This window comes from Lacerta agilis, chromosome 9 (genome assembly GCF_009819535.1).
Source record: "Lacerta agilis isolate rLacAgi1 chromosome 9, rLacAgi1.pri, whole genome shotgun sequence".
Taxonomy (NCBI): Eukaryota; Metazoa; Chordata; class Lepidosauria; order Squamata; family Lacertidae; genus Lacerta; species Lacerta agilis.
The window spans coordinates 2,001,634-2,104,787 of NC_046320.1; the positions used below are offsets into that span (position 1 = coordinate 2,001,634).

Sequence of the window (103,154 nt, forward strand, 5' to 3'; positions counted from 1 at the left end):
CAGGTGCACTCCATCGGCGGGCCGCTGCTGCTTCCGCAGCCCCCTTTTAAGCCGCAGAGCTCCCCGCCAATCGCGCACAGCAGCCCCACGAGCCGCCTTTTCACTCTGCGGCTTAAAAGGGGGCTGCGGAAGCGGCGGCAGCCCGCTGATGGAATGCGCCTGCGCGACATTTCGTTCAGGTACACTCCGTCGTCGGACCGTGCGCTGCTGTTCCTGGGGTGACGGAGCGAGCGGCGGCGCGTGGGGGTGACAAGCAGCAGCCCCTCCGGCCACTTTCCATGTGCCGCCGCTCGCTCCGTTGCCCCAGGAACAGCAGCACTGCACAAACTCCCTTGGGGAGTGGCGGGAGGGGCCGTCGCTTGTCACCCCCTCCCCTGGCACCCGGGCGTACCGCCCCCACTGCCCCCTAGCAACGCCCCTGGTTCTACTGCCCTAAGCCAACCAAAGATATTGCAATAGCTTAACAATGTGGATCACTGCAACAACTCTAGCCATATCACTGATGGTGTGTCAAGAGTGAAGTCCTCCTCTCTAAATACACTAGGACACTGGGTCACTATGAAATCAATTCCTCAACTCAAAAAGGAAGGATTTCTTCACATACAGAGCTAATTTGTGGAAGTCCTGGCCCTAAGATGTGATACACACATCTATAGGGAAGCCAATAAAAATAGCAAGACACCAGGCAGCTGCCTTTCTTCACTGCGTATCTCGTGGCAGGATCAACCAGAACTTGAAACACAGGTCCCAAAAGGCTGAAGTTATTCACTAACTAAGATATAGTCCTTGTGGCTTTTGAGCTCTCCAGCAAATGAGGAAAAGCAAATGGATTGCACCTATCTTGTTTGTTTCTTTTTAAACCTACCAAAACGCCTTTCATTTCCCAAGTCAGGCATTCACAACTTCAGGTCATTTGACCAGTTAGAACATGGCAACCCATGAATGACACACGACTTAGGCAACCCACTTTCACTTGGGCCTAGAAACAAGCTCATTAGCCATTGAAGTGTCAAGGAAAGGAAGTTATTCTCTTCCTTACAGGGACTCATCACAAAAGAGGTCATTTGTTATAGATGACAAACAGAAGAGAACCTATGTGCACTTTCAGTTGGACTTGCTTTTCTTACTCTCACACCGTTGAGTTCAGGCATTGCAAAATGAAAATAGCCATGTCAAGCAAACTGAGGACACCCAGAAGAGCTATCAGTGGCTATTAGCCATTGATAAAATGAGGGTCTTACTATTCAGGGGCAGCATACCTTTGCTGACCAGAACAGGGGGCAGCCACCTCCATGATGCCTTGCCTGTGAGCTTCACAGGGATGCAGAGCTATACAAGATGGAAGAAGGCAACTCACCTGTTCTTAGCTGTTGCTGTTTTTACGTTCATCTGGCAAATAACTGCAAACAAATCCTGCTATGTAGCATAAGACGTGTGCAAAGAGGGATTATGTTTAGGCAAGGTGGCGGATTAGTCAGCTAGCACCTGAAAGGCTTTTCTGTCACCACAGACCTAAAACGTTGCAGACACAGCAAGACCTTGTCCACATGCCTTGCTTTCCCCTGGGAAAACATTTATGCTTTACCGCTGAACTGGAAAAAAAGAAGATACAGTGGTACCTCAGTTTAAGAACAGCCCTGTTTACGAACTATTCAGTTTACAAACTCCAGAAGCAGCGTCCCAGTTTGTGAAATCTACCTCGGTCTAAGAATGGAAGCCGAACAGTGGAAGGGCAGCGGCGGCGGAAGGCCTCATTAGAGAAAGTGCGCCTCGGTTTAAGAACGGTTTTGGTTTAAGAACGGACTTCCGGAACAGATTAAGTTTGTAAACCAAGGTACCACTGTAGTTTGGTTTTCCACAAATTTCCATTTGTCCTGATTCAGCGGGAAACGGTGGGGTTTCCCAGGGGAAAGCAGCAGGGCAAATGCAAAACTGCTCGAATGCATGCTTTCTAGACACGGTACAAGTGGAAGCGTTTACAAGTTCCAAGTATAGTAATGGCTAGTATTAGAGGGAACAGATCTGCAGTTTGTAGGTAGGGTGTGGACTATCTGCAAAGAGCAGAGAACTGTTTTGATGGATACTGGCAAAAAGTAGCTATAGATGTCATCCCAACTGCAAATGACATTCTGATCCAAGCCACCTATGGGAATCACCAGTGGAACCAAGACTGGGTATGTGTCCCCCTGGCTTGCTTTGGAGCGCCTCTAACAAAATGTAATTTGGTTATATATCTACTGAATACAGTGCTGTAAAGAGAACAGAAGGAATAGACTCATGGCATGTAAATTTTACTTCATATATTATAAAATAAACTTCATTCACCAATAATAAAAATACTCAGGGTCCTTCAAAGCCATTTTTTTGAAATCCCTGATTTTGGCTTTGATGCTGTATTAGCCCCATTTTGTAGGAGTAGCACAGAATGGTGGGGGTGGGCTTTGCCACAGTGGAATAGTCACAAGCTATGAGGCATTGCATTCATCAGCACTGAAGAAGAAGCAGTGCAGTCTTTACAAATCCACAATAAAGAGCTTGGACTAAGAAACTGAACGAAATTAAGAATACAACAGTTATTCTTAATTTCTAACTGGCCTCATAATTTTCAATGATTAAAACCAGTAATTTTTTTTTTGGGGGGGGGGAACTTGTTTTAAAAATATTAAAGGAAGATGATTAGGCATGGGTTAGTGACACTGGAACCCTCTGAAGCAAATGAATAAAAATCATGCAATTACTGCAGTATAAACTGATAATCTAGAGAAGCCCAAAAGGCAAAAGGAAAACAACAGTAGCTTGTCAAATGGGACCTACTATTATAGTAATGTAAAATGCCTTGGGGCACAGGTGGTCTTTTCATCACTCCTTCCTGTTGAACATCATGGCCCAAGAACGGAGAAGAAAACAGCGGTTGGCAAGAATGTGTCTCACAAACCTCATCAGGGAGACCATACAGGCGCCCCCCAGTTACGCACAATCAACTCGTGCACAATTGTGCATGTATGGCACCAGGAAATAAGTAATTTGATTCAAACCCAGAAATGGTGGGAGAGCTGGAGAATCCTCATGACTCTCAAGGAGACGCTCCCCAGAGCCCGAAGAGGACATCAGTGAGGGAGGAGGAAGCCCCAAAGAGACAGGAGGCACAGCAGGGCTTTGTTTATGCTGCTCAGCCTCCCCACCTAACAGCTGATGTGTGGAGTAGTGCAGCAGCAGCAGCCTCTTTCTCTCCAGTCCTCCAGCCTCCTGCCAGCCCCACAGCTTCAATTCTAGTTGTGAATATGTTTGGATACAGTGTTTTTGATATGGATTGGAGATAGAGTGGCAGAGAGGGCATTTAAAGGGTGCTCCCCACTTATATGATTTTTGTTTATGTGTATGGGGGCCAGGAACATAACCCCTGCGTAAGTGGGGGGGGGGATGCCTATATTACAGATGACAGGAGTATACCTGGTACTGGGGATAATGGCATCATTGATGCATGGGAAACTTGAGGTGCTCCAGAAATCTGCTAAGGGGCAGGAAGCAGCTGGAGGGAACGGCTCATGGCTTCAGTTGACTCTATATTAATGAACAGAGTATGGGAAACAAGACAAATATGAGTTCTTATGACCTAATAGGCTTTACTGAAACCTGGTGGGATGAGATTCATGACTGGAATGTAGAAATTGAGGGATATAACCTGTTCAAAAGAAATAGGCCAAACAGGAAGGGAGGAGGAGTAGCATTATATGTAAAGGATGTGTGCACTTGTGAAGAAATCCATGACCTGGGGCAATGTGGGGCACGGAAGGCAGATTGAGAGTGTATGGGTAAAAATCAGGAGAGAGAAACTACAGTGATGTTACTGTGGATGTCTGTGTGTAGACCTCCAAGCCAGACTGAAGACTTGGATGCCTTTCTGGAACAGATTACCAAACATTCAAAATGAGAGATAGAGTTGTCAACTTCCCCAATATCTGTTGAATCTCAAACTCTGCCAAGAATGCAAGATCCCACAAATTCCTCCATTGCCTCACTGACAATTTCATTTCCCAGAAGGTGGAAAAAGCAACAAGGGGATCATCTATCTTGGACCTGGTCCTCACCAACAGGGAGGAACTGATTGATGAAATGGAAGTACTGGGAATCTTGGAAGGAAGTGATCATGTCCTCTTGGGTTTCATGATACAGAGGCAGGGAAAGCTGAGTGTAGTCACACATGTACTCTAGACTTTAAGAAGGTCCATTTCAAAAAGGTTAAGAAGATACTGGGTGAGATTCCCATGGTCAGAAATACTCAAAAGAGAAGGGTGTCCAAGATGGATGGGAGTTTCTTAAAGGTGAAATACTGAAGGCAAAAAGGCACACAATTCAAAGAAGAATGAAAAGTGGGATGCATCTAAAGAAACCAGTGTGGCTCAGCTTACAGATGAGATGAGAAGGGAAAGTATAAGAAATGGAAGAAAGGGGAAATTGTGAAGGAAGCTCTTGCAGGGAGAAGGTCAGGTGGACGAAAGCTTAGAACAGGCATCCCCAAATTCAGCCATCCAGATGTTTTGGGACTACAATTCCCATCATCCCTGACCACTGGTCCTGTTAGCTAGGGATGATGGGAGCTGTAGTCCCAAAACATCTGGAGGGCCAAGTTTGGGAATGACTGGCTTAGAATGAGCTCAGGCTTGCAAGAGAAGTTAAAAATAATTTTGAAAGGTTTCTTCGGCTACTTTCAAAGCAAGAGGAAAAATATGCAAGTGGTAGGCCCTCTGCGTGGAGAAGATGGATAAATGCTATTGGGTAATAGAGAGAAGGTGGAACTGCTCAACATCTACTTTGTCTCTGTCTTCACCCAGAAGGAAAGCAGTGCCCAACCTGTTGGTAACAGAATAAACAATATGAAAGCTGGGTGCAGCTTTGAACTTCCTGATTCAAAGAGGCTGAGCATGAAATGAAAAGGAATATGAAATGGTAAAATAGGTAAAAGATAAAGGACCCCTGGACAGTTAAATCCAGTCAAAGGCGACTATGGGGTGCGGCGCTCATCTCGCTTCAGACTGAGGGAGCTGGTGTCATGTGGCCAGCACGACTAAACTGCTTCTGGCACAACAGGACACCGTGACTGAAGCCAGAGCGCATGGAAACGCTGTTTATGGTACCTATTTATCTACTTGCACTGGTATGCTTTTGAACCGCTAAGTTGGCAGAAGCTGGGACAGAGCAATGGGAGCTCACCTGTTGTGTGGATTTGAACCGCTGACCTTCCAATCAGCAAGCCCTAGTGGCTCAGCAGTTTAGACCACAGCACCACCTGCGTGCCTCTGCAACATGAAATGACCTCCCTGCTAAGAACAAATAATGTCAACTGTTTACATAAAAATCAAACATATTACTATGAAAGAAGCAAAGGGTGACAAAGGATTGAGAGTGTAAAAAATCATATGCTGTGTAGGGTTCTTAATAAATTAAGAATGCTTAATTAACCCTTCATTGCATAGTAAAAATGCATTATACAACAGAGATTTTAAGTCAGATATAAACATGTTTCAGATGTTACTAAAGGCAAAGGACCCCTGACCATTAATTCCAGTCGCGGACGACTCTGGGGTTGTGGCGCTCATCTCGCTTTATTGGCCGAGGGAGCTGGCATACAGCTTCCGGGTCATGTGGGCAGCATGACTAAGCCGCTTCTGGCAAACCAGAACAGCACATGGAAATGCCGTTTACCTTCCCCCCAGAGCAGTACCTATTTATCTATTTGCACTTTGATGTGCTTTTGAACTGCTATGTTGACAGGAGCTGGGACCGAGCAATGGGAGCTCACTCTGTTGTGGGGATTTGAACCGCCGACCTTCTGATCGGCAAGCCCTAGGCTCAGTGGTTTAGACCACAGCGCCACCCATGTCCCACAGATGTTACTAATGAGTACCAAATGCAATATTTAGTTTATTATCATTAGTATAAGATTTCTCCCAAAGTGCATTAGCATAGCTGGCAAACTTGGAAATTCTTTTTAAAAACACTTTAAAAACTGGACTCATCCAGATACTTTAATAACCCTCCTCTGCTCAGAAAACAAAACCATCAATGACCACTATCTTATGCCAAACACAAATACAGTGGTGCCCCGCTAGACGAAAATAATTCGTTCTGTGAAAATTTTCGTCTAGCGGGTTTTTCGTCTAGCGAAGCGGCAATGACAGCCGCGCTTTCGCTAGACGAAAAGGAAAAAAAAAAGACGAAAAATTTTCGTCTTGCGAGGCAGCCCCATAGACAAATCCGTCTTGCGGGGCAGCCTTCCGCTAGACGAATGCCTTCGTCTAACGAGTTTTTCGTCTTGCGAGGCATTCGTCTAGCGGGGCACCACTGTATGAATTTTTAACACACTGCAGTCCATGGTTGATATGGTTTTCCTACTTTGTGCCTTATCTCTAAAGTGCTTTTAAACAGCATTACAGTCTCTTTTTTTAAATAACATGCAAATGTTCAGAGACTTTTTAATTTCAGTATTTGATATTTGTTAGTATGTTAAATTTAAGACCCGTTTACACAACATATTTTTCTCCATAAGAACAGTGGAGTGTGTCCATGCATGTAGGAAAATAACTTGTTAGCCACCATATCACAGATAAGTCTTTAGCTAAGATTCCTGCATTGCAGGGGGCTGGACTAGATGACCCATGGGGTCCCTTCCAACTCTACAACTTATGATTCTAAGTCACCTTCTGTAATAAAAAAACACCTCATGATTGCAGAAATAGCTGCTGATCCATTAGCTCGTATACTCATTTTCCACACCCAAGTCTACAGCCCCCCAAAAAAGTATTAAAAATTGAGACTGAGGGGAGAAATGCATTTTGTTAGGTAGCCGAACATTTCCCAGTCTTCTAAGGCAATCTACTGAGGAATTGTTAACTTGTTTACTTGAACATTTTCGTGTGTGTTGTAGAACTGAAAATAACAGAAGCCTCACACTAAATCAGATTGAGACCTTGTGGCTCTCACATGTTCCATTCTCTTCTCCACCCATCCCACCCCAAATGCTTACACAAAAGTAAATATATGCTAGCATCCCCCCCACCCAATTTCATATTCAGAATCTGTTGCAAAATAAATTCCTTTGGCTCTTCAGGGTATGAAGGTTTCCTAGGCCTACATCTTGGGACCCTGCTGTGCTGTGCTATGTGTTCAAACAAGCAGTGGACATTAGAATAGACTCTAGAGAATATAAACTGTGGTGGAGACCTGACAGATAAAGGATCACAGAAAGGTATGATGGAGCTAGGTGAAAGCACTAAACCACAATAAATACAGATTGTGGCTAAGAATATGAGCTATGAACAGGCCAGTTTCAGATCACAAACTTGCTAGATTACTTTAAGCCATCCACTCAGTCCCCATTTGAGGATTATAATAGTGTCCTGTCTTACCGGAGCCTTGTATGGGATTATTAAGGCTTAAAATGTTTTGCATTATTCATATATCCTGCCTCTCTCAATGTGGCTTACAAAACACAATACAGGAGCGGAAGATAACATGGCACCCATAAAGGGTGGGATCAGGTTTGTTCAGAGAGAATTTCCTCTCCTTGTCCTTGTTCTTCCCTGGTGATACACCTGGCAGCAGCTCCCTCCAAAATCTTCTTAGACAAGGGGGTAGGGTTGAGCAGTTGGATCTCATTCAGCTCTGATGAAGTAGCCTTCCGATGCTGGCAGATGGCAGGCAGCAGGTCTTAAAAGTGATTATTCTTAGTATTTACATTTGGGGGTGTCCTTTACTCTACATTGCCCCTCACTTATTCCACAGGTAGTTTTACGGCACATCAAGGCAATGGCATACCAGTGAGCTCTAATAGGAAAGCAATGAACTAACACTGAAGGGGGTGGGGGTGGGGTGGGGGTGGAAGTGGATATGTCCTAAGAGGTCCATGCTTAAATATAAGCATGAACTCCAACCCACACCTTCCAAAATTTCAGAACTGTAGATTAAAATGTGCCAGATAATTTCACTATCATTTACCTCTAAGATTAATATTTCTATAAAGACTGGTACAATTTTGTCCTCATCACATACTTATTTGTTGGTGCTTCCAATATGGACAGGTACTATTATGTTTGCCCATTTATGGATTACAGGAATAAATAGAGCCAGAGATCCGATGATTGAAACCAGAAGGAACGTCCATAAGAACACACGATCAAGCACCTGAGCTATAAATTTCCAGTCTTCAACAACCTAGAGAGAGAAGAAAGAAAATCAGTACCTTTTCTTAAAAACACTCCAGAATATTTGTACAGACACTACAACTAAAGAGTAATAATAATAGCACAAGCTCTACTGTCTCTCTTATCGGGCTAGATGCGAAACTAAATTGCCCCAAACATTAACTTATTGTGGCTCCCTTTATATCACAATGAAATGCTTGTTCCTAGGGAATAGCCACATATGATTTAAAATGGGGCAGGGAGCCTATTTGTTGCACCACAAAGGCATAACATTTTAAATAAGGATTTCTGCATTATCTCCGAAAGTGTCCATTTTCACCTTTGAAATTATTCTCATGCAAAAGTTGCCTTGTTACTTCTACTGGAGATCATGGTGTCTGAAAATATGAGGTATCTACAGTGCTGGACCTATTTGAAATGAGCAGGCAAGGATTTTAGTTATGATTAACTCCACAACTGCACATGCTCTTGTTCCAGACCGCCAGCCTCAACAGTTGACTGCAACGTTAACTAATACACACACCTCACGTACTTCATTCTCCTTGACAATGTGCCTTGTAATATATCGGATAGAATTTAGGGCGGCTTCCAAGGTAATCCGAGACGCCTCAGAACCTTCCTCATTGCTGGCATCCCCCTCCTGAGTGAAATACCTGTCGACATGGCTTCTCATACAAAGCAGTTTGGGAAGTTTGTGAAGGAATATCCTGCGGACCCAAGGTGCCATTGCATCGTGCGTAGATGAGGACCGATGATGAACATTAATAGCAAAGACAGTTATTACAATGGATAACGTAACAAATATCATCGTGAATACCAAGTACTCGCCGATAAGAGGTATAACTTTGGAAGATGATGGTATGATTTCTTCAATGACAAGCAGAAAGACAGTTAAGGAAACGAGAACGGATGTGCACAAAGAAATTTTCTCACCTTCATAAGATGGAAGGTAAAAGACAAGGACGGTTAAGAATGACAACCCTATGCAGGGAATAATAAGGAACAGTGTATAAAAGAGAGGCAGGCGTCTAATTATAAATGAGTAGGTAATAAATGGATACCAGCAACACCCATCAGTTCTTTTCCCTCTGATCCCTGTTGCCATTACTATTTCCCATTCTCCATTATCAAAGAAATCTCTCTTGTCTACTTCATCGTCCACTAGAATTATGTCAACTTGTGAGCCATCATACGTCCAGGATCCAAACTTCATGGAGCAGTTCTGGCGGTCAAATGGAAAGTAAGTGACATCTATGGTACAGGAGCTTTTGTAATTTGCTGGAGGAGTCCAAGCAATTGTGCCATCGTGTTTCACTACTGTTTTGGTAGATGTTCCTTCAAAACGACCATCTGCACTGAAAAAATATTCAACGAAAAGTTATTTAAAAATGTAACATGCTGAAATTATTTTCCTCAAACATTTTACTTGGTTATTTTCAGATGTTTATGTGATGCTCTTAACAGTGACACCCAGTACAGAATGAGGTAAAAAGAAATGGCTTTTTGTATTTTGTTTGAAAACAACAAGCAATGCACACTAGCAATCCAGCAAGACAATTGTTACCTTGAAGCCATTGCTAATATGCTGGGAAGAGAACGGATGGGAAAGAAATACCCTTTGATGCGGGCAAATGGGCAATGGAGACAGGGAGTCACCCAAAACTCTAGCTCAAGAACCCATACACATTCAAACTGCAAAGAAGGAATGGTTCTTATATCTGGTTTGAAATCAACAAGCAATGCATTTGCTGTATTAAAACTGGTGTGCTAAATAGGCATTCTGCAAGCTGGAGATTTGTTTGAAGAACGATTTCACCCATTCATTCTTTGTATGTTTGTAATATATTTAATTGATTTATACCAAGTTATGCTGAAGGCTATGAATGTCAAGATCCATAATAAAGGTCTTTTATTCTTTCCTGAAAATTCATGTAAGAGTTAGTTCTAGGAATCGAAGTGGCCTGATCAATCCTGAGACTACATTGGGGGGCCCCAATATGCCATGGCTTCTAAGGTCACACGCAAAGTTCTGCAGTTTATATGTGGCAGCATCTGCAGCACACAGAGGAAAGCTGAGCTCCAAAACTTTCTGAAGACACCTTCTCCTATTTCAAGGAGTCACTCATTCCTCTGCTTACACCTGTAGTAACTACCGTTCTGCTTGCATTTCACTATCTCTTCTAACACTCCACTTTTGCTCTTACAAAATGAATGGCTAAAGGGCCCCTTTTAATTTTTACTTCTTTTATCTAACGAAGACCATGTGGCTGCCATTTGGTGAGATACAAATCACTCAGGTAGTATTCTGTCAAATGTCTCTTTCACCACACAGCATACGTAACTGCAGAATATACATCTCTCCAGCAAACATTATATATTTCATGGTTTGAAACTATTACTCTCATTTGAAAACTCTGCATGAATGCCAGGCTATTGTGCCAAATATTTCATTTCAGAAAAAAAGATGCTCTCGACGCTAGAAATTTCAAAATACAACTTATTCAAATTATTTCTCTCTTTAATTTCTGGAGCGGTAATAATTGTGTTAAAAAACATTAAATGCTTACTTGTCATACAAAACAATATCTGGGATCCATATAGACTCTGAAGGGACACGGATAGATGTTATTCCAGCATAGTCTTTAGGGTCCCACTTCAGTTTTACATCAATCCATTCCTACAAAGAGAGTAAAGATAGTATTCATTGATAAACTAATTTATTTACTTTACAGTGCAATTATATACAAGTCTATTCAGAAATAAGCACCACTGAATTCAACGGGATTTATTCCCAGAATAGTGTGCATAGGATTTCATCACCGCTGTAGCAACTTGCTTGGCAGGGGGTTGGACTGGATGGCCCTTGTGGTCTCTTCCAACTCTATGATTCTATGAACTTGGTTATTTGAGTCTACACTGAATAATACATCTCAGTCGCATCCGAACAGTATACATCAACATCCTTCCCAACATTATGGTTACAGTCCAAACTTTTTCCTAATATACTACTCACCTGCTTCAACCAAACATTTGTTGTCATCAGTTGATTTTTCTCATCCTATTGAGAAAAAAAGCATTTTATATGAATGACAGTACAGTACACTTCTTTCACTTCCCGACAGTGGTCAATAACATATGGCATATATTCTACAGCTCTCATCAGGGCAGGCTCCAGGCTGACACGTGAATTTCTCAAAATGCCCCAGACTAACACTATGTTGTGGTTGCTCTGGGGCATTGGAGAAACTTTAATCTATTTATTATTGGCTGCAAAGTTTTGCTTTTCAATTTTTTTTAAATTTTTCTACACCAGAGTATGGAAAGTCATCAGAGAGATACTTACATAATAATGGTTCCAGTTACAGGTGGGTAGCCGTGTTGGTCTGCCATAGTCAAAACAAAATCAAAAATTCTTTCCAGTAGCACCTTAGAGACCAACTGAGTTTGTTCTTGGTATGAGCTTTCGTATGCATGCACACTTCTTCAGATACACTGAAACAGAAGTCACCAGATCCTTAAATATAGTGAGGGAGTGGGGAGGGGTATTGCTCAGAAGGGTGGTGGGAATGGGTGATCACACCTATCAGCTGATCACCTTGTTCTTTGTTCAGTCGTTCAGTTGTGTCCGACTCTTCATGACGCCATGGACCAGAGCACGCCAGGCACCCCTATCCTTCACTGCCTCTTGTAGTTTGGCCAAACTCATGCTAGTCGCTTCAAGAACACTGTCCAACCATCTCATCCTCTGTCGTCCCCTTCTCCTTGTGCCCCCCATCTTTCCCAACATCAGGGTCTTTTCAAGGGAGTCTTCTCTTCTCATGAGGTGGCCAAAGTACGGGAGCCTCAACTTCAGGATCTGTCCTTCCAGTGAGCACTCAGGGCTGATTTCTTTAAGGATGGATAAGTTTGATTTTTTTGCAGTCCATGGGACTCTCAAGAAACTTAGTTGGTCTCTAAGGTGCTACTGGAAGGATTTTTTTTTATTTTTTATTTTGTTTTGACTATGGCAGACCAACATGGCTACCTACCTGTAACTTTTGCTTGACATACCCAGACTTACCAAGCGGTAAGTCAGAAATAACCTGAGAATGAATGCTGGTTTATTTATACCTTAAAGCTCATTGTTTATTTGAAACAAATAAACCATTGACTGGATTTTGAAAACACAACAAGGCATAGTATGGCTTGTATGAGCTACAAGAGGACGCAATAGGGAAAAGGCATACTCATGATTAAACTATGCTTTAAAGCAAACCCTGGCTTTTTATAACATGCAAACCAGGCCAGTGTGAACAGATAGCATATGAATGCATGGTTCCTTCCTCTTATCCTCTCAACAGCAAGTGACCAATAACACACGTACAACTTTTCCAACCCCAGCACCCTGTGTGGAGTTATGGCATCCTCTGTATGGGGAGAAGAGGCTCTGTGGAAAAGCCAGGGATGCTGTTCAGACTATGTGCTTCTGACAAGCAACTACTTTACGCTACCATGCCTGACAGCAGAGGTTTCCAACATACCACATCCACTAACTGGGAAATTGCAAGGCCAAACTTCACTTTGATTGTGTCGTTCAGACGCTCTACTGGGCGAACCCATCTCTCATAATCTTCAAATAAGTATTTAAACAGACGGTCTTCACTTTTAGCAATAAAGGAAGGTTCAGACGTACCTGTACAGATGGAAAAGAGAGATAACACAAACATTACAATTCTCCTACTTTGTATACAGGTGGCAACCATTTTGCACGTGCTCAATTGGCACACAACCACGGACATGCACGCCATTTTTGGCCCTGGGAAGGGTGGAACAGGGTAGGCTTATACCCACTCCACTGACACACACGACGACATGGAACACAACCCGTGTAAACGGGGAACTGCCTGTATAGGAAGAAAAAAGAAGGAACAATTTATGCTCTTTTTCAAATTTGACTTATGACTTAATACAAGTAAGGTAAAATGGGCATGATAGTCATGTCAGTTTGCATTTCTTGGTGCAGAAAGTATTGATCTAATGTGTAGAGGTTTTTCCTATTCAAATTCATTCAGTAGGTTTCTGGAAGCTTCTCTGTGTGAAAGAAGCTTCATAATGTTTGGGTTATACCTTCAGAGAAGCTAAGTACAGCTGACTTAAACTGGTTCTCTTATCTCTTTCTGTTAAGGTGATGCTGACTATAAATATAGGCCAGAAGGAGCATGGGTCTTACTTTCTCTTTCTGTCTCTCTTCCTTCTGGTGTGGTGCTCTGTACATAGCACGCTTAGTGTTATGGTTTAGTCTTGTTATAAGTTTATAAGTTTTTGTAAGTGCTGCAACTGGATTGTTTATGGACTGTGCCAATCCTGAATGTATTGGATTTGTGACCATTATGCTCATCTGCCTTCAGTAGCAGTAAAGCTCTGCTGGATGAAATACAATTGCCACTGGTCTATTTTGGGGGACTCTGCATCGTGTTTACCGTAAGTTTTTCCTTCTCCAGAGAAGGCACAACAATTCAGTGGATGAGAAGGGCAAGTACAGGCAACCTCCCATTTACGTGGGGGTTACGTGCATTTGTGGTCACAGTTTATGACCCCACATACCCTGTTAACCATCCTGTGGCCATACAGTCGTACCTTGGATCCCAAACGCCTTGGTACTCGGATGTTTTAGCTCCTGAACGCTGCAAACCCAGAAGTTAGTGTTCCGATTTACAAACGTTCTTTGGAACCCGAACATCCGACGTGGCTTCCGATTGGTTGCAGGAACTTTGGTTTCTGAACGTTTTCAAAGTTGAGTGGACTTCTGGAACGGATTTCGTTCAACTTTCGAGGTACCACTGTTTATAAATCTGAGTTTCCATGAAATATTAACTTCCTCACCACCACCACCACCCTGGCTGAAAAATCACGTTATGCAATCTGGAGCAATTTGAGAAAGCATTTGAGAAAGTAGTAGATGCAGAAGATGTGAGTGCTGACACCACAATATTCTGCTAAATTTGGCTCATATCCTAATTTTACCATGATGGTAGTGTTGAAAAAGCTACAAAACTTCAATGCTGAAAACAGAATTTATAGGTAAACATCAGCAGACACTACATTAGATGCCAAGGAAATAAAGAATTACCGGTACACAACTTTTAGAAGACATCTGAATGCAGCCCTAGATTGGGAATTTTTTATGATGATGTTTTATTGTGTTTCTATATGCATTAGAGGCCTCCCAGAGTAGCTGGGGTGGCCCAGCCAGATGGGCGGGGTATAAATGATGAAACAACAACAACAACAACATATTGCAAGCTTAGCAATGAACCAGTGAGAAATATAAGGTTGTTACAAGGAACGCAATTCGGTTCTATATTTATGCCTTGTTTTTTTAAATTAAAAAATCTAATTTCTCTCTCTCTCTCTCTCTCTCTCTCACACACACACACACACACAAATCTTAACATGTTTTAACATAAAATGTAAATTGCTTTATCTGTTGACCTCCCATCCTTCGCTTCCATGGTTTCCATATTTACCCTTAGATGCTGCATATTTCACCCAGTCCTCCTATACTATTCAAAACGCTGGTGGCTGTTACAGCTTTCCTTCCCCCCTCTGTGCAGTGGCAATCTCAGATTAAGAGCTTAACAGAGCAAATAAATGTTCCCTTCTGAATTATTTGGAAAGCAGCTGGCATTTTGTAGACATTAATGTAAGGACAATTATTCAAATTGTGGCCTTGCAAGCTGTCTGGCAAAGCCACTGGCAATAGCAATAATGCTGTGGCCGGCTGTCATACAGGCAAGCTTTAGAAAGGTCCCCTTGTGAATTTCACCAGCCATCTGTTAAGAGGTGCTGAAATCATGCCTAAATTTTAGTAAACAGACTGATCTAGTGCATGCTGACTCAGATGTAAGTCCCACTGAATTCATAGGGAATTCAGTGCATGGGATTAAACCCCAAAATTACATACATACATACATACATACATACATACATACATACATACCAAGCTGTTGAGTTTTAATCACTGTGCCCAGAAAGCAATTGTTATGGGGGCAAAGAAGTGAAAGAAAAAGAAAGAAGGAAGGAATTGTGGGATGCAAAGTAAGATGGCTGTAAGGTATTCCTATTATAGCCACATAGTTTATTTTGTGAAGTTTATGAATGCAAATTGACATTTTATGTAAATGTATATGCAAATTAGGCACAGCCTTCAGGCTCCTAGAGAGTTGCAAAATCAAGTCTCCAATGCAGCAAGGCCTGTGTGCAGGTACATAATCTGTTCTAGCTGCACTGCACTGTAAACAACTATTTTCCAGTGCCAGCTACACAGAATTGTATTGCCACACAGCTCCACTGGCTTTCACAGTGATCATTGCCAACATATCCATATTAGCATTCTCATTTGGGGAGTTACATAAGCACTCCTCTTGCTCTAATTTCTCTGTAGCCTACCAAAAAATTTGCATTATTGGAAGGAGAGCATAAGACAATCAAAGGAAAACCACAGGAGTAAAGCATTCATATTTGAAACCAGCAGCTACAGCTCCATTCTCAAAAATGTTTAATACACTGTACTCTTGCTTGAGGACAAACATCTGTAGAGAACCATAATGACTTATGGTTTAATCAAAGAGTTTGTAAACCGCATTTCAGTGACAGTTATATATGAAGCGGTTCTGCAGTATTGCAACAAGGATTATGTGCACATTACTTGTTAACCTTAACTGGCACACACCCAAATCCGACGCCCGTTTAGTTTAAAGCAATTCCTTACAAATGGAATTTCCAGCAGAGTCCTCCGTGATGTTCTAGTACAGTGGTACCTTGGTTCTCAAACACCTTGGTACTCAAACAACTTGGAACCCAAACACTGCAAACCCAGAAGTTAGTGTTCTCTGAACATTTTTCGGAAGCCAAACGTGCTGTGTTTTGAGTGTTACGCTTCCAATTTGAGTGCCACACCGAGGTCTGTTTTTGCTATTTATTTTGCATTTTTGCGGCTTTTTTGTTTTGCTTTTGTGACTGTGTAGAACCCAGTTCAGCTACTGATTGATTGTGTGACTACAGTACATTGTTTACTCTTTCATTTTATGACTCAATGGTCTCATAAAAGACCATGTTACATTCATGCTAAATTGCTGTTTTAGGGGTTGTTTTTAGAAGTTTGCAACAGATTAATCCATTTTGCATTACTTTCTATAGGAAAGTGCGCCTTGGTTTTGGAACGGACTTCCAGAATAGATTAGGTTTGAGAACCAAGGTACAACTGTATGTTCTACTGAGTTCATCTGAGCTTACACTGAGATTGCAACCTCATTTTAACAGCCTTCCTGTCCCCAAATGTGATAAATAGAATTTTTATTTTCTAAAAAATAGAGTACTGAGTAACTTCTCCAAACCACTTAGTACGCTAGGGCATTAACATTCTACTTTGCATGTTTAGCACTTTTAGAGTGGAAAACACCATGCAAACTAATAATAATAATAATAATAATAATAATAATTTATTTGTACCCCACCCATCTGGCTGGGGTTCCCCAGCCACTCTGGGCTGCTTCCAACAAAGATTAAAAATACATTAAAACAAGTTCATTGTCCAATGCACTGTGGGACTGAGTTTGACAATACCTATGGCTGAGGTTGTACTCATGATTAACAGGGGTTGGTGCCTAAATCCAGTAATCAGGCCATAGGACCTCAACACCTCTCAGCTCAGCGAGAAGCAGAAAACTCCCACCTGTTACCTCATAGCTACAGAATTAGATTGAAATCCTATACACAGGTATTCAGGAGAAAGTCCCATCTGCTGGTCTTTATACCCAAGAGGGTCAAGTCTGTATGGAAAGGCGTGTTTTTTCAAATATTAAGTCATTTAGAGCCAGTGTGGTGTAGTGGTTAAGAGCAGTGGACTCGTAATCTGGTGAACCGGGTTCGCGTCTCCACTCCTCCACATGCAGCTGCTGGGTGACCTTGGGCTAGTCACACTTCTCTGAAGTCTCTCAGCCCCACTCACCTCACAGAGTGTTTGTTGTGGGGGAGGAAGGGAAAGGAGAATGTTAGCCGCTTTGAGACTCCTTCAGGTAGTGATAAAGCAGAATATCAAATCCAAACTCTTCCTCTTCTTCTTCTCCTCCTCCTCCTCCTCCTCCTCCTCCTCCTCCTCCTCCTCCTCTTTTGGTGGCTTCATTTTGGACCAATGGAAATTTCTAAGTCCTCTTCGAGAGCAACCCCATATACAGCACATTAGTAAATTTCAGATTGGATTACTGCAGAGTATGAAATATAGTGGCCAAGTCATCTCTATCAAAAAGGGGGGGGGGCATTACTGGCAAACCAGACAAAGCTTGAAATAGGCACACCTAGTCTCTGACAATGATGAATCCAGAAGCAACCCCAATCTACGGACCTGCTCCTTCCAGGGGAACACAACCATCCAAAACAGGCAGTCTCCCCACTTTCTAGACTCAACAACTTGGAAGGCATAGCACCCCGTCTTTTCAGGATTCAGCTTCAGTTACTGGTGCACATCCAGCCCATCTCCACCTCTGAGCACCAGTCTAGTTCAACTGTCTCTCCCGATTCATATGGAACAGAAAGACAAAGGCAAACAACCAGATTTATACTACTGTTGTAACTGATGTCATGAAACAGAAGTTTGACTAGAAGCATCACTGCATTTCTTCCATTGTGATATTCAGTCTCCTAGCTTTGCATTTTTAAAAATTAAAATGTTAAAATGCTCAACTTGATGTTCTCAATATTTACAAGTCTCATTTTTCTTCTTCACATCACACCAAGTATTAAAACTGAGCAAAAGTTTTGAGACAGTATTTTCATACCACCCCACACAGAAAGCAAGCTTAAATACTGCATTTCCGCAATTTAGCTATTATGACTCAAAATGCATACTTCATTTTTCTTTTATTTACTAAATGTCTTTCCCATCTACTTGGCAAGAATACCAGGCAGTTCAAATACATTCAATAAAACAAAAAATTTACCAAGCTGGAGTCTACAGGATTCTATATCCTGTTTTTCCACTGTAATCCTAATGCTTTCAGTTTTTGCGTACATTTTTGTTTTGCTTTATTGTGCATTTCTAAACTAACTTCTGTTCTACTTATTTCTGGAAGGTTAGTTATTTAGAGATCCATTCTGTGTACCTCCTGAAGAAGATTCCCATGCCCCATATAAATATATAGGAAGCAGCATCAGAACAGTAGCAGCAAAATGTGTATAAGGAAGCAAGAAAGTATGTCAAATCTACCATTATGATTCTGTAAGCTGAGCAAAAAGCAATATGCTTAATAAGAACAAATTTGCTTGTTTGTGTTTAACAAGGTAAAGGAAGGGACATAAATATGTCCCAGAGCAGAGAACATTCAATATATGAACATAATGAATAAAATAGGTAAAAGGGATTATGTATGAATAAAAACCAGAATGAAGTGTAGTCACAGTATCATCAGTTTTTTTCTGCAGAACAGAATTGCAAATCTGCTTCCACATTGTCTCCCTAGGGTTACAGTATCAATGTTCAAAGCCCTCAATTGTCCTTCAAATAAGCCTTAAATCATCAGAAATCCCGCCAAAGCAAGGAAACATTCAGCATATAACATGTCAGAAGCCTGTATCCATTTAAATGCCTGCAGGATTCTCATCCCCAACCAAAACAACCACCTTCAACTATTAGTTTTAAATTCCAGTATCCAACATCATCCCTTTGTAAGACAAAAAACAGACTTCTGCATCTTTTCTGGACAGCCCCCTAAAAGCTAGCCTAGAAAAGTCAGATTGATAAGTCTTTGCAGGGCAATCGCCCTGCCCAAAATGGGGGTGGGAGGGGGGTTAGGGGAAAGTCAAAGAGATCACATACTCCCCTGCTAAAATCCTACTTTATCATAATTCTGAGCAAAATGATCCATGAGAATTGCTTGAATGATATGAAACTATACAAAATGCTCTTCCTTTCCTCTCACAAGTTAGCAACCAATTTACAGCAGTTATGTGCATACTGACCCAGAAGTCTTTTAAAAATATAATTGGAACAACAAAGATCTCTGCATTTTTGTCATAATTCCAAAGGGATATGAATGCAGCCAACCCATTGCATACTATAGCCACTTACCTGGGAGCAAGTACCACTTGAACTCAACGTGGTTTACTTCTGAGTAGGCATATAGAGAAATGCCCTTACCTGGGATTCAATCCTTTGGAAAGCCAGGATGGCTTCCTTCCCGGTGGACAAATGTAGGATGAGGCTATTCAGTACCGATTACCGTGTGTACTTGTTTCAGTATCATCCCAGAAATACGCATTTACAGTACATAAAAGTTACTTTATCCGTTTTTAGTATTACCACGGGCTCTGAAATCACCACACACACAGTGAGGGTACATCAATATTTCCCAGAGGGGTAGGAGAACGGACTGCACCAAAAACAACCGAGTGTCTGGTAGCACCTTGGAGACTTAATGAATTTAACTCGACCTACGATTTCCCGGTCCAGCCCATCCGATGTATGGATCGCTTTGCTATGAATGTCGCCAACACGATTGGCGGCGTATTTAGAAGCGCTTCAGAGAAAAGCAAATGCACGCATAAATCCTATGCACCGTGACGCGTGCTTCGTTGTTTTTTTCTAATGCATTCCCACAAGCCTCCCTCTCTCTCATTCAAGGTTTAAAAGAGGCATTCCCGCCGCGGGCCCACCGTCCCCCCTCGGGGCGCAGCAGCTGCCTCCCCGGGGACCCCTCGCCGGCAGCCCGTCCCCGCTTACCCGGGGGGGGAGGCGCTCCTCCCGTCCCCGCCAGCAGGTGCAGGAGCAGCAGGAGGCCGGCGGGCACCGGGGCGCCTCGCCGCAGGGACCCCGCCGCCATGGCTCGGCTCAGCTAGGACGGAGCGGCGGCGGCGGCGGTGGCGGCGCCTCGGGAGCATCTGGCGGCTGGACTCGCGGCCGGCCGGTGACTGAGGAGGAGGCCCCGCCCCCGAGTGGGAGGGGCGAAAGGGGCGGGGGGAGGGGCTCGGGTGGGGTGGGGCGCCCTGGCCTGACGCGCCGCCCCTTCGCTCCGCGCCACCGGCCGCGTTGAGCCGAGAAGCAAAAGCGGCAAGGCGCGCTTCTCTGATTCCTTTACTAAATCCACGAGATGGAAGCACAAAGGCAAGCTGTACAAAGGTCTCCAGGCGAAAACACCTTTTGCAAGAATCCATAGTAGACCCACCCAAACAAGCACAGTTAGCACACGCACACCCCCAAAATAATTACTTGCGCATTTCTTTCTTTCTTTGCTGAATGAAATTGTCTTAAATAGCTGCTGTGAGCTATCTTGAGCGGTTGTGGAAAGATTTTGAGTATTTCAATTAAACAAATGGCAGTGAGTAAAGCCATCAGCAGGATCAGTCCTCAGACCAAAAGACTCTGCAATACTCCCAATTTTTTGTCAGGATAACAGTACTTGCTACGGCTGAGCCTTCAGATCTGCACACATGTTGCAGTGATAAACACATTGGCAATGGAATCTATTTTTAACAAATTCTATACAGGAAAACCCCCAATAATGAGCCCACCTACTCCCATCATTTGGAACTAAGGACCTGGGTTTTCAGATCAGAGGATAGGACAGGACTTCAGGTCTCGTTTTCACTTCTGCTCCTTTTCTCTTTTTCTTGTTGGAAACAGCATCTTCAGGTATTCCAGTTGCTGATTGTGGTCCTACCCTGTCAAATACTTATTTCACTCATTATAATGCACATCAATCTCTGACTTTTGTCTTCTGGGTTTCTGGGGGTTTTCCAGTTGTTATTCTGTCTCTCACAGCTACAATAAACCTAGCATTAAAATTATGGACTGGTCATTTCTTTGTCAGAGGGCAAAAGGGCAAATTTAGCAGGGGATCAAATACTTTCCCCCCTCACTGTACAGTGTACATGAATCCTGTGAACTAATGTTGAATTTAGTCCACATGGAACTAGTGTGTTGAGTTTATACGAGTCTTAACAGGGCAGGTGGTGGCACCAATGTATATCAACTGACAAGTGCAATCAATTAAATAAATCACATTTCTGTTAGTGAATTCATTCGATTTCAGAATCATGGAGCTGTTAGGGACATGATAAGAAGCACTTTCAATAGCTTGGTTGCAGGCTAAACTGCCTCCATGCTGAAAGTGTCCCAGTGGTAGATGATAAATTTTCTGTGGTCTTTTAAAAGACCACCTGCCCTGTTAAGACTCATATTTTAGAACACCAATCCCACATTAGAGGCAAAATCAGAGAGGCTCCACTGGTTGAACACTTCATTGAAAAAAAACCTACCTTCAACTCTCTCCACTGCTTTTAATGTGTCCAGATTACATTCCCAGATGGAGTCCTAATATATTTATAAACCCAATAAAAATACCTAAAAAGGAAACTAACTAACTAACTAATGCATAAGTAATTACTTTGAGGGTGTGCTATTGTTTAAGATAAAGCTGATTTGGGGGAAAAACTACTTTTCCCATTTCTTATGGACGTTTATTGTTTATAGACAGTTTCGTTGGTAATGGAGGGATGGCAGCTACAGAACCCCTGACAGGTGGCAGATGCCTGGACAACATTCTGCCCCTTCCGAGACAGGAAGAAGCACATAAAGATCGCCTGTATACAGTGCAAAGATAAATAGGGTGGGAGAGAGATTCAAATGCATTATTTGGGTTGTGTGAAAACGTGCATTTGTAGGTGGTCAAAGCGCTGAACTCACTGCAGATGATTGGGGTGTTGTTGTTGTTGTTCAGTCGTTCAGTCGTGTCTGACTCTTCATGACCCCATGGACCAGAGCACGCCAGGCACCCCTATCCTCCACTGCCTCCCACAGTTGGGTCAGATTCATGTTGGTAGCTTTGAGAACACTGTCCAACCATATTGTCCTCTGTTGTCCCCTTCTCCTTGTGCCCTCCATCTTTCCCAACATCAGGGTCTTTTCCAGGGAGTCTTCTCTTCTCATGAGGTGGCCAAAGTATTGGAGCCTCAGCTTCAGGATCTGTCCTTCCAGTGAGCACTCAGGGCTGATTTCTCTAAGGATGGATAAGTTTGATCTTCTTGCAGTCCATGAGACTCTCAAGAGTCTCCTCCAGCAACATAATTCAAAAGCATCAATTATTCGGTGATCAGCCTTCTTTATGGTCCAGCTCTCACTTCCATACATCACCACGGGGGAAAACCATAGCCTTAACTATACGGACCTTTGTCGGCAAGGTGATGTCACTGCTTTTTAAGATGCTGTCTAGGTTTATCATTGCTTTTCTCCCAAGAAGCAGGCGTCTTCTAATTTTGTGACTGCTGTCACCATCTACAGTGATCTTGGAACCCAATAAAGTAAAATCTCTCACTGCCTCCATTTCTTCCCCTTCTATTTGCCAGGAGGTGATGGGACCAGTGGCCATGATCTTAGTTTTTTTGATGTTGAGCTTCAGACCATATTTTGCGCTCTCCTCTTTCACCCTCATTAAAAGGTTCTTCAATTTCTCCTCACTTTCTGCCATCAAGGTTGTGTCATCAGCATATCTGAGGTTGTTGACATTTCTTCCGGCAATCTTAATTCCGGCTTGGGATTCATCCAGTCCAGCCTTTCGCATGATGAATTCTGCATATAAGTTAAATAAGCAGGGAGACAATATACAGCCTTGTCGTACTCCTTTCCCAATTTTGAACCAATCAGTTACTCCATATCCAGTTCTAAATGTAGCTTCTTGTCCCACATAGAGATTTCTCAGGAGACGGATGAGGTAACTTCTCCAGATCCTCTTGTGGGAAGGAGAGAAAGAAGCCATGACCCAACAGCAATTCCACTCAACATGTTGACCAATAGGTGCAGCAATAATAGTAAATACAGATACCGGTAGATATTATGCACCAAGGACCACTGTGTCAGGCTGTTCCAGAGTATTTCAGCCTCAACTTGGGTCATTGACAGCCTCCTTTTTCTGTTGGATGTAAACTCTGCATCCCATAAGATAGATGCAAGTCCAGAGCCTCTGACTACCAGAACAGGATGCAAATATCTGGCTTGTATCCGACGTGAATCATGAATCCTGCTCAGAGTCAGTCAAGTCACCAAAATATGGGCATGACTTAAGTAGATTTGAATAGTAGCAGAAGAATCAACAGCACTATTTGCTCAGAAGAAGTCACTCATTTAATGGGTCTTATTCTCAGGTAACTGCAGTAGGATTGTAGTGAAACCTTCTGCCTTTTAGAAGCATTTAGCAATATAATGGTTTCATATACATAAATATGGCTTTTATATGTAATTAGTGTTATTCATAATTAGACCAACAGTTTTCAAACACATCATTCCATACAATTAATAACCTTTGATCCTCTCTCTCTCTCTCTCTCTCTCTCTCTCTCTCTCTCTCTCTCTCTCTCTCCCTCTCTCCCTCTCTCTCCTTTTTTAAATGGCATTCAGGTTGTGTGAGTGGATATAATGCAAGCAGATAACCATTTAGAGGAATCTGCTTATATAGTACTTTCCTCTCCATATATCATGCACTAGCTTGAGATATTGATTAGAAAGCTCTGCAATAAACCCCTAGCACTTGATTTATTTGACTTATATTTATTTATTTGATGGTTTTCTTCATTGCAGGGTCCCTGCTTCATATACACCAAAATCCTATATTGTATCACATGCCTTTGTCTTTCATTTTACAATGTGTGTGCAACACAAAGAATTAGATGAAGCAATATATTTTCTTCCTACAGCAAAAAAAATGTGTTATAGTGCTGCCCATCAAATTGCATTCAGCAATCAAGCTTTATTTGTGGAGCCAACTATTTCCTGAATCGGCTGTATTGTTCCAGATTTATGGCACTATTTTTATCACCAAATGGATCTAATGTCTTGCTGCAATCTTAATCGTCTGCCTAGGATCACACCTTTAGTGCCTCCATCTCTTGCAGGCCACTTTGACAAGGGGGTGAGGCCACCCACCTGCCAGTCACCTGCCAATCATATAACATTGGGGTGGGGCTGGGGGGCACTATTTAGCCCATTATTCTTAATAAAATATTAATCCCCTGCCCAGTGGTGGACTTTGGTAATATGGTGTCCTGAATGAGGACAAAATCTGGAACCCCCCAAACTTTGAGTAGACACCTGCATAAATATACCCTTTAGGTATTATTGTTATTTATTATTATTATTATTATTATTATTATTATTATTAGTCCCCTTGGCTCGGAAGTCCTATGCGGGGGACTGACCTGCACCACCTTAAAGCCGGCCCTGCCCTGCCATCTACCTGGTGGATTTGTGCTTATGTGGCCTGCTCTGAAATAAGTGTCCTTACCCACTCTTCTCTGTATCGTTCCAATTTTAGTATATGTGCTGCCTTACCCACTCTTCATGGGCTGTGGCTTTCATGCCCAGGGAAACACACCTTTCCTTACTCCCTTAGTGAATTATTAACAGCTTTATGCCTTTAGTTGGAAGCATTTTGTCCTGTCTCCCATGTCCTCCTAATTCCACAAAAGAAGCAGCAACACTTAGCCAAATCCTTCTGAAAATCAATAATCACAGCCAGTGCATTTTTCTGGGGGGACGCATACCCCTAAACATTTTGTGAATCTTTGTACTTTTGTCCATTTACTATAAAATGGTGATTTTCTTCAGTCAAAGTGAGAGTACCACTCAACATTTTTTTTTTAAGAAAAAAGCACTGATCACAGCTAAACATCTTTTTGTCAGGTCACCTTTTGTACCCAAGAACATCAGACACTGCCTCCATTTTGCTGCAGCAGTTTCCTTTGGTACATACTTGCCGACAAAGGTCCGTATAGTTAAAGCTATGGTTTTCCCAGTAGTAATGTATGGAAATGAGAGCTGGACCATAAAGAAGGCTGATCGCTAAAGAATTCATGCTTTTGAATTATGTTGCTGGAGGAGACTCTTGAGAGTCCCATGGACTGCAAAAATATCAAACTTATCCATCCTTAGAGAAATCAGCCCCGAGTGCTCACTGGAAGGACAGATCCTGAAGTTGAGGCTCCAGTACTTTGGCCACCTCATGAGAAGAGAAGACTCCCTAGAAAAGACCCTGATGTTGGGAAAGATGGAGGGCACAAGGAGAAGGGGGCGACAGAGGATGAGATGGTTGGACAGTGTTCTCGAAGCTACTAATATGAGTTTGGCCAAACTGCGGGAGGCAGTGAAGGATAGGCGTGCCTGGCGTGCTCTGGTCCATGGGGTCACAAAGAGTCAGACACGACTGAACAACAACAACAGACCAGGGGTCAGCAACCTTTTTCAGCTGTGGGCCAATCCACTGTCCTTCATACCATGTGGGGGGCTGGACTATTTTTTTTGGGGGGGGGAATGAACAAATTCCTATGCCCCACAAATAACCCAGAGATGCATTTTAAATAAAAGCACACATTCTACTCATGTAAAAACACGCTGATTCCCAGACTGTCCGTGGGCCGGATTTAGAAGGTGATTGGGCCGCATCCGACCCCCGGGCCTTAGGTTGCCTACCCCTGTACTAGACAGTGAAATGGACTTAATTTGTGAGGTTTGTTTAGTTTTTTGGTCTGTCTTTTCTACATATAGATGAATTTTAATTACAGTAAAGGTGGTGCAAAACATTCAAACTACTTCACACTGTGAAGAATTCATTTTCTGTCACTCCAGAGGGTAGGACCCAAATCAGTAGGCTCAAATTACAATAAAAAGGATTTAAACTGAACATTAAGAAGAATTTCCAGATGGTCCACTTGGCTGACAGTTGAACAGACCCCCTCGAAGGTGGTGGACTTTCCTTCATTATAGGTTTTAAGCAGAGGCTGAGGGGCTACCTGTGAGGGATACCGTATTGTGGATTTCCTGCACTGACAGGGGCTGCACACTTGAGGCCCCTCCCTCCCAAACCTATGATTCTAAGTGTTGTAGCATGGGGATAGTGATTCAGCAAGTGACTGCAGCTCTCTGACATAGCAGGCAGGAGACAGCTTCTTCATGTAACACTCTTTATTCAGGCAAACAAGACTGGGGAACTGAGGAGAGGCAAGCTACATTTATAGGGACAGTAGACTGGCTAGAAAGGATACATTTTGGAGGGAACAATCTCAAGCAATCACAAAGCTGCCTTTTGGTGGGAACCAATAAGACTGAGGATCCAAATGCAGCAACTTGAATGAACCAATAGTAGCTGTTCCTTCTGGAACAGGAAGGCAGTTACTTTCCTGTGAATACAGACAATAGTAATACAGATATGATAACCCTTGAATCAATACACAACACTAAGTTTATAAATACTCAAGTCAAAAAATGTGATCTAGTGAAATCGTATTCATGTCTACTAAAAAATAAATCCCACTGAGTTCAATGGGGCTCATTCCCAGGGAACCGAGGATAGAATTATTATAGAGTTGAAAGAGGCCCCCAGGGCCATACAGTCCGACCCCCTGCAATGCAGGAATCACAGCTGAAGAATCCCTGACAGGTGGCCTTGCAACCTCTACTTAGAAACCTCCAAGGAAGGAGAGTCCACCACTTTCCATGGGAGACCATTCCACTGTTGAACAACTCTTACCATGTTTAGTCAGAAGCCCCTTTCTTGTCATTTGAATCCATTGAATCCTACTCTCTGAGCAACAGAAAGCAAGCTTGTGCCATCTTCGAGGTGACAGCCCTTCAAGTATTTGAAGATGACCATCATATCACTGCTCATCCTTCTCTTCTCCAAGCAAGGCATATCCAACACCCTCAAAATTCCTCAAACGGCCTTCTTGCAACTTTCAATATAACTAAAAAACAAAATGTAAAAATATCCCTATCAATGAAGCCCAGGGTCCATCTAGAACACAAAGTATGCACAGCTCTCTGGATGTTGGGCTCTCACAGCTCCAGCCAGCATGTTCAATAAGGATGATGGAAATTGTAGTCTAACAAGATTGGGAGGGCCACATTTCCCCCATCCTTGCATTGCAGTCTCCAATGTCCAACAGTAGGTAGCCAAACTGTTTTGGGAAGTGCAAAAACAGGGTGTGAAGGTAGCAGCTCAGGCTGTTGTCTTTACTTTTTAAACAAAGTTATGTTTTACTGATTAAAAAACCCCAGAATGATTCTTCTTTTGATATAGCAAAAGTCTCCCCCCCCCCCAACTCTTGTGAAGCTGGTTTAACCTTTTTAACAGATTAAATGCAAGGAACTTGAAATTACCAATTAGTCGTAAGGCTCAAGTTAATTCTTTCCCAGGAAGGACAAACTATTTAAGGGCACTAAAGCAATTAAAACTTGAAAGAATAACCACTGAAAAGTTTTAATGGATATTTATGGCTGAAATCCTGTACAGTAATCTGGGAGTCTCATAGAACTTACTTCTGAGGGGTCATACATAGCACTGTTTTGTGCCTGATCAAAAAAATTGATTCAACTCAGATGATTAGGGAATTGGCCTGAATAGCCAAAAAAGAATTTATGCTATTTAGATTCATGTGCTTTCAGGTTACAAGGGTACATTTCCAGGAGTGCTCCAGATGTCACCCCACAACTAAAAATAGGAACATGGCAAGATACTTGTCAATAACCTGGAAAGGCTTGCTATGCCAATCTTTCTTTAAACTTCTGCAAATTGAAAAATAAAATATTTAAAATATTGAACTAGAAAGTAGACTCTACATTAAAGGTAAAGGTACCCCTGACCGTTAGGTCCAGTTGCGAATGACTCTGGAGTTGCATGCTCATCTCGCTCTATAGGCCGAGGGAGCCGGCGTTTGTCCACAGACAGCTTCCGGGTCATGTGGCCAGCAGGACTAAACCGCTTCTGGTGAACCAGAACAGCGCACAGAAACACCGTTTACCTTCCCGCTGGAGCAGTACCTATTTATCTACTTGCACTTTGACGTGCTTTCGAACTGCTCGGTTGGCAGAAGCAGGGACCAAGCAACGGGACCACACCCCGTTGCGGGGATTCGAACCGCCAACCTTCTGATCGGCAAGCCCTAGGCTCTGTGGTTTAACCCACAGCGCCACCCACGTCCCCCAAAGAAAGTTAAGGTTCTTCAAACTAACCTTTTCTATATATACATGGAGATTCTTAAGCCAATGAAAAATTCTATAGACAGTTCTGTACTCGCAGCCACTATTCATACAACCCTTATAGGAATGGGAGAAGTGAAATTGTATCATTACATTTTGTTGTTGTTGTTGTTCAGTCATTCAGTCGTGTCCGACTCTTCATGACCCCATGGACCAGAGCACGCCAGGCATGCCTATCCTTCACTGCCTCTCGCAGTTTGGCCAAACTCATGTTAGTAGCTTCGAGAACCCTGTCCAACCACCTCGTCCTCTGTCACCCCCTTCTCCTTGTGCCCTCCATCTTTCCCAGCATCAGGGTCTTTTCCAGGGAGTCTTCTCTTCTCATGAGGTGGCCAAAGTACTGGAGCCTCAACTTCAGGATCTGTCCTTCTAGTGAGCACTCAGGGCTGATTTCTTTGAGAATGGATAGGTTTTGTAGCAGTAATCAAATATGCTGCATGCACTTTCAAGAAATTGTACCACTTATTTAGAAGTATATCTAATCTTAATCACCAGAATAGGCTTTGTTTACGTTCTCAGGATGTCGATTGCATGAACCATATCCTACTGCATTGTTGGCAGTATGCGCAAGCAAGGGATCAACTGATCAAACCCTTACTAGCAAATTTGCTCCGAAAATCTGAAGCCTCCCATATTAAATACCTTCTGGAGGATAGGTCAAATGGCATTACACTGACCGTGGCAAAGTTTCTTTCGGAGGTCGCAAGAGACAAAGCCCATCGTGCTCTAGACATAACAAAATGACTACCTCGGTCTCTTTCGCCTGTTGTTTGGCTGTTTTAACTGTATCTTGTTTTGAAACTGTTCTGTGGGTCTATGGATTACAATGAAGATACTTGATTTGAATCTTAAACACAGGATATCATGGGCTGGCTGGACGCAGAGGAGTGATGGGGGGGCACCAGCTGGGGAACCAGCTAGGGAAGCCCCCTGGGGAAGGCAGCTCAGAGCCAGGGATTGATGGTGGGAAGAGGACAAGTGGTCAGAGGGAGGAGCAGACTGGGAGGGGGTGTCAGAAGCAGAAGAGCTGACAGGGTTTAGTGAGCTGGAAGAGACCAGGGAGTCTCCCCCTCCTGCTGCAACCAGCTCTCTCTCCCCCCCCCCCCATGTCTCTTAGAACATGAAGAGAAATGAACCAGGCAGAGCAGAGGGAGATTGTGCGCAGACTGCATGGGAAAGACCCTGGAGAGAAGTCCTAGTGGAAACTGGGGAAGCAGGGATCTTCCGGCCTCGCAACTGCTTCATTCGAGCAAGATCTCCTGGAAAGAGATGCTGAGACTACCAGGCCGGAGTGTGGTTTGTTTCCTTGAATGAAGAGTTAATTTCACTGGCCTCGATTGATTCGTTTGCCTTTACAATCTATTGTTCATTGCCTAAAAAGCTTACACCACAATTCTTCAAAAGGGGAGACAAAAATATGTCATTTGCAAGAATCTTGGGCAAATCACCAGTTTGTTGGACATGAGCCTGTGGACGTGAGCCAACATATGTAGTAGTAAGCAATTACCATTTCAAATGCATTTTGCTTCAAGTTATGTGCTAAAGAGGTTGAGGTGGCAACCCTATATACACTTGCCTGGGAGTAACTCCATTGAACTCAATGGGACTTAATTCTGAGTAAATATGTAAAAGGATTGCACTCTTAAGACATTTTTGACCAAATGTCATTTTACCTGCTGACAAACTCAGAACCAAACCATGCATCCAGGAGACACATTTCTAAAATATTTAAACATGCATTATTTATTTATTGTTTTGTTTTTCCTAGTTAGCAGACTCATCCTAAAAATAACCTGGACCTATGCATTATACAAAACATCATTCATTGCTCATTTATTGCATTCTGGGATTTCTAAATAACTTCACAGAGTAATTTAAGAGAATACAAAAGATTTACCGTATTGCTTTGGGCAAGACATGTATTAAATGTGATTTTTGGGTAGTAAGCAGCTTATTTTTCTTCTGTGCTATAGCTATCTGTGCTTTAGCCATCTGTGAAGGATAAGAGATCTAACAAACGTATTTCTGAGACCTCATTTTCCTTCCTCCCCACCATGACAACAAATAAGAGGCAAAATATCTTATGGGTCCTGTTGACTACAATTCCAAGCTGCCATATTTTTCAAACCAAGATGTTTGCTTCAATGAGTGGTATATATATTATTAAGAGTAGTACGTAACAGATGCAATCAGAACTTTAACAGTATTGTTTTATTAAGTAATAAAAAACAAAGATGAGTACAACCAAGAAATTCTCTGAAGAAGTGGGCAACACGTTTTACTGGTACAAAAGGACCCGATTCAATAAACAGCATTACTAGCTTCTTCACTTCACCAATTAGATCTGTATTTGTTTATTGAAAAACACCCATTTTCCCCACTTCAAAGTGCTTAAATTATTTATCTTTTTCTTTCTGCTCTTTGTCTTTCTTTTCACGCTCTGCCTTGGCTTCTTCCTCTTCATGCTTCTTTATCAACACTTCCACTTCTTTTTGCTTTAAAACTCTTATTACTGTCTTTCCATTCTCTCTCGTCAGGGTTGCAATCTCAACTGAAACATGAAAAATATAAATGACACATTTGAATATCCAAGGATTCTTTTGAAGTGAGTCAGCCAAAGGAAGAAGGTACAAGTTGCCCCTACAAAAAATATTGTCAATTTGTATAACTGACGTATGAACGGGACTACCTTAAATTATTAAACTGCCATTTAGTCAACATGTGTCCTCTGTTTTAAAAACCCACCAAACTAGAGCAAATATCTTAACTGTGGCTTCTCTCCAGTGCCAGTAGAAAACACTGAAGTACAAGACAAAGATAGGTTTTATGACACTTCAGCAGATATGGAAGTTCCTCATGTTTATTTTTATTAAATTTGTATACAGTGGTGCCCCGCAAGACGAAATTAATTCGTTCTGCGAGTGCTGTCGTATAGCGAAAATTTCGTCTTGCAAAGCACCAACGGGGGAAGAGCAGTTTGACGAAAAAAAGGGGGGGGAAATCGGCAATTTTTCCGTCTTGCGAGGCAAGCCCATAGGAAAATTCGTCTTGCGAGGCAGCCTTCCGCTAGCGAATGCCTTTCGTCTAGCGAGGCATTCGTCTAGTGGGGCACCACTGTACTCCATTCATCCAAACATCACAGGGCTGTTCAGAACATAAAATTTTCACTAACAAAATACTGAGCATGTCAGAATCCTTGCAATCCTGAATTTTCTTTAAAGATCTGTTTCCCTCACAGGAAGACTGCTGAGTGTTTTGGGGAAGGCTCAGGCTCATGGCTCAGTGGCAGAGCATCTGCTTTGCATGCAGAAGGTCCCAGACTCAACCCCCAGCATCTCCAGGTTGGGCTGGGAGAAACTCCTGCCTGCAACCCAATCAATGCAGACGGGGCTGAGTTAGATGAACCAGCAGTTCGACTGTATAAGGAAGCTTTCTACGTCTCCTATGTAACTATTTAAGCAAGCTTTATTATATTTTGTACATCATCTTGGGACGTAAGTGGAAGGAAATACAACCACCACCACCTATTAGGCACTGTTATGCTACTCATATTAAGACAGGGGGAAATCATTATGGATGATGCTGACAGATTAAATTATTTAATATGTCAAACATACAGAGCATTAGCGAAACACTGCCAACTTTGGCATTTATTAAACGGATACACACTTCCCAGAGGGAAGGGCAAAACCTATTGTGATGGCACCTTAATTTCTCACCAGAAAACATGCATTACTGCTCACCTTTCTCTGCAGAGAGTTTACTGACATCCATGGTTTTGTTTAGGACTTTGACAGCCAAGGCAAGGGCGGATTTCAAGGTCATTTCTCCCTCTTTGTAGTCTTGCTTTAACATTGACACAGCTGCCTGTTAAGGAACATAAACGATGACACTGCAGTTCTGCTGTGCCTTTATGTAAGACTAGGGAAGAGTCAAAGCCGGCAAGCTGATACTCAGCACAGACGTTACTGCTGTATGCTCGATTTGCAAAAAAGTTACGTTCAAAAATACAAAAGAAGTAATTTAGCATGAAAGATGACAAACTTACAGCACTGTTGTTTCCAATGCAGGTGGCTTTCCATCCCCCGTAGTTCCCACTAGGATCGCTCTGATAGAGCTGGAATCCATAATGCTTATCCCAGCCAATGTACAGCAGTGAAACTCCAAAAGGACGCTTTCCTGTTAAAACACAAGGTTATGAGTGATTTAAATTAAGAAGCACGATTTGCCAAGAGTCCTGCTTCAAAAGGGGAAAAGCCAAGACGAATGCAAAATCCTTTTTCTATGAACTAGGATTTAGTAGCTTGTTCGGAACTTCTGCTGCTTAAGATAAGCTCCTATACTGCCTCACCCCCACAGTTTCTTTCCAAGATGTGTGGAAGAACAAGGATGCCAAAGACCTATTTTTGTCAGCCTGCCCTCATGTAGTTTCCCCCTTATGTTTCTTTGAAAGAGTCAACACACAAGCATAAATAACTGCAAAACATATACAGAGTGATTAAGGTCTGACCCCCCCCCCCCAAAAAAAAACCTTTTTTATTTTGAAGTAATTATTTATTTAAGACAAAAACCTGAAATGCACTTTGGAAAATCAGACACAATGAACAACTCCGTTCAAGCCTTGCAATAAGGTCAATAGGCAGATTTCTTAATTAAAAAGCAGTGGCAAATTAATAACGAAAGATCCATGTCATCTATACCCCAAAGAGAGAATTCAGAGGACCAAAATACAACTTGTTCTGCTGGTTAATTAACTACACCAGACTGATCTGCCCTCTCAAGTGAGCTCACTGGAGCAATTCACCACTTGAAGAAGCCTCCCACCAAACCAGCAGCCAACACAGGAATTATTTAAAGCAGCCCCGTGTGTACACAGTGACGGTGAGTGCACATTTCCAAGGAGCTCTGCCTCAAAGTCAATTTTACTGTCTGACTCTGGGCTCAATCTATGCCAGCAGAATTAGAGCCAGCTGCTTACAGCCCGGCAGCAATAATTAAATTATTGGTGTTGAAAGTGGTGATTTCCTGTACTTGACTAGGAATCTGCCTTTTAGGACAGACCTCTGTATTCCAAGTTACTTTTATTTGTCACTTTAAAGATAAAAATGTTACCTCCAAATTGTGTATAAGCTTGCTTGATATCACACAGGGCTGTTACCAACTGCTCACAAGGAATTGGTTCTTGATACTGCAACAGATACCTAGAACAATTGGCACAATATTTACAAACATTTTATTTATTAAATTCCTAAACCACACCACATCTGAGGATCACAGGGCAGTTTACAATAGCACTATGTTTACATTTTACTTTCAGACCCCAACAGATTGACATGCTTGAAAACAAAAATTCCAACACCCCCCTCCCCGCCAGATGACCGGAGAGACTGGTCTTCTCAGTCTTGTTTTGATCCCTTTCACCTTTCCTTCAAGCATCTATCATAGGGATAGCTTCACTACAGCCTGGAGGACCTACATCAACCTGCACAGGGATAGTTAAACAGTACAGATGGAGACTGCTGCACAAAAAACCCAGCTTAGGAAAGACGCAGTGCTAAATCTACAATGTCAAAGCTCCCACAAGACTCATTAGAATAGGGGTGAGGAGCCTCAGGCTCAGGGGCCAAAAGCAGTCCTCTGGGGCTCTCTATCTGGCCCCCAGAACTCTTCTGGGTTTTGTACTATGAATGGCTTTGCCTGGCTGGATTGCATCCTCGATCTGTTGTACATTCATTTCCCTGCCCACCACTGGCACGTGGCCCTCCAAAGGTTGCCCAGAAGATGAAAAAAGTACCCATTCCTGCTCTAAATCCACAGCAATGCCTTTATATCATTACTTTTAATGATATAAATTAAAAGGATCAAAGAAAATCCAAATATTTGTAGGCAGGCAAGATTGTTAAGCGACTTAAAAGAACTTAATTCAAAAGCCAAGTCAGCACTCTGTAGCTGATCCGCTGGGACCCTAAACTGGGTCACAGAGCAGTTGAAGTAGGATTGCAAATAAGAGTACAGCCACTCTTATCTTGTGTCTTTTTTATTTAATGGAAGCTGAAACAAAGAAAAATTGGGGAGCACAGAAAGGGAAAAGGGAAAAAGGTAATCAAATCATTTTCATCGTCCAATTTCAAAGTGGATACATATCCTGCTGTCTTAGCAAAAAAAAAAAAAGGCACTGAGAGGACAGATTGTTCTGCTCCATCTGAGGTGTGATTAGATACTCTTTGACTATTCTATTTTTAAAGATTTCTAACAAGGCATGCAATTGACCCTTGCTTTAAGGGCAGCTCAGTCCCTCCCAAAATCAAACAGCTTTTCCTGGGATTTTGGTCAATGGTCATGAACAAGTCAAAGCGAAAAACTCATCCCACTGGTTTTAACATGGTTAAGTGTCTGGAATACAACTGAATCTCACCTGCAGCATCCATCTGCAAGCAGAACAGACTTCTGGTGGCACAAGGGGACTTCCCCCTTCCTCTCCTCCCTCCTGCATGTCTCCCAAATCTGCTCTAGAGAGTGGTGGTACACCCTAGAGCAGATCTGCAAGGTGGTACACCCTAGAGTGGGACGCAGGTGGCGCTGTGGTGTAAACCACTGAGCCCCGCAACAGGGTGAGCTCCCGTTGCTCGGTCCCAGCTCCTGCCAACCTAGCAGTTTGAAAGCATGCCCAAAGTGCAAGTAGATAAATAGGTACCGCTCCAGCTGGAAGGTAAACGGCATTTCCATGCGCTGCTCTCGTTTCACCAGAAGCAGCTTAGTCATGCTGGCCACATGACCTGGAAAAACTGTCTGAGGACAAACGTTGGCTCCCTCGGCCTTTAAAGCGAGATGAGCGCTGCAGCCCCAGAGTCGCCTGCAACTGGACTTAATTGTCAGGGGTCCATTACCTTTACCTGTTTACACCCTAAAGCAGGTGAAAGGAGAGAAAGGGGGAACTCCCTGTGCGCAACACTGGGTATCACCTCATATGCTTTAAAGTAAGGAACCATCAACAGATTGCTTAATCTCTGCAGACTAGGGCTAAAGACGAAGGACTAACAGGAAGGAAATCTCACTAAATACATGAAGTTTTACTTATGATAGGTTTGATTAGGATCCAACTACAGAACATTGGGTTTTTTTTGTACAGTCTAAACTAGCCTTTCCCAATCTTGGTTTCCTAGAGGCTGTTGGACTACAACTCCCATCATTCCCATCCAGCATAGCCAGGGATGAAGGGAGTTGTAGCCCAACAGCCTCTAGGAACCCAAGATTGAGAAAGGCTGGTCTAAACGATCAGCTCCTTTGAAAATGGAAATACTTCCATTTAATTTTTGACAGCAAGTCTGAAATCTAAGTCACACATCCTTACAAATATTGTCTTTATTTCAGAATTTACATATTAGTAACATCTTTTGATACAAGAAGAAAACAAGTATGTCTGGTGATTTTGACATACTGCTGGATTTTAGGTTCCAAGTCTAACATCAGTTGTCATGGATAAAGATTCCAACCATTCTTGTGATTTTACTATTCTCTCCTGCCTGCATTGTCATTTAGGAATCAACTTAAAAGTATTTATTGAGTCAGGTTTTTGATAGTTAGCTGTACATTTTAACGGACAGGGTTGATTGTCACTGCACTGTGCTTTAAAGGTTACTATTGATTTAATGATAACTTGCATGCCTGTATTGTGCTTGAAGGTAATTGCTGGCAGCGCTGGGCAGGTGGAAGGGCAGGGCAGAAGAATGCAAACACACAAACAAACATACCTTTGTGCAATCAGCCTCAGTTCATTCGTTAGCACATTGGCATCTGAAGTTATGCCAGCCACACTGCAAGCCATATCCCTGGAATATACAAGATCACTGTGTTTGACTGTGAGCTTCATGTACCATTTTATAAAGCAGAGGCACTATTTCATAACACTTAGCTCCAACCATGCCTATATCTTCACTGCACATAGTCATTACTTGAAACAGTTTGCTGATTATATGGGTTTATCAAATGACTTGTATTAACAAAGTGCATGTGCTTCTATGTCATCAAAACTAATCCACAAATTATCCTAATGAAACACACAGCTGGACTTTTGAAAATGAGTAGATAAATTTTTTTCTCTCCACTGCTCACATCGGATATTTTTCAACAATACCGACACCGCTCACAAACATTTTAAGAAGATAACAAAAAATCGTACACTTGGGAAGTCCAGATATGGACCATCCCTAAGAAAGGGCACCTGCCCACCCAGAGATGCATGAAGCGATGGATGGGGAGGCATAGGAATTGCATGGGTGCTCTTACTGGACAACAACAAACATAGGTGGACCTATACAGAGATGACAGATTCAGCATCAGATAGGGTGCACAGGAGGGTACACTTGAGAAGATGCACTGTGAACAATTCAGAAGTACTAGACAGAAATGGTTCACCTGCCAAAATTTCAACATAGAAACAAAGGCAGAAAGTGTAAACTGGATGGTAGGAAAGGAGAGCACTGTCCTAGAAAATTAACTGGAAACAGCTGCTAGAGGTATTAAAAAAAGTTTTGCTGTATCTGCTTTCTTGACAAAAAGTACTCTGCGTCCCAATACTGTAGTTCTATCTTGTTTTTACTAAATGCTTTTCTTGCTGAATTTAAGAGGGTTACATGATAGCTACTGTTTCAGCAGAAGGAAATCAAAGTAAGTAATTTAAGGAGTGGATTCAGGAAAAGAAAGGGTAGCCTAAATTGGTATGGAACCTAAACTGAATAAAGTTATATGGTAAAATGTTCCTTAACAGCACAGGGGAGTTATGGCTCCTACTATTGATGGCTAGAAGAATAATGGCAAGAACTATAGGGAAATCAAATATAGAATACTTTGTTCCTGAAATGCTACTGACTGTTTCTGAATTAAATGCATAGAAATTGATGGCAAAGTTATACATCAACTCACTACAGAAAAGGTATGTGAGCACAAGATTATTTCTGCTAGGAGAAAAATGTTGCTATGGCAGTAGCCCTGAGACATCTGTAAATGGAAGTTGAAAAAGGCAGGGAAACAAAGACATCAATACCTCATAATCTGAACTTGCAAAAAATAGGGAGCTGCCTTATATGGAGTCACATCACTGGTCCATTTAGCTCAGTATTTTCTACATTAACTGACAGTAGCCTCCAAATTTCAGACGGGTCTCTTCCTAGCCCTACTTGAAGATGTGAGAGATTGAATTTGGGGCACTGAGCTGAGACTTTTCCTCAAAACATTTATAATCTTACCACCTTTAAACAAATTCCATGAAAATTATATATAAAACATAGGGGCATACAACTTACTCATTGAGTTTGTATATTTTCTCTGAAAAAAATACTTCATCCAGAAGTTTGTGGATGTTGCGCCTTTCTGCTGCCAGCAAGACTCCATCATTTGCTAAAATCCCCAGGCAGGTGCCTGCGTGTCCAATGGCTTCCATAGCATATTCAACCTGATACAGGCGACCTAAGGGGATAATACTGGCAGCTGAGTCACATGAGCATCAAATTTCTTTCATTTGTGTCCTAGTCAGGGATTCTTTTGGTCCAGAACAAATATAGCATGCAACCCAGATTTCCCACAAGGAGAGTTCTACTCCAATGCTCTGCCCATTCCTCCTTTACTCTGCAGTCCCCAGTACCACCTCTCACACCTCTCAGGAGGATGCCCTGACCCTGCGGAGATGCAGGGGAATGGGCAGAAACCACTGTCTCACCCTTTCTCCTGTGGGAGCCTGGGCTGGATTGGGGTCTCCTCTGCAAACAGAAGGAATCCTTCCATTTGCAGAAAGCTCTTTCGGGTTCCAATCCACTTTGACCAAGTCCACATAGAATAATAAATAAAAACTGCCACTTTTAGAAATGTTAGTGTAAAATAATGGCATATGGTTGTAACTAAGGGTGCCCTTCATGCTGATGGAAGACTCTTTAATTCCGTGCAAAATTTTGCCAATGGAATGAGGGTATTTTAGCTGTAGTTCTTTTACCAATTTCCCATCCCCTCTACAACTATAACATTCAAAACCTGCTCCAGAGAACTGGGAGGTGGCCTGGAAGAATGGGTAAATATAGCTTCATTCCACTGATGGAAGGCTTCACTGGGTGAAAGAGCTTTCTGTCAGTACGGGGGACACATTTGGTTAAAACCCATAAAACTGACAGTTAAGATAATTAATATTCAAATGCATTATGCTCACAGTGCTACCCTGTGCATGTTTATCGGGAAACAAGTTCCACTGTTTTCAATGAGACGTACTTCCAGGTAAGTGTGAAGAGGAGTTTATCCTCAGGTGAACTGCAGTCGCTGCTTATGGCAACCCAGGAGATCAAATCCTTATGCTTCAGTAGACAACCAACCTCCCAAGGCAGATTACAGCAATGTAAAAATTGAAATATTACAACCAGTTAACCCATGGGTAGGCAAACTAAGGTCCAGGGGCCAGATCCGGCCCAATCGCCTTCTAAATCTGGCCCACGGATGGTCAGGGAATCAGCATGTTTTTATATGAGTAGAATGTGTGCTTTTATTTAAAGAACATCTCTGGGTTATTTGTGGGGCATAGGAGTTCGCTCATTCCCCCGGCCCAAAAAATATAGTCTGGTCCCCCACAAGGTCTGAGGGACACTGGACCGGCCCCCTGCTGAAAAGGTTTGCTGACTCCCGAGTTAACCATTCACGAAGCTCCATAACTGCCACCTTGGAAATAACATCATTTCATTTTTATCAGAGCAGCTGATGAGGACAGAAATTGAAATGTTGCAATGCAATTACCTTCTGGGGAAAATATTGTCGTTCGCGAATCATATCTTCGAGACTGCAAAGATGATTATTTAATTTACAAACCATTCAAATGATATAGTGCAACATCCATAGTACTTGGAAAAAAACATCTGGGTAGGTAGCTGCTAAACCTATCCACTGCTAGTTTTATCCTTCTGAACTGTGTGACAAGACAGTCTATTTGAAACTCAATGGGGGTCCTAGGCCAGCTCTTAACTCTACTTTGGGTCCCATGTCAATGCATGTTAAGAGGCACAAATTTCTGTGTCTGATCTATACTGTCCTACAACCCAAGATCACAGGATGGCTTACAATAAAAAAAAACACAAAATATATAGCATAACAACAAAAACCCCAAGTTTTAAACCCCCAGTTTAAAGGATCATAGGTTGTTTAATAAGCCAAAGGCCAGGGAGAAGAGTGATGTTTTTGCCTGATACCAAAGATAAGTAACAAAGGAGCCAGGCAAGCCTTCCTGGGGAGAGCGTTCCAAAAGCAGGGAACCACTGCAAAGAAGGCCCGTTTTTGTGTTGCTACCCTCCAAAGCTCTCATGGAGGCGGCACATGAAGAAGGGCCTTAGATGATGATCGCAGGGTCCGTGTGCTCCTTGAAGTACTGGAGTCCTGAGCTGTTTTAAGGTTTTATAGATCAAAACCAGCACTTTGAATTAGGTCCGGAAACTAATTGGCAACCAGTGCAGTCAGGCCAGGATCAGTGCAATATGCTCAAACTGTCTTGCCCCAGTGAGTAACCTGAGCGCCAAATTCTACACCAGCTGAAGTTTCCGAACAGTCTTCAGAGGCAGCCCTATATATTGCAGTAATCTAGCCTAGAGCCTACCAGAGCATAGAGAGCAGTAGTTAAGCCTGTCCCTGTCCAGATAGGGGTGTAGCCAGGCCACCAACCAAAACTGATGGAAGACACACTGCACCACCAAGGCCACTTAAGCCTCAAGCAACAGAAGTACCCACAAGCTGTGTACTTGTTCCTTCAGAGGAAATGCAACCTCATCAAGAGCAGGCAACCACCCATCCAAGCAGTTGTCAAAAAGGAAGGGGCAGTGACTCTTGGCACATAGGTCTATTGTTTCCCATGTTCTAAGTGCATGGAAGTCCCATAAATGAGCCCACACTTCTGATTTTCATAAAAACCTCATTTTTTATATTCTGAACAGTGAACAAAATTTTATTCTGCATATATTTGTGGACCTGTCAACATAGCCCCCCCCCCCATTTCATTAACCTTGTTTTCATACAGCTTGAGCCTCAATCTACTACTGGCTATCTTCTGTGGACACAGTGCTTCTAAACACAAGTTGTTGAAAACTGCAGGAGTGGAAAGTGCTGTTGCACTCATGTCCTGCTGGTAGGCTTTGCATAGTCATCTGGCAGGCTACTGTCAAATCAGGATACTAGACTAGGTAGGCCACTGATGTGATTCTGCAGCCTGTTCTTACATTACGCAATCTGAAAAACTGCTCCCGCCCTCATTGCTAATATATACCCATCTTCCACAGAAACAGGACAGAAACTCACCATGGTGCTTCTAGGCTGTAGTATGCTGCAAAAGAAAACAAATGGGTGTTAGATGGATCACACACAGGATTGCCAATGTTTTCCTGAATGTTCTGCAAAGCCCTTAACAACAAGCCAGTCTCATGGAAATTCCTACCATTCCTCCACGCCAAGAAAAGCTTCATCTGCTACATTTCTGAGAGAAAGATTGCCAGGACCAGTAAGAAAACTGGGAGCTTTAGTTGCATATACCAGTGACACCCCACAATTATCAAACACTGTGTTTTAGAAACAGCTGAATCATAGAATCAAAGAATTGTAGTGTTGGAAGGGACCACAAGGATCATCCAGCCCAACCCCTGGCAATGCAAGAATCTACTTACTTCGCCAAACCTTTAAACATCATAAAACATCCATATATAAAATTTCACCTAACGTGGGGCTTGAACCCACAATCCTGAGATTAAGAGTCTTATGCTCTACCAACTGAGCTATCCTGACTACAGTAAACCAGATGAAAAGACCTTGCACAACCTGGTATTTAGATTTTGTAGCATCAAAGGTATTTTTGACATCTTAAATACTAACAGATTTATAACGGCACAAGCTTTTATATATGAGTAGAGAAGGGAATATTTTCCAGCTACATTCAGTAATTATATTCTAGGGGAAGGAATGCTCAGCCTACCATGACCTGGAAACTCTTCCCTTAATCCCTGATATATGGAAGTTGTTTTTACAGTGGTACCTTGGTACTCGAATGGCTTGGCTCCCAAACAAATCGGCTCCTGAAGGCCGCAAACCCAGAAGTGTTCCAGTTTGCAAACATTTTTCAGAAGCCAAACATCCAGTGCGGTTTCGGGAGTCGAATGGACTCCCGGAACGGACTAAGTTTAAGAACCAAGGTACCACTGTACTATGAATTATCAACCCCCACCTCCAAGCAGCTACAGAATTACGAGAGTTAATATCTTCTTCTTTCTTCTTTGGCAATCACTCGTAGCTGAGTAAGATTGTCTTTCATGAACACTGTTTGGCCAATTCTGGATCCACATGTCCTTCCACAGTGGGGACATAGGTTTCTGGGTGGGAGTTGATCACGGTGAGGGTTTGCCAAGTGTGCCTTCCTCTTAGTATGTTTCTCCCGTTTGTCCTGAGTTTGAGCATCTTCAAAGTCCACAAACCCTTTGGTAAAGGCTTTGGAGCGCTCGCAGGCCAGTGTTTCCCAGTTGTCAGTTTAATACTACATTTTTTTTTAGATTTGCCTTGAGGGAGTCTTTAAACCTCTTTTGATGACTACCAGCATTACGCTTCTCATTTTAAAGTTTGGAAAAGAGTAGTTGCTTTGGAAGACGATAATCAGGAACCCACACAACATGACCAGTCCAATGAAGTTGATGTTGAAGAATCATTGCTTCAACACTGGTGATATTTGCTTCTTCCAGCACACTGGAATTAGTTCGCCGGTCTTCCCAAGTGTGTAAAAATGCTCGGAGACACTGTTGATGGAATCTTTTGAGGAGTTGGAGATGGCGTTTATAAGTGGTTCATGTTTCACAAGCATACAGTAAGATTGGTAGTACAATAGCTTTGTAAACAAGCATTATGATTTACAGTGTTGAAGGACTTACTCAGGTCAATAAACGCTAAATACAGGAGTTGGTTTTGCTCCCTGCATTTTTCTTGAAGCTGTCGAGTGGTGAAAATCATGTCCACTATCCCCCTAGAAAAAGGCATCCCCAAACTCTGCCCTCCAGATGTTTTGGGACTTCAATTTCCATCATCCCTGACCACTGGTCCTGTTAGCTAGGGATGATGGGAGTTGTAGTCCCAAACATCTGGAGGGCCAAGTTTGGGGATGCCTGCCCTAGAACGTCTAAAACCATTTTGGGATTCAGGAAGGGTAGCCTCAGATATTGTTCAAAATGGTTTGCTAAGACCCTTGCAAAAAAATTTCCAGCCGCAGCTAATAAAAGATGCCTCGATAGTTTCCACAATCCATTGCCTTTTTTTAAAAAAAGATTGATAATTTTGGCATCCCTAAAGTCTGCTGGGATCTTCTCTCCCAGATTTTTTCAATGAGCTTGTGAAGTTGTTGTTTCAAGTTCAATTCAAGAGTTAATATGACAATTAAAAACAACAACCCACAAAATGTGTTATTTCATTTTCCTAATCAACATCCGTTTCTTCCCACACTTTAAAAACATTTTCTTAACATTGCCACAAGACCACTTCAAGCTTTAGGTGTATTCTTGGCAGAGTTAATGTCCAAATGTGTGTACAGAATCATAAACGATCTCACAGAGGAACACAGGTGGCTACAAAGGAAAAGGATGGTGTTCTAAACTGAGACACCCTAGAAGAGTAACAGGATAGAGACCTCTCTCCCCCTCAAAGACAAACATTAGGGAAAACTGGCAAAATGCTCCTACTACATTTTTGGGAGGGGGCTGTGTTATTCCCCGACCTCCACAAAACTGCACTGTTTCAAATAATAACAAATGGATATACAGTACAGACAAAGAAACAGCAGAATCCCTGCCTCTCAACCTGACTCCCTCACGGGGGGGGGGGTTAATGGAGCGCGGGGGGGGGGTAACTATGCATGCCGCCCAAATGTAAGGAGGAATGGCTGGATCGCTGCGGGAAAGCTACATCTGTTGAACTCCAGTCTGCCACAAAGGTACTCCTAGAATCAGAGAAGAGCTGGAAGGGACCGCTGAGGGTCATCTAGCCCAACCCTTCCCCGCAATGCAGGGACCGCGGCGGGCTCGTCATCTCCGGCCTGCGCAAGAGCTGCACCGGTCGGACTGCGGCCCAGCGCGGAGCTCTAGGAAGGCAGAGGAACCTGCCGAGTCATCCCGGGAAGGGGCGGCGGCGGCGGCCTCTCTCGGAGGAACCTGGAGGCGAAGGCCGCTCGCCCCCGCCTGCTGTCGCTCTCCGGACCCCCGCCCGCGACGAGGGGTCGCGAGGACCCGCCGCCGCCGCCCGGACCCGCGAGAGGCCCCTCGGCACCCGCCAACCTCACTCACCGCCGCTGCCGCCGCTTTCCGAAAGCGGAAAAGATGGCGGCCGCCGCGCGCCTGCGCACTGCTGAGCAATAGGGGCGGGCATAGAGACGAAGGGCTAGACCGCCCGCATGGGTCTTCTCCCAGCTCCGCGACTCAAATACCATTGTACCCGTGGGTGGAGCCGGCGGAGACATTGCTGGACTACAACTCCCATCAAGCCCGAAGCGTCGCCTGCGCGAGCTGCGCCAGAGAGAGACGGAAGTATCAGGGGACGCTCGGGGGCGAGTTGGATGGGAGCAAGGGCCATATTATTCATAGGAAGGGAGGGGCTGTCTGCCCCCCTATTGATTTTGTAAATTAATACAAAATACGAAACAACATTTTATATTGCTTTTAATTCTACATTTAAGAGTGTCTTAAAGAGTGTCTTTAATGTACTATATTTATCTTACATGCTCTGTTTTCTTCTGTACTGGTTATTGACCAAAATGATGATGATGATAATTTATTATTTATACCCCGCCCACCTGACTTGGTTTCCCCAGCCATTCTGGATGGCTTCCAGCACGTATAAAAGCATAATAAAACATCAAACATTAAAAACTTCCCGATACAGGGCTGCCTTCTGATGTCTTCTAAAACACAAATTCTCTTTCATTGGTTGTCCCAGTGTGTCCCATATGCAGTGTGGCTCATATCCGAACTTTTTTTTGGGGGGGGGGTCGCTGAATCTGGGGTAAGAGTCACTTCCAACGAAGGGGGTTGGGCTACTTCCTTGTCCCAGCACGCAGAGCAAAGGTATCATGAAAAATAAAAAAAACCAAACGTGCACAAAATGTGCATATGCTAATTTCTGCATATAGATACAACCTTTGGAGAAAATCCCTACAGCACGGAAGCCTGAGAGCAGACAGCACTGTGCCCTCCCTCCGTCTGCAGCCAGGGCAGCTGCAGCGCCAGAACTCCTGGACACCCCTCACATAAAAGAAGCAGAGAAGTATGTGACCACTTGGAGCTCTTTGGCGAAAAAATGGGAAATGAATGAAATACTGTAATATTAATAATGCCACCATTTTTCAAACAACCCTTCACTGTACTCTTAATCATATTAATAAAAAATTTTCTCTTGTTTTAAATTGTTGTACTTGACCTTTTAATGGAAAGGCTGGTATAAATATTGTTATAACTTGTTTTTCTTATCTATCCTCAATGTGTCAATAATAATATATTCATTATATGTCACCCATCTGACTGGGTTGCCCCAGACACTCTGGGCAGATTGCAACAAATTAAGACACAGGAAGACATAAGAAACTTCCCTATACTGGGAAGGTAATTCGGGTGGGGATCACAATTACTCAGTTTCAATATTTATAATAATAATTTATTATTTCTACCCTGCCCACCTGCTTGTGTTTCCCCAGCCACTCTGCCCAGCAAACAGAAGCAAAGACCTTGGGCTAGTCAGGAGCTCTTGGAGCTACAAAGTGCCTTCAGATGTTTGAAGGAAAGGTCCAGCAATAGAATAATAAGCTTTCCCAAAAATATTTATTTATTTAAAGCGATATTCATCCCACTCTTCAGATGAAAATAGGCTTCCAAAGCAGTTTACAGCAATCAGTAAAAATTTGCTCCCTGCCTACAGGCTTACGATCAAGGGCACAAAAGGAAAGGGGGTTGTGGGGGGAGGAGGAAAAAAGCAAACACAGGCATTAGTTTTGTCAGAAGCTCCAGAGGCCTGTGTGTGCTAGCTCTGACCAATGGAATGAATCTGAAATTCTTTGAAAAAGTACATTTTGGAAGCAGGATGAAATTATACAAAGGATAAATAAGTATTGGCATAATTCATTCAGGTAGCAGTATTCTAGATTCCCTGATCATAACATTTGGAACTTTAATCTGGGCAGAGCCCCATTTTAAAACCGTGTAAATCTGAGCAGCCCATAACCATGTAACCCAACATTTAGGAGGGCCCTTTTTTGGCATATGCTTCTGCTGTGTTAAACCAGATCATCTCCACAGGCTTTGGGCCCAATTCAAAGAGCGCCAGCAAGCGCTTCCATCCTGTCTTGGACGTAGTCATCAAGTACTCTTCGTTCTCGGGCTGCAGGAGAGTGGTGTGAGCAGCCATCACAAGAGACTGAGCAAACCTCCCACACACTAGGAGAAACAGGGCACCTCGCTCCATCTCTGTCAGCGGGATGACACTTTCATATCCTGCGAGAATGTGGCCTCCCACGCTTAGGGGATCCTTGCTTTCAATCATCATGTACATGATGAGTATTGCTACTTCAAACACGTAGTAGCCATAGCTCATGTCGCTAAAGTCCAAAATACCAGACACCCTGTACTGGGAGCGTTTAGGGGAAGTAACATCGGTATCTACTAAAATATTGTGGTCATTGAGATCTCCATGAATGATACCTGAAAGTGGAGAACAAAGAAAAACTGATATAATTCAAGTGGGGCCTGTCCAGTGAGGGGGGGGGAGTATTTGATCCCCTGCTAAATCTGCCCATTTGCCCTCTGACGAAGAAATGACCAAATACATTTTTTGAATGCTTCTGTTCAGGATTCCAGTCACTCCATATCATTATCCCGTTTCCCAGTTTTCTGTTTCCACTCCTCAACTGCCAGGCCAATGAGGAAGCTCAGTCCTCACTGGGAGGTCTTTTGGGGCTGAACTCCTTCCCCATAGAGCTTTCCCCCTAGATTACATAAGCCTAGGGCTTGCCAATCAGAAGGTCGGCAGTTCGAATCCCTGCGACGGGGTGAGCTCCCGTTGCTCGCTTCCTGCTTCTGCCAACCTAGCAGTTCAAAAGCACATCAAAGTGCAAGTAGATAAATAGGTACCACTCCGGCGGGGGAGGTAAACGGCGTTTCCGTGCGCTGCTCTGGTTTGCCAGAAGCGGCTTTGTCATGCTGGCCACATGACCCGGAAGCTGTACGCCTGCTCCCTCGGCCAGTAAAGCAAGTTGAGCTCCACAACCCCAGAGTCATCCACGACTGGACCTAACGGTCAGGGGTCCCTTTACCTTTACCTAACCCTTGGAGTTTCCCCCAAGCCTGCTGCTACCTCCCACTTGTGCATGGAACTATGGAACTCCCTCCCACAGGAGGCAGTGACGACCACCAATTTGGATGGCTTTAAAAAGAGGATTGCACAAATTCATGAACAAGAGGGCAGTCGGCAGCTAATAGCCAGGATGGCCCTATGCTCTGCCTCCACAGTTGCTGGCAACAGCAGGAGGGGAGGCGACTGCTTTTGTGTTCAAATTCTGCTTGCAGGCTTCCCACAATGGGCATCTGGTTGGCCACTGAGAATAGGATGCTGGACTAGATGGGCCACTGGCCTGATCCAGCAGGGTCTTCTAGTATAGGCCTGAACAATGGAAAGGGGGGGGGGATGATCTGTTTAGAGTAATATATGCCCTGCCTTACAGTGCAATTTGATGAATGTCTCTGCAGAAATCAGTTATCCAGAGTTCAGCAGTGCTTGTACTTTAAGGCTCACTATTTTAATCTAATTTGGGGCCTAATATACAACTGAGCACTACCATGTGACAGGGAAGTGATACCACGTGCATGAAGCACCTCTCTCCCCACCCCACCTCCCGCAGGCACATAAAAAACACTTAGCAAAATTAAAATCAAATAGTCAGAGGCACACCTAGGGGTGGTGAAACCAGCCCCCACCAGGGGCACAAGCCATGCCCCCCCCCTGCATAAATTACCTATCAGACTGTGGCATGCATTACCTATATGTGTGTGCAGACCATGCCGGTATCGCAACAACATCAACTGCAAGAGGAGCTTCCCATCCTTCTCGCACCTTCTCGTAAAGTGTTTTTTCGAGGGGGGGGGCGGGGCGGTGCTGGTACAGCTCCTTGCTAAGGGCATAATGGACTCTAGGTATGCCTCTGCAAATAACAACGGCTATATCACTGTGCAATTCTTTTAAAAGATACTTACAGGGCCGAAAGTAGCGTAGGTTTGGCACTATTTTACACCTGAACTGATCAATGGCCCATTTCACTGCGTCCAGATATTCGCTCCGGCCCAGCTCATGAATGTATTGCTCCACAAGAGGGACATTAGCCAGATTCCAGATGAAGCCACCTCGGTGGAGACTTCTCGCCAATGGATGCTGGAATTTCTTTTGGGTGGCGGGGGAAGTGGGGGACAGGAATACATTGTTTCAATTTAAAAAACAAAATTTCTGAGTGCATATGGGCAGTGTTGCTGGGATGCCTTATATCTTCTCAGACCAGTCGTTGTCCAGAGTATCAGGCACAGGTCTTACCCCTTCCAACCTGGAAATACTGCTGGGCACTGCACCCAAGACCTTCTGCATTTACACCTCCCCACCCCACCCCCCATGCGAGCATTTTCAGCTTTCTCCGTTACCCAAACATTGGAGCCAAATATCTCACATTGCCTAATGGTTACGGATTGTCACCAGCAGACACACATAAAAGCAATATAAAGTCAACAAAAAATATTTAGTCCACCCAAATCCCAGGTTGACCCCCCCCTGGCACCCAAACTGCTGGCATTCTGAACAGCTCTAGGCCCCACAATCATTTCCCACCATGACCCTGGCTCACTCCATGGCATTGCTGGAAATTAAAATAGCAGCTAGTCTTGGTTATGTGGTGCTTAGTTACTAGGCTCACCTAAACCTAAGGCATACTCCAAAATCTCACCTCTGTGAGTGTTTTGTCCATCCTGGCTGCCATCTGCCCAAGTTCATACAGAAGAGGAGGACCCGTGCGGATCGTGGCCACCGTTTTGCCTGGGAGGTAGCTCAACAGCCGCACTATGTATTCTCTTTTGGCAGAGCCGGTACCTAAGAAGCAAAGAGATTTCATTTTATTCCAGCAAGATTCACATACAGAAGAGCTCAAAGTTGTTTACACAAAAGGAATCATAGAATCCTAGAGTTGGAAGAGACCCCAAGGGCCATCCAGTCCAACCCCCTGCCAAGCAGGAAACACCATCAAAGCATTCCTGACAGATGGCTGTCAAGCCTCTGCTTAAAGACCTCCAAAGAAGGAGACTCCACCACACTCCTTGGCAGCAAATTCCACTGTCGAACAGCTCTCACTGTCAGGAAGTTCTTCCTAATGTTTAGGTGGAATCTTCTTTCTTGTAGTTTGAATCCATTGCTCCGTGTCCACTTCTCTGGAGCAGCAGAAAACAACCTTTCACCCTCCTCTATATGACATCCTTTGATATATTTGAACATGGCTATCATATCACCCCTTAACCTTCTCTTCTCCAGGCTAAACATACCCAGCTCCCTAAGCCGTTCCTCATAAGGCATTGTTTCCAGGCCTTTGACCATTTTGGTTGCCCTCTTCTGGACACATTCCAGCTTGTCAGTATCCTTCTTGAACTGTGGTGCCCAGAACTGGACACAGTATTCCAGGTGAGGTCTGACCAGAGCGGAATACAGTGGTACTATTACTTCCCTTGATCTAGATGCTATACTCCTATTGATGCAGCCCAGAATTGCATTGGCTTTTTTAGCTGCTGCATATCACAGCAATAAAAAAAACTGACTTTAAAAACAGTAGTAAAATTATCAAAATATAAATAACATAGTTTCAAAAATAAATGCAATACAATCACATTCCTATTTTCCAGGGACAGTCCTGGGTTTACAGAAGCCACCCAGTTTCTGATCTGATCCAGGAATGTCCTGCTTTTTGTTAGGACGTCCCTATTTTCATCAGAGAAATGTTGACGCTAAGAAGATAAGTAGCTGTACAACCTTTAGAAGACATCTGAAGGCAGCCCTCTATGGGGAGATTTTATAATTATGTTTTTATACATGTTGGAAGCTTCTCAGAGCGTCTGGAGCATAGCTGTCAACTTTTCCCTTTTCTTGTGAGGAATCCTATTCGGAATAAGGGAATTTCCCTTAAAAAAAGGAAAAAGTTGACATCTATGGTCTGGAGCAACTCAGCCAGATGGGCAAGGTATAATTGTTGTTGTTGTTGTTGTTGTTGTTGTTGTTGTTGTTGTTGTTGTTGAATAAAGGTAAAGGGACCCCTGACCATTAGGTCCAGTTGCGGACGACTCTGGGGTCGAGGTGCTCATCTCGCTCTATAGGCCGAGGGAGCCGGCGTAGAGTTCCCGGGTCATGTGGCCAGCATGACAAAGCCACTTCTGGTGAACCAGAGCAGCACACGGAAACGCCGTTTACCTTCCCGCTGGAGCGGTACCTATTTATCAACTTGCACTTTGACGTGCTTTTGAATTGCTAGGTTGGCAGGAGCAGGAACTGAGCAACGTCGCAGGGATTTGAACTGCCAACCTTCTGATCGGCAAGCCCTAGGCTCTGTGGTTTAACCCACAGCGCCACCCGCGTCCCTTTGTTGTTGAATAGGACACCCCATTTTCATCAGAGAAATGTTGGAGGGTATGGGATCACAAGCAGGGAGACTGCAGTTGCCCTCCTGTTATGCTTGTGAACTGCTCAAAGGCAGCTGGTCTCCCGCTGAACTAGATGGGAACTTCTTTCCGTGCAGCCCCACAAGCTGCAGGGGGAAGAGAGAGGCCCAGGCTCCCAGGCCAGAAGAAGCTGTCACCAGCAGAATAGCAATGTTGGATGCATCTTCAACCCCCTCACCTACAGATTCCAGAAACATTATTCCGCCCTCTTTTGTGGAATGAGGAGTTTGCACGGGAAAGCCCTCGCCATTCAGGAATATCATGACCCGGGTCTGCACCTCGATGAGTTCAGTGTTCTGGCTGTCTTCACAATTGATTATTTTGAGGACAAAATTCTGGGCACTCTCTGCTTTCCCTTCGAGTGCAGCAGCAGCAGCAGTAGTACAGACATAGAAATTCTGGTCATCATAGCTTGGCAACGGTTTGAGCTCCGACACAGTTAATCCGAATATCTTTTGGACCAATTCAGTGGCTTGCTCTTTGCTGAATGCTGGCTTCGAAAGAAGCTGTTGCTTATTTTCAGCCGACATTGTGCATCTGTAAGGGGACAATCAATAATAACAAAGAACAGAACATTTAGATTGAGTTTTGCAGGTAAACTACTGTGCATGCAATGCCTTAAATCAGAATTCTGGATGTAGTTCATAGCTGTCAACTTTTCCATTTTCTCGCAAGGAATCCTATTCAGAATAAGGGAATTTCCCTTAAAAAAAGGAAAATGTTGACAGCTATGATATAGTCCTCTAGGAGTTTGTCAGCTGAATGACAAAAGTGGGCAGCAAACGAGTTTAATTATTTTCTTCTCAGGGAGATCCTATTTTGATAACAGGTCCCACTGTTGAAAATTCTACTGCAAAACTCTCCAAGAATACAGAGACCCTTGGACTCTGTTAAACAAAGTGAGAAGCTTGCGACCTTTGTACATTAAAAAAAAAAAAAAAAACTTACATGTAACAAAAGCGAGGTACAACAATCCTTCTTCACGCTGCCCATAACTTATGGAATTTGCAGCAATGGTGACTGGGGGCGGTGGAATGATGGCTGGGGGTGGTGGAACAGACAAATTTATTTCAGGGCATTAAAAGGTGGCTCAAGTCCCACCACTGGATCAGGGATTCTCACCCGGGGGGGGGGGGTGAAGTCATACCGCTGTGTGAACAGTACCCAAATGACCTCTCCAGGGCACAATCCTTGTCCATGTGCATGGAGGTCCTGGGTTGCCCAGACAAGATCCCCTGTTGGCCTCACTGATGGGGTCCCAGAGCACCAGCTTGGCTGCAGCAGGTGTTGCCGGAAAGAGGCATACAGGAGACATCCAACCGTCTTAGGGACTCTGCTCCAGATTTGTGTAGGATTTACTCCTTAGCCTTTTCTTCTCCTGAAGATGTCCCTCAAAGCGTCAGAGTTTTCCTTCTCCTAGGTGGACTCCCTTGAGCCCCATCTGCCCCTCACTTCCCTCTACAGCGCAGACAGAAATTGCCTTCTTGACTGTTGGACCCACTCTGGGTCTCGTCTGCTCAATCTGCCAGACTCTGTCTTTGCATGCCGAGGATGTACCTGAGAATGTGGCCACTGTCACCTGCTGATAGCTTCTAGGAACCACAGGGGAGAGTTGAGTGCAGGGTGGGGTATGAAAGGTAGACAAACTATCCTAGAAGGAGCACAACGTGTCCCCCACCAGAGGTACTACCCCATACACCACAGAGATCATTCACACGCACAAATAAGTACTTGATAGCACAAACATGGCCACCTCATGAGAAGAGAAGACTCCCTGGAAAAGACCCTGATGTTGAGAAAGATGGAGGGCACAAGGAGAAGGGGACAACAGAGGACGAGATGGTTGGACAGTGTTCTCGCAGCGACTGGCATGAGTCTGACCAAACTGCAGGAGACAGTGGAAGACAGGGGTGCCTGGCGTGCTCTGGTCCATGGGGTCACGAAGAGTCGGACACGACTGAACGACTGAACAACAACAAGCACAAACAATCTGGCATTGGTAATCCAATTCACACACGAAGCATAATCAAATTCACTGTGCTATTTCAATTCACAAGTATTTTCCCAATGAAAGTTCTCTTACCAAGACAACCAGAACAAAACAAAAATTCCTTCCAGTAGCACCTTATGGAGACCAACTAAGTTTGCTCTTGGTATGAGCTTTCGTGTGCATGCACACGATTCAGATACACGGATTGGAAGCTCATACCAAGAACAAACTTAGTTGGTCTCTAAGGTGCTACTGGAAGGAATTTTATTTATTTTTTATTTTGTTTTGACTATGGCAGACCAACAGGGCTACCTACCTGTAACAAGACAACCAGGAATGCTTTCCTTCTTTCTTGCTTCTTTTTTTAGCAAGCAGGCTGCGCGCTGAACAGACGGCTGAGAAATGCTATATCCACCCTAAGTTTTTGAGCGTGGCGCACAAGCACGCCAAAGCCCAGCAGGAGACGCTGGAGATCCTCCCGGGAAAGGCTCTGCGTGGTTGAAGCTGCGCGTTGTCTGCCGCGAACGGAGCCCAGGTTTCGCTCCTGCGGAAGTTCTCTGCCGCGGGCTCCTCCCTGCGCCTCTCGGAGCGTGAAAGGCAAAGCTCTTTTTTAACTGCCTGGGAAGCTTCCGATTGGTTGTAAACAAGCAGCCTCCCCCTCCCCCGCATCATTTATTTCCACCCTGTGTGTGCCCGCCCCGCCCACTCTGAAAGTAAAAGTATGGCCGTGTTTTCAGTTAGGGCAGGGCAACTCACAAAGACACGAAGATTTCAACTTGCCACATTGTGTATTTTTCTCCCCGACCCCTTTCTTTTGCAGGGGGTGGGGATTTTTGCTTAACAACCTGCCTGAGGAGGCACCAGCAGTTGAACATGAAAGATTTGCCAGCTAATTAGCAGGCAAAATGCCACCAGCCTGTTAGGATTCTTGGGTTTCAATTGTTCCTTCTGTCATTGGTCCTGCAAGTGCTCCCGTTTGTGCCACAGTTACAAGACTTATTAAAACTTGCAAATGGGATAGCCGGCAGCAAAAGTAACCGAGAGCCTTGTGGCATCTTCCGTACCATGAGGATCCTAATTAATGATAATTAACTTCCAAGCACTATATAAATGTTACACATTATCCTTAAAAGGACCTGGAGAGCTAGTCACTATTATTATTGGGAAACGGGCAGAGATCAAGCTTGGGAGCTCTCAGCACAGGTGACATTCAAACTGCTAGTACAGTCAATTAACCACTATGTTACCTCATTTTGTTTATTATGGTATATGCTTTTGTGGATCTCATCAGATTTCTCACAAGGGAGCTGGTCCTGAAGGAAGAACCGTGAGGGGAGAGACTCCATCAGGCATGGCCTCCTTCCACCTGCCTTGCCCCACCCTCCAGTCTCTGCGTCTCAGTTTATATTGTATTATTTTATGTACTGTGCCTTGGCCTTTTATTGATTATAGTTTAGAAATTATTTATTGTAACTGTTGAGTGGATTTCTGTTTAACTTTTATATGTTATTATTATTTAATACCATTTAAGGGACCCAGGTGGCGCTGTGGGTTAAACCACAGAGTCTAGGGCTTGCCGATCAGAAGGTCGGCGGTTCGAATCCCTGCGACGGGGTGAGCTCCTGTTGTTCGGTCCCAGCTCCTGCCCACCTAGCAGTTCGAAAGCACATCAAAGTGCAAGTAGATAAATAGGGACCGCTCCGGCGGGAAGGTAAACGGCGTTTCCGTGCGCTGCTCTGGTTCGCCAGAAAGCGGCTTTGTCATGCTGGCCACATGACCCGGAAGCTGTCTGCGGACAAACGCCGGCTCCCTTGGCCTATAGAGCGAGATGAGCGCCGCAACCCCAGAGTCGGACACGACTGGACCTGATGGTCAGGGGTCCCTTTACCTTTACCTAATGATTGTTGAATGTTACTTTTTAATGTAGGTTGCCTATTTTAAAGTTATGATTTATTATCACATTTTTGTATTTCATTAGATTGTTATAAGATGTACATTTTTTGTTTCTTCAGCTTGTAAACCGCCTTGAGTATCATAAGATAGAAAGACGGTATACAAATTATAAATGATGGTGATGATGATGATTCACAGACAGAGTTTTAAGTAGATAGGTGTATGCAGGGTGGATAAAAATCAATGAAACCCCCAAACTGGATTTTTAAAATTTTAATCCGATTTTTAAAAAAATTTAATCAGTTTTTAAAAAATTTAAATTGGATTTTTAAAATAAAATGCATTTGGAGGGGAAAAATCTTTCTACAGATAGTTTTTTGCGTGTTCAGACCCAGAGACCTCCCCCCTAAATAAACACACATTTGACTGAAATTTTAGTTTTGGTTTTTGGCAGAATTTAGGCTACAACTTTATTGATTACAGAAAAGTGAGTGGTTGCATAGGCTCTGGTTCGACTAGCTCCCTGCACCCTTGCAGGTAGCGCTGACCCAGAGCTCTATCATAGGTCAGCTAAGGGTGAACACCTGAGGTAGGTGAAAAGCCCAGGGACAGACTCTGTTCATTCTCCAGATGCTCCCCTGGACTCAGGCACAGGCACAACCCCTTCTCGGGGGTTGACCAAACCAAGTTGAGTCCCTGGATTCCTTTAACGGAAGACCCTTCACATAGGGATGGTGAGACCGTTCTCCCATCCCTATCACCTGAACCAGTGCCTATCCACCACACGAGCACCTGCGCTCACTGCCAACCACTCACACCTGTAACCAGCAGTGAAGACCTTTCAGAACTGTGCCTAGAAATTGCGGGCAAATGGGAAAAAATTGTGGGTCACAGTGAGAATAAGCCCTGAGACACTGGGGAGGCATACAACAGCAGTAGGCTATTGCCTACATTCTGGACTTCCCAGAGCCAGAATGCATGTCCAGATGGGCCTTTGGTCAGATTCTGCAAGGCCCTTTGTAGGAAAGCCAAATTTCGGAGGGTCTTCCTTTAGGATGTTGACAAGGCCACGATCGACAGCACCAATGCAGGCCGTAAGTGAGTTCCATTTACTTGAGGTTGGGGTGGCCTTCCACAAGGGTGTAGCCTGTTGGCAGCTGCCCCAAGCTGTGGAGGCTCAGGCTGGTCCAGCCGCAATCCACCAGCATCTGGTTGCGGTGCGGGTAGTGGCCAATCACCCTGGTCAAGTCCTGGATGGCGATGTCCTCCAGCTGGCAGGAGCTGATCGTCATCTGCTGGGCGTCTGGAAGGGAGGGAGGGAGGGTGGGACCCGGGAAGTTTCTCACATAAACAAATTCAAATAAAATCGTTCCAGGCGCCAACATCAGAATTATGGAAAATCCACACTGCGCTCCCAACAAGTAATTATTGGTGGAAGTGGTGATGAAGAAAAAGTGAGGAGTGGGGCTGAAAGCTGAGAATTAAAATGGACCAAGTATTGCAAATACTTACAAGGCAGTGGGTGGTATATGTTAGGCCAATACTGACCATTGTTTCTCTTCAGCCACACACAAACAGTTCTGTAAAAGAAAGGGAGGAAGCATCTTTAGCATTTCCCCAAAACTGATAGGGTTTCTCATTCAAAAAATGGACACAAGTGCTAACTGAGGATTTGGCTAACTACAGGTGAAACTCGAAAAATTAGAATATCATGGAAAGGTTCGTTTCTTTCAGTAATTCAACTTAAAACATGAAACTAATATATGAGATAGACTTATGACATGCACAGAGAGATATGTCAAGCCTTTATTTGTTATAATTGTGATGGTTATGGCGTACAGCTGATGAGAACCCCAAATTAACAATCTCAACTTTGGGGTTTTCATCAGCTGTACGCCATAATCATCACAATTATAACAAACAAAGGCTTGACATATCTCGCTTTGAATGTCATGAGTCTATCTCATATATTAAACTCCAGTAGCTAATGAAAACAATTGCTTACATAAATGGACTTTTCCACAATATTCTAATTTTTCAAGTTTCACCTGTAGACTTTGGTATGAGTTTTCGTGTGCATGCACACTTCTTCAGATACACTGAAACAGAAGTCACCAGATTCTGTTTCAGTGTATCTGAAGAAGTGTGCATGCACACGAAAGCTCATACCAAGAACAAACTCAGTTGGTCTCTAAGGTGCTACTGGAAAGAATTTTCTATTTTGTTTCGACTATGGCAGACCAACACGGCTACCCACCTGTAACTGTAGACTTTGGAAGACTTGCCAGTCATTAACAAATATGGAAAATATGTTTAGCCATACTTCAAAAAACAGTGTAAGTTGTATAGCAAATGCACACATATAAAGCCAGTCAAAAATGCCAGTGTGTTGAAACCTACAGAAGTCACTTAAAACAATGATGTCGCACCCACCAAAAGGCCTTTTAACAAGCGTTTGGTTGAGACAAACTTTTTTGCCGTTCCTCAATATACACTTTAACTCCAGCAGTGTCCTTCCATTCAGAAGGTGGGGCAAAGCTTGCCCTCAGTGTCAGAGGCCACTTTCAGAACCCCAGGATGAAAACCCCAGGTGTCAACCCTAAATGCTTGCACATGAGAAGAAGTGGGGCCTCGGTCCTGTATACCTGAAGGAGCGTCTCCACCCCCATCGTTCAGCCCGGACACTGAGATCCAGCGCCGAGGGCCTTCTGTCGGTTCCCTCACTGCGAGAAGCAAAGCTACAGGGAACCAGGCAGAGGGCCTTCTCGGTAGTGGCGCCCGCCCTGTGGAACGCCCTCCCATCAGAAGTCAAGGGAATAAACAAGTACCTGACATTCAGAAAATACCTGAAGGCAGCCCTGTTTAGGGAAGTTTTTAAACTGTGATATTTTAAATGTATTTTAATGTTTGGTGGAAGCCGCCCAGAGTGGCTGGGGAGACCCAGCCAGATGGGCAGGGTACAAATAAATTGTTGTTGTTGTTGTTGTAACAGAAAGTCTGCATTTTGCTCAGTAATTCAGCTGTAAACCAATTATGAATAAAAGGAAGAACGGGGGACTCAAGCTGATCTGGAGCAGCACGAGTGCAAAGCTCAGGTCAGTGTATATAGCACTTCAGCTCTGTGTTTAAAACAAGAAACAAGGACATGGGGAACGACTTCTCTTTGCCCATCAAAGCACTTCGCATATTCACACTGTGATTTACACAAATATTTGTTTAATGAAGTATTGCAGTAGCAGTTAATATTTGTTGCTCTCCAAGAGGGCGGAGGAAGCAAGGATGAAAACCAACCCCTCAGACAATGTGAGTGAACCTTTTGCCTCTAACAACCTCCATTGACAAGGACAGAAACTGAAAACTCTGAAACCCATGGCAGTTTTCTTAGGTAAAGTGACCCCTGACCGGGGGGGGGGGGGGGCTTCCACAGGGAGGGCGCAGCCACTGAGGAGGGCCTCTGTCTGATTCCATGTAAACTCACTTCTTGTAGTGAGGGAACCGCCAGAAGGTCCTCAGAGCTGGACCTCAACATCCGGACTGAACCACGCGAGTGGAGACGCTCCTTCAGGTATACTGGGCCGAGGCCGTTCAGGGCTTTAAAGGTCAGCACCAACACTTTGAATTGTGCTTGGCAACATACTGGGAGCCTTTAGGACTGGTGCTATATGGTCCTGGCGGCCACTCCCAGTCGCCCGTCCAGCTGCCGCATTCTGGATTAGTTGCAGTTTCCGAGTCACCTTCAAAGGTAGCCCCACGTAGATCGCAGGACAGTGGTCCAAGGGCAAGATAACGCTTGTGATCCTAAGAGCTGTGCTTCCATCTTCCACTTCTAAGTGGTGAATGCAGACTATGACAAGCTGAAAAAGGAGCGCCCAGATTTCTGAAATGTTCTCCCTCTACAAGACGAAGTAGGTCTTCCAGAAGCCACCCGCACGACTCATACACTTAGATCATCCAGGAAATCTTAAAACTGATTGCACAATGAGCTTAAATCAGGCATGCCTAATCCAGCCCCCTGTGGCAGTTTATTTCCTGGGGTAAAAATCCTTTAAAAAATTCAACAACTTCAATCCTAAAAAGAGGTTAACTTCGGTCGGCCCTCACAGCCCTTCACTTCATCAAATCTGGCCCTCTTTGAAAAAAGTTTGGACGCCACTGAAGGGTTAAAGTCAAAGAGTTCAAGAGAAGCAGAGAAGGGAGTGCTGGATGTCAGCTGTTTCACTCTCTCCAGTGCTGCAGAGTGTGTGTGACTACTGGATCACATGCTCTGTGTGTTGACATCCCATTCTTTGGAGGCATGGAAACGCCTCTTCCCTCTTCTGTGTTCTGTTCTGTTGTTCTCTCTCAGAGGACCCCCCATGCCGCTTCTGTTGGAAAAGGGGTGTGGTTTAAGTAGCCCAATCGCCCCGCCCCTTCCCATTGTGCCTTGCCCCTTTCCCTGCAAGGGTTCAGGTGAGTGCAAAATGCCTTGGGGCGCAGCAAGCTGGGGGGAGGATGCAATGCCAGTGGGATGATGGAGGGGGAGATAGCAGGCAGGGAAGCTGCTGGGAAGGTGTGGGACGGAGAGAGACACCCCCCCCCCCAAAAAAAAAGATGAAGGGAGGTGGGTGTGCAGTTGAGGTCCCTCTCCCCCCCATTTTGAGTATTCCAAATAGCAATATGGATACTATAAACACATGCAGTAGTACAAACGTTTCCTAAATTTCAGTCGAGTTTCCTGCATTCCAGGGGGTTGGGCAACCTATTTCTTAATAGGTTTAATTGGGTTTGGTGCTTTCTCTCTGCATGTCATTCCTTGAACACCTTCCTGTGCAAAGATAAGGCTTGCTTTCATGGCTCTGTTCATTTGTGCATTTGACTAGTGTTGTGTGGAGGGAAATGCAGGACCTGGGCTGGAAAATGTCCCCCTCCTGCCCTCCTGGGTTTGAAATTCTAGAATAAGAAACTGCCTTATTCCTCTGAGCTCCTATGTCTGTTTCTGACATCACAAGAGACCATACATAGACAGGGATAGGAAACTTGGCCTCCGCCGGGGGGGGGGGGCATTTATTAATAAAGAAATGATGACTGAGTAGCCCCCCCCCCATTGTGACATGTGTGGGATATGGGCTCCATGGAACATTCGGAAACCCTCCTTAGCACCCACCAAGGCCCTCTCACACTCCTATTTTAAAAAAAGTTTTCCCAAAATCTGTTGGTTTTACACTGCTGAATACCGTTTGTTTTGGCAGTTAAGGGATTGGTATTATTCATTTATTTTGCCCTTTGTGAGGCATAAATAAACTGGTTCCTTTGACTTAAGGTCCCTGGGTCCTTTTAAATAAAGTGATCTGGACAAAATGGGTGAATTGGGAAACCTTATTATACACACTTGCAAGTGGGGTAACCCCAGATCAGGCACATCTTCATCAAGAAAAACAAATCTTATAAAATCCCTTGTCCAGCCTCAAGTCCTTCCTTCCAGACCACAAGAAGGGGCGTGTCAGTTTACAGAAGTATTGCGTCCGCCTCATTAACATTTACCATTCCACTTCCCATGTTAATCATAATACAATACAATACAATACAATACAATACAATACAATACAATACAATACAATGCATCCTTTATTGGCATTTCAAGTGCAGACATTTCAAATTTGGCATCAGATACAAAGTCTTTCTTCTTCCTGTTTCCGGTTTCAGAGAGATTCGAATGGGGAAATCCTTTCGATTCCTCAATAATAAGAGGCAGTGGGGTGAGGGAGGCCAGGGCCACATCCACACCATTTCAAGTGCTATGATGCCGCTTTATACACTCATGACTGCTTCCCCCAAAGAATCTGGGAGCTATAGTTTGAAAAGGGTGCCGAGAATTGTTAGGAGCCCCCCTGTTCCCCTCCCAGAGTTCCCTCCCAATTATGGAATATTACTCCTAACCCTAACCCTAACCCTAGGATAACAATGTCTCTTAAAACATATCCTTGGAAATTGAGTGTAGCTCATAAAACTTGCTTCACTGTTCACCAAATCCAAAATGGTTTTCCCCTGGCTCTCTTTGAATATGTTGCTTTAAATTACCAAATGTATGATTCTCTTGTTGGGAAACTCAGGTGAGATACACACAGAGTGGAAGTTGCTCCCAATACCAGTCACCATACAGAAGCAGCTTAAGGTCCAAATAGTTTACTGGGTTGGACCTGGCAGACCTGGGTTCAGATTGCGTCACGGGGAGACCCTGGGCCAATCACTGCGTCTCAGCCTAGCCTACCTCGCAGGGTGACTCTTGTGGATTGAAGTTGTGACTAATTGCTACGCAGTAGGCAAAACCAAATGGCCACAGCCAATCAGCCAAATGGGAAAATTCCTACCAGGCCCCTGCCACAAAGCAGACGACCCCATGACAGGCATAGCAAGGTCAAAGCGCACACCTACAAAACGGGGGGTGGGAGATCCGGTGCACGCAGCAAAGAGGGGCTGGTGCTGCGAGCACCCAGAATATATAACCCCTGAGCTGTCTATCAAAATTTGCAACATGCAATTCTCCCCAACAACCCCAAAAGTCCCTATCAGCATCCTTGGCTAGCTAATTAAGTCCCGCCCCACAACTCCAGCAGGGTGTCTTGCTAGGCCCCAACCGCAACACGTGCTCTATAGGAGGGAGAACACGTTTTTTCGGCACACTCAAACACATTTCAAACACGTTCAAAGGTTTTAATAAAAAAATAATCTTTATTAAATAATTTTTCAACTGAAATGGTCGTATGATCTCAAAATGTTGGGCAAAAGATTCCTGCAAGGGGTTGGACTCAAAGACCCTCGTGGTCCCTTCTAACTCTCCAATTCCATGATTCTGCGATCTAAGTGCATCGCTTTCAAGTGAAATCATTCTCGGCACACTCAAACACATTTCAAACACGCTCAAAGGTTTTAATAAAAAAATAATCTTTATTAAATCATTTTTCAACTGAAATGGTCGTATGATCTCATCAATCAAGCGTTCAAAACCACCCAAAATGGCATGAGATACAAAGTCCTTCTTCTTCATGTTCCTGAGAGATTTGAATGGGGAAATCCTTTCCATTCCTGAATAATAAGGGGCAGTGGGGTGAGGGAGGCCGGGGGGGGCCACATCCACACCGTTTAAACCCCTATGAAGCTGCTTTAAACATTCATGACTTCTAACCCCAAAGAATCTGGGAGCTATAGTTTGAAAAGGGTGCTGAGAGCTGTTAGGAGACCCCCTTGTTCCCCTCCCAGAGCTACAATTCCCAGAGTTCCTAACCCTAACCCAGACCTTTAACCTATAACCAGAGCTACAATTCCCAGAGTTCCCTGGCAAGAAGGGAACCCTACCCCAACCCCTACCTCTACCCTACCCCCTTAACCAGAACTACAATTCCCAGAGTTCCCAGGCAAGAGGGGAACCGTACCTCTACCCCTACCCCCTTAACCAGAACTACAATTCCCAGAGTTCCCTGGCAAGAAGGGAACCCTAAGCCTAATCCTAACACTAACCCTTAAACAAAACTACAATTCCCCGAGTTCCCTGGCAAGAAGGGAACCCTACATCTAACTCTAATCCTAAGACTAACCCTTAACCCTTAACCTAAAAACTACAGTTCCCAGAGTTCCCTGGCAAGAAGGGAACCCTAACACTAACTCTAATTCTAACACTAACCCTTAACCTAAACTACAGTTCCCAGAGTTCCCTGGAAAAAGGGAACCCTACCCCATACCCCATACCCCTACCCACTACCCACTACCCCATCCCTACCCCCTACCACTAACGCTAGCCCTAGCCTAGCCCTAACCCTCGTAACAAGTCTCAGTCCCCTGAACAACCTACAGTTCCCAGAGACCCCTAGGGGAAGCCATTCCTGTTTAAAGCGTCTTCATAGTACTTCCAATGGACGGTGCGCCTAATGTGGCCTAATGTTCCCTCCCTCTTTTTCTTCTTCTTCTCTCCCCGCTGCCCCATCACTTGAAATGCAGCAGATGTCCGCCTGCAGTCTCCCTTCAAGGCTCCTTCTCGGCTCTGGCCACGGCCTTGTCCATTGCTCACTGCCAGTATTTCGCGTTCATTTCTCCGATGGAAACAGGGACGTCCTGCGGTTTTCTTCGTGACTTTGAAGGCTGGATTCAGGGAAAACCTCACTGGATCGACATCCCTGTAAAGCAAAGAGCAAAGGCCTACAGGTCAGTGGGATGGCCACCACCCGACAGCATCCCCCCAGGCTCCTCCTCTGTTTGGCTGCCTGTTAACAAACAAGGCTTCCAAACCAGTTTCCATCCATCTTGACCCGCGTATCCACTAGCCTGAATGCCAACTCTTCTGACAACCCCACCAGCTGCAGCCTCGCCAGCCCCATTGCCAGACATCAACTAGCTTCAGAGCTGAATATCACCCGCCTTCAAGAAGCGATCCCACCAGCAAGTAAACTTTGTACTTGCCTCCTTCTCCTTGCTCCACAGCATCCCAGCACCGGGCAATTGCCTCCTTCCGCTTGCCAGCTTGGCACCACAGGGCAGGAGGCCGCCAGGGCTGAGTGCCACCGAGCTGCCCATGTCTCTCTGGGGAGGGCAACTGCCGAGGCTTGCCCCTTGGCCCACATTTATACTGCTCAGCTGCCAAATGTGTTTTGTGAAATCACATTCAACCCACTGACAATGGCAGCAGCTGGGGAGGCATCACCATCACCCCCCTCAGTCCTCACAATGGGGTGCCCAGCTCAGCAGCCAAAACACCCCCCCCCCCAATGTTGTGCCAATATCTGTGAAGGCCACACCGGAAACCCAAGGGGGCAGGAGGGGGACCTTTTTCAGCCCTATGGTTGCATTTCCCTCCACAAAACACAAGTCAATAATAAGAGGCAGTGGGGTGAGGGAGGCCAGGGCCACATCCACACCATTTCAAGTGCTATGATGCCGCTTTATACACTCATGGCTGCTTCCCCCAAAGAATCTGGGCGCTGTAGTTTGAAAAGGGTGGCAAAAATTGTTAGGAGGCCCCCCTGTTCCCCTCCCAGAGTTCCCTCCCAATTATGGAATAGCGATACCAGGGTTCCCATTAAAGGGGTATTGGGGGGAGGCATTGACCATTGCTCTCCCCCTCCAGCGATGGCGAACGGGGTGTGTGTGTGCTCTCTGCTTGAACATATGTTCTCCAGAGCCAGCCCAATCCCCGCACATTCTGGATAACCCTGAAGTTTCCCAGATCCCCGGCTGGGGGCTGGGAAGGATAAACGCCCAATGCCTGAGCCAAGGTCTCCCTACATCTGAATCTTAATAAAGTTGTGGCCAATTTTAATCCCATAGCACGTTGCCTTGTGTCATTATTCCACTCAGGGGTCGCCTGGGGTTTGGCGGACTCCGCCTGTCCACGCAAAATCCATTTATGTAGTGCAATGATAGATAAATTGAAATGTATTAAAACAACTTTGGGTTGGATGGGAAAGAGATACTTTTACTATGAAGGAGCGTCTCCACCCCCATCATTCAGCCCGGACACTGAGATCCAGCGCCGAGGGCCTTCTGGCGGTTCCCTCACTGCGAGAAGCAAAGCTACAGGGAACCAGGCAGAGGGCCTTGTCGGTAGTGGCGCCCGCCCTGTGGAATGCCCTCCCATCACAGGCCAAGGAAATAAACCACTACCTGACATTCAGAAAATACCTGAAGGCAGCCCTTTTTAGGGAAGTTTGTAATGTGTGATATTTTTGTATTTGATTTCTGTTGGAAGCCGCCCAGAGTGGCTGGGGAAATCCAGCCAGATGGGTGGGGTACAAATAATAAATATTATTATTATTATTATTATTATTATTATTATTATTATTATTATTACAAGAGCAGGTGTGCAGACTGAAATGAGTGCCTTATTTTCTAAATCTTTTACAGCAGCTGTCTCCTTTGACCAACACTTCTCAGACTGTCTTAATGCAGGCCACTCAACCACTGCTCAAAGTGGGTGGGTGGGGGAAGCTATGGAGAAAGCCAAGTCAGTCAATTGTTTCCATTACCTGCTTGCCGCCATATATTATATTATAATTCATAAAATGTAATAACTTGAGGACAGTGAAGTCTCTTTCTGATTTCTTCAAATCACAAGGCATAAATTAGAAAATAATATGACAATAAAATCATGTTAAAGTTGGAGATCCAGTCGAGGTCAGGGCATCCCATGCCAAAACACCAGCACTAACCTGGTCCTCCATTAACCCACCGAAACAAGGAAGGAAGCATAACCAGTGAGAACTACAGACTCAAGACTTCAACGGAAACAAATCATTTGGTTTATTGGGATTCAAAGTTGAACGGTATGATGACAATCATGACGCCAGAGTCAGAAACTCTTTATAAGGTGGCTGTTGCCACAAAGACCACTGTCCCTTAGGTTGATCCCATATATATCTATGCTGCTACGTTACATTGAGTTCCTGCTTGGAACTCAATAGTTCTCTTGATGATTTTCTTGGGGTCTCAAATACACTTGTGCCAAAACTCAAAAAGTTATTCAATCCCTCAAGTGTAGAGACATCGCACAGAACTACGCTTCACAAGATGGTGGTATGGGTAAAATGGGCAGGAAGGAGAGAACTATGACAAATGCCTCTCAGAGCTACTTGGTCGAAATTGGATTTAAAACATTGAATTATAAAAGTTCTGGCTTGATATTAAAGGGCAGCTCGAGGCTGACTAACACGCCACATACATTTAAATTGCATAGGTTCCCCCTCTACCTAAAGCCTGGGAACTGTAGTTTGCTAGGGGTGCTGGGAATTGTAGTTCTGTGAGGGTGGAGGCCCTTAGATGTACCGTGTGTAGCAGCTTAAGTTGCTACTGTCTTGACTCAGTGGGGCTTCTGAGTAGACCTGCTAAATATTTATTAAATAGGCGACTCTATTCACATTGCAACGTAAGTAAATCAAGCGCCTCACTGACCGAGGAATCACTGTGACGTAAACACAACTCGTGGCCCGCTTCTTGCGGCGGATGGATTGGATAGGTGGCTCGCCAATCACACTTTTAAAGGCGGTACAGAGAGCCCGCTCGCTTTTTGGATTGGCGGCGAAGGCTTCCCCTGGTGTTTGGTTGGCCGAAGCCGCACGTGTGTGCTGGGGGCAACGTCGCGCATGCGTCGCTCTGGCCGGCAGCAGCGGTTCCCTCTTTTTCTTTTGTGATGTGTCTTTTAGATTGAACACTGAAGGTACAAATGGTCTTTATCAATCAAGGTGAAAAATGGGGAGGGGGCATGGGCTTGACCAAGGAGGGCAGAGGGGCAGCTGCCCCCCCCCCCACGATCAAGTAAAAGAATAGAGGGCACATGGGAGGGGGGGCTCTAAAAAAGTTTTTGCCATGCTCATGTTTGCACACGGAATGGTGGTATTCAATTACTCAGAGTAGACCCACTGAAATTAATCAACATTACTAATTTAGGTCCACTATTTAAATTTCTAACTCTCATGCTCATAGTTGGTTAAACACTCTGTGATGATGGCAGGTGATAGATGCACAAAGTAGCAGGAAAAGTACCCCTGGCACGTACTTAGCAAGGTCCTACTGTGCAGGCTTCTTGCAAAAATTATGAAACATATCAAATGTAAAGAAGAAAGGGTAAAATCAAACCCTTCCAGAGCAAAACAAAATAAAAAAAATTCCTTCCAGTAGCACCTTAGAGACCAACTAAGTTTGTGCTTGGTATGAGCTTTCGTGTGCATGCACACTTCTTCAGATACATGCATGCACACAAAAGCTCATACCAAGAACAAACGTAGTTGGTCTCTAAGGTGCTACTGGAAGGAATTTTTTTATTTTGTTTTGATTATGGCAGACCAACACGGCTACCTACCTTCCAGAGCAGGTAGACTAATCTGATGTCTACTGCATTTGGATTTTCCTTTATTAAATAACCCCAACGGTTTCCCATATGTAAAGGAATAAAACCTATTCAGTGCAATAACATTTTGTCCCTTCAAAACAGTCCTTCAAGGCGTGGTGCCATATCCTATCCCATTGCAACTTCAAATAAAACCCCTCTTGAACTTGTCCGGAAGAGTTTGTACTTGGAAGATTGTCCAAGTGATGCCAACTTCAGGAGAGTCTTGTTAGTTGTAGAGAACTTCTTGCTCCTTGTCCAGAGATCATTTGCTGTGGCAGTTTGGGGTCTTGCTTCAAGCATGTGGATTTTCTCTTCTTTGTCTTCCTCAGATGCTGAGGTCCTCTGCAGGAATGAGCATGAGGGAAAGCTTAGCATTAACTACAGGGGCTTTAATGGGCCCTGACAAGTGGGTGAACCAAGGAACTGATGCATAGGGATTTCTTTCCAGCCACAGGCATGCCATTGACCCCACATCTAACATCACATATTATGTCAGATGTGGGGCAGGTGGGTGTGGTTTGGAGAATACAGCCTTGCAGTTAAAATGGAGAGTTCTAGCTTACCAAATCTGACCCACAGGATAGAGGGTCCCCACTTTTGTTGCAGAGGCTGGAGTGTTGATCTGGACTCATGTTCAAATCCCCACTTAGCTCCCTAGGCAATACTGGGCCAGTAGGTATCTCTCAGTCCAACTTTTACCTCATAGGATTTTTGTGAAAGTAAATTGCAGGGGGGAGAACATGTTTGTCACTTGGAGATACTTGGAAGAAGGACAGAATAGAAATGCACTAAATAAATAAAAACAGCCCATCGAATCTTTCCATTATCTTGGATGACCAACTGTAGAAGAGTTTTCCATTCTTCCCTTCCAGCCCCTTCTCTCTATGAACTGGACCCAAAGATTCTCATGCTTAAAGTAGACCCTTTGAAAGTGGAATTTAAATTAGTCTGGATCTAGTTTGTAGCAGGCCTGGGTTTAAACTACACAGGTCTTTCACAATGATAGCTAGTTGAGCTTTTATATCTGACTCCCTCTAGAAACGCCATTCCATATATACAAAGTTGAACAATGATAATAAGCAACGTAGGGTACCATGTTTTCAGGAGCAGGCTTCGCAGCTGGCGTGGCCAGGATTACTGATACACTGAAGCAACCGAACTGGCCTGTTATAAGACATAAGAAATACACTAGCAACTTCATTTGCATTTAGTGGCTGTTTTAGTTAAATACAATGCTGAAGAGCACAGGTGCCATTTAATAAAATAATTACTTAAATAATCTCAGATATCCCTATCTTTCTGTCGTCATAACATGAGGACTATTTCCATTGTTTCATATAAGAGAATAAACCAGGGGTCAATAAACTACGGCCCCCAGGCCACATCCGGCCCAGGGGGAGTCGTTTAACTAGACCCCGCCCACTCGGTCAGTCCCCACACGGAGCTAAACTGGCACAGTGCGGCGCTGGCTTGCCGTGCAGGAACTGACTTCCGTGACACAGCAAGCTCCTGCAGCCAATAGGAAGCCATGGACACCTCCTCCACCACCACCTCTGGCAGCAAGGAAACAACCCAAGGTTTCGGGGGCAGTTTACCGGCCCAAGACGTTGCAGCTTTGCTGACCCCTGGAATAAACTGAACCACAGTTTCAGAAAGCTTTTATTGCCCTATAAGGCTTGAAAGTTAACTATCTGCACAGGTTGGGCCAAACGCACTGCTCTGCTTTCCTTTGGGCCACATCAGCAAGGATGAGAGAGGGGTCGCTTTGGTGCCGCTACTGCAGCAGAAAACAGGTTTGGCTGCATAAGCACCAACAGCTAACATTCAGCTCTTAGAGGAATCAAAGCTTTTCTGAACTGAAATACCCTACTGAAACGTCTCCTTTAAGAAATTAAGCAGTTATGACACTATTCCCTCTCTATATTCTTATTTGCACAAAGGCCATACTGAATTGCTGAGTAAAATAATTCCAGCTGAGTACACACAAAGGACTTCTGTTCATCCAGGGGTGTTTTTTTTTATAAAACCAATGGCACATCAAACTGCTTTTGAAACTCCATTTGGTTCTAGCAACTGTTTCCCACGTGACACAGTGGGGTGCTGCCGTTTAAGGAAAACGAGCCTTTAAGGACCTAGTTAAATGGGGAGTACTTGAATTGCAAAAATAAAATGTTGTCCATACAAGCTAAGGCACTCCTTCAAATTCGTATTGAAAAGGAGATACTCATACTACTCACATTCTTTTTGAAACATTCAGCCATGTTTACAGATCATTGGGGGAGCTGTTTTGACCATTTAAGTCAGCCAGATTTAAGGTCAAACTAGCATGTGGAAGTGGCATCAGGCATAGACCTCTGCTTCATTCGGAGTCTTTCTTTCCATGGAGTCACCTTCTCCTGCAATTTTCTGCCTTCCTTGATCCCTTCCCTTCTGCAAAGGGTGAAAAAACCTTGACACCCCCCCCCAGGACAACTAGGGTAAAGGGCAGAAAGGCTCACCACTTCCATTTTTTTGCTCCCCACCCTCCACTGAATGGGGATGTGTGATTTATGCCCCCTCCATCACATCTAATTTTGCCTTCGCTGTTTTAAAACATGTTGATAACCCGGTATACAAAATTACCTGTAATTATCTTCACAAGAGACACTTATCTTTCGGCTTTCTAGGATAGCTTTCAGCTTTAAAATGGATTGGCCCGTGCATGTTTCCCTGGAAATAAAAGCAATCACATTTCCATTCAGAATGAAATTTGTATGTCTGTCGGCGCTGTAATGTTTACAAATTAACTGTCTACAGGAACTAGTAAAAGCATTTTAAGAGAAGGAAAGTACATCTGTCCTTGCTGCACAACCCAAAAAAGTTCTTTAGAGCTCCGGAGTCTTCATTTCCTCTGACATGTTCTTCCTCATACAAATAAAAATCACATGAATGGTAGGTGCAGACTAGCTGCCATGTCCCTGGGGGCTACATGTTGGGGAAATGTCTGCAACAAGGAAGCCTGCTCAACTTGCATAGACTCTCTCTGTGATCTGGATCCTACCTGTACAAGTTTCTAGTAGTCTTCCCCACGGCAGATATTCCACCAGTGTGTGGACAGCTAAGGAATGAGGCAAGCAGGAGACACCGGCAGTAGGTATAGCCAGATAGGATAGCCCAGCTCTCCTCCCTCATGCAGTTGTTAATAACAAGATACACTTCAACGGGGGAGGGGGCTAAGGGGATATAAAAATCGAAATCCCTCCCTCAGAATGACATAATATCCAGATTCCAGAATAACTATTTAAAAAGTGCTGAACCATTTTTAAAAGCATAGGAAAGCAGTGAGTTTGGGAATTGAAATGGGTATAGCAGGAGGACACATGCACTATCTGTCTCCTATTACTCCTGCATGTAATGTTCTTCTTCTCTGGTGATCACTTGTAGCTGAGTAAGGTCGTCTTCCATAAACACGGTCTTAACAATGAGTCCGTAAGTGACTGTGGAGGCCAGTCATGGATCCACACGACCATTGTCCTTCCCACTGAAGAATCACAGCCATCCCTACCTCACTTCAGAAAGCATATTTTCCAAGTTGAAAGAAGCACCTGAGATTACTTGTAAGGAACTTCTGCTGCTCTGAAGGGAGTAGAATAATTTAATATCCTGACATTCTTTCATAACTATTCCAACTATACACTGAAGGATAGTTGACAGTAAGCACTAACAGCTAATACAAACACACTGCTCTTTCCCCCGGCAAAAACCTACCACTGACAGCTGAATCGGAGCAAATGGCATTCCGGGGGAAACCCAAATTCCTATTTGCTCCGATTGAGTGGTAAAGACCAGGTTTTCTTGGGGAAAGCACCAGGGAAGAAAAAATGCGCTCAGAAACAGACCAGAAAAGCGCAGGGCAAACGCTAAGAGCTACACTTGCAAAACATTTCTAAGCATTGTGGGCACAGCTCTCCAAACCTCTCTACATAAAATATTAGTAGATAACATAATGGAATACTGAAACGGTACAATATTATCTTATGTGAAAAATCTCAAATTATTAAACTGAGACACTGTTGCTATCTCCTAATTTCTCTGTCAACTACAGTCATACCTCTAGTTACGATAGCTGCGGGTTGCGTTCATCACGGGATATGAACGCGGCAAACCCGGAAGTACTGGAACAGGTTACTTCCGGGTTCGGGAGTTCCTGCATGTGCAGATGCGGCGCTTCATGTTATGTTCTGCTCATGTTGCGAATGGGGCTCCGGAACGGATCCCGTTCGCAACCAGAGGTACTACTGTATTGCCCTCTAGCATTTTCTCTTTTCAGCTGTCTCCTTTCTTTCTCTTTCTTTCCTCAGTCTCATATTTTTCCTTCATTCCTCTTCTTTTTCATTCTCGGTAGTCATGCTCACCCTGTGAAACATCCTCTTGTCAGATGTCAAGGAAATAAACAACTATCTGACTTTTAGAAGACATGTGAAGGCAGTCGTGTTCAGGGAACTTTTTAATGTTTGATGTCGCCCAGAGTGGCTGGGAGAACCCACAGATGAGCAATATAATAAATAATGATGATGATGATGATGATGATGATGATCTAGGCCAGGCATAGGCAACCTTCGGCTCTCCAGATGTTTTGGCCTACAACTCCCATGATCCCTAGCTAACAGGACCAGTGGTCAGGGATGATGGGAATTGTAGTCTGAAACATCTGGAGAGCCGAAGGTTGCCTATGCCTGATCTAGGCCACTGAAATGCATAATTTTTACCTACCCTTAGTTAGAAACTCATCCACCTCCCTCAAGTGTAAAAGCAAAATCCATTTGTGTGATACAGAAGACCTCTACCGGCAACCAAATCCATTAACTTCTCCCGAGTATGTACAGCCCATGACAGACAGCCAAACATTAGAGATAGACAATAGTTCTTGAGAGACAAGAGAGGCGTTATTTCTCCTGATAGCCAACTTTTTCTTCTTTTGTGCATGTTCATCTCTTACTGAACAGGCTTTTGCGGTGCTTTTTTCCCTTAAAAAATGTTTAGGGGTGTTATCATTTTCCTACTCATATTGAAATACTGCCCCTCATTGAGACCAAATTTAGATTCACAAAATGTTTGGGGGTATGCATACCCCTGCGTCCCCCCAGAAAAAAGCACTGGGTTTTTGAAACACCAGACAAAACTGTGAACAGAGATGACCATTTTCCTCAGTTCATTGAACAGGTACTCTTTCTGTCTCTCCAGGTAACACTTCAAATTGTAGGTCTGGGAGTGAGGAAGCCTAAGGATGTCACACAACACCCATTTCACACTGGATTCTTCATGGAAATTCATGACATTAAACTGATAGAAGTTTTGGGTATCGAATTTGTCTCCAGCCAAAAGACAAAGGCTGTGCCAAAAATTATGAGAAAAGAAAATATGCATGGTTTTTTAAATGCACTTAATATGTGGGGTAGATTGCATATCAAAGTACTAGATAAATAATTAAAAATAGTGCTTAATTTAACAACAGCAGCAGCCAAAAAAAACCCCAAAACAACCTTTAAGACGACTGCCTAAACTGAGCTTTTTCTGAGAAAGCAGAACAGTACTGCTAACAAAGAAGGAATCATTCTTGGGAAAACAGCATGTCTGTTGGATAAGGATATGCCATGTTGTAGTAGTCTGTTTCTAACTGAACCCTAGATATAGAGAGTTATTATATTCTGCATTATCAAAACATACCTTTGTGGTCCATCAATGTTCTGCATAAGCCAAATTTGCATCTTGGAGACTTTATTCGGATTTAAGTTAACAACTTCAACACTGCCAAAAATGCTGAAAGAGCAGGAGCATAAGAGAAGAGCTCAGATGTTTACCAGCCTCAACAAAACATATTGGGTAAAAATCTTTATACCGGTAGATGTTATAATCGCATCCTTGCCATTACCTAGTAATTTCAGAAGATAAATATGTATGTATGTGTATTTATTATTTTGATTAATTACCCATCCTTCACTCTGAGGTGTTAGGGTGGATCACAACAATTTAAAATACAATATTAAAGGTAAAGATAAAGGGACCCCTGACCATTAGGTCCAGTCGTGTACGACTCTGGGATTGTGGCGCTCATCTTGCATTACTGGCCGAGGGAGCCGGCGTACAGCTTCCAGGTCATGTGGCCAGCATGACGGAGCCACTTCTGGCGAACCAGAGCAGCACACAGAAATGCCATTTACCTTCCCACCAGAGTGGTACTTATTTATCTACTTGCACTTTGACGTGCTTTCAAACTGCTAGGTGGGCAGGAGCTGGGACCGAGCAACAGGAGCTCACCCCGTCGCAGGAATTCGAACTGCCGACCTTCTGATCAGCAAGCCCAGTTTAAAATTAAGTACAATCACAAGCATATGCGAGTCCTTAAAATACATGTCTAAATTGTCAAAGGCCAGGATAAGGCCAATGAGCTATGTTAAATTGACTCTTATTGACAGCAATAAAGCTAGTTTGTTTATTATGAGTCTTTATTTACCTCTTCATCAATCAAGAGTAAGAACAACCTACCTGGAAGCAGTATGGCTGCCTTCTTAATCCACAAGAATACCACATCTATCAATTCACTTTGGGAACATCAGGAAGATATATACAGGCCTTGAGTGGCATATCCACAATGACCTGGGCATGCATAGGCAGGCATTATAGTCAAGTGGGGAAAATACCTGTTGTTTCTGAATGCTCCAGCTTCTATGGAACCATTAAGCATCACTTGAATTATACCACAGGCTGCTTCTGCAAACTAAAATATATTTGAAAACATAGTTTAATGTAACAAGAGTACCTGCTATCCACTTACAGTTTTTACCTTTCAACAGTCACCAATTTTATGAGTTTGCCTAAGTGAAGAAAAGATTGCCCAGTCCTGCAAGTGGTGTTAATTTCAAAATGCCCGACCATATTGGGGGAGCCAATAAGAGTGTCTTCTAAATTTTGTTGGACTACAACTCCCATCTTTCCTGACCATTTGCTGTGCTGGCAGAGGCTGACGAGAGAATTGTGATCCACAGCATCTTGGCGGCACCATCTTGGCTATCCCTGGGTTAAGGGATAATATATATTTCGGGATCGCTAACCTGGGTTGCATAGAACATACCATCTTGGATGACATTTTCCAGTACATTGAACCAGGGTTATTCTCACACTCAGTCCATTGGGGGCAAGATTCGTAGTTGACTCCTATAATAAATACAGTTTGAGCATAAATACAAGACTGATATATTGTGCCCTATGAGAGGGGAGGGGAGAAGAACTAAGTTTTAATGCAATGCCTCTGCTACAACTGGAAAGTAAGAATTCTAGGGTCTCAAGCAGAAAATAAACATTCATAAATGTACAAGTACCGTATATAAACCACGTGCCTGAAATAGTACAGGAGAGCAATCCTGAAACTGTTTTTTCTCTCCCAATTTCAAATGTCTAAGGGCTTGCGCACCATTGTTCTGGGTTCCTCCTCCCTCCTACGTGTGCTGAGTGAGGGCCCTGTTGCAACATTTTAATAAAGATCAGGCTTACTAGTTGCTTTGCTTCTCAATATTCTCTGGTTGGCCTCTGCTATTTTCTCCTACTGATAGGAAACCCACTTAAGGACTCTATACGGGCTCTTGGATACACCATAAGGGAAAAGGAGCAGGTTTTTCTTGTAACAGTGCAATGCCTCTGCTACAACTGGAAAGTAGGGGTATGGGTGAATTTGGTGTCTACACACCATATAGAGCATCTATTGTACATTATTTCCATTGCTTTGATTTCTTTTATTCTGGAGTTGCATCTTTCAATCACTGGATAACGACAATACATTATTATATCCTTTCTACTTCAAACCTTCTTAAAGGATACAATTCCTACCCTCCCCCATACCAGAAGGAGGGACAACCCTAAATCTCTTTTTTTCCTGTAGAGAATAGGACATTCTTCTTACCTGGGCTGGAGGGGTCTCCACACCATGAGAGCCCATCTGCCATGTAGCCTAGTAAAGTGTCTTCCAACGTGAGGAAATCATGATGAGTTTTTGTGTAACGGTGTGCAAGGTCTTTTGTCTTGCTCCAAAACAGCGACTGTAAGTAAAGTGTCAATACTGAATTCATAGCTCTTACACATTTCCTGAACTATAACAGTAATATAACCCCTCCTCTTTCCATTTCTCTCCACAGTTTTCAGCTTTGGGCTCAAAGCTTTTGGGTGGGTTTTTTTGTTTTTTGTTTGTTTTTGGTCTTACGGAGCAAGAGACCCGGAAGTAGTGGCAGAAAATATTTGGGCATCTGTACAGATAAGAACAAAAAGTCTTGGCAGTAAGAATGGGTAGGTTCTGTTGTTTTGTTTTTGGTGCAATGTTTGCTCCATGAACTCTTGTGACCTCCCCCCCCCCGCTCATTATACAGTTATGCTTACATGTAGAGGGGGGGTATCTTAATTTCTGCCAATTCCCCCTTCCAGTTTCAGACTCTTCTAGGTCTAATAAGTGGCTATTCCTTAGTGAAATCCATTCTTTCAACATATACATAATTGTAAGTCAGGGAGAGCAAAACCGCCTCGCTCTTTGGTATCAATCACAATTTTATGTTTTATCCTGGATTTTCTCCCCTGCCATATAAACTCGGAAAGATCTTTGTCATTCCTTGAAGTTTCAAATGTCATTAACTATAGGTACTGTCTGGAATAGGATTAGTATTTTGGGGATTATGTTCATTTTTATAGCTGAAATTTTGTCCAGCAAAGACAATTGCACTCTACTCCAGATTTTCAGGTCTTTTTTTATTTCTTTCCAAACCTTTACATAGTTACCATTAAGGATGTTTTAATTATTCGCCATTAACCATATTCCCAGGTATTTCACTTTCTTTTACTCTTTATATAGTTTTTTCTAAGTCTTTTATAAGTTGACAATCCATATTTCTGACTAACATTACTATTTTTTGTTTGTTCATGTAAGGTTCTCAGTTGTTGCTCATGAGTAACCAAGCGGACTCCATCGCTTCTTTTCTCAGTTCTTTATTGTGCAGATATTTACAGTGCAGAGCATAAAAGTTCACGTCCATCCCTGCGCCTGCCCCCTCTGCACAAGTGGGGAGACGGAGGAGGTGCGTCTCCCCCTGTACCTGCTCATTGCAATGGCTCTCCTACTAACATTGCTGTTTTTTGTTTATTCAGTTTAAAGCCTGATAGATTGCCAAACTCCCATATATCTTCCAGCACCACTGGTACACTTTCTAGTGGGTTTTCTAAGGTCAAGACAATATCATCTGCATATGCTTTTAACTTATAATTTTGCTGATCCACTCTTATACCTTTTCTTTTGTCATTCTTTCTTATATTTTGTGCCAATACTTCTAAAATCTAAATAAACAATGATGAGGACAACGGGCAGCCTTGTCTGGTTCCTTTCATAACTGTACACCCATCAGATATAGTTTTATTTACAATAAAAGTTGCTCATTGTTCGGTATATATTGCTTCTATAGCCTTTAAAAATGTTTTCCCCAAACTCATTTTCTTCAGGACTCTTTTCATAAATATCCAAGACACATTGTCGAACGTCTTCTCCGTGTCCAGAAATATCAATGCTGCTTGTTTTTCGTTATGCCCTTCTAGGTATTCTATTATCTTTTAACAGTCTGCTAGGGAGAAAGCCTGCTTGGTCATCACGTATTAAGTCACTCAGAATTTTTTGAGTCTATTTGCTAATATTATTGCAGATAACATATAATTGCAGTTTAATAGCTATATCGGGCAGAAGTTTTTGGGATTTGTCATGTTTTTATCTTGTTTGGGTATCAAAGTGATATAAGCCTCCTTCCAAGTTTCTGGTGCTTCTCCTGTTTCTAACACTTTGTTCATAATATATTTTAGGTGTAGGCCTAACTCATCCTGAAACTTTTTGTAGTACTCCACCAGGAGCCCATATGGTCCCGGGGCTTTCCCAGATTTTCCCAGGCTTATCACCTGATGTACTTCCATAATGGAGATTGGCATATTTAATAGCTCTGCACTTTCGCTCAAAATATTACCCAATTTACTTAGCTATATATAATTCTCTATAAGTTTAAAGTCTTCTTTCTCTCTTGTGTAAAACCTCACAAATTCCTGTCTGATTTCTTTTGGTTTGCTTATGTGTACTCATCAGTTCATTAATTAATCTTTGTCTACTCTCTTTTTAAAGTTGCCATACCAGTAACTTTCCTGGTTTATTTGCAAATTCAAAATTCCTTTGTTTTACAAACTTAATTTTCCTTTCTATTTATTGGTTTACAAGCATTGAATATTGTATCTGTAATAAATTAATCTCTTGAAATTTCTCTTTATTTCCTGTGTCTGTAACCAATTCTTTATCTTTCTTTATTAATTTGTCAGATATTTCCAATTTCTTACATTCCCTTACTTTCCTATGGTATGCACTTTTCTGAATAAAATAACCTCTTAAAACTGCCTTACTTGCATCCCAAACAATTTTAAGTCGACATCTTGATTACAATTTAATTCAAAATATTCTTCAATAATTTTCTTGGGAAATCAACAAGCAAATCAACAAGCACAAAATAACTACCTTGTTACATGGAATGGATTGTCTGGCCAGGTCCATCAGAGGCTGGAAATCTTCCTCTGTCGCCCTGCATGGGTGCTTGTACATAAAGGCGTTTTGAAATAGCTCCCAAATTTTGAGGCAGTCTTTGTCTCTGCAGAAAAAACAAACAAACAAAACCGCAGGGGTCTCTGAGAATGGCTGTTGTTCAGCCTGACACTAATAAATGTGAATTATACAAAATAGTATTTGGACCACTCCTAATTCCTAAGCATAATGGAAGTCTGACAACCTGCCTTTCCCTCTCCTGAACAGCCCAAGAAATGTACTTCTGTTTAAGAGGACTAAAAGCAGTAGTCGTAGTAAACTATGAGCCTAACAGTAGGGTAACCAACATGCTTGAGTCTCATTAATTTCTCTTTCAACTGTGGAGGTGGAAGTTACATTGAAATCAATGCTGCTTTATCTGGAGGCTGATATTCAGAGCAACAGTGAGAAACATACACCATACCAACAGAGACAAAATAGGGCACATTTGCTTGCTGTGGGGCAACAGTTCAAGCAGAGACATGCCATCATTGGGCAAAGGTGGGCAGCAACGGACGCTCCTTGGGGTCAATGAGAAACACTCTTGCCCACAAAATACTAGACCTGTCTTCTGTGAAAACATACTGGGGAGTGTACCCTGCAGACTACATAATGAAGGAGCACTTCCTTGTGGTCTGAGAACCTCTGCTGTAGAGAATCCCACACCACCTGTATAATATTTGATGGGGGTCTCTAACCAGGCACTAGTTCAGTTACAGGCTTACCTGTTTTCACCCAAGGGTCATATTCACCCTTGATGAACCCTCCATACCAGTGATGGGTTTGGCTAAGAGCAGGCTTTGCCACCTTGTACACAACACACAGGGATGCAGGTGGCGCTGTGGTCTAAACCACTGAGCCTAGGGCTTGCCGATCAGAAGGTCAGCGGTTCGAATCCTCGCGACGGGGTGAGCTCCCATTGCTGGGTCCCAGCACCTGCCCACCTAGCAGTTCGAAAGCACGTCAAAGTGCAAGTTGTTAAATAGGTACCGCTCCGGTGGGAAGGTAAACAGCGTTTCCGTGTGCTGCTCTGGTTCACCAGAAGCGGCTTAGTCATGCTGGCCACATGACCCGGAAGCTGTACACTGGCTCCCTTGGCCAATAAAATGAGATCGCCACAACAGGACCTAATGGTGAGGGGTCCCTTCACCTTTTTTACACAACACACAGGCCCTCCCAGAACCTGCAGATCCAATTCTGCACTAATCAGCCAAAAAGGACACGATCATCTCCTCCACCCTGACTCCAGGGCATAATGTATCTTGGTAAGAGATAAATAGTTAATCTGATAGCAAGGGAGAGGACAATTTGCATCTTTATCAGGGTACTGGGCTGGGTGGAGAAGTTTAAACTTTACTACTGCCATTGAGAACCATTGAGGTTAATGATGATACTATATAAATAGATGCAGTCTGACAGGGCAGAATCTTTCTGGGGGAGACATGAATTGTTGTTTTTTGCATAGTTGGGTAACTGCAACAGGAAAAGGGAACTATTTGTTTTTTCTGTGTAGTTAGGTGAGTAAGAAATGTAAAAACTCCCAAAACATTTTGCAGCTTGAGCTCCTTGTATTCCTACGAAAGTGTAAATCAGTGTGAAATGCTGCCACCATGTGGAGGAGAGAGGAAGGGAGAGATACACTGAAAGCAACATTCGTAGCAGCTTAGCTAAAACTAGCACTGTGTTCTCTCGCCCCACCCCAAGGTATTCTCCATCAATTAATAAGAAGAGAAATTGCATTTGATCATTATCAAAGGTAAAAGAACATTTTGGTGAAATTCTCATGGGGGGGGGGGGTTGTTGTCAATCCCTTACTTTTGAGGTGGCCAAGGGGCATTTGTGGATGTCTTTGCACTAATTTTACAAAATAATTTTTCCCACCTTTCCACATTTCAGTTGAACCTTCAGGAAAGATACTGTTGTAAGCCAATTAAACTATAATAAGGAGAAAATAGGGCCCGTTTCCCAAGGGGGAGTTCCGGAATTTTTACCCTGGGGAAGACCCCGTAATTTGCGGAGCCTCCCACTTACGCTGAAATGACAGAGACGAACCGTAGCTGAAAAAAGCAAAGCGTAGCCTTCCCATTTATTCCAAGATCTGTTGCAACAGAGGTTCCCCAGACAAACAGAGAACCCTGACTTATGGTACAAGGAGACTTATATACATTTCTGTTTCCATACAAGTCAATGACACGAAAAGAGCGGGAAAAAGGGATTTTACATAAGGTAAGTACATTTTACTGTGTGATTGGATTTGACAATGGTGGTTGAGTGCTTTTTCCTGTCCATCCTTTGACTAGATCGGGGGGTCAGCAACCTGCGGCTCCGGAGCCGCATGCGGCTCTCTGACAGGTCTCCCGCGGCTCCGGCATGCCCCCTTTCAATGCCCTTTCAATAATAATTAAATGGTTATCGGCAAAAAAAAGGGCCAAAAAAACCAGGAATAATCCGTATCAACGTTGAACAGCTGGGCAGTCTTTCTCAGCCCTCTCGGGGTTCCCGAGGACAGACCCAAGATTGATGTCCACCTTGACCACTCCCAGAGAGAGGAAGCGACTTCTTCACACCAATAAGCGTGTGGGGAGGGCTGAGCTTTTACCACCTCGGCGTGCCGATTGGCAGGACAGATCGCCCGCCTTGGCGCATAGGCTCGGAGCCGGGGCCTTACCGCCGAGGTAGCCACTAAGGATGAAGGTGGGAGGCGGGCATGGGAGAGCGATGCTTCGTCCGGCCAATGAGCCGCCGGGATGCCTGTTCCTGTTTGAGGGGAACATGCCAATGAGGGTGGCGTTAGGGCGGGGAGAAGAAGGAGCTGGGCTTTGCGAGTTATCAAGAGAGAGAGAGAGAGAAAAGAGTCGGGATAATAAAGGCGGCGGGAGGTGGTGGCGGCGATTGTAGCGGCCCCTGTTCTGAGCGGCCCCTGTCAGGCGGAATCCTTTTCAAAGCGACCGCGCGGAGGGCGGAGCAGGCGGGCCAGGCGTCGCTGTGACGGGAGGGTGGTGATGGTTGCCGACAGGATGAAGTAGACCTGCTTTGGGGCGGCGGCAGCGAAAATGTCCGGGCTGCTTCTGAAACCTCCGCCAACCGGTGCTTCGCCAGCGCTCGCTGCGGGCGGTGTACATGCTCAAGACGGCCCCAAGGGCGGCTCGGGGGCCCGGAGGCCGGCGCGCTGCAGTGCCTGGTGTGATTTCCCCCCCCAAAAAAACCTGTTTTTTGCTTTTTGGCTTTTTGCCTTGCTCTCCCACCCCCCTCTCTTTTTCTTCCTCCCCTCCTTTTTTAATCCAAGGGGAGAAATCCCATTTTTAAAACAAACAAACAAACGAAAAACAGACAAACACCCCCCACAGCTGCTGCAGCCACTCTATTTGAATTTTTATTATTACCCTTTTCTCCCTCTATCCCCCCTTTTTCTTTTCTCTTCCCCTTTTGTTTTTGTTTTCAAAAAAAGGAAAAAGAAGAAAAAGATTTTCCCCCTTTATTTTTATTTTTTAAACTACTACATATTTTAATAGATATTCTCCCCACCCCACCCCCAATTTATATTTTTCCACCCCACTTTCCATTCCCACCCCCCCCCTTTTTCTTTCTTTATTAGTTCGCTTGCCAACCTATCTTAGAGGGGGAAGCCCTCTCTCCCACCCACCACAACCCCCAAAAAACAACTTTGAGCTGAACCCCAAAAAACGGGGGTAGATCACTGCTGAAAGTAGATCACAGTTTCTTGGGAGTTGGCCACCCCTGGTATAACTACTGTAATAAAGCACTGCTATAATTATATATAATTTCCCTAAAATTTTGGTTTCATTCGCCTTTCTGTGCTGAAATGTCACAACCTGAACGACCATGGCTTGCCCCCCCCCTAGTTTTGATCCTGGGTATGCCCCTGAGTCAATGCAAAAAAGTAATAACTTATTCTTGTTGTTTTTACTAATTATACTTTGCATTGGCTCCTATACGTTATTTATTATTATTGCATTAAGGTAAGAAACAATATATGCAGTGTTATATTTGTTTTAAATGTCGCAATGGTTTTGCGGCTCCCAGTTGTTGTTTTCCCCTTTGGAAACGGGTCCAAGTGGCTCTTTGTGTCTTAAAGGTTGCAGACCCCTGGACTAGATAACAGTCCTGTATATCTCTGTATGCAGGGTGGAGCCGGCGATTGGAATTTCCTGAATTGCAAATGTCCATGCTTTTGTTATGAATAAAGGTGGTTGTCCTTGTTTATAGTTGACGTCTCGATGTTTATTTCTTGCTGCTTTGGTAGTAGACCCAACAGGTGGCGCGGGTCTGGCTGATGGGTTTAGATTATGCAAATGGTCAAGAGGCTGGGTGGAGAGGCTAATCCAGCTGCAGGCGATAGGCATGGGTGGGGTGCGGAGATGTGATCAGATAATGAGCGGTCAGATTTGCATCTGAACATCAGGATTGTCGCTGTCCGTTCCCCCCCCCACCCAACCTGCCCTTCTGCTTCCGGAAAGAAATGGATCAACATGGCTCTCTCTCCCTCCAGGTGGCCTTGCCTGGGTTCCGTGGGTCCCCTCTCTGTTCATTGGGGTGATAGTGGGGTGCAGATGGGGTACAGGTGGGGTGCACTCCTATTACAATACCCTGAGGTATTCTCTCCTGTGAAGCTTTTCCAGATAAGGAAATGCAAGCAGCCAGAGAGAGACTGCAGTGCAGAAGAAATATTTGCTGGGAAACACAAACACACCCCATCCTCAGCCACCTGACAATGAAAAGGTAAAAGCAAAACTACACACCCACTGAAATATACTAAAGTGCTCTGAGATAGGAGGAGGAAAATGGAAGCCTCTTTTGCAGGGCAAGAGTTTGATGCAGTACTAGTCAAAACTGAACCTCTGGGTGTTGTTTTAAACAAAATCTGGCCCTTTTCCCTTATGGGGTACAGAAGAGCCCTTGTAGAGTCCTCCATCGGCAGGAGACTATAACAGAGGCCAACCAAAGAAGATTGAGAAGCAAAGTCTTTATTGAACTTTTGCAACAGGGTCCTTCCTCTCACACAGGAGAACAAAGAAGGAACACAGAACAAAGTCATGGCCGCCCTTATATAGACACTTGAAATTTCCCCTGCTGGAGTTCAAGACCACCCCCATGCATATGTCACAGAAGAGGGGTGTATCCCAGAACCACCTTCCCCAATACATCATACCTAAATCACAAAAAGTGGTCTCCAACAAATTTCAACAGAAATCTGAGAAATTTGTTTTTCTCCTGCCTGCCAATTTATATGACAATGTCTTATCTGATCACCTTTCCTGGGTAGCCAGGCCATTCCTTTGAGATGGTGATTACTTAATTTCTGAAACAATGGGAAGGTTCCCTCACCCCCTTCCTCCTTGCAGAGAAACATTTGGTAAACATTTGGTCAGTTTTGAGAGTCAAAATGGTGTCAGGACTGTCTGCCTCAGACATGTGGCCTTGTTTGCTTGGCACACTTATGAATATATATATATATATATATATATATATATATATATATATATATATATATAACCTTGATATCCTTACAACAGTGTAACATAGCCAGGGACAGACCTACTGTGAAACTAATAAAGCTTAAGCGTCAGGGCCCCTAATCCCAAAGAGGCTCCAAAAGTGATTTTAGTCCACATTGCTTTTTTAAAAAAATGGGTATTTGTTCAGTCGTTCCCGACTCAAGCCAAACTCAAATTGAAATACATACAAAACGAAAACAATCAACAATCCCAAAATTTGAGGTTCAGTAGCACAGATGTTGAAAGGTGTGGTTATCTTCATTGAACAGCCCCACTGAAAACGGTAAAGGTGGTTACCCAGACCTCGTTGCTGGTTGCAAAGGGGGCCCCATAACCAGTTCAAGCTTCAGGGCCCCCAAAATGTAGGTCCACCACTGAACATAGCTAACTGGTGGTGTACCAATTGTGCAGGTCTACTGAATCCAGTCATCATCCAAGGTCAGGATGAGCGAGGAGAGCCTATTATGTATTCTCACAACTGGCTGTGTGAGGCTGTGGAACTCCCTGCTCCATGAGATCCGTCTGACTTTCCCCCTGAAGGAGAGCCAATGCTGATTAAAGACCTTCCTGATTCAGCACGAGTAGTCTTATTGCTTGTTAATGCTTGAATTTCTATGCCAGGATCCTTTTCGTATTATTTTATCTGCTGTCCCTACTTTGCATTTTATGTAGCCAGTGGTCAAAGTGTCGAACTTGGTTCAAATTCCAACTCAGCCAGGAAGTTAACTGGATGACTTTTCTCCAGTCACTATGGCTGTGTGCACGTTTCCATTTACTCTGCATCCAGCACTCCCAAGCTCCCCCTCTGTCCTGTAGTTTCTTGAGAAATGCTGAGTTTGGATGCATCCCCCCACAAACCAGTCTTGATTCCATTTGAAAATGTAGACTATATGAAGACGCCCATGTCCGCTGTCTGACCTCTGGTGTGGGCAGATAATTGCCAACTTGGAAACCAATCTAACCACACCAATGTGTACGACGACATGCAAATACGAAATGAAATGCAGTGGAGGGCGGGGGGGGGGGACAACCTGCCTGCATTTTAAACCCGTATTGTGTATACAGCCTTTCTGTCTAGCCTAACTGGGAGAGAAGCATGTAGGAAAGCAGGTAGAAAAAGGTTTTGTTTAAAATTGTTTAAAAGGTTTGGTTAAAAATTGTGGGTCTGTTTCATTTCATATGGAAAGATGGATACCACATTGAGGCAGGCTCTTACTAAAGTGCCTGTGGCAATATGTATTTCCCATCACAGATATTTGAGGGAAAGGTCCTTATTCTGTAGTGTTTTCTTCGTAATGTTTAAAGGGAAGGTCCAGTTGTTACCAGCAGGAGTCTTGGGCTTCTGCGCTCCCCCCCCCCTCCCTTGGGCACTTGAGGGATGGAAATGTGAAGCTTCTGTTCTTGATTCAGAAGGTGGGTGGCTAACCTAATTTGGGCTGGGGGCTGCATCGACCCATAGTGAACCCTCTGGAGGCTAAAGTGCAATAGTGAGGGTGGCATACTGGGCTCCCTCACCCCACCCCGCCCCCACCCCCGTGGGTGGGCAGGCGGGCACTCCCGCGCTGGCGGGCGGGCAGGCTGCAAGCCGGCCGCCCTCGCCTCCCGGAGCCCCAGATGGAGCACTGGAGCGGCGCGGGGCTTTGCGCGCCCTTCCAGTACTCCAGCTGGGACTCCGGGAGGCGAGGGCGGGTGGCTTGCAGCCCGCCCGCCGGCGCCCGAGCGCCCGCTCCAATGCCACGCCCCTCATCCGCCGCTCGCCCACCCCCCCTCCCGAGGGGCGGCCAGCGTGGGAGGGAGGTGGGCAGAGAGGCGGCAGGCTGGGGGCGCTGAGGGATCGCCGCGCCATGGCAGCCGATCCCTCCAAGACGGCCCTGTGTATACTGCATCACAGTAATCTAACCTAGAGGTTACCAGAACATATGTGACAAAGGTTTGGCTATCTCTGTCCAGCTGGGCCGCCAGCCGCAGCTGATGGATAGCACCCTACACCACCGAGGCCTCGAGCAACAGCAAAGGACCCAGGAGCACCCCCAAGCTACACACCTGCTCCTTCAGAGGAAGTGTAACCCATCAAGAGCAGGCCATCTCCCAGCCACCCAGTCTAAGGAACCACCCACTAACAGTGCCTCGGTCTCATCCAGTCCACTGCCAAAGCAAGGCAATGCTCAAGTGAGTCCCACTGCGTTAAGTGCAAATAAGACTGTAGCCCAAGTTAGCTACCGATAAAAGGAAAACTGTCTTTTAAATAAGAAGGCAAAAAGGTAAATATTTCTGAAGATAAATATTAGGATTCCCAGGGTGTGTACAGTATACTTACATATGCTTCAGGTTACAGACTCCGCTAACCCAGAAATAACGCTTCAGGTTAAGAACTTTGCTTCAGGATAAGAATAGAAATCGTGCTCTGGCGACGCAGTAGCAGCAGCGGGAAGCCCCATTAGCTAAAGTGGTGCTTCAGGTTAAGAACAGTTTCAGGTTCAGAACGGACCTCCGGAACGAATTAAGTACGTAACCAGAGGTACCACTGTATAGCTATTGTTTCCACAGGTACTTCCCCAAACTGCTTTCTTCCATGATCACAGGACATTTGTTTCAACTGTAAGTAAGCTAAACAAGGGAGAAACAAGACAAACCTAGGATGCTGTCCAACATTAGTCATTATTTAAAATTGAAGTCAATGGACTCAAATAAATTCATTGATTTCAATGGGTCTACTCTGTATAGGACTTAGTTGGGTACCATCCCATCTTTGTAGGCTTCAATACACCTCTAAACTGGTGGTAGAAGAAAATAAATGGTTGTTATGGACATCATTTCCAAGCTTTGGGGAAAAGCAGTCACCCTCCCCCCCTCCTTTTCTCCCTTTAAATGTCGTGGAAGTCTGAATACTTGCTGAATTCAGAAAAAGAGAGCTCTTTCAGGTTTTCTTGCATGCCTCTGAATGTTCTTGCCAATTTCAGAGGTTCTGAAAGAAATGGCTTTTCAAAGCCTCTTTGTTTTCCTTTGGTTTATTACTGCAGACAAAGTCCATGACATAAATAAAGCAGAATTGCTCACCAACTCACACCCAGGCAGTATCACACTCCGATAAAGAGCTAGCAAATTCACATTTGTTTTTTTACATGTGCTTCAGTTACAATATAAATGTATATAGGCAAGGGGTCATACCAGGCTGTAAATATTTGTTTTAAAATGCTGACTTTTGAAGTAGTGATCCCGATTAGTAGCAGTGTGCATGTGCCTGAAGACTGAAGACTTACGGTCACTCAATGCCACACAAACACCTGTAACAATTGCTGAATAAAATTGAACCCTGAACCCTGCTAACTATCTCAAGGGGTCTGAATTTTGAGAACTTTTGGTTCAAGTTTTAACCTTTAAAGTAAGAGGGGAATTGACTATAGTTAAGGATACGATTGGCCTACTAACTAGAGCATTGCACCATGATGTTATTGTTGTGAATTTGGGTAGGGGCATGTCCCACTGTGATCACAGGTACTTGAAATTATATCCAGCTATCCTCTGAAAGATCCACCATCTCTCCACAAGCAAGAGGAACTCAGCAAGGCAACTAGGAGAGATGACAAAGGGAATTCTCTGCAGCTAAACCTCATTCTTACTAGAGATAAAGTGGGTACTTTGAACTCACTGTTTTTGGTACACCGTACATTCACAAACCCCATACTCACATGTCCATTTGACTTCTAAAACGTTCGGAATCCAAAGCACAGCTTCTGATTGGCTGCAGGAAGCTCCTGCATTCAATCAGAAGCTGCAGAAGCCCCGTCGGACGTTCAGCTTCAAAAAATAGTTCACAAACCGGAACAGTCACTTCCGGGTTTTGCCAAAATGTTCGAGAACTAAGCTGTGATAGCCTGGGATTCAGACTCAGACGCTGAACCCGAGGGATCCCAGCCTTCACAGAATTTCCCGCCTCCAGAACCAGCTGAGCCGGGGCTGGGGCTTGAGTTTGAAGGGTCCTCCTCACCTGTGCTGGATCCTCAGGTGCAGGCATCAGGTGAGTCTGCTCTGGCTTCTGATGGGGTGGACTCCCATGGCCTGCAGGTGCTCCACGCCCAGCCTCTCCTGAGCTGCAGAGGTTCAGGGCAGAGAGGCGAAGGGAACTGAGTGCGTGCAGGAGGAGTACTCGCCTCCAGGCCAGAAAGAGAGGCGAGTCTCCAGAGGATCGGGGCCACCCTAAGCATCAGGGCAGATAAAAGCCAGCCAGCCGCAGCCCCAAGTTGCGTGAGCAACATAGTTGCTAACACGCTTCTGACTGTAACCCTGTTCCTGCTCCTGCCCTGTTCCTTGCCCTGCTCCGTGCCTTGCTCCCTGCCGGACTGACCCCGCTGGACTCCTGGACTTAGGATTGGACTAGACCTTGCTTTACGGACAAACCCCTGGGGGCCAGCACATAAGCTGTTCAAAAACCAAGGCATGACTGTATACAATTACAGTGGTACCTTGGGTTACAGACGCTTCTGGTTACAGACGCTTTGGGTTACTGACTCCACTAACCCAGAAACAGTACCTCGGGTTAAGAACTTTGCTTCAGAATAAGAATAGAAATTGTGCTCTGGCGGTGCAGTGGCAGTGGGAGGTCCCATTAGCTAAAGTGGTGCTTCAGGTTAAGAACAGTTTCAGGTTAAGAATGGACCTCCGGAATGAATTAAGTACATAACCAGAAGTACCACTTTAGATGGTTGTAGGAAAGATGGAATCAACTTCAGCAAACAAGAAGTTGTAATTAGGGGAAGTTACTTTTCACATTTTCTCTTTATTTCAGCTTGATCCACCTTTGGGAACCCAAGTATTCCTGGAGGTATCCATCATCTAAAAATGGAAATATTCAACTTTGGCATTTTTGTTAAATAACAATTTTTGAAATCCAAGGTTGAGGATTTTACCTCTGTACAGTTTGCCAAGTGCAAAAGAACCGTCAATGGGCACTGACTTCCAGACATTTCTAAAAACCACATTCTGAATGAGATGGCATCTTACAGGCAAATGACCAAGCAGCCGTTTTTGTTCAGAGCCAAGATGCTGAGTTTCCTGGGTTACCAAGAAGAAAACTGGGACATACCCACATACAAGCCATCAATCCTGAGTAGACTCTGACGTTTTTGCTTTAAGTGTGGAATTTTAATGAGATATATCTGCCCTTTTGTCCTATCATCATACTTCTCCTAAATTTAAAAATGCACGTATGAGTTGAATGGAACTTAGGTTAAATGTTCTAGCTGAGGACTTTGATGACCCCAAAGTGCATTCTAAGTACTCATGATTTATTATATTTTTAATGGCTATATGAATGTGTGTAAATAGGGAAGTAGGGGAAAGGGATGGCCCAAATGCTATTTAGCTCACTCTTTTGTGGGGGATGTTTATTCAAAGAATGTCAAATATGTGTGCAAATAGTTCTCCCTGCAAACATTACCTAACACTTTCATTAGTTCATGCCAAACTCAGTGGCTTTCAGAAGTAATGAAAACACTGCAGTTAAGTTTGCAAGTTTTAAGACCCATAGTGTTGGTGCAATATAGAGAACAAGCAAGAGAGGAGAATTCCTGAATGAAAGTGCTCTTTGGTGAGAGAACCCCAGCAGAGATTTAAAATCACAAAATATGCAGCAAAGTAAAGGGTGGAAATAGGCTGTTAGATTTTAAAAATATGTATCCTTCCAAGTGAGTTCCAGAATGTCTGCTTGTTTCTTTCCAAAGTTTTCCTCTTCCCCCAGCTGAGGAAAAGATCACACCTGGACAAGTTTAAACAATGGTTTACTTACAAAACTCAGGTCCTTCAGAAAAGTTGCATGGGCAGTAAAATTTAGCTTAGTTATAAAGTGGTGAAAATTCCTAAATTATTGGTATCGGAACTCGAGTGGCTTATGAGAGCCATATGGTTTAGCTCAGGGGTCAGCAACCATTTTCAGCTGTGGGCCAGTCCACTGTCCCTCAGACCATTTGGTGGGCCGGACTATATTTTGAAAAAATAAAAAAATGAACTATGCCCCACAAATGACCCAGAGATGCGTTTTAAATAAAAGGACACATTCTACTTATGTAAAAACATGCTGATTCCCGGATCGCCCGCAGGCCGGATTGAGAATGCGATTGGGCCGCATCCGGCCCATGGGCCTTAGGTCTCACTTTATTGGCCGAGGGAGCCAGCGTACAGCTTCTGTTTCATGTGGCCAGCGTGACTAAGCTGCTTCTGGCGAACCAGAGCAGCACATGAAAACACCGTTTACCTTCCTGCTGGAGCAGTTCCTATTTATCTACTTGCACTTTGACGTGCTTTTGAACTGCTAGGTTGGCAGGAGCTGGGACCGAGCAACAGGAGCTCACCCCGCCGGGGGATTCAAACCGCCAACCTTCTGATCGGCAAGCCCTAGGCTCTGTGGTTTAGACCACAGCGCCACCTGCGTCTTTGAAGGAAAGCTTATGACCACTATTTATCCAAATGAACATGAGCCATCAAGCCCCTCTGCTAAATTGCAGCCTGAAATGGTACTGCGTAGAAATGTTTTATGAATTGATTCTGTATGAACTGGTTCTTACTTGAAACCCCCTAAGTGACTTATAGATTAATATGGTTGTAGCAGGAACCATGCATTTTTCAAGTGCACTTACACTTCCTTAAGCTGAATTTAACAAATAATTATAAGTAGAATGACAAAAATATAAATTTAGCTCTGGAGATGAGCACCTCACAGAGGGTTTTTCAGCACAACTGGGTCAATTGCAGGGCCTAGAAAGGTGATGCAGACATGATGGAGGACTAAAGGAAGTCTGGGCAAGAATTTGTGGCTCTAAAATGTTTAGTCGTTGAAGTAAAGCCAGAAACTTGGAACAAAGAAGTCTTTTTCCCCCTTCACAAGCACAGGCTTTGAATCACTGAAGGGGTAGGAGGTATTGCCCTTCTCAGGAACTTATCAAGCAAATAAAAGAAAGACCAAGACAGATGCCATGGGCTCTGTGACATTCCTTCTGAAATAATGTTGGTGACTAGAAGTATTAATAATAGGCCTAAAATGAGAAATGAAGACCATGGTTTTGGGGATGAGGAAGATAGGTGAACTAATACCAGTACACTGGAAGAAGCAAAGATCACCAGTGTGGAAGCAATGATTCTTCAACATCAACTTCGTTGGACTGGTCATGTTGTTCGGATGCTTGATTATCGTCTTCGAAAGCAACTACTCTATTCCCAACTTAAGAATGGACAACAAAAGAGGTTTAAAGACGCTCTCAAGGCAAATCTTTAGAAATGTAGTCTAAGCACCGATAACTGGGAAACACTGGCCTGCGAGTGCTCCAACTGGAGAACGGCCATTACCAAAGAAGAAGAAGAAGAGTTTATCCTGCTTTATCACTACCTGAAGGAGTCTCAAAGCGGCTAACATTCTCCTTTCCCACAACAAACGCTCTGTGAGGTGAGTGGGGCTGAGAGACTTCAAAGAAGTGTGACTAGCCCAAGGTCACCCAGCAGCTGCATGTGGAGGAGCAGAGACGCAAACCCGGTTCACCAGATTACGAGTCTACCGCTCTTAACCACTACACCACACTGGCTCTCAGGGATGCACAAACTCAGGGCGAAAAGGAGAAATGAGCTAAGAGGAAGGCACATTTGGCAAAACCTCACTGTAATCAACTCCCACCCAGAAACCTGTCCCCACTGCAGAAGGACTTGTAGATCCAGAACTGGCCTCCACTGTGACTTACAGACTCACTGTTAGGACCATGTTCATGGAAGACAATCTTACTCGGCTATGAGTGATGGCCAAAGAAGAATATTGCACTAAATGAAATATTAAAAATAGAACAAAATCATGATACTGATGTTCAGAAGCACCTACTTTGTGATCAGAGCTCTTTAGAGAAAACCATTTCCTGCCAACATGAATAAGCTGGACTGTTTTTTAGGAGTTATCATGCTGGATTTAAGAAATTTCCAAAGATAGGCATCTTGTTAGTGTGTAGAATTTAGCATTTATTTTCAAGTTTTCAAAGCAATTCACATGCATTCCCTTCTTTAAATCCTTGAAAACAATCCTGTAAAATAAGTCTCCATATGAAAGGGCTGAGGCAGTGATGGGTGGCTAGCTTAAGAATTCATAGCAGAGGCAAGAGTCCTAGTTCTTGATTCTGATGTAAAAGACTCATAATTTTGGTTCGGGGCCCCAAAGGGGTCCGCTACGGTTGGAGGAGAAGACGGGTGATGTCCAGCCATGGAGAGAAAGAAGCAAGTGGCTTTTTAAAAGCACAGACAAAAGGTATGAGGAACCCCGCCCAAAGGTAAGTTCAGAATTTTATACAGTCGCAATTGGGGGGGGGGTCTTATTCGTCACAGGTTCGTCAATTTACAAGGTAAGGGGGGCATGGGTGCAAAAGGGAGGTTCGGGTGCAAGATAAAAGGTGGGGTGCAAATCCTATCTATATGAGTAAGTTAATACCTGGCAGACACGGGTGGTGCTGTGGTCTAAACCACAAAGCCTAGGGCTTGCCGATCGGAAGGTTGGCGGTTCGAATCGCCGCGACGGGGTCAGCTCCCGTTGCTCGGTCCCAGCACCTGCCCACCTAGTAGTTCAAAAGCACGTCAAAGTGCAAGTAGATAAATAGGTACCGCTCCGGCAGGAAGGTAAACAGTGTTTCCGTGTACTGCTCTGGTTCACCAGAAGCAGCTTAGTCATGCTGGCCACATGACCCGGAAGCTGTACGCTGGCTCCCTTAATAAAACTACACCAATAAAATGAGATGAGCGCCACAACCCCAGAGTTGTCGTGACTGGACCTAATGGTCAGGGGTCCCTTCACCTTTTTTACACAACACACAGGCCCTCCCAGAACCTGCTGATCCAATTCTGCACAAATCAGCCAAAAAGGACACGATCATCTCCTCCACCCTGACTCCAGGGCGTAATGTATCTTGGTAAGAGATAAATAGTTAATCTGATAGCAAGGGAGAGGACAATTTGCATCTTTATCAGGGTACTGGGCTGGGTGGAGAAGTTTAAACTTTACTACTGCCCCAAAACCATTGAAACTGCCAACCTAGCAGTTTGAAAGCACAGCGGGAAGGTAAATGGTGTTTCCATGCACTGCTCTAGTTTCGCCAGTACAGTGGTGCCTCGCAAGACGAAATTAATTCGTTCCGCAAGATATTTCGTCTTGCGAGGCACTGTTTCCCATAGGAACACATTAAAATTTAATTAATGCGTTCCTATGGGTAAAAAAGTCCGGGGGGCCCTCCCGACCGGCACCGGAGTCGCGCGGCGCCGCGTTTTAAGGCTGCAGCGAGCGAACAGCAAATGCTGTTCCCACGGCCAGTAAAGAGAGATGAGCACCTGGACTTAATTGTCAGGGGTCCTTTACCTTTAATACCTGGAAATCCAGGAAGAGATGGCAAATGATATGGTATTCTGGTTTTTCTAGAACAACAATAGAGAGTTTTATCTAACAGCTGAATTCCTCACTCCTCAGAGCCAAAGGAAGTGGATCTGGTCGCCTGGCGCTTTATGAAAGAGGGAAGGGCTGAGTTGAAGTGATTAGGTTGAGGCTAAAAATAACATCTATACTTTCATGGTTACAATTCTTATTTTCCTGAAAGTAGTTATAATCATCGAGAAGCTGAACAAATACAGTGGTACCTCGGGTTACAGACACTTCAGGTTACAGACTCCGCTAACCCAGAAATAGTACCTCGGGTTAAGAACTTTACCTCAGGATGAGAACAGAAATTGTGCTCTGGCAGCACAGCGACAGCGGGAGGTCCCATTAGCTAAAGTGGTACCTCAGGTTAAGAAAAGTTTCAGGTTAAGAACGGACCTCCAGAACAAATTAAGTTCTTAACGTGAGGTACCAGCTGTCAGAGTAGAGTTAGAAAGAGAATGTTCACAGAGGCAAGGGTTAAGCTAGGAGTCCAACTCGGGGGAGGGGAGGTACAAGCCAGTCCTCACGAGGAGGTTAGAAAAAGAGCGGGAAAAGCCTTTTTGAGAGTTGCTGGTCAGGGGAGAAGCAGAGCTCAGAAGGTATCTGAACTGAATGACTCTGTGGAGTGATAATTGAAGTTAAGAACTATTTATTAATACTGTTTGTGAATTCTTAATAAAAATTATAAAAGACCAAGAGACGTTTGTGTGGTAATGTGAAGAGGAATCGACCAGCCCTGACACTAGTGTACTGATAAGGATACAAAGTTTCCTAGAACTTCCTCCTCCTTGCTCACTTCTATTTTGTCCTTCCAATCATGACTTTAAAAAAAGAGCACCCAGACAAAAAATGGGCACTTACATGTTTGGTTATGGGAAGAAATTTGTATTACAGGAAGATCAAGAAATGGCTACTCCCCTTCTTACAGCAGCCTGAATGATGATAATGTCAAGAATGGGAAACGGTCAGTATGAAGACTTTGCTAACACCACCATGGAATATGCCTTCATCGGAGCTCTGTGTTCAAGTCCGGTTTGTCAAGTCATCTTCCCCTCGTGCTCTGATCATCATTCCAACCCACTTCACAATTGTTCTTAGTTCCTCAATCAACTAAGGAGAGACCCTGGGCTCTTATGGTCATTGGCTTGCATATCATGCTCACTCTTGTTGTTGTTGATTAAATTTGTATGCCGCTCTTATCCATAGATGTCAGAGCGGTTCACAACATAAAAACACTAGACAAAAAAGACAAAATACATAATAGAAACATGAATAACACCCCCCCACACACACCATTTTATTATTATTAAATTCAATTATTACTCAATTCAGTTTGAGTAAGACTGCAGAATGTGACTGGGTAAGGTATCAGATTGGATTTTCCTGTGTTACCTGACTAACTGAAGCTGCAGTCCTTTGGGATAATCCCTTTAAATTTATTGATAAGTAAGGCTTCTCCAGTCCATGTACATCAGTGATGCTGGATAGTTTTCCAAAGGCATTAAACTGTAGAGGTATTGGGAAGTAACCCGGACTGAAAGAGGGGGAATCTGTATTGTAAAGCAGTGTTTTTCAACCTTTTTTGGGCAAAGGCACACTTGTTTCATGAAAAAAATCACGAGGCACACCACCATTAGAAAATGTTAAAAAAAAAATAACTCTGTGCCTATATTGACTATATATAAAGTAATTTTTCAATTTTTCCCACGGCACACCAGGCAACATTTCGCGGCACACTAGTGTGCCACGGAACAGTGGTTGAAAAACACTGTTGTAAAGGTACACATGTGACTACAGAACGCCCAGAGCACAATTGGAACCCTACAGATCCACAATGCAAAGTGGAAGCTTATCAGGTTCCTTGATGAGAAGCTAAGCAGTAGATTGCAAACTATCTTTTCTGGCAGACAGCTTGTCATCATTATCTCCTCATAAGACGACCAGAATGGTTGCCAGATTCTGTCTACAGATCTGTAGGTGCAGACCATCCCCCGATACAAATTAGTCCGTCAAGAAAATCCCCATGCTTAGACCCATGGGTGACTCTGGACCAATTTTCTATGGTAGTTTTTCCTAAAGATTTTATGTGTTTACACATTTAGCACATTTTTTAACATGTAAGCCATTGCTTTATATTGTTTCAAATGTCTGCTTTGCTTTTGGGAGTGCAGTCCCATTATGTGTTTTACAAGCTGGTCTCTGAAAGTAAAAATAAATTATTATTTTAGGGATTAGAGATTTCATAGCAGCCTAAAATCATGAGGCAACTCAGGATTTGTGTCCTTCAAGATAGTGACAAGGGGACTGTGTGTGACCCTCTACAGAGACTAGATTAACTGTATTAAAATAATCTGACCCACTTCCTGTGGTTAAAGAAGAGAGGGGAGTTTACGGGATCAGAGGAAATGCTTTCAGGTATCACAATGCTCTTCTGAGAAATGACTACCCACTCAAAGAGCAGACAGACACATCTTCTGCAACCCTCTACTCAAAGCTTATATGTAACATTTCCACAGAGAACCTATTCAAAGACCAGTTTCAGATCAGATCACAGCATATCAGAAGCAGAGAGTAAGTACATAACCCAGACAGCTGACTATCAACTAAAGAGGTCCAAGAAGTCAAAATACCACAGAAGCCAATTACCACTAAAGCCAAAATACCACAGGAAATAGCAGCTTGGCAACCTTTTCAGCTCCAAAGTATGATGACTACTAGGCAGTTCTGGTTTCTGAGCGAATAAAAGCTAACCACTGTTTTTTTCAAAATTGGGAAGAAGGAGGTCTACATGACGCCACACAGGAAAGGAGGAGGGAAGACACATTTTGCAAACCACTCCCATGTAGAAAGAGTGTGCATCCTATATGTGGATGATCATGTGCTGAATGCACATGAATGCAACTTGAACATGGATTGCTTCAAACAACAACAATATACAAGTCTACTTTGATACATGCACCGAGAAGTCTTGTGCAATTTTCTGGTGTATATAGGCAAATGTGTATATGTAATCCATAATTTACATGCAGCAACCATTATATTTTATGTACAAATGTAAGTGCACTGCACATATTATATGTAGGAATTTTATCAAATTTGAAGCCACTGCAATAAATAATAATAATAATAATGATTTATTGTTTTTACCCCACCCATCTTGCTGGGTTTCCCCAGCCACTCTGAGCAGCTCCCAACAGAATATTAAAAACACGATAAAAGATCAAACATTAAAAACTTCCCTAAACAGGGCTGCCTTCAGATGTCTTCTAAAAGTCAGGTAGTTGTTTATTTTCTTGACATCTGATGGGAGGGCGTTCCACAAGGTGGGTGCCACTACTGAGAAGGCCCTCTGCCTGGTTCCCAACATTTACCCAGATAAAGACTAAGCAGATGAAAAGTGAGCCTTCTGGTGAATATCTCAACAGGTCTTTCGGAAGCAGATGCCAAACATTCCTCATATGGCCAAAGTCTGCTTCTCACCAGCCTGTCCCTCTAGTCAGAGACAGTATTATTTCCTCCTTGCAACATCCTGATAAGGTTCAACAAATGCTATTGCAAGACACTGATCAGGTTCAATAAGTTCTTCTGTTGACAAGTTTTTACAGCATGCCTCTGAGCACCAAAGCTAGTAAGATAATGAAAATATTGTGATTTTAGTCCCAATCAACCACATCTTTTCTCATGTATTTGGTGATTTCAACACTATCCCCCTGGCCCTTATTTGAAAGTCAAAGACTGCAGCCCTAAACCCAATGTACTGATTTCACTGAATTTAGTAGCCCTTGTTTCTGAGTAAACCACACATAGAATTGTACTACCAGGCCATAATTCTGTTCATACTTACCTGGCAGCTATCTCAACTAAATGCAGTTGAATTAAGTTCTGAATAAATATGGGTAGAACTGGACTGGGAGCCTCGAACCAGGAACAAGAAGCCCCCAAGTTGAAATGTAATTTTTGTCGTAACCTCACTAAATGGCCTTGATCAAGTCAGTATTCTTTAGACACCCCCTGCTGCCTGCATCTCTAATAACATTAACCCACCTCACAATGCCATTGTATGGATTACTGAGCTGATGTACATTAAGCACTTCAAAAACTGTGAGCACTATAACTATTACTAAACATATATATATACATTTCTGACCCATCCAATCTACGTACTTATACATACAGGAAACCCTTCCCTGCTTTCATTTAAAATACCCACTTCTAAATACCATCTTTGCTTGTGCAATTCTTACACTTTTAGCAGCTGTGTAACAGGTCAAAATTCAAAAGGTGGAACTTTCCTGCATCATTCATTGCCTGCTGGAGAAAGCTAAGTTCCTTATTATCATGCATATAAGAGAGATATAAAAGTCCCGAACAATTCCAATGCAGGAATTGTTCAGCTAGTTTTCAAACCAGCTTTTTAACACCTTTGGGGGGAAATGGAGAGTAAGAACAGCTTCCAATCTCACCCTATACATTTCCCCCTAGAATAGCTGCCATCCAGTTTCCCTACTGTTCCTTCTTTGTCTACACTGTGCACCGCTGCTTTTATTCTTCAAAAGTGTATTCTCAGCACTCACCTGAGCTCAGGATTCACTATGGCAATGTAGTTGTAACATCTCCCCAAGACGATTTCATGTAGCTCTTTAGTGGTCCCTTGGCCTTTCCACTGCAATACTTCTGAGCTAGGGCTTCCTTTCCTTCCAGGTATGAGCACAGCAAGCAACACAGCAGTCACTAATGCAACCAAAACAACCATGGTCCCTATCAATATCAGTTTGTGCCGTTGGGTCCTGGAAGAGCTGCTTGCAAAGGGCATCTTGCTGGAAGTTGCTGAAAAGCAGCAACAGCTGCTGCTTCTGTTTCATTCATCCTTGGCAGAAAAGTCACATTCTTATATCTCCTCCTCCTTTCTCCCTTTCTGTTTCTTCCCCCCACCCACCCACTCATGCAAAGACCAATGAGCAGAGGAGCATGAGTTGCATTTTTATTGGTTTAAAAAGGCTGCACCTGAAGCAGGGCAGATCTCTGGGAGATTAACAGCACCCTGCAAATAGTGACCAGACATTCCTGTTCTTAACACTAGTCCATATTTAGGTCTGCTATGCAGTCTTCGTAATCTGCTTCTCACAAGGAGGGTGCTCATGTCCCACCCTTGTCAAAAACTGCAGAGGGAACATTTTGCAAAGTAAATCAAGGGCTATCTGAAACAGAGAGATAGTAATCCCTTCCAGCCAGTGCTTTTTTTTCTAAAAAAAATTACAGTGGTACCTTGGGTTACAAACGCTTTGGGTTACAAACTCCGCTAACCTGGAAATAGTTGCTCCGGGTTGCAAACTTTGCTCCAGGATGAGAACGGAAATCGCGCAGTGGCAGCGGGAGGCCCCATTAGCAAAAACGCACCTCAGGTTAAGAACAGTTTCAGGTTAAGAACTGACCTCTGGAAGGAATTAAGTTCATAACCCCAGGTACCACTGTAATGTTTGTTTGTTTGTTACATTTAACTCCCAATTTTCTTCCCAAGAGCTCAAGGTGAGAGTTAACCAGTCTACAAAGCTGCTTGAAAAGAGGCTGGAGAAGTAAACCGGGTGCCCAGCAAATCGCTCTCCATGCATGAGAAAACAAGCCTTTCTGACTCCTTGTAGAGGTTAACCAAACCTTGCCTCAAGTTAGCTGGAAATACAGTGGTACCTCTGGTTGCGAACTGGATCCGTTCCGGAGGCCCATTCGCAACATGAAAAGAGCACAACCCGAAGCGCCGTATCTGCACATGTGCGTGGCACGATTCAGAACTTCTGCGCATGAGCAAAGCATAATTTAGGGCTTCTGCGCCTGAAAAAGGCTGGGTTAGAAACTGCAAGTGTTTAATAGTCATTGTATTTGTTTAAAAACCAATACGATTTTTTTTTAATAAATAAAAAAGCAAGGAGATTACTTACATGTAGCCCCCATGCTCCTGAACTGGATGACTGAGGAACTGTTAGTGGGCTGAATGATCCCTTAAATCCAAGCAGGTTGTTTACATGCCCCTCTTAGGGAGTATTTTTGGTGTTGACTTAGGACAGCGTATGCTGCAACACCAAATGTCTAATAAAAAGCTGCAAACTGAACATTCTCTTGACTGTATCCGTTACACAAAGGTGCCATCTAGGGGATATGGCTCTTCATAGAATTAATCTGACAAATGGCAGCCTGCTTCATACAACAACCTCAGAATATCTAACTTTAAAAATCGCAGGTGAGATCTGCAGATCCTGCCTGCTAAATACAGCCTGCCAGCTATACCTTGGAAGAGACTCAGCAAACCCTTCAGATTTTGTGGCCTGCTTCATCCAGTTTCATAGGTCACAAGTTATGGTGGATTGACATTGACCATGTATTCACTCAGCAGCAGTCCTTGTTGCGCTCAGTAAGGAGAGAAGGGGATATAGAATAGAATCCTAGAGTTGGAAGAGACCACAAGGGCCATCCAGTCCAACCCCCTGCCAAGCAGGAAACACCATCAAAGCATTCTTGACAGATGGCTGTCAAGCCTCTGCTTAAAGACCTCCAAAGAAGGAGACTCCACCACACTCCTTGGCAGCAAATTCCACTGTCAAACAGCTCTTACTGTCAGGAAGTTCTTCCTAATGTTTAGGTGGAATCTTCTTTCTTGTAGTTTGAATCCATTGCCCCGTGTCCGCTTCTCTGGAGCAGCAGAAAACAACCTTTCATCCTCCTCTATATGACATCCTTTTATATATTTGAACATGGCTATCATATCACCCCTTAACCTTCTCTTCTCCAGGCTAAACATACCCAGCTCCCTAAGCCATTCCTCATAAGGCATTGTTTCCAGGCCTTTGACCATTTTGGTTGCCCTCCTCTGGACATGTTCCAGCTTGTCAGTATCCTTCTTGAACTGTAGTGCCCAGAACTGGACACAGTATTCCAGGTGAGGTCTGACCAGAGTGGAATACAGTGGTACTATTACTTCCTTTGATCTAGATGCCATACTCCTATTGATGCAGCCCAGAATTGCATTGGCTTTTTTAGGTGCTGCATCACACTGTTGACTCATGTCAAGTTTATGGTCTACCAAGACTCCTAGATCCTTTTCACATGTACTGCTCTCAAGCCAGGTGTCACCCATCCTGTATTTGTGCCTTTCGTTTTTTTTTGCCCAAGTGTAGTACTTTACATTTCTCCCTGTTAAAATTCATCTTGTTTGCTTTGGCCCAGTTCTCTAATCTGTTAAGGTCATTTTGAAGTGTGATCCTGTCCTCTGGGGTATTAGCCACCCCTCCCAATTTGGTGTCATCTGCAAACTTGATCAGGATGCCCTCAAACCCATCATCCAAGTCATTGATAAAGATGTTGAATAAGACTGGGCCCAAGACAGAACCCTGTGGCACCCCACTAGTCACTTCTCTCCAGGATGAAGAGGAGCCATTGATGAGCACCCTTTGGGTTCGGTCAGTCAGCCAGTTACAAATCCACTGAATGGTAGCATTGTCTAGCCCACATTTTACCAGCTTCTTTTGTTGTTGTTGTTGTTGTTCAGTCGTTCAGTCGTGTCCGACTCTTAGTGACCACATGGACCAGAGCACGCCAGGCACGCCTATCCTTCACTGCCTCCCGCAGTTTGGCCAAACTCATGTTAGTAGCTTCGAGAACACTGTCCAACCATCTCATCCTCTGTCGTCCCCTTCTCCTTGTGACCTCCATCTTTCCCAACATCAGGATCTTTTCTAGGGAGTCTTCTCTTCTCAGCTTCTTACCAGCTTCTTTACAAGAATATAATGGGGCACCTTGTCAAAGGCCTTGCTGAAATCAAGATAGGCTACATCCACAGCATTCCCTTCATCTACCAGGCTTGTGATTCTGTCAATAAATGAGATCAGATTGATCTGACATGACTTATTTTTCAGAAACCCATGCTGACTTTTAGTGATCACAGTGTTCCTTTCTAGGTGCTCACAGACCGTTTGCTTAATGATCTGCTCTAGAATCTTTCCTAGTATTGATGTCAGGCTGACTGGGCGGTAATTGTTTGGGTCTTCTCTTCCCCCCTTTTTGAAAATAGGGACAACATTTGTCCGCCTCCAGTCTGCTGGCACTTCGCCTGTTCTCCAGGAATTCTCAGAGATTACTGCCAGTGGTTCTAAAATCACCTCTGCCAGTTCTTTTAGTACTCTTGGACGTAGTTCATCTGGCCCTGGAGACTTGAATACATCTAAATTAGCCAAGTATTCTTGTACCACCTCCTTACTTATTCTGGGCTGCTTTTCCCCTGCTGAATCATCTGCTCTATATTCTTCAGGTTGGGCATTGTTTTCTTTTTTGGGGAAGACTGAGCCAAAGAAGGCATTGAGGAGTTCTGCCCTTTCTCTGTCTCCTGTTCACATTTCACCATCCTCTCCTCTAAGTGACCCCACTGTTTCATGAAGAGATAGACCAGGCTTCCCCAACCTCGGCCCTCCAGATGTTTTGAGACTACAGTTCCCATCATCCCTGACCACCGGTCCTGCTAGCTAGGGATCATGGGATTTGTAGTCCTAAAAACATATGGAGGGCTGAGGTTGGGGAAGCCTGAGATAAATCCTTGTCCCAGTTGGAGGATCAGAAGGAGTGACTTATAAGTACCACTATTTCTTTTTTTAATCACCCTCAACCATCATTTCACCATACCCTCCAACATTTCTCTGATGAAAATAGGGGTGTCCAGTGCTATTTTTCTAGAAAAAGAGGTGCCACAACTCACCATGAACATCTCCCTTGTTCTCTTAGAATGGCAATGATGTCCAACTCAGAGGTGCTGGAACTGAGTCCCAGTGCATTCCACCTGGAAAGAAAAGCTCTGGGGACGTCCTGTTCCACACCCTTCAACATTTCTCTCTTGAAAATAGGTAAGCCCTATCATATGCAGGTGGCACTGTGGTCTAATCCACTGAGCCTTGAATCCACATGACAGGGTGAGCTCCCGCTGCTCTGTCCCAGCTCCTGCCAACCTAGTAGTTTGAAAGCATGCCAGTGCAAGTACAGGTACCACTGCGGAGGGAAGGTAAACAGTGTTTCCGTGCGCTCTGGTTTCCGTCACAGTGTTCCGCCTGGCAAATCATTCAGATCAGATCCCAGCCTTGAAGACTGGCACAGGACTGGGCAGGGCAGAGTGAGCAGCACCCCACAGAAAAATGTGTCTAGGGCCATTGCCCCAGGAGCCCCCACCCCCATTCTTTGTTGTTGTTCAGTCGTTCAGTCGTGTCCGACTCTTCGTGACCACATGGACCAGAGCACGCCAGGCACGCCTATCCTTCACTGCCTCCCGCAGTTTGGCCAAACTCATGTTAGTAGCTTCGAGAACACTGTCCAACCATCTCATCTTCTGTCGTCCCCTTCTCCTTGTGCCCTCCATCTTTCCCAACATCAGGGTCTTTTCTAGGGAGTCTTCTCTTCTCATGAGGTGGCCAAAGTACTGGAGCCTCAACTTCAGGATCTGTCCTTCTAGTGAGCACTCAGGGCTGATTTCTTTGAGAATGGATAGGTTTGATCTTCTTGCAGTCCATGGGACTCTCAAGAGTCTCCTCCAGCACCATAATTCAAAAGCATCAATTCTTCGGTGATCAGCCTTCTTTATGGCCAGCTCTCACTTCCATACATTACTACTGGGAAAACCATAGCTTTAACTATACGGACCTTTGTCGGCAAGGTGATGTCTTTGCTTTTTAAGATGTTGTCTAGGTTTGTCATTGCTTTTCTCCCAAGAAGCAGGCGTCTTCTAATTTCGTGACTGCTGTCACCATCTGCAGTGATCATGGAACCCAAGAAAGTGAAATCTCTCACTGCCTCCATTTCTTCCCCTTCTATTTGCCAGGAGGTGATGGGACCAGTGGCCATGATCTTAGTTTTTTTATGTTGAGCTTCAGACCATATTTAGCGCTCTCCTCTTTCACCCTCATTAAAAGGTTCTTTAATTCCTCCTCACTTTCTGCCATCAGGGTAGTATCATCTGCATATCTGAGGTTGTTGATATTTTTTCCGGCAATCTTAATTCCGGTTTGGGATTCATCCAGTCCAGCCTTTCGCATGATGAATTCTGCATATAAGTTAAATAAGCAGGGAGACAATATACAGCCTTGTCGTACTCCTTTCCCAATTTTGAACCAATCAGTTGTTCCATATCCAGTTCTAACTGTAGCTTCTTGTCCCACATAGAGATTTCTCAGGAGACAAATGAGGTGATCCGGCACTCCCATTTCTTTAAGAACTTGCCATAGTTTGCTGTGGTCGACACAGTCAAATGCTTTTGCGTAGTCAATGAAGCAGAAGTAGATGTTTTTCTGGAACTCTCTAGCTTTCTCCATAATCCAGCGCATGTTTGCAATTTGGTCTCTGGTTCCTCTGCCCCTTCGAAATCCAGCTTGCACTTCTGGGAGTTCTTGGTCCACATACTGCTTAAGCCTGCCTTGTAGAATTTTAAGCATAACCTTGCTAGCGTGTGAAATGAGTGCAATTGTGTGGTGGTTGGAGCATTCTTTGGCACTGCCCTTCTTTGGGATTGGGATGTAGACTGATCTTCTCCAATCCTCTGGCCACTGCTGAGTTTTCCAAATTTGCTGGCATATTGAGTGTAGCACCTTAACAGCATCATCTTTTAGAATTTTAAATAGTTCAGCTGGAATATCATCACTTCCACTGGCCTTGTTGTTAGCGAGGCTTTCTAAGGCCCATTTGACTTCACTCTCCAGGATGTCTGGGTCAAGGTCAGCAACCACATTACCTGGGGTGTATGAGACCTCCATATCTTTCTGGTATAATTCCTCTGTGTATTCTTGCCACCTCTTCTTGATGTCTTCTGCTTCTGTTAGGTCCTTTCCACTTTTGTCCTTAATTGTGGTAATCTTTGTACGAAATCTTCCTTTCATATCTCCAATTTTCTTGAACAAATCTCTGGTTTTTCCCATTCTGTTATTTTCCTCTATTTCTTTGCATTGCTCGTTTAGAAAGGCCCTCTTGTCTCTCCTTGCTATTCTTTGGAAATCTGCATTCAATTTCCTGTATCTTTCACGATCTCCCTCGCATTTTGCTTGCCTTCTCTCCCCCGCTATTTGTAAGGCCTCATTGGACAGCCACTTTGCTTTCTTGCATTTCTTTTTCATTGGGATGGTTTTCGTTGCTGTCTCCTGTATAATGTTACGAGCCTCCATCCACAGTTCTTCAGGCACTCTATCCACCAAATCTAAATCCTTAAACCTGTTCTTCACTTCAACTGTGTATTCATAAGGAATTTGATTTAGATTGTATCTTACTGGCCCAGTGGTTTTTCCTACTTTCTTCAGTTTAAGCTGGAATTTTGCTATAAGAAGCTGATGATCTGAGCCACGGTCAGCTCCAGGTCTTGTTTTTGCTGAGTGTATAGAGCTTCTCCATCTTTGGCTGCAGAGAATATAATCAATCTGATTTCGATGTTGCCCATCTGGTGATGTCCATGTGTAGAGTCGTCTCTTGTGTTGTTGGAAAAGAGTGTTTGTGATGACCAGCTTGTTCTCTTGACAGAACTCTATTAGCCTTTGCCCTGCTTCATTTTGAACTCCAAGGCCAAACTTGCCAGTTGTTCCTTTTATCTCTTGACTCCCTACTTTAGCATTCCAATCCCCTATAATGAGAAGAACATCCTTCTTTGGTGTCATTTCTATAAGGTGTTGTAAGTCTTCATAGAACTGATCAATTTCAGTTTCTTCAGCACTGGTAGTTGGTGCATAAACTTGGATTACTGTGATGTTAAAAGGTCTGCCTTGGATTCGTATCGAGATCATTCTATCATTTTTGAAATTGCATCCCAGTACAGCTTTCGCCACT

The 103,154-nt window shown here is 44.0% G+C and overlaps 4 protein-coding genes across 7 annotated transcripts; all 4 read right to left on the minus strand.

The window, feature by feature from the left end:
* Positions 1 to 7,883: 7,883 nt before the first annotated feature.
* Positions 7,884 to 19,432, minus strand: CHRNA5 (cholinergic receptor nicotinic alpha 5 subunit). Of its 3 annotated transcripts, none has more exons than XM_033160843.1 (6): positions 19,375 to 19,432; positions 12,722 to 12,873; positions 11,215 to 11,259; positions 10,769 to 10,878; positions 8,734 to 9,556; positions 7,884 to 8,211 (listed from the first exon to the last, which is right to left on the minus strand). In XM_033160843.1, exons 3-6 carry the CDS (start codon positions 11,239 to 11,241, stop codon positions 8,050 to 8,052), a joined length of 1,122 nt encoding a protein of 373 aa, XP_033016734.1. In that variant the 5' UTR covers positions 11,242 to 11,259; positions 12,722 to 12,873; positions 19,375 to 19,432; the 3' UTR covers positions 7,884 to 8,049. The 3 variants fall into 3 exon arrangements, with proteins under 3 accessions (XP_033016734.1, XP_033016733.1, XP_033016735.1); XM_033160842.1 differs by having other exon boundaries at positions 8,725 to 9,556; positions 19,375 to 19,429; XM_033160844.1 differs by lacking the exons at positions 11,215 to 11,259; positions 12,722 to 12,873; positions 19,375 to 19,432 and having other exon boundaries at positions 8,725 to 9,551; positions 10,769 to 10,870.
* An 11,087-nt stretch (positions 19,433 to 30,519) lies between these two features.
* PSMA4 (proteasome 20S subunit alpha 4) lies at positions 30,520 to 43,675 on the minus strand. Its single transcript, XM_033160253.1, has 9 exons — positions 43,584 to 43,675; positions 40,573 to 40,597; positions 39,028 to 39,070; positions 37,560 to 37,722; positions 36,009 to 36,086; positions 33,370 to 33,458; positions 32,306 to 32,436; positions 32,001 to 32,124; positions 30,520 to 30,808 (listed from the first exon to the last, which is right to left on the minus strand). The coding sequence occupies exons 2-9, from the start codon at positions 40,573 to 40,575 to the stop codon at positions 30,654 to 30,656; spliced, it is 786 nt and encodes a 261-aa protein (XP_033016144.1). The 5' UTR covers positions 40,576 to 40,597; positions 43,584 to 43,675; the 3' UTR covers positions 30,520 to 30,653.
* A 1,423-nt stretch (positions 43,676 to 45,098) lies between these two features.
* HYKK (hydroxylysine kinase) lies at positions 45,099 to 52,549 on the minus strand. The gene is made up of 5 exons (XM_033160955.1): positions 52,328 to 52,549; positions 50,200 to 50,558; positions 48,269 to 48,411; positions 47,535 to 47,718; positions 45,099 to 45,986 (listed from the first exon to the last, which is right to left on the minus strand). The coding sequence occupies exons 2-5, from the start codon at positions 50,549 to 50,551 to the stop codon at positions 45,526 to 45,528; spliced, it is 1,140 nt and encodes a 379-aa protein (XP_033016846.1). The 5' UTR covers positions 50,552 to 50,558; positions 52,328 to 52,549; the 3' UTR covers positions 45,099 to 45,525.
* Positions 52,550 to 65,674: 13,125 nt separating this feature from the next.
* Positions 65,675 to 96,221, minus strand: CD38 (CD38 molecule). Of its 2 annotated transcripts, XM_033160691.1 has the most exons (9): positions 95,897 to 96,221; positions 76,314 to 76,443; positions 73,692 to 73,827; positions 72,867 to 72,949; positions 72,436 to 72,512; positions 71,462 to 71,554; positions 68,378 to 68,464; positions 66,849 to 66,919; positions 66,015 to 66,097 (listed from the first exon to the last, which is right to left on the minus strand). In XM_033160691.1, exons 1-8 carry the CDS (start codon positions 96,133 to 96,135, stop codon positions 66,856 to 66,858), a joined length of 909 nt encoding a protein of 302 aa, XP_033016582.1. In that variant the 5' UTR covers positions 96,136 to 96,221; the 3' UTR covers positions 66,015 to 66,097; positions 66,849 to 66,855. The 2 variants fall into 2 exon arrangements, with proteins under 2 accessions (XP_033016583.1, XP_033016582.1); XM_033160692.1 differs by lacking the exon at positions 66,849 to 66,919 and having other exon boundaries at positions 65,675 to 66,024.
* Positions 96,222 to 103,154: the final 6,933 nt, after the last annotated feature.

Coding starts and splice junctions, on each gene's coding strand:
- HYKK (XM_033160955.1), bottom strand. CDS start 50,551: ATGTCGGCTGAAAATAAGCAACAGCTTCTTTCGAAGCCAGCATTCAGC. Junction 48,412..50,199: donor AATGTTTCTGGAATCTGTAG/GTGAGGGGGTTG, acceptor TTTGCTTCTTAG/GTACCGGCTCTGCCAAAAGA. Junction 45,987..47,534: donor CCTACGCTACTTTCGGCCCT/GTAAGTATCTTT, acceptor CTCCACTTTCAG/GTATCATTCATGGAGATCTC.
- PSMA4 (XM_033160253.1), bottom strand. Junction 37,723..39,027: donor GACAATATTTTCCCCAGAAG/GTAATTGCATTG, acceptor TTATCCCCTTAG/GTCGCCTGTATCAGGTTGAA. Junction 33,459..36,008: donor CTGAGGCTGATTGCACAAAG/GTATGTTTGTTT, acceptor CAATTGTTCTAG/GTATCTGTTGCAGTATCAAG.
- CD38 (XM_033160691.1), bottom strand. CDS start 96,135: ATGCCCTTTGCAAGCAGCTCTTCCAGGACCCAACGGCACAAACTGATA. Junction 73,828..76,313: donor AATCCATTCCATGTAACAAG/GTAGTTATTTTG, acceptor CTTTACTTACAG/TCGCTGTTTTGGAGCAAGAC. Junction 72,513..72,866: donor GGAAAATGTCATCCAAGATG/GTATGTTCTATG, acceptor AATATATTTTAG/TTTGCAGAAGCAGCCTGTGG.
- CHRNA5 (XM_033160842.1), bottom strand. CDS start 11,241: ATGACAACAAATGTTTGGTTGAAGCAG. Junction 10,879..11,214: donor CAAATGTTTGGTTGAAGCAG/GTGAGTAGTATA, acceptor CTCTCTTTGTAG/GAATGGATTGATGTAAAACT. Junction 9,557..10,768: donor GATATTGTTTTGTATGACAA/GTAAGCATTTAA, acceptor ATATTTTTTCAG/TGCAGATGGTCGTTTTGAAG.